This window comes from Carassius carassius, chromosome 9, assembly GCF_963082965.1.
Source record: "Carassius carassius chromosome 9, fCarCar2.1, whole genome shotgun sequence".
Taxonomy (NCBI): domain Eukaryota; kingdom Metazoa; phylum Chordata; class Actinopteri; order Cypriniformes; family Cyprinidae; genus Carassius; species Carassius carassius.
Window position 1 is genome coordinate 24,613,897 of NC_081763.1, and position 144,179 is coordinate 24,758,075.

At 37.6% G+C, this 144,179-nt stretch overlaps 6 protein-coding genes across 8 annotated transcripts; 5 read left to right on the plus strand and 1 right to left on the minus strand.

Annotated features, from left to right (window-relative positions):
• The first annotated feature begins 24,556 nt into the window (after positions 1 to 24,556).
• On the plus strand, positions 24,557 to 25,804 carry LOC132148630 (proteasome assembly chaperone 3-like). 2 transcript variants are annotated; one of them, XM_059557328.1, is made up of 3 exons: positions 24,557 to 24,699; positions 25,060 to 25,288; positions 25,375 to 25,804. In XM_059557328.1, the coding sequence occupies exons 2-3, from the start codon at positions 25,073 to 25,075 to the stop codon at positions 25,525 to 25,527; spliced, it is 369 nt and encodes a 122-aa protein (XP_059413311.1). In that variant the 5' UTR covers positions 24,557 to 24,699; positions 25,060 to 25,072; the 3' UTR covers positions 25,528 to 25,804. The 2 variants fall into 2 exon arrangements, with proteins under 2 accessions (XP_059413311.1, XP_059413312.1); XM_059557329.1 differs by lacking the exon at positions 24,557 to 24,699 and adding an exon at positions 24,742 to 24,954.
• A 765-nt stretch (positions 25,805 to 26,569) lies between these two features.
• On the plus strand, positions 26,570 to 42,953 carry LOC132149379 (transmembrane protein 184A-like). Its single transcript, XM_059558563.1, has 9 exons — positions 26,570 to 27,132; positions 28,075 to 28,329; positions 35,361 to 35,526; positions 36,779 to 36,869; positions 37,352 to 37,427; positions 38,446 to 38,537; positions 38,646 to 38,815; positions 38,907 to 39,104; positions 42,315 to 42,953. The coding sequence occupies exons 2-9, from the start codon at positions 28,075 to 28,077 to the stop codon at positions 42,545 to 42,547; spliced, it is 1,281 nt and encodes a 426-aa protein (XP_059414546.1). The 5' UTR covers positions 26,570 to 27,132; the 3' UTR covers positions 42,548 to 42,953.
• A 4,465-nt stretch (positions 42,954 to 47,418) lies between these two features.
• LOC132149380 (transcription factor MafK-like) lies at positions 47,419 to 59,079 on the minus strand. Of its 2 annotated transcripts, none has more exons than XM_059558566.1 (3): positions 58,929 to 59,079; positions 49,261 to 49,335; positions 47,419 to 48,238 (listed from the first exon to the last, which is right to left on the minus strand). In XM_059558566.1, the coding sequence occupies exons 2-3, from the start codon at positions 49,303 to 49,305 to the stop codon at positions 47,810 to 47,812; spliced, it is 474 nt and encodes a 157-aa protein (XP_059414549.1). In that variant the 5' UTR covers positions 49,306 to 49,335; positions 58,929 to 59,079; the 3' UTR covers positions 47,419 to 47,809. The 2 variants fall into 2 exon arrangements, with proteins under 2 accessions (XP_059414549.1, XP_059414548.1); XM_059558565.1 differs by having other exon boundaries at positions 49,261 to 49,339.
• Positions 59,080 to 63,215: 4,136 nt separating this feature from the next.
• LOC132149381 (integrator complex subunit 1-like) lies at positions 63,216 to 89,330 on the plus strand. The gene is given in 48 exon segments (XM_059558567.1): positions 63,216 to 63,329; positions 63,727 to 63,817; positions 63,915 to 64,202; positions 64,779 to 64,975; positions 65,058 to 65,195; positions 65,272 to 65,431; positions 65,521 to 65,626; positions 66,622 to 66,803; positions 66,806 to 66,851; positions 66,966 to 67,107; positions 67,328 to 67,521; positions 67,603 to 67,709; positions 67,786 to 67,906; positions 68,551 to 68,628; positions 68,718 to 68,875; positions 69,015 to 69,111; positions 69,342 to 69,433; positions 69,519 to 69,579; positions 69,661 to 69,858; positions 70,051 to 70,180; positions 70,270 to 70,449; positions 71,078 to 71,212; positions 71,294 to 71,437; positions 71,520 to 71,624; positions 71,717 to 71,884; positions 71,975 to 72,086; positions 72,181 to 72,339; positions 72,702 to 72,848; positions 72,924 to 73,022; positions 73,153 to 73,277; positions 74,258 to 74,512; positions 74,601 to 74,749; positions 74,896 to 75,038; positions 77,895 to 78,075; positions 78,968 to 79,091; positions 81,763 to 81,890; positions 81,989 to 82,076; positions 82,598 to 82,824; positions 85,220 to 85,349; positions 85,452 to 85,585; positions 86,477 to 86,669; positions 86,878 to 86,999; positions 87,114 to 87,223; positions 87,312 to 87,428; positions 88,083 to 88,153; positions 88,245 to 88,336; positions 88,424 to 88,533; positions 88,964 to 89,330. Coding segments are annotated over 47 exon segments (6,414 nt in total). The 5' UTR covers positions 63,216 to 63,329; positions 63,727 to 63,762; the 3' UTR covers positions 89,080 to 89,330.
• Positions 89,331 to 94,668: 5,338 nt separating this feature from the next.
• LOC132149382 (paired mesoderm homeobox protein 2-like) lies at positions 94,669 to 100,785 on the plus strand. The gene is made up of 3 exons (XM_059558568.1): positions 94,669 to 97,722; positions 98,766 to 98,923; positions 99,797 to 100,785. The coding sequence occupies exons 1-3, from the start codon at positions 97,497 to 97,499 to the stop codon at positions 100,220 to 100,222; spliced, it is 810 nt and encodes a 269-aa protein (XP_059414551.1). The 5' UTR covers positions 94,669 to 97,496; the 3' UTR covers positions 100,223 to 100,785.
• A 2,176-nt stretch (positions 100,786 to 102,961) lies between these two features.
• Positions 102,962 to 116,698, plus strand: LOC132149383 (MICAL-like protein 2). Its single transcript, XM_059558569.1, has 17 exons — positions 102,962 to 103,287; positions 104,192 to 104,240; positions 106,035 to 106,176; positions 106,977 to 107,305; positions 107,565 to 107,695; positions 107,845 to 108,357; positions 109,355 to 109,563; positions 109,895 to 109,973; positions 113,021 to 113,127; positions 113,245 to 113,349; positions 113,617 to 113,678; positions 113,767 to 113,890; positions 114,758 to 114,860; positions 115,027 to 115,100; positions 116,046 to 116,157; positions 116,300 to 116,346; positions 116,465 to 116,698. Exons 1-17 carry the CDS (start codon positions 103,145 to 103,147, stop codon positions 116,545 to 116,547), a joined length of 2,412 nt encoding a protein of 803 aa, XP_059414552.1. The 5' UTR covers positions 102,962 to 103,144; the 3' UTR covers positions 116,548 to 116,698.
• Positions 116,699 to 144,179: the final 27,481 nt, after the last annotated feature.

The window sequence follows — 144,179 nt, forward strand, 5'->3', positions numbered from 1 at the left end:
TCACCAACATGTTTAAAACCATCAGCGCTGGGCAAAAATGAACACAATGAAAAGATCTCCTCAAGCTCACATAAGAAATGGACACCAATAGAAAAGGTAATGACAGTTCTTTTGTGATTATCTCTTCATGCTACACACAGGTGAAGCACTGATTTTCTGCTCATTTTAATAACACGTTGCTTCTGCTTTTCACAGAGTGAACGGTGATGTTGACAACTTGATGTGCTTCCAATAATTCTCCTAAATTGTTCTTTTGGATTACAGCCCAAGAAAACCGCAGAGACTCATTAATGTATGTAATACATTAAAAAAGGGCTTTAACCCTTTGGCACTGTTAAAGGTTATGCAACAGCTAATCATTCTAAGTGCTGGGGGTTGAGGTTACGTTGGATGTTTTCTTTCCTGAAATAACCAAAAAACAAAGAGGGTCATGAGACAATGTAGAGGTCTATGATGTTTCTTTTAGTGCTTTTAATGGAATAGCTCATACAAAAATGAGAATTTGCAGAAATAGTCACCCTCAGAATTAGCTTTTTCATGAGAACAGATTTGGAGAAACTAATGGCTCCTCAGCAGTGGATGGGTGCTATTAGAATGAGAGTTAATCAAACAGCTGATAAAAAATATCACAATAGTGAAAAGTTTTGTGTTTGTAATAATAATAATAATAATAATTAAAAAAGCCATTAAGATTTTTTTAACCTCAAACCATTGCTTCTGTCTAAAATATAAGTCCTCTATCCATTATATTGCTTTCTCCAGTGAAGTAATCTCGTCTGAATTAGGAGAGAAACAAGCACACTGTTTACAAGTGAATGACAGTCCAAAACAGTTAAAAACAAAAGATTTTGATGTAAGAGGACAACATGGATGGAGGAAGTGTTATTTTGGATTATGGACTGGCAGTTACTTGTGGATTATTGTGATGTTTTTATCAGGTGTTAGAACTTTAATTCTGTTTCATTGGTGAGCAAATGATGTAATACTAAATTTCTCCACATCTGTTCTGATGAAGAAACAAATTATTCTTAGATGGCCTGAGCGTGAGTACATTTTCAGCAAATTTGAATTTTTAGGTGAAATTGTTCTTAATCTAATTCTTAATTAGACTTACCAACATATTTCTAATCGACGGCCCTGGTTACTCTTGTTATCTGAAATACAGATGTCACCAAGCAAGACAGCAAAAGCATCTTAACATCCACAGACAATAACAATCCCATTTAATCTATCAAACCCAGCACCCACAAACTGACACTTCCTGTCAAAACACACATTGATTAATGTTGCTACAGATAATTTCCCCCGAATAATGCATGTTGTCTTTAGATATGTTACAAGTTCCATAAATATTAAATTAAATTAAATTAAAATTAAAAAATAAAGTGTTAAACAGCAGGCCTCCATTTGTTTGGGCTGATAAATCTATGTACATATCAGAAATCTCCCTCTCCCTGTCGCATAATCCTCTGTTTTCAACTTCATCCATATGGTCTGTGAATAAATCTGGGTCCTATTTATATTAAGTGGCCTTAACTTCTATGTACATACATTTAAATCAATCTTTTGGTACATACATGTTTTTACATTGTACTTATATTTAAAAAAATAATTTCTGTAATAACATTAATTACACTGTTGACCCATCCCTTACACCTTAACTCTTAAACCTACCCATACCACTCTCTATAGAGTCAACTCTCTATAACATGCTTTTCCAGCACTGTATGAAATGTATTCATGAAATGGCATTTGACAAATGTTTCCATTGTCATAATTATTGTCATTTTTGACATACAAATTAATCAAGTGATTAATAAAGCATCAAGGTAGGTTCAAGCTGATGCATAATTCCCGCAAAGAATCGTAAATAATGCAATAAATATTTCAGACGTTTGATATCAGTTTTGACAGAGCTGCAAGACTGAAGTCTTTTCAAATAAAGCTTCTGATGTTTATTGCAAAACCAAAGCTTATCTGGGGAATAATTCATTCAGAAATATGCTAGTTGAAGGTGAAATGCTGACAGCCCACTCTAAGAAAGGTACCATGTTTGTTCGTGCAGAGAAACCGTCTTTGTTTGATCAGTTAATGGAAAGTGAGGTGCTTCCATACATGATAATATCATGAGAGACATGACACATGTTTACATACCTCTGCTTTTAGTGCTGTAGCCATAAGCAATTGGCTAACGGAAATGTGTAAAGTCAAACCTGACAATGCTTGAGTGATGTTATAAATGCAACTTGCCTTGGTCCTTTCAACCTGCCATTACATTTTGCATCTCCTCTGATTTTGATTTACAGGATTTTGACTGTAACATTAAATACTTTTCAACAATAAATGAAAGCATTGATTTATTTGATGCATTCAGATTTGTATCACCATGTCTCAGAATTTGGAATCAGGCATTCAGAATGCAAGCATAAAAACTGAAAGACTATAGCATGCCATGATTTCTAAAATGGAATGGAGGGAGGGAGAGAGATGCTTCAGTGCACAGGCTCCAACTTGTCTCCCTTATTTGTAGTGACAAGTTACCTCATGCTAACACATCCGTCTCCTGAGCCCTCGGAAAGAAAGAAAGAAAAAAAAAATCATCCATTACCAGTGGGCAAGTTTTATTAGAAGGTGGAGAGCAGAAGGTGATGTGCAGACGTTGCAAAATGTAATAAACATTACTGATGGATTCCTCTCGGCTATGTTGTCTTTTCAGTTACAGATGAGGACTTCAGCTGAAGAATTATTCATGATGATAGCATGCTTGCTCACTAGCATTGAAAGTTATTATAGAAAAAGTTCAGACAGTGTTTGCAATATCAGACATTCTATAATGATTGAAGTGATGGGAATATAATAATGTTATCATTAAGAGAATAAAGATTCTTTAATTATTTACATGTAAGAATTTATACGTATGATTAATTTTTTTTTTTTTTTTTTTTTTAATTTAATTTGCAAAATGTTCACACACCATTTCTTTCATATCTCACAACCAGATATAATACTCCTAGTTGTAGATTTGGAAAAACAAAAAAAACATAATCAAAAGTTATATGGAATCAACTATACCTTAAATTACTCACTCAAAAATAATTTGTTATATAAACTTAATTAATTTTTTTAACTAGCTATAAATAGCCGATTGTATGCTAATAATAATAATTCATATTGAATTATATGCAATTATGTGTGATGATGAAGATTATGTAAAATGTATCTATTGCCTTATTATTATTTTTTATAAAATGTGAATAATAATAATAACACTTATTTTGTATTTTGCTAGACTTCAAGGGAAAAAAAATGTGTTTCCTCAAGTATCTAACAATGTAGGATTTTCAAGTTTCATTGTGAGAATTTGTTTCCTAGATGGATATTTAAGCAAGAATAAACACATACAAACATTTTCTATCATGGGGGAAACTTTCTATTGATTTTGAATATACTTTACTGTATATTTGTATATATTATACTGAGCTAAAAGTAATTTTTCTTTCTATTATATATAGGCCTATACATAAAACCTGCATGAATAGTCAGGTTGTTTATGGGCACAGTGATGGTGATGGCAGGATTTGGAGTTTTGTTATAACTGCAACTGGTCAAATGCAATTATATATGCATTCTTGATGCACTTGTCATCCTATAATTTATCACACACACACACACACACACACACACAAATGAACATCAGGGATTTGCAGTTAAGGTAAATGTAGAGTTAGTCATTCAACAATATGTGGGAGTTTCTTCAAATGCAGGCACTTTAATGTCCCGGGGGTTGATTTTTATTCAAACTTACATTTCATTTTTTTTTTTTCTGTTATATGAATGTCAAAGTAAAATAATCTTGGAAAGTTTAAAAACTAACTATACCTAACTAACTATATACAGTTGTGTTCAAAATTATTCAACCCCTTTGACTTGCAAGACAATTTGCTGTGGAGGATAACATTTTATGAAATCAATTTAACAAAGGCATCAATAAAGTATTAGAGAAAGTTTGTTAATACACTTTTGAGTGATTCTGAGAATGGAACATTGATGAATCATGATAAAATTCGAATTGGCTCTAAACATTCATGTTCAAAATTACTCAACCCCCTTTGTGCAGAATCTTTTATTCTTTAAAATCACCAATAAACGCTGTCTGTAAGTGTTTAGAAGCTTCTATCACCTCTCTACTACAGTCTTGGCCCATTCCATGCCTGAAAAAGCTTTCAGATCACTGATAATCTTTGGTTTTCACATTGCAATTTCTTCAAATTCAACCAGATATTTGAAATGAGAATTAAGCCTGGAGACTGAACAGGTCACTCAAGTACATTCTGTGACTGATCCCTGAACCAAGCAGTAGTAGATTTGAATGTGTACTTTGGGATGACTGTCCTGCAGGAAAGTCCATTGAGCATCAGCTTCAGTCTTTGCACCAAAGGAATCACAATTCTTGTCAAAATGGCCTGATACTTCAAAGAATCCATGATGTCCTTCATACAGTCATGATTTCCACTTCCTTCTACAGTAAAGAAACCCCATAACAGGACTGATCCACCTCCAAGTTTGACGATGGAGATGGTGTTCTTCTGCTTATGAGCTTTGCCACTTTTTGCAGCAGACATACCGCTGATCCATGGGTCCAAAAAGTTCCAGTTTGGTCACATCACTCCATAAAACATTCCTCCAGAGCTCCACAAGTCTACACAAATGAATTTTATCAAGTTCAAGTTGGCTTTTTGTTCTTCTTGATCAAGAGTGGTATTTATCAAGATGTCTCAACATGAAGGCCACACTTGTCTAGTGTTCTTCTTACACACTGCATTGAAATGGTTTTCCTCCTTTCATCGGGTCATCTTGCAAGTCTTTGGCTGTACATTGCAGGTTTTTTCTCAGTTGCTCTGATTAAACATTTTATGATATTGTGCTTTTTCTTCCACAACCTCTCAAAGGTTTTCTGGTAAAACACACTTTAAGCTAAGAAATAAGGCTGAGAACTGTGTCTCTAGGAACTTTCAATGTCTTGGAAATCATCATATAGCCTTAGCCTTTCTAAAGTACTACGACATTTATTCTCTTTTGCTTTTGTGAGATCTCTGTTGACATTTTTGCTACTCAACTTCAATACATGCATGGGCCAAACTGTATGTGTAACAGCTCAAGCTAATTCTGCTTTTAATTCTGCTTTCTGAGTTTCTAAAGGCTTAATTGTGTTTTGAGACTGTTTTATTCCCCACCATGCAAATAGTAAGTACTGCAAAATAATGCAAATAGTCTCTAGGGGGTTGAATAATTTTGAACACAACTGTGTGTATATATATATATATATATTTACACAAATTCAGACTACCCTGCAGTAACGGCTAGCTAACGGTCCACAATTTTTCATAAGAAAAATTTAAGCTTCTACCAAAAGTTAGTGTGCTTCCATACAAGATGTGTGAATAAAGTAACAATTACATTTTGTGAAAAAAAAAAAAAAAAAACATGATTATGAACAGAATATTTGTGTATTTTCCAAGCTTTTAAGTTAAGCTTTAATTTTTTTAAACTCTAAAAGGTGTGTAAAATCTATTTATATTTATGACACATAATATTAGCTGTGAATTTATCACAAAATGCTATTACACACAATGTGGTAAAGATGAAACTTGACTTATTCTTGACTTCAGAAATATAAAGGGGACAAAAATAAATAAATAAAACAAATCTTAAGGATGCATATGTCACGGCTTACGCTGCTGGAAGGAACACGGAGCCGAGGGATAAACGAAACAAGGATTTATTAAATTATACATAGGCAAGGTAAGTAACAAATAACAGGTGGCAAGTGGACAAGTAGACAGGTTGACAAGTGACTAGTAACGAGTAGACCCGACAAAACAGAACTGAAAGGACAAGGCTTAAGTACAAACGATAATTGGGAAAACACAGGTGGATGGCATGACTAAATTAACCGGGACATGGAACACATGGGGAAATAGAATAGACACACCTGGGAACTAATCAAAACCGAACACGGAAGACAGAAACTGGGTCACAGGGGCAAAAACACACAAAATGAGTCCAGGTGTGTGACAGTACTCCCCCCTCCGGGTAGGTGCGTCCTCGCACCGTAGAAACAACAAAGGGAGGCCAGCAGACAGGGACCACAGAGGAAGGAGCCAGGGAGGAGATGACGGAGGGAGGAGCCAGGGAGGAGACAGGAAGGATCTGAAGCAGGAGGTACCCAGCAGGACCCAGGCCACAGCCATAACGGCCCAAGGTGGGGCCGACGGTGGAAGGAGCCATGGAGGAGGAATGGTCACCGACTCCAGGGACTCGACCCACGGCAACGGAGCAAGTGGAGGAGGAGCCCGAGGCGGAGACGGAGAGCCGAAGAGCCAGGGTGACGGGGAGGAGCCGGAGGTCCTAGGCGGAACAGATGGCTCTGGTGACTGACGCAGCGATGTGGATCCGGAAGGCCGCGGTGAGGCCAGAGTGACCGAGAACTGAGGTGTAGCCGAGGGGATGAAGGAGCCTGACGGAGCAGGAGGGACGGAGGGATGAGGCGAAGCCGGAGGAGTGGAGTCCCGAGGCATAGGATGGACGACGCCAGACCAAGGTGGAGCCGGAGGGACGAGGGAGCCAGGCAGAGCCTGCGGACTGCCGGGCCACGGCGGAGAGGAAGGAGCTAGGAGCCATGGTGGAGCCGACGGGTCAACGGGCCGAGGCGGAGTCCAGGCCTCAGAGGCTGGAGGCGGAGGTGAGGGAGACGCCGACCAAGGCGTCGCTGGAGGATGGCGGTCCCGCTGAGCTCGCACCACAATGATGGTAGGCTGAGGGCGAGCAGAGGGGCAGCCAGACGACAGCGGAGGAGGAGGCAGGAGTGGGTGGGAGGGTGGGAATTTTGGAGGAGCAGGCATTGGAGTAAGCTCTGGGGCTGGAGCCCTTCCTGGGCTTAACGGAGGATCAGGAGCCCGTCCTGGGCTTAACGGAGGATCAGGAGCCCTTCCTGGGCTTAACAGAGGATCTGGCATAGGTGAATTGGAAACCCCCTCATTTTGACCCATTTGGCGCTCCACATTTTGCTCCCTCGTGGTGGGCAGTGTCGCCGGCTCTCGCACCTGGTCTGACGGCTTGCTCTCTGGCTCTCCGTCATCGGTGGGCTCGGGCTTATGCCTCGTACCGTGGGGAGATTGTAGGCTGGGCTCTGGGTCCAGAGTGGACCTGGCGAGATCCTCCATTGGGCCGACCGTGAGAGGTGACCCATTTCTCACCAGATTCCACTCTATGAAGGCGGCGAAATCCTCCCGAGGACCATCTTCGGGCAACAACGCTCTGCACCTGGAGTTCAGGCTGGCGTGATAAAAGGTGCAGAGCGCATGGTCCGGGTAGCTGGTGGCATTAGCTAGCCAGAGAAACCGTCTAGTATGGTCCTCGAGAGAAAGTCCCTCCTGCTCCAGCAGGAGGAGGAGGTATTCGGGGCGATAGAGGGGATCCATGACACACTACGGAAAGAAAAAGACTGTGAAAAAACGGAAAACAAAACGGAGGGAAAACACGCAGTTTTTAACTTTTGTGGTCGGGTCTTCTGTCACGGCTTACGCTGCTGGAAGGAACACGGAGCCGAGGGATAAACGAAACAAGGATTTATTAAATTATACATAGGCAAGGTAAGTAACAAATAACAGGTGGCAAGTGGCAAGTGGCAAGTGGACAAGTAGACAGGTTGACAAGTGACTAGTAACGAGTAGACCCGACAAAACAGAACTGAAAGGACAAGGCTTAAGTACAAACGATAATTGGGAAAACACAGGTGGATGGCATGACTAAATTAACCGGGACATGGAACACATGGGGAAATAGAATAGACACACCTGGGAACTAATCAAAACCGAACACGGAAGACAGAAACTGGGTCACAGGGGCAAAAACACACAAAATGAGTCCAGGTGTGTGACAGCATATATGTCCATTGATTGACATTATTATTATTTTTTTTAATCCACATGCTAAACGTGCAGCATAGTTAGAAAATCATCCATGTACATGTCCACACTGAAGGAATAACATTTTATTCTACTATAAAACAATGAATGCTGATATGAATGCTGAATGAAAGATACTTCTTGATAAAGATAATGACATATTTGTCCATGGTCTAAAAAAAAAGACAGATTGAGAGAGCAAGTAATACAACATTAGCACACTGACAGAATTTCAAGCTGGAAAACAACAGCCTTGCCTTTGCCTTGAGTGTTGTCTGGAGCCAAACTTGATTCTTTAGCCACAGGCCACAGGGGTTCCCAACAGGGAGAGAATCCAGTAAACAGAAATAATGGAAGACTGATAGTGAAGGTGGAACATTTATAGTGAAACCTCTGTGGCCTAGTAAAAGGATTTATTGCATTTAGGATTTATAGGAATAAAGGATGCACTTGAAATTCATTCAATTTTGTACATGTCTGTCTAAATTGGCATGTAATGATAAACTGCCATTTGGTGTTTTGTTTGTTCCAGCAAAGTGACTAAATTCAAGCCACCTTTGAAAGGAAGTAAATTAGAGCCTGAAAACTCGTGATGGCTCTGTGGGCCAGATAAGAACAGGTGAAGTCAAACATAATGTTCCTGCTCAGTGGGCACATTAAATTGACAGATTTATCCTCCTTCTGTCAGATATGCCCTGGACACTAAGTACACTTGAGAAAACCACAGCAGTGAATCTTTTCAAAACAGACCCCTGACTAAAGCAAACACGGCACAGTTCTGCCACACGGACCTCAGAGACCCCATCAAACATGCTCACATACAGATGTCCCAATCCTTTTGTGGTCAACGACAAGCTTTTTCTCTCCTGCTCTGATTTTATGTTATTAATTTACTCAAGCTACCGGATGGAGAGAGGCTGATTTGCTGAGTTAACACAAATGATGCACGGCTACATCTGGAATATGGGTTTTTCAGGGCACTGGGCTGCAAATAATTTACAGTTAGATAAACATAGGGCAAGCGAATCCAAAACACTGTTTAACATCCAAAAACCTGTGTCGTACATCTTCACAAATGTCGTCTGAATGTGTGATAAGATTGTGGCGTTAACAGAGCAGAAACCAGGCTTTTTGTAGAGTATGACATCTGTGAAATGTCTTTTTCGAGGATGATCAATAGCAAGTCTTTATTTCAACATTTGCTCATGGAGATAATACAGTATATACAGTGCCACTTAAAAGTTTGTGAACCCCTTGAAGAATCTTTGAAAAATATAATTTTAATAACATTTTATTTTTTATTTAGTACTGTCCTGAGTAAGATATTTTAGATAAAAGATGTTTACATTTAATAGTCCACAAAATAAAAAAAAATAACCCAGTTCAAAAGTTTGGGAACCCTTGGTTCTTAATACTGTGTGTGCTGTTACCTGGATGATCCACGACTGTCTTTCTGTTTTGTGATGGTTGTTTATGAGTCCATTGTTTGTTCTGAACAGTTAAACTGAGCTCTGTTCTTTAGAAAAATCCTCCATGTCCTAAAGAATCTTCAGTTTTTCAGCATCTTTTGCATAATTAAAGTCTTTCCAGCAGTGACTGTATGATTCTGAGATCTATGTTTTCAAACTGATGACAGTTGATTCACTCAAACACAACTATTAAAAATGGTTCAAACATTCATTGATGTTCCAGAAGGGAACGGGATGCATTAAGAGACGGGGGTGAAACTATTGGACAGGATGAAGATCTCCAAATTTATATATATATATATCCATTTCCATTTAGTACTGCCCTTCGGAAGCAACAGAAGATACTTGTATTCAATTCAATTCAATTCAAGTTTATTTGTATAGCGCTTTTAACAATACAAATCATTACAAAGCAACTTTACAGAAAATTATGTTTCTACAATATTTAGTAGTAGCTAGTAGTTTGTGCACGTTTGACAGGATTTTAGAAAAATAAAAATAATAATAATAATACAAGACGTAGTCAGCTAGATGATGAACTATCAATATTATTAATTAATAGTAATTATAGGATGCAGTCACACATGTAGCAATAATTGTTAGTTCTGTTTGTTGATTCAAGGTTAGGATCATCTGGGGTCCTCTGAGGGTCAGCATCATCTCTTCTCAGGTGTTCTGGATCCAGACTGGAGCTTGTGTAAATCCTAGTTACAAAACATAGATACAAAATAGAGACATCATTAGCATAGCTGCTGATCCAACAAAGTAAAATTAGTTTAACCCAAGCTAAAGAATAAAAATGCAGATGCAACTACACTCACAATTTAAGAGATACATTATTCGAATGCTTGGCGAAAGAGATGCGTTTTTAATCTAGATTTAAACAGAGAGAGTGTGTCTGAACCCCGAACATTATCAGGAAGGCTATTCCAGAGTTTGGGAGCCAAATGTGAAAAAGCTCTACCTCCTTTAGTGGACTTTGCTATCCTAGGAACTACCAAAAGTCCAGCGTTTTGTGACCTTAGGGTGCGTGATGGTTGTAGCGTGGTAGAAGGCTAGTTAGGTACGCAGGAGCTAAACCATTTAGGGCCTTATAGGTAAGTAATGATAATTTGTACATGTACATACATGTATGTTTCCCAGAAAACTAATTAACCCCATAACTGTCACCGTCCCACCTGTGGGACGCTTGGCACTCTTTTTTGTTGTTGTCTTTTTCTCTAAAAAATATTTTAGTAATCATCATAAATCATATATCATTTGAAAGCCTAGAAGCTCAAGATTCATCCTGTGAAAACCATTTTGAAATCGGACATTGCTTTACCATGGAACTTATACTTTAAAATCTAATGGCGGTCACCTCCCCCTTAGTGGGCAGGGCCAAGTGTCATAAAACATAATGCATTACGGTCTTCTAGAACCAAAACATTTTATAATCTTGGCAACAAACATATCATTGGAAAGGTCTGTGTCTCAGGATTTCATATTTTTGAGTTATTTTGAGATAGAAGTAAAATTCACAGAGAAATCTAGAGAAAAATTCATAAAGCAAAATTCAAAATAGTTTTGATGACTACCAGTGGCTGTGTGTGGTATGACGCCCTTAATAAAATCTCACAGGACCTTAATTTTTTTCATATCAACTTCAAATTTATAACATAACTTATTTAGACACAAGGCTTTAATTTTATACAAATTTTAGAGTAAAACCTGTTATGTAAAATATTTATAATAAATAAAATAAAATAAAATTAATATATTTAAACTTCTATAACTTTTTGATACTTCAATTTTTTGAAAAAATTTCACTTTTGACAAAATCTGCTAATTTTTTTCTTATGTTTATATTCCAAAGTGTTCATAAATTACAGCAATTTTAGTTTGGATAGTGCACTTTAATGCCTATAAGTACAATTTATCTTGATCTTCAAATTCAAAAAGTTTTCACCCCCCGGCTCTTAATGCATTTTGTTCCCTTCTGGAACATCAGTGAATGTTTGAACCATTTTTAATATTTGTGTTTGAGTGCCTCAACTGTCATCAGTGTGAAAAGATGGATCTCTAAATCATACAGTCACTGCTGGAAAGAGTTTAATTATGCAAAGATGCTGGAAAACTGAAGAATCTGCAGGACCTTATGGATTTTTCTGAAGAACAGAGCTCAGTTTAACTGTTCAGAACAAACAAGGGACTCATGAGCAACCATCACAAATAAAAAAAAACAGTCGTGGATTATCCAGGTAACCACGTATTAAGAACCAAACCTTTGAATGGGGTTATTTTAATCATTTTATTTTTATTTTTTATATTGTGGACTAAATGTAAACATATTTAATGTAAAATATATTACTCAGGACAGTACTAAATAAAAAATAACATGCATTTTGTATGATCTCTCTTATGTTGTTAAAATTACTCACATTTTCACAGATTTTCACAAGGGATTCACAAGTTTTCAAGTGGCACTGTGTGTGTGTGTGTGTGTGTGTGTGTGTGTATGTGCATGGAAGTTGAATCAGCAGTTGACTGAGTCAATTTGGATGAAGGAATAAATGAGAATGGAGTTGAAGCGTTCCATTAGCAGGTTAATCAATGGAGTGCAGCGTGGTCGGTGTAAAGTCATTAATTAAGGCTCACACAGAGTCGGATTTAAAGTTAGGCACAGTGTTTTGTCAGACGGTGCCTGAGGTGAAATCCCACAGTTTCCAACATCTCCAATGTTTCCAAGTATTTCTCTGTAATGGTCACTAAGAACTTAGATGCACTATGGATCTTTATCTCTGGGAGCAAATAAGGACGGGTCATTCATCTTTGAAATTACATGTCCTGGGAAAACATTCCCTGCACTTTATTTCAATCAGGATCCAAGGATTGTAAACAATGGACATATAAGCCAGCAGTGATAAATCGCTCTGTTCGGTTACATATGACTTCAGGCCCCTTTGGGGACTTACTCTTATCAAATTTTCAATTGATTCTGTCATCTCTCTCCATTCTGTTATGTGAGAGTATTTCAGGTGATGTAATTTGGGAATGTATCCAGATGGTTTTTAATTAGCCCTGTTAATTGATACAAAATGATAGTCAAATGATATGCAGATTCATTATCAGAATTAATTACATATATCAATCTTTACTAAGAAAAGCCACCAAATTAATATTACATTAAGATAATAATAAAATAATATAAAATAAAAAAAATATATTGTGTAAATACAATAAAATACATTATTGTATTAACATAAATAAAAATATTTTATGAATAAATAACAAATAATATATTGCATTTTGAAGACAGTGTTTAATTGTAATTAATTAATAGACTTGTATTATATCAATATTTACAAAGGAAACCAACTTAAAATTACATAAAGATGTTGGCTCCAGTAGCCCTAGTTTAAATATGCAAAACCAACATTCATTCAATCCAGGTTTGTTTAAGAGAAAGAAATACAGGAACTAAGAAAATACTAGAGCGAATAACCTCAAATAAATCGGTTCCATGAAGTCTCATCTCTTGCTATTAGGCTTTTGGATTTCACGTATCAGACATTCAGGGTAATGTTACTAGTGTACAGAATAACCAGTCAGGTCAGGGCCCCTCATGTGCCAGCATGACTGACCTGGCAATATGAATCCCAATAATGTGATGGAGAGGCAATTTACTGTGGCCCTCCATCTTTCTCTATGACCTTTCCTCAGATGTCTGTAATGTATGTGTATGTCTCCCACCACAGTAAATAATGCCATGCTGGAATCCGGGACCTTTCAGCTAACCTGTGCTCAGCATCCGCCTTGCAACTCCCATCATCAGCAGGGAGAGGGAAAGATTGATGCCCATATTCAGCTCAGTCCGCCCACAAAAACATCACTGTTGCTGCAAAATGCGGAACCCATAATTTTTTTCCAAAATAAACAAATATTGCGACAAATTCATCAGGTGGCATGATGAATGACAGGAGAGTTAATGCGAATACATTATGCCGCCAGCAAATGGATGAACAGCCAGAGGATGGTTTCAGAAAGAACCTTTGGAAGTCAGTGAGCCACATATCAAGATATGCATAAATCAATTATCATTTTTTAAGGGTTTGACCCGTGTCCCACTTTGAGACTTGATCTTTTTTCTGAGCAGTATGAATTCTCCAAGATGAATTTGCTTATAGAACAAATCCATCTTTTGACTCATCCCTCGGTAAAGACCAAAGAAAGCTGATGAATATTTGATGCGACCTCTGCATGGGAACTCAAAACTCAGGAATCATCAGATGTGGTCTCAGGTGTTGAAATGATCAAATGGAATGCACTATATTTCTGCGTTTAGACGTTTCCTCGAATTCATTTCAAATTTCTCTGCCCTTGCCTCCATTCACCTACTTATGTACAATGTGCAAAAAAAATAACCACTTAATCGCAACACTTAACGTGCAGCTGTTCTTCCTGAATCTCATTTACCTGCTGTCATGTCCCAGCTCTGACCACATCAGTAATTAATAGGTGCCTTTTTTCCACTGGCATCATCATGAGAAGCCCCTCCAGCCACTTTCTCGATGGGCGGCGGGACGACCAAGACAATAACAGGCTGGTTTGGGCTAGGAATTAAAAGCAGCCAGTCACCAAGAAGCTAGCAGTGTTGTTTTAATCATTGATTGATTTAGAGCTTCACTTTTGTAGGCTGAGCTTACCCTGCCATTAAATTCTCTGCGCACTGTAGCTTCCATAATGGGATCTTGAAGAAATGCATTCTACATGGGATGCAATCCAAAAGCTCATCTCCTCTTAATAGCAGCACAATATTTTGGAAGGATACACCCTATGAAGTATGCATGATAAGGTCCATACGTGTTTTGATCTCTGGACTCGCTTGAGCTGGCTGATGTGCAGCTCTCGATTTTGGCAGCTGCATTTGCATTAGAGAGGAAGTCACTGCAGGTCAGTAACAACTTCTGTGGAATTAAGGAGCCCATCCTAATTATCGTGTGAGGGGGATTGAATCCATTTGCATACCGCTACAAATTCACACTCACCTCGACCATGGATCCTCCTGGGCCTTGTGTCCATGTCTCTGCGTGTTCAATTAAAAATCAGAAGTCATTCAAAGTGTAGTCACCTTGAGATTGCTGAACAGTGAGTTACACTGGATTCCTCCTGCATTTCGGATTGCTCTTGAAGACAAAGATAAAGCTTTGATTGTCTCCTTGTGAAATTATCAGTTAAAAAGAGTCAACCCAGACTCATTGGAAAAATTTACACCTGTGGCGACATTTCAGCAAAATGATATTACAGTGTTTTTTGCATATTCTGCAACAATTTAAAAATAAAATGAGTGGTGCTAAAAGCACATTTAGCTTTTTCGGAAACAGATGAACATGAATCTGGCACATTTATTACATTGGATATTGTAGTAATAACATACTACCAAAACTAAACCCTACCCTCAACCTAACTAAAGGTGTTAACAAAAGTAAATGCAAGGTAAAAACACATTTGCTGAAGCAACCATGCCATTTTAGCTTGCTTTTACAAGTCCGTGATCTCTTAACAGGACTTGAAAGCACTTTACAGGTAAGATTACAAGCAAGTTTGCTATGTCAGAAAAGCCATACATATGATTATGTGACGTAAATGTCACAATTTAGTCACTAAAGTCCACTAAAAGCATTTTCACATTTTGCTCTTAAACTCAGGAATAGCCTTCCAGATTTAGCCTTCTCTTGTTAAATCTAGATTAAAGACACATCTCTTTAGCCAAGCGTTCATATGATGCATCTCATAATCCTGTACTCCAGTTATACTTTATCAATTGCACATGATTATTATTTTCCGGAAATGTTATCAACAGCAGCTACGGTAATTATTCTCTATTTTCTTTTCTGTTTCTAGAGATTGCACAAGCACCAGTTTGTGTTCAGCCTCTTACGAAGAATTCAGATGACCCTACACATGTGAAGAGATGATGCCAACCCATGCAAATAAACATACTAAACAGCCAAATTGTCCACACATTGTAATCATTATGTTCACAATCACAACATCTAATCATTGCCTTAATCATGATCATCGTTTCTATTTGAATACATGTCATTAACTAACTGCATGATTTGTATTAGAACTGTACATTTCTGTCATTTGGCCATTCGATTTTAGAATCTTTTTTTTTCAGAGTCGATCATGTAGAAACATGCATCTCCTGTAAAGCTGCATTGAAACAATAGCCTATGTATTGTGAAATGCGCCATAAAAATAAAGGTGAATTGAACTGAATATTAGTTCAGATATACTCTATGGTAAAAGTGTTTTGAGGTCATAACATAGTATTGTGCAAGGAACTGTGTCAATTAAATATATATTGTATACATTTATTAAGGGTTAATCAATTATATGTCTCTATCATCATAATTTATGTGAAAATAAATACAATTTGTTGATGTTTTACTGCTACAAGTGTTCATTTCACCTGTAAATTGAAGTGAATTGTACGTCAAGGTAAACAAATTTTATAATGAGCCTAGGTTGAAAAAAGTAGTTGCACACTCACAGTGGAGAAACAAATGTAGTAGGTTAAATACTTCATGAGATTGCTTTCTCACAAAAACTGAGAAAGAATAAAACATGAAGCCCTTATTAAATAGACATAGGCATGGCTAAACAAACTGCCCCACAATTTACTTCATCCCATCATCATTGTTGGAAGGCATTGCTCCACACATTAAAGCCTAATCTGCACTGAAGTTCACATGAAGTTCTCATATTCCTCAATTCTCATCAGAGCAACTCGTTTCATTAATAGCTGCTCATTTATATACGACTATACACAGGAGTCAGATGACAGCAGGGGTTTGATAAAGGTATGATTGTATGATGACTGCATATGAAGGTTTTGTTTGAAAGAGGGGTTCACCCCATGGCTCCTGATATTTTCTCTTACACTTGATCAATTTTAATGATGTCATTTTCTGTAGGAATACAGCGTGACACCCTGGCAGCTTATAGTGTAGTAATGTCATCATGTTTTAGTTCCCTTGCTACAAATATGCTCATAATGGTAAAGCCCCCCAATGGTGCAGGTAATAATAATGAATTTAAAAGTCTCAAGTCTCTATTTTAAATTAGAGCAAAGCACTGGTTATTATAGATATGAAATGGATCCATTAAATCATCCCACTTTCTCAGCATCTCACAAATCAACTGGAAAAAGGCTTCCAATTTAAACAAAAATAAATAAATGTACTGATTAAATTCCTGTCTAATTAATCAATAACTGACAGTGGCTGTCACAAGTTAATCAAACTAAGTACAATATGAAGAGAAATGATGTGACCAAATGGGAGCTTTATTTATATAGAGTACAATTTCTTTCAGTTGTCCAAACCTGTCAAAACATTATGCAACAGCTTCATCTCTGAAGTTACATCATTGTTCATAATGGACAATGTGTGTAAGAATGCAAATCACTGGCTATATAAATAAGAAAGTTTAATTTGGGTCATTATGATCTCAGAAGGACTCATTGATTCCGTCCAATCACACTGTGCTCCGGAACGCTATAGAATTCTATTGATTCTGAATTCCATTACGCTTCTGGGCAATGATAGTATCTCCAAGTTATTTTCAGTCTTGCATAAGTAGTGATTGTACAAATGTGCTTGATTGCGTACTCGCCTGGAAAACAAGGCTACATAAAACACGCACACAAAGACAGTATTAAGTAAACATAGAGGATGTCTAATAATAGTGTAGTGTAACCATGTGATTAGTGCCATGAGAAAAAGAGAACAGGAAAGAACATTGCAGGACAGTACACAGAATATGCCACCAAACTCATACATGTGAAAGGGATGGGAGAAACAAGCTGTTGTTGTTACACAAACCATCTCTCTCTATCATACAAGTGTTTTGCAATGCCATCCCCCCATGAAACTCAAAGGATCCGGACTCGGAGGACTAGTAAATAGTGTCACGGTTGGTGTAGCTGATTGTCAACATCCCAGTAATGAGGGGTTCTATTGGCAGGCAGCACACAGGGCTTTGTGTAATTGCTGCCTCAAAGTTTCTATTTTCTGTCACAAAGGGAGTTGATGTATATTTCCTCTAGATGACGCTTGTGTACTTCAGCACTAATTTACTTAATCTACTTTTGATTAGTTCAGTTTGTATAATTTTATATTTTGTTTATTTTTTCATGTTTATTGTGATTTCTATACTCAACTGTTGTTTATTTGAGCAAGATTGAATCTTTCTAAGAGTTTCTTGATTATATTTTATTTTATTCCCAACATGCTTTTGTATGTCACTTCCTGTTTTTTCATCCACATGAAGAGATGGAACGATGTAATTAATCATCGCAAAATTAAAAGGTGTTTTTCTGTATAATCGTAAATCATCTGATCAAGAATCTTCCAAGAAATAATCCTCTCTTAGCACACAAGCAGGCAAAAGTGGTATGTGGATGTATTTTCTGTTTATTTACGAGTTTAATGTGACGTGTGTTTTACATGTAACTGAATGTGTGACTGGTGTTTGTTGTATATTTTGTCCTTTTTACTCAGTTCTATGGTGTTGATGTTGATGTCGCTGTCTATGTTTGGCGTCTATATCGATGAGTTCATTAAACATCTGTGAAAAAAGGAACCTCAGCCTTCGCATTGTGACTAAGGGCGGCATATTTTGATTATTCAGACCTCCACTGGTTTCCTCTCATACTCTGACCAACAAACTAATCAGCCAAGTTGTTGTGTCTGCTGTTACCATCCACACTAATACTCCCCCGTGCACAAATAAATATATCTATTTATATTCACCCTCAACATTCATGCTGAGAGGACAGACTTTCCAAAAAGTTACTCTGAAGCAAAAAAAAAAAAAAAAAAATACAAATTTAGTTTTGGCCTTTAAATCTATTCAAAAAACGACAATTTTGCCAGTGGTTACAGTGAGCTGCATCTCTGGGTGAGTCTGATTTGTGAACAAAATGTTCAGTCTGAGTTTTGAATAGGATTAACATTACAATATGGTTTAATTTGTTAATATTAGTTTGGTGTCAATTCAACGTGAATTTACAGGTGTTTCTTGAATGAATGAACAATAAAAAAATAACATTAACATGGGTTAATAAATTCTGTAAAATATTGTTTCCTAGTCCATTAGGTCTACGTATAGCTAATGCATCAAATAATTTTAAATGATTTTAAATTAACCTTAATGAACACTTTAAAATATGGTCTCATTTGTTAACATTATAATGCATTAGCCAACAAGCTTTGTCAGTGTCAGTCTTCATTTTTACCTTGAAAGATCAGTTTCAAAATCATTCTGATGGAAAAAAGCTTGAAGGCTTTTGAAAAATATATCCTAGGGAACAACATAGGTAAGTAAATCATGACATAATTTTCATTATTATTGAGGCTAGCTTAGAATTCAAACTAAAGTCTGGTAATAATGATGTCAGATACTGTTCACCCTATGGCTCAGAGCATTTATGGGCTCGTACATAAAATGCTGCATGTGCATTTTTGTAGGTGGGGGCACTTTGTATGTCAGGAAGGAAAACAGTGTTTTTAGACATGACCCATATGGTCAGTAAGCTTTTCTTGCAGAGGGATGGCTGTGACTTGGCTTCATGGAACTGAATTGTGCAAGGTCAGCTGGTAGCATGGGAGTAGGCTGCCCTGCTCTCTCACTGCGGAGGTTCTCAATCAGCCTCTCCCCTCAGCATGTCTACATCCACCTCCTCTAGTCCTGGCCTGCTCGCCACTGAACCAGAGTCACAGTCACCTCACACCACTGAACACACTCACTGCATTAGATCTGAGGGTTAAAGAAGGAGCAATGATGCAGTGTTTCACCCACATTGCATTTACTGCCAAGATAATGAAGTAACATAAAAAGCAATATAAAAATCTTATATAAAAATATACTATTATAATATTATAATATAATATTGTGAAATATTACAATTTAAATGGATTAGATGGATGGATATTTTTGTTCAGCACATAATATTAATATTTTGTGATGTTTTTTCCTTTTCCATGGATTTTTTTTGTTTTTCAGTTTCTGCATAATTTACAGATTATTTCAATATCAATTCAGTTCTGAACTGGCATGCTTTTAGTCAAATCTGAATAGGCTGCTCTTTGTTTTAAATAGGTTTGTTTAACACCCTAGGCTTTGCTATGACTTGCATTTTAAACTATGGTCTGGCAGCAGTTCATCTGAACTGGTTCTCTCCAACTGTGTTTAATTATAAATTAACCTTATATAACAAATGCAACTTTTTCCTACTTTTATGTTGATATGAATCTAAATTAGCTAATGTTTCTAGGACTATTGGTTTGCCTATGGCATTATTTTTTATAAAGAGACTAGTCCTTTAAATGTAAAAAAAAGAAAGAAAGAAAAACAGACACAAAAAATTACTAAAAGGATTTCTGGAACAATTATTTAAAGCATGTTCATGTTGCTTTACGCTTTAATAAAATCACAGCAAATCTGCTGCTTCTTTAAATGTCAGGCGTTAATTTAAGACTAATTCAATACTTACAGCACACTATAAGCATTATTGGAAATCCATAATGTGAAACCTGCTTTTAAAAGGCTACATTACTTATGTAATGTGCTTAAATCTCCAAATGTTATGGGAATGTTATCTGTAATGCTGCACAGCACTCTAGTGGTCACTTGGGGAATGTATGCATTTCTTTCTAGAATGCGTGTATTTGTGTGTGTGTGTGTGTGTGTGTGTGTGTGTGTGTGTGTGTGTGTGTGTGTGTGTGTGTGTGTGTGTGTGTGTGTGTGTGTGTGTGTGTGTGTGTGTGTGTGTGTGTCTGTCTTTGTTGGTACACTTATTTCATGAATGAGCCCCTGTCATAAGGCTCCAGATGGTAGAAGAGCAATTTTCATTACATGTATTGTTGACTTCCACTCACATCATGAATCTAGCCTTACAGATCAACATGAATTAGATGCTAAGCGACGCAGACAGCGATGCTGTGGATGAACTGATGCATTCAGCCTTTCTCAAAGAGTGCTGATGATGTATTTCATATGACGTAGATGCCCATGAATACGCATGAGGCCATTTATGATAACACTGAAATGAAGAGGAAGTAACTGATAATCAAGTCAACATTGCATCAAAATCAACTCTATTTACTTTATTAATGCACATTCCTGGTCTTATTGTGAACAGTAAAATAAATCATAATTTGTCTTTGCAATCAAAATCAGTCAGCCTCTGACGTCACTAATAGGGATGGGAATGGTACGGAATAAGAAGTGTGGTTTCAATTCTGTTTCAACTAAATCTCCAGTTCCTTAACGATTCCATTAACAATAAGTACTTTTAAGAGAGCAAACATCATGTGTGGGAAACACTGAGAGTATTTTATGGCATTCTACATTAAATTTACAATTGCAAATTAATTCAGATATTCATGAAAAATCACCGAAATCATTTGGTCCGAGTATTTTGTAAAACTGAAGTTGTTCAGAATAAGATCCCTAGTCACCACACAATCCCTTTTTACGATCCTCTCAATTCCCAATGGATACAATCAAGTCCAACCGTACAATTTTTTTTCATATTATATATCCTCTGTAACTCAGAACAACAACAAATAAAAGAAAGTAAAACTAACTGTGAATGTGTTGGTTTCAACCTCATCCTATATATTCACCATCACACTACTGCATGTTCTATGTGTGTCTGTGGGTGTGTAGAACAGACTGAGCTGAATGTTGCCAGGGCTGGGCTGTCATATCAATGGAGCAGAAAGTATTCTGTGAGGTAACCGACCCATGGCAGCTCTCATTAACCCCTGGTGAGTGCACTCTTTCAGGGCTATGTGGGTTTGAACTGTGCCCCAAGCCCTAAGCCAGACCCTTTGAATCTGACAACACCATTTTGACAGGAAGCTGTACTCCACACATATGAAAAACAAGATGTACAGAACATACAGATGTTTTTTTATTTCTGATAAAAAGAGTTCAACCAAAAAATACAAATTACCTCACCCTCAAGTTCCCTCAGAAAATTTGTACAAATTTTATGGTGCATTTATGGTTGTTTTGGTTACTGTGTGTGTTAATGTGTGTATATATGCAAAACACATACATTTACACACACGTACTGACTGCATGTATTACATTATAATAAAATATTAAGAATTGTAAATAAAAATGAAAATTAATTAAATGAAAAATATAAATATATAAAATGTTATGCATGTAAGTAGACATGTATGTGTATGGGTAGATGAGTATTATTATTATTATTGAATATGAAGGTAAATACTGAACCGACCAGGGTACGGTCACCGTAATATTAGTACTGTGCCCGGGAGATGCCATGGTGGGTTCAGTTTTGTCGTGATCATGACATAATAAATTGTGGGAACGTGATAATATGATCGAGGCCACGAGATCATTTTGTTGAGGTAATGACATCCTTATGTCGTTGCTATGTTGAGAAAACGACATCCATTTATCGCGACCACTACTTCTTATGTTGAAGGAACAACATGTTTTTCTTGTGTCCAAGAGTTTAATGTGTAAACAAACCTGCGTGATCATAGCAACCCAGGATTATCAGAGATTTTCATAAAAATTTTATTTTGTATTATGAAATTATTTATTATTAAATTATTATATTAACCATATGCCTTGGCTACCAGACTTTATTATGTGCAATAGTCAGCATTGAAATGAAGTTTATCATGAATAAATGTAACATAAAGTGCATAATATAAAAAAGGCCTACAATAATTTTTTTTTTATCCATCCTCAGTCTTGAAAGTCCATTAACTGATTGTCTTTTCCCTGTAATATTTGTATATTATTATTATTATTATTAGAATGTTATTATTGGTTATATTTTATATTAGCTTCTATAAATGTTTTGCTTCATTTCGATCTCAACTTAACGTTCTGAATACTTTTGTAAATAATAGCCCACTGTAAATGCTCAACGTGCAAATCAAGCTTTGATTATGCTGCCTGGAAGTTTTGCTTGAATGCATTTTAAATTTAACATACATTTCATTTTATTTCGGCATGAAATTTTGACTTGAATGAAACAAAAACCTTAATTATTCCATTTTAAGACACTTCTCCCAACCTGAATTATGGATGTCCGTCACGTCTGTATAATCCTGTCCTCATTAGAAACCAGAACTAAAATGAAAGGATGTCTGAACAAAAGAGTGTAGGTATGTGGCAAAATGTGGGACTTACACTGAGGATAAAATGTACCACTAATTAAATTCTGCCAGCCAATCAGACTTATCTTCCTGCTGTGGGAACAGAAAGAACCCAAACGACATGCGTATTTCCGGCAGAACATTAAAGAGATATTAAAATGATAGTCCTCTTCTGTTCGAGGTGTTCATGAACAATGAATGTGCTTGTTCCTTCCTTTTATCAGCCATGATAGGCATTTTGCTTGCTCCTTCATCATTTCTCCCTCTGCCTCCGGAACACACAAAACTTATAAAGCTTCTGATTGGCGCCTCTTTAGCACTTTGAAGAGCAAATCACTTCACAGCGTGTTTATAGCATGCGTACCCATTTTACCTAATGTTAACAGCTGAGAATGATTACTTAATGGTGCTTTAGAGGAAAAATGCCACATCTGAGATTTGTTTTGGAAAATGAGTTTCACTTTACGTGATAGCAAAATATCACAGAACCATCACTGCTCAAGACCTTTGTGTTATGACAGAACAACTGATGATCTACTTTTTATATCCATTATAGACACAAGACCACACTGAGAAAGTCAAGAAAAATTTGAAGGTTGTAAAAGGCTTTTTGACTAGGCTTTTGATTGCTTATTATGACATGTTCAGCGAAGGCTTATTAATTTCCTTCATGTGATACTGGCTTAAAATGACGCTTGCATGGCAATCATGCAATAAATTGTAAAAGGGATGACAGAGATCAAAGTCTTGGCTACAATGTGCATTTTACAGTCTGACATAAAAGGACGATGAAAGTTTAAAAGTGATTTTGAAAGTGATTCTAATGATATCGTTGCTCTGTGACAGTATTGTTATAGCTGTGGTGTGGCTATTCTGTACATTTTAGAATGATTTCTCTTTTTCATTATTGTCCTTGGTGTGAACGGGCCTTTACTCTTAATTCTGGTTCCAATAACAGGCCTACAACTAGAATAAAAACAACTGAAAATTATCTATAATAACATATTTGACACTGCAATATAATTCCAAAACAAGTGTGTTGATGTGAATTAGTTTAACAGAACTAACCCTCCATTCAGCTAAGAGACAGACAGAGACAGACAGAGAGAGAGAGAGAGAGAGAGAGAGAGAGAGAGAGAGAGAGAGAGAGAGAGACAGAGAGAGAGAGAGAGAGAGAGAGAGAGAGAGAGATACTTTGCACCTCAACCTTGTGAGGAAAAGTGCAAAGATGTCAACTTTTTTTCAGCCATATGTAAAGCTCAAAGGCTTCAGGATAAGTCTGTTAGAGCAGCTACAGTCTGGAACACAAAGAGCAGCCTCAGCGAACATGGCACACACTGTCAAATGGACTAGACTCAGTAAAAGTATGACACATCCACACTAGATCCACTGACAGGGGCGAGGCAGCCAGAAGATAAAGCTGTCCAGACAAACAACACGCAATCAGGCTGTTCCAGGTGGATAGAGAGGATAAAACATTTTGAAATAGATTTGCATGTCTGTTTGTTTGTTCGATAAAATTCTCTGGGTAATGTTTCTTAAATATATATATATTTAGACTTGCAACAAGCCTGTCTCCTTTGCATATTTTTTCAGCGTATACAACAACTCAGACACACATATTAAACATTGCTGTTAATTACGATATGATAATGGAACATTACGAACATGATAAACAGGCTTTTGTTTTGTTTTATCTTATGCTTATAATGACTGCATTTATTCGAATAAAACACAGTAAAAACAGTAACACTGAAATATAACAATAATAATTATATAATGTTTGATTATGTCCTGATAATAATACAAGTACAAATTTAGTCATATGCCTACTATTTAATATTTAAAAAATATATAATTATATACAATCTTAAATAAAAGTTACGTTAAATAAAATGTTTTCCAAAACACATTCAACCGCGTCTCCTCCCCTAAGTGCGCATCTTTGACCTAGTTGTCACTGCGTAGGTGAAACGCATCCAAAGTGTTCCGTCACCCCCGAGGGATGTTTGCAAACGGAATTACATTCAACCTAAGAGGATAAATTACGACTTTAAACTAGCGGTGGGGAATGTTTCTTATATCTATGCTATTTATTTCAAAAGTTTGTGCATACCATAAGGCTGTTGCGTTTATCTCGGATGGTTTCTAATGCTCCGCCTGAGACTCTGAAGCCTCGGTGTTTCTTGTGTCGTCTGTCCGCTTTTGACAAGCCAGTCGTCAGCGATCTCATGCGGCCTACTGTCGCTGTAGCTTTGTGCTTCTCAGAGCTGAATGAATGAGCTAACCATTATTGTTTCGGTTTGCCTAGTACTTAAAGTAATTAATTTCATACTCCGTTGTTTTCAGTTTTAATTCAGTTGTGAGAGTTTTATGACTGAATATTATTAGGCAGCATGTTTTTAACTTTTATTTATTTTTCAGGTGAAAGTAAATAATGGCTCCTCAACCCGTCATCCGATCAAGACAGACAGAAAAAAACATAAATGGAATCCCAACACAAGTTGTCTGCACAGAATTCAGCAACTACATTTTTATAGTTTTGACACAGTATGGTAAAATTGGGACACTTGTGTCCATAACACCTGACACGAGGTCTGGTGAGATCAGCCTACCCATGTTCACTACTAGAGTACTGCTGGGGAAGGATGAGGTAATCAAGTTCGCTTTTGTTGGATAATCAGTATGGCAGATAAAGTAATGTTTGTGTTTTACCTTGTCCTTTTTTTTCTTTTGCAGCCTCTTACACATGTTTACGCCAAGAATGTTGCAATGTTCGTCTCGCAGGAATCAGGAAACCGACCGGTCCTGTTGGGCCTTTCACTTAAAGACAACAGTGCTGAAACTATGAAAGATGTTAAAGATATGATCAAAGCCTGCCAAGTTTGGTAAACAGGAGGTCACATAGCAAACTCACTATTTCTAGATGAGGAAAAATTATGTATATGCACAAATTTTACAACATAAATCTTGACTTGTCAGTTATGAATTTAGACGTACCCAAGACTTGTGCAGAGAATGGTCTTACATGCTGTTGCTGTTGCACACTGCTTGAATTGAATTTTAATATTACAGTTAAAGATTACTGTTCAAGATCACTTTTTTTGCCTCTGTATAATGGATGTCTTTCAGATGCCCTAAGATTAAAGTTATATTTTCTTACCTTTAATTTTTTGCACTTATTTGAATGTCACACCAATCCCAAAGTCTCTGTAGAGGCATCTGGCTCAACACCTGCACCATTAACCAAACCTTTGTGTGTGTATGTATATGTATATATATATATATGTATGTATATATGTGTATACCGTATGTACGTGTATTTGTGTGTGTAAAATAAGACAAAAAGATGGGAAAAAATTGTACTTCAATGAGAAAAAGAACAACAGTCCTATAAAGATTTGCTGTTGTCATTTGTTTTAAAACAGAAAAATTTAATTATGTTAACAATAGATATAGGAAGAACATATTTAATGTTTATTGCAATATGCAAAGAGAGTAGGGAGACATGAAAGTTGGTGGGCACTAAAGATCCTATTGGTGAGATTTTGTCATGTTTTTCTGATTAGTGGAGATTTTTTTTGCAGAACTGTGGGTAATGAAATATTGCACCAAAAATTATTTTGTTAAACACAATTCTGTATAAAAGGTTAAATAATTGCTTTAAAATAGGCATATACCATGGACCTCATAGCTCACAGTAAAGGTTTAAGTTATTGTTAAAAATCAATTAATCTAGGTTTACTACAAAATAAATGAAAATACTTTCTGAACCTGACTGCTGCAACATATTCCTGTTGGAGAAGAACTAAGTTTTAAAACGTATCACTAATGTATACATTTTGAATTAAAGTAATCTCTTTATGGCCCTTTTAGATATCAAAGTGGCCTAGAGTACCTGAATTATGTCCTATATTGTTTTTATCAGTATGCAAAGTTCTGTCACAGATTTACTCCCTGAGCTTTATATTGGTGTATCAATTGACACTGCACGAGTGCAGCAAGAATACTGTAACTTTGATCGACAGGTGCCCGTCCCTGCCTATCAGGTCACGTGACCAAGGACTAAAGTCGCAAGGTCACATGACCTGGGAGTGCTGTTTTGTCGCTAAGTACACCTGCCCTAATTTGAGACGGAGCGACGAGCCTGTTTGTTGTGTTTTGGAAAAAGCCTTTAGAAAAACAGTCATCTTGTAGCGTTTTCTTCTTCTCTTCAGGATTTTTATAAAGATCAATTCGATTCCGGGCTGTTTCCACCGAGCTGACTGGCGCACATCAGACCTGTCAATAATAGTTCAACGAGGAAGTGCGCGCTTGAGACACGGCCGTGTCTACCTTCGGCTTCTTGTCGTATATTGATGTTTCTTTAGTCTCTCGTCCACGTAATCTATTTATTATTTTAGTCCGAGTGCGATGTTCAGAGTAAAGTTAGGTTTGTGGTAAAGTAATTCGAGTTTGATCGCACTAGACTCTCACAGGTGTTGACACTGTATCAGGGTAAGTGTTTCAGAAAATATCTATAAACCGGTCTTGCCTTCTGTTTCAATAACAGGTTGGAGTAAAATGATTGGTAGGCAGCTTTTTTAATCTCTTAATGTAAAAAAGGGCATATTTTACTGAAACTACACTAACGTATGCTGTAAATTATGTATCCTCACGCAGCGTTTAATTTGACAAAAAAAAAAAAAAAAAATCAACATCAACATGTTAACCATAGTCTCCGGCAAAATATTTGTAAATATGTATATGCAATAAATCAGTAAATGTTGTGTTGATTACAGAATAAATTGACTTCGGATCTCCTTCAAACAACATAAAAAACACTGTAGACTGTACTTACAAAGGAACACCGTTTTATTTGAATAAGAAATAACTAGTAATTATAGTAGCCATGCTAAATTTGTTTTTCTATATTAAACTGTACATATATAAGTGTTTGTTGTCATTCGAACAAAAATAGTGCAATTAATAGGTAATTGGTTGCATTTCATAGAATAAACAGAATTCTATATACTACTGTTCAAAGTTTGGGGTCATTAAGATTTCTCTTCTTTTTCTTTCTCTCATTCGTTCTTTCTTTCTTTAAATGCATTAAATTGATTAAAAGTGACACAGAAGATTTGATGTAATGTTACCAAGGATGTATATATTTTTAAATACATGCAGTTTTTTTCAAATCTGAAGAAAAAAAAAAAAAAAAATATATATATATATATATATATATATATATTAAGCAGTATTTTTCATCATAATTAATAATAATGATGATGATTCTTGAGCACCATATAAGCATAGTAGAATGATTTCTGAAGGATCATTAATTCTGAAGAATTTAAAAGTGTAAATGAAAGATATAATATTTATGACTTATTTCATTTGGATTTAATTCAATTTTGAAAAATGTTTAATTATTTTTATTTTATTTATTTTTTCCTACAGATGAATGAGTCCGTGACTGCTAAGGCAAATTTCAGCACTTTGTCAATGGATTCGGATAAAAACATGAATAATTCAGTTCCTTTGTCGTCATACTCCGTGCTGTCAAATATAACCGGCATGTCAAACATAACCGTGATCAGATCAAGTAATGGGACTGAAGTAGTGGGGGACGACCAGCTCTTCCTCAACACCCGCACGGCCCAAGCCTTGTCAGGGATTTTCGTTTGGTCTGCACTCTTCATCACTTGTCATCAGGTAGGCTCATTTCGAGGAACTAAATGTCACTAATGTGTTTGAGGACAAGTAATTCATGGTAATCCTTTTACAGCCAGGCACTCACACATCCGGCACAAATTCTAGACCTCACAACTGCTTAATTAGGTACAGAAAAGCATCACTGCTGCTTTTAAACTAGTATGGAGTATAGCAACTATGGGCCATAAGGTGAGAAACAAATCTCAGCATTAAATGGAGTGGTTTTGAGACCTGGGGAAAGCTGGAAGCTCTAATAGGGTGGGTGGTGTTAGCGCAGTGGATAAGACGCATGCCTGTGGTGTGGGAGACCCGGGTTCGAATCCACTGTGAACCGCCAGTGTGTCCCTGAGCAAGACACTTAACCCCTAGTTGCTCCAGAGGCGTGCGACCTCTGACATATATAGCAATTGTAAGTCGCTTTGGATAAAAGCGTCAGCTAAATGAATAAAAAAAAAATAAAAAAAAAAATAAATAATAGCTGTGGTTCATTCAGAGCACAAGCAAATAACCTACGCAGAGAAAACAAGAGCTGTACCATGCTGTATCCTCCCTCATACCTGACCATATGCTCATTATCATCTGCAGATCCTGATAATACTATGTCATTTCAGAAGGATAATCTATGCCACATAGTCATTAAAGACTACTAGACTGTTCTAGACCATTATCCATGTTTTCTTTACTCTAAATGATTAATTTAGAGTGCCGTTACCATCCTTGACTCACTCCATAAAGTTGGTCAGCAGCAGGAAGCATGAAGTGCTCTAAAACTTCCTGGTATACGGCTGTGTTGACCTTGGACCTCAGAAAACACAGTGGACCAACACCAGCAGATGACATGGAACCCCAAACCATCACTGACTGTGGAAACTTTACACTGGACCTCAAGCAAAGTGGACTGTGTGCCTCTCCTCTCTTCCTCCGGACTCTGGGACCCTGATATCCAAAGGAAATGCAAAATTTACTTTCATCAGAGAACATAACTTTGGACCACTCAGCAGCAGTCCAGTCTTTTTTGATGCGAGACGCTTCTGACGCTGTCTGTTGTTCAAGAGTGGCTTGACACAAGGAATCCGACAGCTGAAACCCATGTCTTGCATAAGCCTGCGCGTAGTGGTTCTTGAAGCACTGACTCCAGCTGCAGTCCACTCTTTGTGAATATCCCCCACATTTTTTAATGGTTTTTGATTCCAATCCTCTCCATGGTGCAGTTATCCCTATTGCTTGTACACTTTTTTTTTTCTACCACATCTTTTCCAGAGGTGGAAAGTAACGAATTACATTTACTCGCGTTACTGTAATTGAGTAGCTTTTTTGTGTACTAATACTTTTTAAAGTAATTTTTTAGATCTGTAATTTTACTTAAGTATATTTTGTTTAAAGTATTGTACTTCGCTGCATTTTAAAACACATTAATTACTGAGTTAAAAAAAAAAAATAATAAAAAAAAAAATCGCTCCCTGGAAACTACGTCAGTAAATAATGGGCAGGAGGGCAAACTGGCGCTAAAATCACAAGAAAGATGCAGACGGTCAAAACAGGCGTTAGTGGTGCAGACACCGCTGAAAGCGAAACCCCGTCATATTTTGAAGTTGAACTCGAAGAAAATGAAGTGAACCCCTGGCCATATGTATGCTCTATTATGCAGTTTAAGCTGTACTTGCCTAGGAAGTCCAAACTAGCAGCTAATTAAAACTCGACAAGACATCAACCCTTCGCAAGAATGTAGAGGTAAGCTAAATAATTGCATCGTTGCATTAAAATGAAGCTTTGACATGTTAGCAAGAGGTTTTGCACAAATTAGCCAAAAAGACAGTGGTGAGGAGTGTGCTATATATATCATCTGCGATAATATCATATTTTTTGTTTTAATGATGTGCGCGCGCATTTATAGTGCGTTCTTTCACTGTGTGATTCAGTCTCCTAAAATGCATTTAGAATGATCACAAAATTGAAGATATAGGGGCAGAAAATTCACATATTTATATAATTTCATATATTAAATCAAAATCACACAAAGAAGGCCGTCTTTTCTTCCAAAAATCATCATGAATATATACATGCATATATATAACAGTTCAGTAAACAAGTTAATTAAGAGACTTGCGTTTTAGACACCATATTGCCTTTTTTAGCTCTATTTATACAACAGAAACGTGACAGTGTTTCGTTCCTGAATGAATCAACCGTTTAAATGATTCGGTTCAATCGCAATCACTCACTTATTAACAGTGACTTGCTGACACATATTGGCCATTTTAATTTCACATTTAAAGTATCTTTTGATTTTTTTTAAATAATTAATTTCTTATCATTTCAAATGAGTATTCAACATTTTATGTCTTGTATATCAAAACATTATTCATGCATTTGTAACTGCAGGTTAAATGCATTCTTGTCCTGCACTAAACAGTGTAATACATCTAAATGCCACTTCCAATGAATATTCTGCATTTCCTCTGCATTAAAAGATGAGTTTGTTCATACTGATTTGCCTGGTAACAGCCCAAATGTTCTATTATTCTAAATAACTTATTCCTTTAATTAAAAACAACTAGTTTGAGATTGATAGACCTATCCCAGGGGTGTCAAACTCAGTTCCTGGAGGGCCATAGCCCTGCAGAGTTTAGTTCTAACCCTGCTCCAGCACACATATCATGTAGTTTTCAAATAAACCTAAATGATTAGATTAGCTGGATCAGGTGTGTTTAATTAGGGTTAAGTCTAAACTGTGCAGGACTGTGGCCCTCCAGAAACAGAGTTTGACACCCTTGGCCTGTCCCATTTTTTACTCCCTCCCACTGTTAAAATGTGACTAAGTAATTTTTACTCTGAGTAAATTTTAAATGAGTTACTTTTTACTTTTACTTGAGTAGATTTTTAGACTGGTACTTTTACTTGTACTTAAGTAAAATTTCATTAATGTAATGGTACTTTTGAGTAGAATATTTTTGTACTCTTTCCGCCTCTGATCTTTTCCTTCCCTTCGCCTCTCTATTAATGTGCTTGGACACAGAGCTCTGTGAAAAGCCAGCCTCTTTTGCAATGACCTTTTGTGTCTTGCCCTCCTTGTGTAAGGTGTCAATGGTCGTCTTTTGGACAACTGTAGGACTGGGATAAACGATTATTTTTTAAACGATTAATCTAGCGATTATTTTTTCGATGCATCGATTAATCGAACGATTAATTTTTCAGACCGATTTGATTTCGATTATCTCCCCATTAATTGACTACTAACAATTTATACATGTTGATTTACATATCTGAATGAAAAAAACATCAATTCCTTAACATTGCAATATATGTTTATTGTTCTTAAAATTACAAAATAAAAGACTGACTAAGAATGCATTACTTTGCACTTGTATAGAGATAGCATTCAATAAAACCTTGAAAACACATAGCTTACTGAAACAAGCTTACTGAACACATAGGGCTTAGCTTACTGAAAAAAAGAAGTTCTTTCAGATGTAGTTGTTGTTATTCTTTCAAATAACAACTTGATGTCTAGTATTCAATAAAAAAGGTCACCCAAAATACTTGTTTAGAGCAATTGAAAGAATACAGTATGTAAATGTAAACTTGAGGGCTTTAAGCTAATACAGAGAGTGCTTTTACAAAAAAAAAAAAAAAAAAAATTAACAGTGGGAGCCAGCAGCCTGTCATGGAGAAAAAAAAATCTCCGAATGCTCCACGTGAAACTTTGGCGTTCCGCCCTTTTTCTATCGTGTCTAATGATTTTGGTTAATATGCACAAGGGAGGGAGAGAGCAATAAGAGCTCGTGTAGTTTGAAGACTGTGAGTGCGCGAGCGCGCGTGAAACTTTGGTGTTTCGCCCTTTTTCTATCGTGTTTAATGATTTTGATTAATATGCACAAGGGAGGGAGAGCGCAAGAAGCGCTCGTGTTGTTTGACGACTGTGAGTGCGCGCGCAGCCGGGGCTCTGTCTCGTACGCGCCCTGTCACTGTCACTCACCGATCAAATAAGGCTTTGACAGCCGCAAAAAAAATGCAGAAAAACCCCTGGATTGGTTATATAACGTTGGACAGAATGTTGATCCGGCCATCGCGTATATTCAGCGCACATAAGGTAAACGTTTTGCAAACGTTTTTTAGAGAAATAAAAACAGGTCGACGAATCGATGCGCATATTTTGCGTCGACGTCATCGATGACCTCGACGCGTTGTCCCAGCCCTAGACAACTGTCAAGTCCGCAGTCTTCCCCATGATTGTGTAGCCTACAGAACTAGACCAAGAGACCATTTGCCAAGGCTTTGCAGGTGTTTTGAGTTAATTAGCTGATTAGAGTGTGGCACCAGGTGTCTTCAATATTGAACCTTTTCACAATATTTTAATTTTCTGAGGTACTGAATTTGGGATTTTCCTTAGTTGTAAATATATCAGTCTGTGTGTAATGAATGAATATTGTATATTAAATATAATATATAATATATACAAGTTTCACCTTTTGAATGGAATTACTGTAATCAACTTTATTCAATTATTCTAAAATGTGGAAAATACTGAGTGGGTGTGTCCAAACTGTTGACTGGTAGTGAATGCTCAGAGGTTTGAAGCAGAAACAACAGTGTGAGCAATATTTGTGTGCTGGACCTTTGTTTATAGAAGATCTTTTGTGTTTGATGAAAGCCCATCAGTCACTAACCTTCACACCAGCTGTATCAATGAAAGAAAGAGATAAGGGCATCTTCTTAGATAGATATAAACATGCTGAGCAGTTCTAATTTGCTCTGGTACTTCCTGGTCCTTTTATATTTTGCCGTTCAACAGCTAAAAGTGCACATCATACCTGAATATCCATTTCTGTGGCATTCACTGTGTTGCCTACAGCATTCTGAAATCAGCTGGTGGTGGATGAATTTTGTGTTAAAGTAATTGTCAGGTGAAGTGCCGGAACAGTATGAATATACCCATCTTGTGTGTCGAATTACCAATTATGTTTGCAGACATTGTTCGGTTTCATAAAAGGCCGAAATCTAATTTCCCTGCTCTTGCTGGTATATTTTGTATCCCTTTTCATTGCAGCCTATATGACCCATGAAGAAATTTAATGTAGAATATGTTTCTCAAGCATCTGTTATGTAATTGAACGGCTGGGATCGTACTGATGGAGAGCAGAGGTCATGAAAGGTATTTCTTCAGATCTGAATTGCAGTGCCCACAGTGTGCCCGGAGGAATATGATTTGATTGCCTCCAAAGTGTCTTGTGTGCCATACAAAAGCCAATACCTCGGAGAAGCTGACAGTTTTGAAGCGGCCAAACAACGTTGGGATGTTATATGGAGCCTGGAAACGAGTCCCTGTATAGTGGTTTACCTCTTCAAGTCACGACCATGGCAAAACAGTCTGATTTTTGTCCCTCAGCCTAGCAAGAGAACAACTCATCTACCACCAAACAGCCGCCTGCAGAGGGTTGAGTCAGACAACATATGTAAATCCTGTGGATATTAAAGGAGCCCTCAGGATTGTTTTAGTATTTCACTGCCTTTCTGTTTCGCTACAAAAGATTCTCCTGGTGGAGCTTTTCTTGCACACTGCATACTAAAGGCAGAAATTGAGATTGCATTCCTAAAAAAAAGTTACTGATTTGCCTGCAAAACTTTCCCATCAGTTCCAGAGATATCAAAGTAGTCTTTGAAGACCAGCTATTTTGAACATAAGCACCTTCTGGACCAAACCTTCTTAAGTGAAATGTTATATATTGCACTGACAAAGCACCAACAGCACTCTTGGGCCGGCTTTTTCTCAGCTCTCTAGTTTTTACAAGCTGTACAGTCTTAAAGTTGGTGCTATAACTTGTGATTCGCCGGCCCTTGTTTTTGGTTTCCTTGCAGCTCCACCGGCAGTTCCTCTCTGCTTCAGACATGTTGTAATTAGCTTTGACTGCATTTCTGTGACAGCCAGTACACAGTCGATGGCCAGAGCCATTATTGTGAGCTCTCTCTCTCACTGTAGGCTCCATGTAATGGAGTCTGGGAGACTATGAATTTATTTCCCCTGCAGGCTAGGTGAGTTCAGAGAGCAACTCCCTTTGCTTTTTTGAGAGCCCACAAATACATCAAGCCTCCACCCATGGAATGACGGACTAAAACTAATCTGATTGAAGGACATACACATACCTCACAAACTCCATAGTATTTTTTAAATGTACATTATAAAACTGTTAGTGCCAAACTGTATATCTATATAGCATAATGCACACCTGTGACAGCACATTAGTTGTATTCTGTGCCAACTTAATATGTAGCTTGGAAACTGTAGCAGTCTGAAGGGTGAGTCTTGGTTTGGTGGATGCCAGGAAAATGGTACCTGCTTGACTGCATTATGCCAACTGTACAGTTTGGTGGAGGAGGGTAATGGTATGGTGCTGCTTAATTCCAGTGAAGGGAAAACGTAATGCTTCAGCAAACCAAGACATTTTGGACAATGCAATGCTTCCAACTTTGTGGGAAAAGTTTGGGGTAGGCCCTTTTCTACTCCATGACTGTGCCCCAGTGCACAAAGCAATGTCCAAAAAGACATGGTTAGATGAGTTTAGTTTGGAAGAACTTGACCCTCACAGAGTCCTTACCTCAACTTCATCAAACACCTATGGGATGAACTGGAATGGATTTTACAAGCCTGGCCTTCTTGTTCAACATCACAGCCTGACCCCACAAATGCTGTGGATAAATGGGCATAAATTCCCTCACAAGTATATGAAGTATATAATTATTAATATCCTGTCAGCTTTAGTTTGGTTAAACATTGCTTTCTGTTAACTGTCCATAAACTGTTATAGACTTTACAGTTACTTATTTACTGTGTGTCACTGGTATTACTCCATACAAGTGTCTGATAATAAGCAAATGATACATGTGTTCTTGCAATCTTTTGATCTGCTCTGCAGCATGTTGCTCCACTGCACTTTAATCATTTATTGCATTTCACAGTTTTTGCAATGTATGTCTGACTTTTTTTGTAGTCAAGCAAATTTGTGTCTTGTTTAATAAAATCTTTGTCTTTATAGATATACCTGCACTTAAGATCGTACACAGTGCCAAATGAGCAGCGCTACATCATCCGCATCCTTTTCATCGTCCCCATCTTTGCTTTCGACTCCTGGCTCAGCCTGCTGTTCATCAGTAATGACCAGTATTATGTGTATTTCGAGTCCGTTCGTGACTGTTATGAAGGTACAGTAAATATGAGCTGCTCTCTACCCTTACAGTCTCTCCTGCCCCCTGGGGCTAATGTTATTAACCCCAAATATCACACTGGGGGAATGACGTGTGCTGTTGTTTGGAAGTCTGGCCTGCAGTGAGGGAGGACATCCTGCTTTACAAACATGGGGTGGCAGGTTTCACAGAGGGGAAACAAATACATGTTCATTGTTACTGAACAGACCAGTTTGTCATGTTGCAGCTAGAAGGGAGGACGGCCCAATGTCCCTGTTATTATCTTTTCAGGCCTATCCCACTACTACTAGACAATGACTATTTGAAACAATTTTTACTGTGTTATTTAAGTAACATGGGAAAATTCCAGTGCGGGGATTTGTTTTGTTTCATGTAAACCATCATATTACTGAATGGAATAGTAACTTTATATAAATGAGTCTATGATGAAGTTTAGAGTGATTATGTCTTTAATACACTAACATTCAGAGGTTTGGAAGTTGGCAAGTATTCATATAAATATAATGAATATATTTCTTTCTATTTGAATATATTTAAAAATTTAAGCAAATTTATTTCTGTGATGCTGAAGCTGAATTTTCAGCATCATTATTCCAGTCTTAAGTCTCACATGATCCATCAGATAGCATTCTAATATGCTAATATGCTGCTCAAGAAACATTTAATATTAATGTTAAAAACAGTTTTGCTACTTAATATTTTGTGAAAACCATTATCCTTTTTTTCAGGTTTCTTTAACATAGAAACCTCGAAAGAACAGCATTTATTTAAAATACAAATCTTTATTAAAATTTTCCCTGTCACTTTTGATCAATTTAATGCATTCTTGCTGAATAAAAGCCTTAATTTCCTTCAATATAAGTATTGTAATATAAATAAAATTATATAATTGTAATTGTTTAATTTCAAAGGTGTAAAGTCTTAGTCAAGGAGACCATCAGTAAAATATTACCATAAGTAATACACACTGTACACATTGTACACTCTGAGAGACAATGAAATCTAACCATCTATCTTTAAATAGACCTCTCAGGTTAAGATGGACTTCTTGGACACAAACAACTCCTCAATCTTGACTTGTTTTTGCACAAGGTGACAGGAAATCATATTTATTTATTTATTTATTGGTCATGTCGAACATATTATGTCTGCTAATTTAAACCTCTCTCTGCAGATTCAGCAAAATGTTTATGTTAGGCTCTCATGATTGACTTAAGTTGGTGGTTTTTTTTTTCTTTTATCATTCTAGCATTTGTGATCTACAACTTCCTGAGTCTATCTTTTGAGTACCTTGGAGGAGAAAGTGCCATCATGTCGGAAATAAGAGGAAAACCTATTCAGTGAGTGTCTTTATTTTTTTTATTAAATTTTTTTTAACAACTGCTGGGTTAATAACCTACTGTTCAGCATTTTAAGGAATGATGAGTGTACTTCCTATTTAAAGGCTGCCCCAAATCATAGACTATTTAATTATGCTGCCAATCTAACATTTTAATATTTATGCTGCCACTCTGTACCTCATTTTGGAAGTTGTAAGGCAGCATCACATATATCCAGCATGAGGAAGGAAGTCCTACAAAATGCATAGTGAAGAGCTTTAAGAAAATAAATACAACATGTTGGACGACTAAATTAAATATAATTTTGATGACATGATCATGACTCGGTGTGTCAGAGCATGTGTGCTAAACTCTAGGCTAGATTTTTTTATTTTTGTGCAACATACCTTTATGTCTGGCTTGTGTTTAAAATATAAATTCATCAAATTACCATCAAGAATAGCATCACCTTTCAAATGTTCCATTTCCTTTGCCTTTAACAGGTCTAGTTGCCTTTACGGGACGTGCTGTTTGGTAGGAATGAGTTACTCCATTGGCTTCCTGAGATTCTGCAAGCAGGTTTGTTAGCGTTTTTCTTTAAAATTAAAATGAAACTTTTTTTTGAAATCCTAAAATATTCAGATTTATTCCAGTAGTGTCCAGTGAGACCAAATTGAAAATATGAGATGTACAATTTGGGAATAAGCTGAACATTTTAGTATGTCTTGTATTCCATTCTGTTTCTACCAGCATCTGTATGAGTCCAAATGGCTGTATGTAAACAGGATGAAAATGTTAATAAGAGGGTCTGAATTTCTGTGACTTTGTCTCCTCAACCTTTATCTCCCTTCTCTACCTGAATTGTCATGAAGTGGCAGCTGTTGTCTTTGTACTATTGTCTTTCCTGAGAAGCTCCAGTGGTTAAAGTAGGATTAAAAACCGTAGGAAGCAGGTGCAAGTCACTCAATAATAAACACAGAAAAATAGGTATTGCCGCCAGCCTGATGCTGTCTACACGACAACTGAGAAACCAACTCGCACTTTGAGAATAATACCGATGGAATTTGGATTTGATACCCCATACCCAAAAAGACAGAAAAGAATGTGAATTGAACTTTTTTTAATAGGAAGTGGAATTTCAAAACACATAAATCTATCTGACCATACGCCTACATGTGGGATTTTTCAAAGCATCATCTTGCAATGTACCAGACTGTAGCAGAGACAAAGCATGTTTGATTATTTTGCGATGGCTTTTTTTCACAGACAGCTTCTATTTAAAACTTAAATTCCACATTGATGATTCAAACAGTTGACTCTGACTTGCATGTAGCGAGATTGGGAAAAAATGATCCTCTATGTCATTCTCAATGTGAGTGGATTTGTCAGTCATGTCAACCTTTGTGTTGATTATGTAAGAAATGAGCACTTCCTGTCAAAAATAAGCATTCAACATTACCATGACTTTGAAAATGATGAGGACTGGAAGTCCTCTATCACTCAAACTATATTACAGGCCCATGAATAAATGGATCCAGCGTAAAAACTAAACCATCACTATTATTCATCTGCTTCTGTTACTAATGTCATCATCTAGGCCACACTTCAGTTCTGTGTCGTGAAGCCCATCATGGCTGTCATCACCATCCTTCTGCAGGCTTTTGGCAAATATCACGATGGAGACTTTAAGTGAGCCACCCATAAATTCATTCCTTTTTATATCAACATACCATAGTTACACGACATCTGACTTTATAAAGAACTGTTTTACTCCTTGTCTTGTGTCTTTTCATATAGTGTAACGGGAGGTTACCTTTACATCACCATCATCTACAACATTTCTGTCAGTTTGGCTCTCTATGCCCTCTTTCTCTTCTACTTTGCGACCAGTGACCTTCTGAGACCTTTTGAACCTGTGCTCAAATTCCTCACCATCAAATCCGTCATCTTTCTCTCCTTTTGGCAAGGTTGGTTACTCTGCGTTATATGTTCAGTATTCATCTCAAGTTGTTCATTGATACATGAAACATTTTCTTTGTGTCTTTTTTTTTTTTTTAGGTATGGTATTGGCCATTCTGGAGCGATGTGGTGTAATCCCAGAAGCTCTTGTCATTGATGGTTATGAGGTGGGGGCTGGTACAGTGGCAGCTGGTTGGCAGAACTTCATCATCTGCATCGAAATGGTCTTTGCCGCCATCGCCCTCCGCTATGCCTTCACCTCCAGTGTGTACCGCGAGAAGAAGAGTGAAGCACCAGGTAAGACGCTCATAAATCTAACACTTCAGAAAAACAAAGCAAAACCTTTTAACTTGTTTAGAGGATCTTAGAAACATGTCTCAGCAATCTTTTATAAGGCAACTGAAAGTTTTCTTTCTCCGAAGGGTTATGAATCACAGTTCAGAGGACTGCTGGAAAGCTCCACTCATAGACACAGATCATCAAAATAACTTGTGTGTTGAGAAAACCCAGACCTGTGGCAAGTTGAATGATGCCATTACACCTGAAAACGTAGAAAACAAAGTCTTCAGCAAGTGTTTTCTTGCCGCAAAACTTTACTTCGGGAATTTCAGTAGCAACATAATGAGGTCAAATTATGGAAATTTCAATGAATAGTTCACCTGAAAATTTTAATTCTGACATTCAGCCATATGTTGTTTGTTTGCAGTGGGGATGTCATGATATCAGATTTTCACTACATGATTATTGTGACTTTAAAAAAATGACGTGACATACAGCCAAGTATGGTGACCCATACATAAAGAATTTGTGCTTTGCATTTAACCCAAGAATTCATGATATCGCAATATCTGTAGAAATTTTGGAGGAAACAAATTATGCTGTCAGTCAAATTCAGATTCATTTTATGTTTTCTTTCTTTTTTCCACTCATTCACACTCAAAATCACTCTCAAAGCATTTGTAACCTCCTCTGACAGGATTTTGTGTGGCAGTAATAGCAACAAATTGTGTTGTCGGTAGATATTTCTTTGTATATTTAAAGGGTCATATGATGCAATTTCAACTAAAGTCTCAAATCCAAAGAGATATTCTTTATATCGTCCACGCCCTCCTAAAACGGCTCATTCTAACATGACCCCACATGTCTACGTCACGATGTGGGAAGATTTGCATAACACCACCCAAATGTTCACCCAAATAATGAAGGTTTAACTTTTGATTCTCACTGTTTCCTGATCCTGGGAGAGAAGACTACAGTGCTGGCTGTTCTGATTCTCAGTCTGTTAGTATGTTTACAATTTATGTAAAGGATTTGCCACTGATGATTCAAACATGAGTTTTGAGCTTTGTATAGAAGCGGTTATCAATTCAAGTACTCGCGATTTCCCGCTCTGCACATTTAGTACATTTCTCTTATGGCTCCAGACATTTGTTCTATTCGAAAGTAAGTGCCCTGCGAAGTGGACATCAAAGGATATTCCGCCATGATTCCAGTTCGAAGCAAACGTATATATGTTCTATTTAAAGTGCATTGAAGTGTCTGAGAAGTGAATTTAAATAGTTTTTATTTACATAGGTATATGATTTCATACTTGCAATCCAATCACAAGGCACTGGATTGGTGGCCAATTAGAGCATGCCTCGCTTTTCAGACCAATGAGCTTTGTAAAAACAATGCGTTTCAGGCGGGGCATAGAGGACAAACAATAACGTTCAGTACATACTACATTTAATAGATGTATGCACTGTACAGAAAGCAGTATACTAGTAGTATATCATTCTGATCATATCCTTAAAGCTACAAAAGCATCTCCATGCTTAACGGATTAGTCATATTCTGTCGCTTGTGCTTTTCAAGGTGATGAAGAATAGTTCTGTTTTGATTTCCACCAATTTAAGCTGTAATGTCAGTTCAGCTGCTGAATGTTAAAAGCTGCATTAGATTTATGTTCTGACTTCAAGGGGCCTCGATGAAATATAAATGGACTGTCAGTCAGATATGCATGTTTCAAGTCTTGTGTCAGTTTGAATGCTAATATTCTAAGCATGAGGTGTTCTTCTTTCGCAGTAAGTGAATTGCAGCATGCTGCTTAACAGTTGTTGGAATGTATGTGTGAGAAAACCTACAAATATGTTAAGAACCGTTCACCTTACTGGCATATGAAAGCATGGTGGTATTTTCCATATTTTAACAGAGCCACAGAGCTCAAAGGGTGAAGTCACTGCGGGTTTCACTGTTGATAAAAGGTCATGACTTTCATGAAACCTGTTAGGCAGAATAACCTTCCAGGATGGGCTTTTATCCCAAGCGGACCAGCTGTGAAGAAGCTCAGGGCAGTTTGCGGATCCTGAGATTTCACCCTCTGCCCATGGGGGCAGGTCCCAAATCGTCCATCCGTTCACACACAGTATAGCTCTTACGCCGGCAACTGGAGAACTACAAGCACAGTTCAAGTATTTCTCGACCAGGAGGTCAGAAACTTGCACCCACTTTTTGGCAGCCTGCCGTCACCTTTTTCCAAGCTCTCATTAATCATCCACAAGGCAAGATGGAGTTAGCTGGAACTCATCATTTTGCAGTGTATCAGGCTGTACTCTGTAATAATTCATTCACAGCTGAGACAAATCTGGGAACTGTGTGATTGTGAATTTCTTTCCTGGCCTCTCCAGCCTGTAGTAGATAAATGAAGCAGAAGAGTGATTTGGAAACCACATCAGTGGAGTGGAGCTCCGCATTGCTAGTGTTTTCATTCCGGTTTCTATTTTGCGAACAGCTGGGTTGGACCTTGGCGGTGCCCGTGGTGATGTGCTCACAGGAGTGAGGATAATAGCAAGATTGCATTGTGTTGAAATGTCACCGGCTGTTAACAGATTGTGTAATCCAGACAAACAAAATACCTCAGAAATGTGAAACATGACTGTAATGCTTTAAGTCACTCTGGGCATGTTTGTTCATCAGGGTGAATGTTCTCTTGAAGTCTGTTTATCTACATTAGGTACGTTAAGTCTTTCTGTTAAATACTCCAGTTCTTTATTGGTGGTATGGATCCGACTAGAGGTTTGCGTAGGGTGTTTCAAACGGTTTCAAATTATACTTTGTCCCAAACACACACCATTGAAAATATCCAGGAACCTTTTATTTTAGCTGTTTCTGTGCCTTAGTATTGGACTAAGTATTTTTTTTCTTGCTTTCTGCTCACAAATGAATATTTTCCCTCCTGATTTAAAACTTGACCAACACCAGCCAGGTCTCATAGGAGAACAGACATTTACATTAGACAAGGGCTCAAATGTTGACCTCATTACAAAGCCATAATGTCATGGGTTTTAATAATGCGGCTGTGTGTAAAAAGGCCAATTTCCTTTTGTGTTTTGGTTACATCTTCCTCAAGTTTCATGCCCTTCTAAGTTCTTGTAGTACAAAAACAGATTTGCTCATTTAAAGTCATTGTAAATATGTTGTGTGATATTTGACGCTTTAATCTGTTGTTTCATTTTGTTTTTGTAGAGAATGTAGCACCTATGCACAGCATATCCAGTGGCCTGAAGGAGACCATTAACCCTGGAGACATGGTTCAGGATGCAATCCACAACTTCTCTCCGGCTTACCAACAGTACACCCAGCAGTCCACCCAGGAAGTGGTGCAGCCCAACATGAATGGCAAGCCTGGGATCAGCACCTCAAAGAGTTCGAAGAAATCTGACAAAGTGATGCTGATCGACACTGATGATGAGCTCTAGTGCCCCGTTTGTCCCGATCTTTCTATTTATTTAATCCAAAACGATTTTGACTCTATAAATTTAATGAGGACACTAATCATGTAAATCAGCTCATGAATTTTAAAAAAGAGAGTTCAGTAAAGGGATCTGAACAGTTTCCTTACAAGGGATAAGAGTAGACTGTGTCAGGTAGGGGTTGTTTTGTTTTCCTCATTGTAGTCCTGGAGCTCATCTTTTCCTGATCCTCTGTAGTGGTGGGCGATCTGGCCCTGTAATGGAGAGTCCACTTCTCTTCTCTGACCCATTTTGAGGCATGGCCAAAAAACATGAGGCATGGAGTGCTGTTCAGATGGAATGAATCAGGGACTGACACTTTAGGGAGCCATTCTTGCATCTGGTCGTTTGAAGTATTTGCTCAGTTGTCTGCTGCTGTTGTCTGCTGCTCTTTGAAACCTTTGTATCACACATGCCACACGGACAAAGTGGGGGACTGAGCACTGCCCCCGCTTGATATGGAGGTTCATTAATTTTCACACCAGGCCTTCAAAGAGTGTGAGATCTGATGCAAAAATGCAAGTCTCGGCCATCATAGCGTATTTTAATTGCAAATCATTTGTATTCAGCCATTATTTGGTTGGTTAAAGCTTTAACCTGTTACACTGTAAGTGTATAATGGCACAGGTGTTACTGGGGTGTGTTAATTTGTTAATGTTAAATTATCTTGTTTAGTTCTCCACTGTTTGCCTTTAAAATGCAGTTTGCCTAAATTGTTTGTAAACAGTCCAAAAGGAAATGCATATAGTTAATTATACCAAGCTATTGAAATGTTTATTTACTACGTATTACCACAAAGTCCTGGTCAGTACTATCCAAACAGAATTGAAAGTCTTTGAAGCCGTCTTATGAAGTTTGAAGTGAAGTGTCTTGATAGAGAATTGTTTTTAAAATATCGGTTGATGTATTTGTTAATCTGATTAAACTCCAATAGTTAATTTGGTTATGTTTTGCAAATACTTTCAGCAAAGAAAAGGACTTCAAAATGTAACAGCCTATGTTTTGTGATTCAGAGTTGCTCTCTTCCCTTTATAGACAAAATAAGTCAACTTATTTTGTCTATAAAGTAGCCATACTTGTAATCTTTGTTAAATGGATATTAAGAGGCAGCATTATGCGAGTATGACTTGTGCCAATGATTGCTGCCTTGCAGCTGTGAATGAAGGAATTGAAGTGTGTATAGCCTATTGGTGTGAATCAGAGTATATGTGGACCTAGTCATCTGTAAACAGATACTGGATACTGATATTTATAAGAAATAAATGATGAAAGGGAGTGGATTTTTTTTTCTTTTAAACAAAACTTGTGAATCAAACCAGATTACATGAGAAAAAGCTTTATTTAAAAGTACAAAACAAACACTGCAGACTTTGTACAGGAATAATTTACCACCTCAAATTTAGCCAGAATGAAAAAAAAAATATTTCATTTGTACATGAGGGTAGTTCATTGAAACGAAAAGAATGTAAATAAAATAATTTAGATGTTGGAAATAAAAGAACAAAACAAAATAAATATCAAAGATCAATGTGATACAAGCAGATTAATGATGAGAATCATGAATATGATTAATCGAAGCCTAGCTTTTGCTTCCTTTCATGGTGTCCATATTTACAACTGCTTTTATATATAGCACAACAATCACGCCAAGGAGACATGTCAAACAGGCAAATCTGTTCAACGTGGTTGTACACGGAAATAAGATTTTACAAAACAACCACACCCTTTCATACAGTACTTAAATGATGACGAGTTAAAGGCACTATTTTAACCACAAATAACATGACTACTTCCCCCAATACCTTACAGTTTCATATTAGCATTGACAAATATAAAGTAATAATTTGGAGCAGCATACTTTATATGTCATGGAGTTTCTCTAAGATTTTTATAGGCAAGTGTGTTTTAAAGAGCATTGGTTAAAATTCCTATGTGCGTACATGGTAAATAGCTTTTAAGAATTGACTGAGCACATAATATATACTTTGAAAAATAGATATATTCATATGTAAAATATAGAATAATTTATCCCATTCAGCCCAAAAGGCCACATACAGCATACATAGAATAAAAAATAAAATGAAAAAAGACAGAAAAAGTACCCACTTAGTTTAAAGACCATCTTCATCATCTAACCGTGTTGGGGGGAACGTTTACTGCACAAAACTTGGGAAATGTCTACAGGCCTCAGTCACAAGATGACCTGTAATGCCTCGGTCAGTACTGATAACACAAATAACTAAACTAACTGGCCAAAACCACTGGCCTCCCTGTAAAATGACAGAATAGCTCTGTGATGGCATGTTGTCTTCTTATTAGTCTAAATTAGGGCATTACGATCTAGTTACTAGAGGGTGTGTAGCTTGTTTAACTCACAATAAAAATAATAAAAGAATAGAAATGAAGTGAACTTTAAAGAAAGCACACCGATGGGTTATGGCTTTGGTGGCAGCTGAAATGAAAAGAGCAATGCCTCAATAGTCCAAGAAATGATAGCTCTTGGTGTCATCAGCATCCGATCACAGCATTTAGAAAAATAGAGAAATACAAATCACCACCAGATGTCAGTGTAAAGCACAGAAAGAGCTGGTTTGTCAATTTCTCTCTCGCTCTCTTTTTCAAAAAACAAAAGTACACTCTGTCACTGTACACTCTAATTTCATAAAGAAGTGACACATAACACTTTCTATCAAGGGAAGTAAATGCTGATAAATTCTAATATTATGTAATGTATTAGGTCTTGGCCACACCATGACAAATGGAAAATTCCTGGGATTTTTTTTTCACTCTAAGGCTTTTGTTCCCTAAAAGGAAAGTAGAGACAACTATTTAAAAACCCATAAGACCAGAGGAGAGGATCTGGCAACCAGAGCTGTGGTCACATTTAAAAGTACTGCACAAAACACTTTCACAAAGAGAGGTTCTGACATGGTTTGAAATGCTAGCTGTAGGACCAAAAACAATGGCAAATAAATGATGAATACTGAGATTACATGTTCTTAAAATCTGAACTCTTAATATAAATATCCACAATAGTATCTGAACACTACCATTCACCATAAAACTAATAGTGTGTTAGGTTGTATGAACTGACATATAGAAATTAAGAGTGGGAGTTTAAGGCTAAACCACTGTGATTAAAAATGAGTAAAACAATCACACCAATCTGAAGATGTTTCATGTACTGGATACATATAAACTATAGAAACAATGGGAAACATTAGATTGGATTATGTTTGGGGATAAAGAGACATATAAAACTTGTGGAGACATAAAAATGCTAAGAGCTCAACAGGACCCCAGAGATGTGGGGCAAACAGCACAACACCCCTCTAATGCTTCCTGCAGTGGTGGGAGGGCTCACACGAACAGTCATAGCCACTTAGGTAAGAGACAATCCTGATTTCAGCCATCTTGATTTTTATGACATATCAGTTTTACCAAATATAAATGTTGTGTTAATGTTTTAGAGATTAACTTTTGAGCTGGTTTCAGGACACCAGGATTCTCCTTACCCAAGAGCCTGTGTCGAAATATCAAATTTTTGCATTTTATATACATTTTAATCAGGGTTACCAACACCGGCAGTGGCACCTTTTGTGACTTAGCAGAAGGAATGCTTTCGGAGTGGACGGAATTTTCTATATGAAATTGGGAGCTTAATTTTGACATTATTTTTAAGCTTAAGGCTGTTAACTCAGTTCTGTAATATACAGGTTATAACTGAACTGCATTTGTTTTTTGTTTTTTTGCCAAGACAGCTCCTGTCATCATTATATATCCAATATGGATTATCTACCATTTTATGGTGTCGTGTAGAATTAGGTCAGGAAAAACGGTATATCTTTGACAGATGTGCTGCTTGGATGTTATCATCAACACGTTACACTTTGAGGATAATTAACTTAGTACTAACTAACCTCTCATAAAACAAAACACTCCATGAAGTGCCCTTTTCTAGAAACTCCGTTTACAATGTAATTTCAGTCTTGAATATTCACATACATCAGTCTGCTTTGCAAGTGCTTCATAGTATTATACTGTAATTCAACAGTTAAAATAAGTGCCGTTTTCCCATTTGGGATCCCTATGTTTAAACTGCTGACTAAGAGAGAATCCTCTCATTTCCCATTGGATAATTTGCTGTTTATCAGTAATGTAACGCTTCAGGATAAGGATTTGCTCTTGATGTTGATAACATCATTCTCAACGCTCTCAGCTTTGGACTGTGTTGGTCACACCTTATACTTTACCAGGATCAGAATCGCTGGTCTTTCACAATGACAGGTATCATTTTATAGTATTGTATTAAGAGTTTATGCTAACGTATTTCATGACGCAAGATGACATCACAAACTATTTCTGATCTCCTTTTCAAAGGTTTGGGCTGGGTAAAAAAAAAGTATGCTTTTGCTCACCAAGGCAACATGTTTTGATCAAAAATACTGTAAAAGCATTCATATTGTGGAATATTATTACAATTTTAAATGTATATATATTTTTTAAATGCTTTATTATTCCTGGGATGCAAAGCTGAATTTTCAGCATCATTAAATCAGTCTTTAGTGTCACATGATCCTTGCCAATATGCCGATTTGCCGCTCAACAAACATTTCTGATTATCAATGTTGAAAACAGTTGCTGATTCATATTTTAGAGGAAACCAGGATTTTCAGGATTCTATTGATGAATATTGTCTTTACTGTTACTATGATCTATTTAGTCCTTGATGAATAAAAGTATTAATTTCTTTTTAAAAAAATAAATAAATAAACCTACTGAGTCTGACCCCAAACTTGAACGGTAGTGCATGTTTAAATTATAAATATGTATAATAATTTGTCATGGGCATCATAGCTGTCAAACCAGTGCTGCCATGGCAGGTTAAGTCAAGTACTATCTCACACATTAACAAGTGCTCATCTCTGCTAAGTCTCAGCCTGTGGTGAGGTTGAAAGAGTGGTCAGTGTGCCCTGCCGGTGCCGGAGGTTATAGCACAGTGCACAGACAATATAGATGTTTTTTTGTATGTATAGGTGTTTTGTGAGTGTGTAAAAGAGAGAGAAGTGAAAAAATAGATGCAGCCTGTTGTAGTCACGCAGATTAAGGCCTCCACCCTCCCCTCAGTCTGACCACTGAGCTTCCTCTCAGTTTGGGTCGAGCGGCGGCCCGTGGGCCAGTCTAGATTCAGAGCTGGATTGGACCAGAAGGAGCTAGGCAGGATCAGGACTACGAATGTGCTGAAAAAGGGGCAGAGCTGGGGCTGTGATTGGCAGACTTGACAATAGTGATGACACTGGTGGTGGCCACCTTACCAGGAGGCCCACGAGTCACAGTCCGGGCAAAGCACTGCAGGGCCTCGTATTTAGCACGAAGTGCGTCCAGCTCCAATCGCATGCTGGCATTTTCACGAGCCAGTTTGTCCACTTCTTGTTGCAGCTTTGTTTTTTGCCGTTCAAGCTCCTCTTTCTGTGTGACACGCTTGATGCGGCAGCTGGCAGCATAACCGCGGTTCTTTAGTGTGCGCCGCCTCTGCTTCAGCCGGACCATGTCTTCCTTTGTCAACCCGCGCAGGTGCTGGTTGAGCTCCCGCACCGACATGGCCACCAGCTCGTCGTCACTGAGCGCTGGGGCATTCTCACCCACCTCCTTCTTGACCTGAACCACACAACAGAGTCTCAGCAAATTTACCATCATATTTCACCTTGCAATTCAATAGAGAAACAAAAAGAAGGTATTAGCTAGATAGTAAATATACTACAATTCAAAAGTCTTTAATACTTATTAATACTTTTATTCATGAAGGAAGCATTAATCTGATCAAAAGTGACAGTAAAGGTCACTACAATGTTACAGAAGATTTCTATTTCAAATAAATGATGTTCTTTAGGGCCAAATCAAAATCAAAAGTTTACACAACAACTGTTTTCAACTGAAATGTTTCTCGTGCAGCAAATCAGCATTCTAAAATGATTTCTGAAGGATCACGTGACACTGAAGATTCGAGTAATGATGCTGAAAATTCAGCTTTGATCTCAGGAAGAAATTACCATTTAAAATATATAAAAATATATTATAATAAATTATATTGTCTTTACCATAAATGTATTTCACAATAATACATGTTTTACAGTATTTTTTACAAAAATAAATGCAGCCTTGAGAGATTTTAAAAAATCTCCCATACAGTTACAATTAACAATATGCACAAACATTTTAAAAACAAAATGTATATACTACTAGTAATATTAGATATATAATCAAATATACTAGAAGACTAGAAATAATTAAGATTAACTGACTTCTGAAATAATATGGTGCTAAATGTGTGAAATATATAGGGCCATCCATATAACGTGGAAAAGAAACTTTTCTCACAACGTAGGTTTTTCGATAATAAACATTCCAGAAATTATAGTTCAGATCAGGAGTCTCCCAACTTGGTCCTAGAGGGCCGCTGTCCTCCAGGGTTCAGCACCAACCTGCCTCAACATACCTGCCTGGAAGTTTCTTGTATGCTCAGTAAGACCTTAATTAGCTAGTTCAGGTGTGTTTTATTAGGGTTAGATCTAAACTCTGCAGGACGCAGCCCTCCGAGGCCCAGGTTTGGAGACCCTGGCTTTAAATAATAGATATGAATCATATAATATAATCTATGAATCACATAGAAATGTTCTTACCTTTAAAGCTTTGCCCGCTTTAAAATGAGTCGTCATGCCCTGCATACAAGCAGCTAGTCAGAACTCCTCAAAAATCTGTCTAAAGAAAATAACAGAAAAGAATTAGCATATTCTACATAAAGGTAATAATAATAATAAAATTTAAATTAAACCATTAAGGAACTTTGTGTATGTGTGTGTGTGTGTGGTTGCACGTGTCATTCTCAGACTCGTGTCATGTACATTGCAATAAAACTGCTGAGTTAAAAGAAGTTTAGACAGACAGACAGACAGACAGATAGATAGACAGACAGATAGTGATCTGTCTGAATGTCATCTCTTTCTGCCTGTATGTTTCGGTCTATCGTTCTATTTAGCGATTTGTCTGTATGTATCCATCTATCCATCAAAATCTAATTATTAAGTATTCTTTTAAATATAAAAAGTGGTAGAACCGATGGAAACCTTTTTGAATGGAATGTCAAGTTTTAGTTACGTTTTAAATGAGTCTGTCCTTGTGTGTGTGTGTTTGCACGTGTCATTCTCAGAGACTCTTGTCATGTACATTGCATTAAAACTGTCGAGTTAAATGAAGTTACGTAGAGCGACCAGCAGAAGTCAGCACAACTCTGTACAATATCAGTGAGACAAGGGATACCCTGTTTACTTGCTGATCTCGCGTTCTCACGGTGGAGCTCACTAGACCGTTACAAGAGTGCAATAATAGAAGCAGGTCAGCTCTCGGCAAGAGGCTTTGTCTGATCTCTCCGCTTAGCCGTTCATGCAAGGCTATTTTAGCCACTGCGTTATTTTTTAAAAAGGCCACTCTGTGCATTCGAGCTCACAGCCTCGAGACACCCGCCACCACCAAATATAACCAAAAATACACACCGCGTGAGACACGCGCTCTGCGGGTTCCATTTCAGGAGCGTCAGAACGCGTGAACTCTGCGCAAGATTGCTGCCATGGAGACACGCTGCAAATGGATGTGGGAGTGTATGTCACGTGATCAGAACAATGGTAAACAAGACTCATTCATAAGCTCGCCACACATGAGAACCACTCTCAAAAACTAGCAAAAACTCAAGTAGACCCACTACAGAATTAGAGAACTGTTGAAACAATGTTGAAACCAAAATAACAAGTAGGGATGATATTAAATAAATAAATAAATTGTAGTAAAATGTAAAAAAAAAAAAAAAACAGCTTAGGCATTTACATGCAAAGATATAGACAGATAGACAGACAGATAGACAGACAGACAGATACATAGATAGATAGACAGACAGATAGTGTTCTGTCTGAATGTCATCTCTTTCTGCCTGTTTGTTTCGGTCTATCTTTCTATTTTGTGATTTGTCTGTATATATGTATCCATCTTTCCATCAAATTATTATGAATTCTTTTAAATATAAAAAGTGGTAGAACAGATGGAAACCTTTTTGAATGTAATGTCAAGTTTTAGTTACGTTTTAAATGAGTCTGTCCTTTGCTGTTCAGTAGGCCTAAATGGAACATTCCAGGAGGCTGTCAGTCACATGGGAATAGTTTCCCTTATACAGTCACAGTTCTATTTGTGCTTTTAGACAATGTTCTCTATCAGGTTTAGAACTGTGGCTGAAAGACTGGATCCTGTTACACTAGGCTTTCCTGGCTCGTTTCATGTCCTTATTTAACTGCGCATGTTATATTTAGCACTGAGTGCTGACACAAAACTCCAGTTACCAGTGACACAATTTTGAGTGGAAATATTATAAGCAACTTATTAAGTGAAGTACTTGTGGAATCATACTTTAAAGCTACTCTTTTAACTGCAACTGTTTCACAAGTATGATTATTCCTTTGGGCTATTACTCTTTTATTCCAGGATCAAACATACATTCCATTCAGAATGCATTAATTTGAAGCACAGATACCCCATGTTCTAACTTCCGCAGTCGATTTCTCTTGTCCAGGCATCTGGCCTTCAACCGTCTGTATTCCTCAACCATTTTAAGTGATAGCTTTGTATTGTTGAGAAATCTTTAGTAATGGTTACATTAAGTATCTTTGACCAGTGAGCAGATTCACTGCCTTGGGCATGTTTGGTAAATTCGGAGTCATTCTTTTGATTTGGTAGTAAACCACACCAGACGTGCATCAGTTGCTGGTTTAAATGTTTCAGTTATGATGGGAAAAAAAAGAGTATAGATTGGGTATGAACTGAGCAGCTGAAACCAAATATCAACATGGGGGGAAAAAAACACTTAAAGCTTGATTCATACCATCTGGCCCTTGATGTGAGGGCTACATTAAGGGCCTCTCAACTTATTTGGCTATAATCAGACTGGTACCTGAAAAAAATCAATATTGCTTTATGTTTGAAAAATGAAAGCATAAGTGAAATTGCAATGGCACCCTTTGAAATAAATCAATTGAATCACAATTATATGAATTTCAAATCTGCACTGCGCCATGCAAAGTCATCTAAAACTGTGCAACAAACAAACAAACAAACAATGCAAGTCAAGCTCTGACATGAAGAGTTTTCCTAGACAGCAACTTGGCTCAGCATGGCTGATTTTAAAATGGCTGTGACAGGGGAGATCCTGCCTTTCTTTCCAATGAGGACCATGACATAAAAATAAAAAAATGCTTCCCTCCTCTATTCATGGGGCCTTCAGCCTTTCAGGTCTCTCTCTCACACACACACACACACGCACACACACACTTCCTTGAAATTCCTTCAGCACATGGTCCCCCTTTCCATCTGTGCTGAGAACTGGGGTGAACTGACAGGGGGCCTCTCTTTACTGCTCAGCCCTCACAGAGAGGAAAAGCCCAAATGTCCCAAGGCCAGAGCCGGGGTTTCATAGTTTCCTGAACATAAATTATAGGACTGAACGCTGCCTTTGATGCTGAACATTTGATAGTCCATATGAACACTAGTCTTCTTATCATGGATTCTAAGGGCAGAAAAAAAAAGATTTCTTGTTACAGCACAAGGCTCTGTAATGGAGGCCACAAAGAGTGTGTAAAGTGTGGATAATGGAGAGACATTCCACACACACTGACATTAAAAAGGGGCCCCATGTTCCATTCAGAGAACTGCATACTCAATAATACTATGAATAATGACCTTATTACATGACTACAATCATCTAAATATAACCACATTCAATCCATGTTATATTTAGTGTCACTTGTTACAGTGTGCTACCGAAACATTACTCAAATAATAAATGGAAATGGCATATAAATGCATGTGATTAGTTTACAGTCATTGAGATTTTGTACATCAACAGCGAATATCCATCCAACTATTTTCCAATTTGCTTATCCTATGTTGATATATATATAATATAATCATTAAAATGTAATTTTATTAATAAAAAAGTAATTTATGATTTCATTTAATAATGTGCTTAATCACATATTTGATGTATAATGTATATTATAAATAATTATTTTACAATATTTAAATATTTAGCACTCATTGCTAAACTAAAAGTTTTGACAATATTAAATAGTGCTACTGTGCAACCTCATGTCGCTTATGACTAAATTTCACTCTTAAATACTTGTTACAGCAAGTTTACTTTATTACTGCAAGCACAGCATTTTGGTCGAGAAGAGTTGCTTGTTTATGCATCATTGTGGTAAAGCTACGATTACATCATCAGATGGATGTAAGGGATGAGAACTGGAAGCCCCAACATCCACATCCTTTTCTGAGTAAACAATAACAAAACTGCAGACCTCTCTGACAGAGGCTGATTAATGTGGTAGAGTTGCCTTATTATTTCATATGAACCATATACTGGTTCATCAAATAATATTGCCATGCTTACACAACAGCATGCCTGATTTGTGTTGCTGTAATATGTAGGCACATGCAAAACTGAAACTATTCAGTAATCACAAGGTGAAGCTGTTCAGACATGTCAGTGGCATCACATGGATGTTGGTCACAGTATTAAGCCCAATCAACAACCTTTCTGTCACACTTCAAGGGTCAGCCTCTATTGCACATTAGTGTTAATGCCATGATTTGGCAGCTCTAGGTTACAATGGAAATGATTGCCTGTGTCAAGGTGCACTGCCAAACATCGCAGTCATTTTCCACAAACTACAAACCATGATGTAAACTACTTTGGCGTCACATAACTTACGTTTCAAGTAATTACTTACAGGACATCTGATCCCAATAAACCAAATGAGGCGGATTATTACTAATGTTTGCTAAAGTATTGCATGCTTTGGCTGATACGGGGATGACGTTCTTTCTAGGCTCCCTGAGCAATATGGCTGGGAAACTGCATATTTGAGTCTTGAGATTGTGAACTTTCTCAGAAGCAGCCCACAAAGGACCTCCCCTCCTATGGAATTTGACGCCAGCGTTGCCATGTTAACACTTGTGAGATTCTCTTGTTTTGACCACTTATGAAAGGTAGAGAATTGAGACAAAGCCTTGGACAAAGCCATACACCCCTTCAAAGCCATATGTGCTTGTGTTCCCATGATAAATGGAGGCCTGGCTTGTCTTTGCTGTTGTTTTTTCTCTTTCGCTCGACTAGTTAAGCAGCTAGGCTGCTCCACTTTGCAGCCAGCTGCTATGTTCCTGCGCGAGCGAGTAGCAGAAGGCTTTGCTCTGAGTCTCTGTTTTTCGCAGGGAGATGGAAAGCTCCGTCTCTTTTGGTCCTAGCCTACTCTTTTCCACAGCGGTGCATTCACAGTGATATTATGTAAAGGAAATGGAGAGCATAGCAGAGCCGTGAGTCATGCTGTTTACTGGTAAGAGTGAGGACGATCAGCATGGAATCACACCCTCCCGAACTGACGTTTCCTGGAAAATCCTGTTGTTTCACAGGGGCGGAAGGAAAAGTACGTGGAACCTTGGGGACGGTTAGCATGGTCACCGGAACCTTCTGCAAATTGGGAGGAGAGGTAGCAAGAGCAAAGCTCCTTTCCAACTGGGGACGCAGGGATTCAATGGAATGTCAAGTATGTGCTAACCAAATACAAACCCGCCCAGTATGTACGGCAGGGAAGCAAGTGCAACGTGGTTAATAAGGGAAGAACAGCAAGCATATGGAAAACCATGACATGATCAACTTTGTTTTAACTCATCTTAACTCGTATCTGAAATAACATCCACCCTCATGCCATCAAAGATCTACGCTTAACTAATGCTCTACAGCAAACAGGACAAACTGAAGGATCACGCAATGAGGCATCAACACATCATAGACATATAAACATCCAGTTTTTCAAGCTCTTTAGAAATAAGCACCAGACAGCTCTTCCACAGACCTGAACACAGTGTGGTGAGGTCAGTTCTGTGACTCCTGTCTGATCCAGAAACTGGTAAACGGCAACAAGAAAACAGCAGGGTATTTCTTTGTGGTCTACGTAGACACCCTATAGGCCAATAAAGTTATGTTGGCTCATATCACATAATTCCCAAATCTGGCAATGGTCAAATCAAACACAGGTTCGTAACTTAAAGGGGTCATATGACGTTGCTAAAAAGAACATTATTTTCTATATTTGGTGTAATGTGTTTATGAAGTTTAAGGTAAAAAAAAAAAAAACTTTTCACATAATGTACATTATTGATTCTCATCTATGCCCCGCCTTTCTGTTTTTACAAAGCTCATCGTTCTGAAAAGCGAGGTGTGCTCTGATTGGCCACCTATCCAGTGCTTTGTAATTGGCTGAACACCTCAAGCGTGTGACGGAAATATTACACCACTTTACATACTGTGATGCCGTGTCCCAGTGCAGCAAGACAAAAACAATAAAACCCATTATAAACCAGGTATCTGTTGCATCCAGTGGGGACATAATTACTGATTATAATGACTTATACGGTCTTTTTACACATTGCGTTTCACGCCGCATAAACATAAAACCATGTCTGCATTTGTGATCGGAGAAATGACAAACAACAAGCACTACTCTACACTGCTCAAAACTCACGTTTGAATCATCAGTTGGAAATTCTTTAAATATGAAAACGTACTTATAGACTGAGTCAGAAGCGCCAGACTTTCCTTGCAAAGTTGAAATTGCCCCACTTTATAGAAACAGACAACAGGATTGTAAGCTACTCTCACAGGAAACAGTCCTCATACTTCATAAAATACGCTGCAGTGCACACATCTGAAAATTTGGGTTTAACTATTCTGGAACAGTGTTTTAAATAGAACTAAACCACTGATTTCTAGTTGTGTCCTCTTTTGTAAGGCCAAACAAAGTAGTTTTGCTTTCACAACCAAACACACAGCTTCTCCACAACATGGCAGCAGCAGCAACAACAATACTACAGTGAGAATCAAAGTTATGCCTCCTTTCTTTGCGTGAACATTGGGCCGGCATTATGCAAATCTTCCCACATCATGACATAGACGTGGGGCATGTTAGAATGAGCCATTTAAGGAGGAAGTGGTTGACTTAACTTTTATAAAGGATATCTCTATGGGTTGGAGACTTTAGTCTTTGCCACTTTAAAAATCTTCTTTATGCACCAAGAGTTTGTGACACTCCAAAGAGAAAGGAAAAATTAAAATCGTATCATATGACCCCCTTTAACTGCAATATTTCAGTTTTTAATTCATGATGACTGGGGATAATGTCAAAGCATAGGTTAAGATGTGGTGCTCGGAGAGAAAGCAATGGGTGCGCTTGATGTGAGAATTGGGTTTGGAGTTTCCCTGTGTTTCATTTTGAGTTTCATTCACTTTTAAAAGCCACTGTCCTAACCACAAAAGATACTGTAAGAGTTCCTGTTCACCAAATGCACCATCTAAACCACATGATTTATTTCTCCAGTGATTTTGGACTACACTATCTTTAGAAGTGAGATACCTGATGCTACAACAATAATCATGAACTAAAATTGACATCATGTGATTAACACAATACTGATGGTAAACTGTTTACTCATAGAGCATCGCTTAGTGACAAGACACGAGTGCCTGCCTCCTTCTAGTGATCCCACGTGTGTGTCTCATGACAGTACAGTGTGTGCAGTTCACTTCCCCTGGGTTTCTAAATGCAAGATGTGGGAGGCCATTGCCACAGATACCTCAGCTACTCTGAGTCAGACTGCCTCTCAGACGAGGTCACACAGCCCTGCATACACCGTATGAATAAGGAGACATGACATGGTTGCCCTCCTCCATGATTTTCCATATCAATCAAGATGGGACAAAATTCACCACAGAACACAATAATTGCTCTATTATCTGTGCCATCTTCTGCAATATGCTCTTAAATCAATGGAAACACAAACATAATCTGACCCCAGCAACTATTTCAAAGTAACGACCGGCACTCAGTGCAGTTTCCCCTTAGCTCTGCTCTCAGGACTCTTCCTGGGCAATGACTGCTGCTGATCTAGCAGCCTCAACAACTGATCTTCTGCTGACTCTGGAAAAACAAAGCTAAAGATTGGAACACAGCAACCCCTCACAAGTGGATGGTGTCCTTTTTATATTCTCCAGGGTGTGGAATCAACACCAGTCACCAGTCAAATGTGGATACTGTTTTAAACAGGGGTGGATATTTTTGCTCATCTACCAGTCGCTGTGGCGGCCGACGTGTAGAACGTCTCTGAATGCTATTACATAAAAAACAACGATGCACACATTCGATTTTATTTTGAGGAACAGATGAAAGGCATGCTTTCAATGTGCTTGCCTGACTTGCTGTTCATCATGCATGCTGTATGAGGGCTTTCCATTTACCACACGTGAATTTCCTTACCTTACAAATGAAAGTTTTGCCTTACATATAAACATTTTAAATGTATTGTAAGAGGTGATTCAGTTGCAGTTCACTATAAATTTATAGTGTGGTAAATATAAAATATAAATTAATTATAACAAAACCCCTAACAGATTCATAAACCTCCATGTCACAGCATAACAAATTAATAACTCTAACTTACAACTATTATATCTAATTTGATCTGCATAGTACACTATCATTGTGCCACATCTTATATAATACTTATATTATATAAAACTATATAATATATCGTAACTAAAATAATGTGAATTATGAAAAGCACTTTAAATACATGTACTTGACTTGGATCACTTCTGTCAATGTACATTCATAGCTCTCGAGGAAATCCAAATATTTGTGGCTGTACAAAGTTCTACACAAAGCTAAAGCAACATAACAACTGTGGGGTTAAAGGTGAATTATAAAAAAAACTGTGTGAATGTAAAGTTAACAGAGACCCTAACTTAAGTGTGATAATGTGAATATATATATATATTTTGGTCCACTTAAAATGTCTTTGCATATTTATTTAATAACAAATATATAGTAATTTTATTTAGTCAATTATCCACAGTGACTAATAGGCAAAAAAAGTTTGCTTCCCACCCTGATTGTACTTATTGTGACATTTCATACCAACACATACTCTGTCTGACCATTAAACTTGCATTCACCTAATTACAATGAACGGACTTTACTTTTACCACATTAAATTGATTCAGAACTGCTATTTTATCGTCCATTATGGAAATGAATCACATTATCCAGTTATGACTCATTTTTCCTGTGAGGGCGTTGCTCTAGTGCTAACCTGCCAGAATAGAGTGGACGCAATCATTTTTAATGTCTTCATAGATTTTTCCAATCACCTACACATCACAAACTCATATACATTCCATTCCATATGTGCTCTTTACACAAACTTGTGAAAATATTCAATCACTAGCTTGTTATCACGTCCTAAAAAGTGTCCTAGGTTTTAGTAGACATGTTTAAGGTGCCACATGCTCCTTTATTATGATAGATAATAATTTAAACTATCACTTGTTTTTGCACTGCGCAACGATAACATAAGGGCTGTTTATAGAAGGCACAGTGCAATCTTTACGCTTAAATGTAATACTGATCACGCAGTGCGCGAAAATCTGACATAACGTCACCCTATTCTTGAACCCTCGTGTTGATTAAAGAGCGCGAGAAAACCGAATCTTTCCGCGTGGCTGGTGATTATTCTGGATCGATATAAAAGTCATTCCGACGATTCAAAACTTCCAATAGTGCTCGCCGCACAAATATGCCCTTTGTCCCAGAATGCCTAAATCCCCACCACGTGTTATTTCCTAGTGTAGTATCATTAATTATTTTGAAACATGACAGCTGTAAACAGTTTTACACTGGAAAAAAAGTTGGAATCGTATCGCCAAATTGTTTTAAAAGTTACAAGACGCCGTTGTTTACTTCGTTAAAGATGCGATACGATAGATTTACGCGTTCTGTTTAAAATACAAGTAAAACAAACTTCCAATGTACGCAACATTATAAAGTGCCAGTGAGAGTAGTATGCTTATAAAAGTGATATTTTTTATTTTAGTTAAAAAAAAGAGCAAAAATTCCCAAAAAGTATTTGTAGGCTAAATTCCAAGTTGCAACCTTTAACACGTGTCCATTCCAGACCGATACATTTTTGTTTTTATAATCAAATATTTCACCCATTACATAACTACTTATGTTTCATGTTTATAATAAATGCAATTCCTCTAGGAACCTTATCACTTTATAGAAGAATATATAACGCTACGCATCAATCGACTACACAAATATTACGGATAGGCTGAATTCTTCTCCGTCATCATGAGAACATCAGCAATTTCGAGAGGAATTTCAAAACATCTCCCAGAAAAGCTCGCACACTGTACCTTATGAACGCGGAATCTCTGAGAAGTGTCCTGGAATCAACAGGTCGAGCCCTGTCTCGCGTCCTGCAACCGAAGCAAAATGTTTCCCTGAACTAAATTAACTACAAAACAACAACAATGTATCAACATTCCACTCTGTGCTTCCGCAAGCACTGACGTCAGCGACTCCTCGTGACCGCCCCCTCCATTCATGAAAATAACTTTATGCTGACGTCAGTCAGGCGGGAAACCAGGGGAGGCCAGAAATAGACGCAACTGAACACTTTGGGGAGGTTTGTTGTGTTTATCGCTAAAATCGAGCATTTATGGGTCAAATTATGTGTACATAAAACGAAAAGTTATTTTAGCACTTGGTGGAATGATCTTGAGGTAGACATTGACAAAAGGTCGAATTTGTTCGTCAGTGTCCTAAATATATCTGTGGTATGACATGACTGTTATTAGAACTCATAACGTTACTCCCATTTAAATCTTTTATTTATTATTATTATTATTTTTGTCTTTCTGTAATGTCAGTGTTTGTGTATATATATATATATAAGATAATAATGATAATAATAATAATAAAAAACCTTCTGTATTGCACGTCAGTGAAGGGAATCCAAAGCACCTTCTCTGTCATAAAAACAGTTGTTGAAAATAAGTAGACGTAGTAGTTGCAAACACCATCTGTGCTCACACATGACAGTATCATTCTAGATTATGTGATTTTATGCATATATAATTATAGCCAGTTAATTTTTGAATAGGAATGTAGATATTCTATGCACAACATTGTGTTGATGTTTAATACATCAAGATTAACTAATGAAAATAAGGAATGAAAATGAAATTTTGCATTATTTAAAGTAACAAAATGTTTTATGCTTTTAGTTTTAGTTAACTATGATAACCCCGCTGTGGGGTAGATACAAAGTATAATCTCATATAAAAATAAATATAATATGATAGTGCATTTTGCTTATTTACAGTGAATAAAAAGATAAATCAGAATAAAATAATTACAGTGTCCTCCATAAGTATCGGAACAGTAAAGACATAATTGCTTTCTTTGCTGTGGAATCAAGAAATTTGCAAATATGATTAGTTTATGTGACAAAACTACAGAATGTCACATTATATTATTAGGTCTTTCGACACATAAATGTTTTACCTAATAAAAAGGACAGTACTTTTAGGGTTCATCCAACTATTTGATGTGAGCATAAGTATTGGAACAGATGAATTCAAGACAGATGTAAAAGATTAAAAGCTAATATTTAGTTGCAGATCCCTTGCATGCAATCAAAGCAGTGAGTATGCAACCCACATACATCACCAGACTCTTGGTCTTATGCTTTGAAATTTTCTCCAGCCTTTAATGCAGCCAATTCCAACTGTTGCTTGTTTTATGGAGTTTCTGTCTTTAGTCTCCTCTTCAGCTGGTGAAATTTATGTTCAATCAGATTTGTTTTGGGTCATTGTCTTGATCAAATAGGAAGTGCTTTCTAATGAGTTTGGTGGCATTTTCTTGAATATTGGTAGCCAAGATGATTTTGTACCCTTCAAAATTCATTCTGCTACTGCCATCATACATTAAGTCATCATTAAAATTAAGAGGTCCTGTTCTAGAGACAGCCATGCATGCCCATGCCATGACACCTCCTCCACCGAGCTTTACAGATGAGGTTATATGCTTAGGATCATTTGCAGTTCCCTTTTTTCTCCTCATTTTTGCTTTCCAATCACTTAGATAACGGTTAATCTTTGTCTCATCGGTCCATCAGCTCAGTTCCAAAACTCTACTGGCTCACATTTGTGAAGAATCTTGTCTTTCTATTTTTGGTGCTGATCAGAGGTTTGCATCTTGCTGTGTAGCTTCTGTAATTCTGTGTCAAATTCTGTAGATTGACAGAGCATCACCTCAACTTTCTGGAAGTTGTTGGTGATTTTACAGACATGTATTTTAGGGTTCATTTTCACAGCTTTTATGATTTGTCTGTCATCAGCTACTGTTGTTTTTCTCAGCCGATCAGGTCGTTGTTGGTTGCTAATGTCGCCAGTAGTTTCCAAACTCTTGATTTCTCCATGCTCTTTGTTTTTCCAATAGTTTTAATTGACGTCCTCTTTTCTTTTAGCATCCAAATTGCTTGCTTTTCTTTCAGAGTCGGCTTCCTCGTCTTCATCCTGGTTTGTGTGTGTCATTGTCGAATGCAAGACTTAGAATGCAGAAGCAATGGATATAACTGATAAGACACATTCCTTGCTTTTAATAACTGAAGAAATGCAACAGGACACAGCTGAACACTTAAAAAGAGCTGTGAGGACACTGTTCCAATACACATCAGATAGGGAGATTAAACTCTAAAAGTGCTGATCTTCTTAGCTGGTAAAACATCTTTGTGTTGAATCACCCACAAAAAAAATGACATTCTGTAGTTTTGTTTCATATTCATCTTTTAATCATATTTACAGATTTCTTGACTCTGCAAACAGACTCTGCAAACAGATCAATCGTTTATATTATTTTTATTTATTTATACATTAATCATTTGAAACTAACTGTTCATAGCAGGTTTAGTTCTCCATATACTGTAGCTCAGTCATTCTCTCACTTTCTCTACCAGTGAGAGTGACTCAAAACAAACACATTCACTCTCAGAGAAAGCATATGGTTTGATGTCAATGATGGGCTTCTGAAGCCTTGATTCTTTCATGCACAGAATTCTGGGTGGCATTTAATTTTTAAAGAGTTTTAACGTAAGCTGAAAACATGCTTTTCGTTCACATGAAATCTTTGCATAAGTGAACATATTGCACAAAATAATTTTTTTAAAAACCTTTAAGAAATCTTTAAAATAAAGTATAACATCTTAAAAAAACAAATCATTAAAGTTTGTTGAAAATTATTCTCTGTCCATTATAAATCTTCACAGAGAGGTGAAAAATATCACTTTACAAAAATTCTTAATAAGGCAGCAAAGCATCTATAAACACACCTCCAAAGAAAAAAAGACAAATGTAGCTCATATAACATAAAAGAAGTGATGAAGTGATGGACTGACACTCTGCTTCTCATGGGATTCCTGTGGGACTTGTGGGAAACCACCGTGTGGATGAAAAAAAAAGAAGAGAAATCTTTAAAGTGGAAACACATCCTCAAGTTCTTAAGATCATGCTGGCTTAAGCCAAACATTAGACAGACCTGCGTTAATCTTCCAAGACTAAAAATATGTTTAAACTATGCTTAGTCTTTGTAAGAATGATACTTTACCCATATTGTATATCATTTCTGATACTATAAAGAATCCTGATAATTTCTTCAATTATTAGTGCTTAAAATTATTTTTGCAGGTTTTAAATTACACTGTATTTATATTTGGAATGGTGACTAGTGTGCCAATGACATCATAAAAATATGGTTAATATGAAAAACACTTTATATAACAAGTGGGCAGTTTGGTGTGGTAAATGGGTAAGTAATAAGTCTTGTATTTTGACATAGGCAGAACATTGCTAATTAAGAAATATTCTTTTAAAAATCTGTCACAAATGAAATACTCAGGAAACCTGCCTTGTAGTGTAGGGAAACACATGGGATATTTTGTTCCACTTACAACATTTTAGAAGTGTCATGTATATTTCATATCTGGAAGGCTTTCAGAAGTGGCCATTCATTGTTCCTGTCGGAGAAGTATGTTTTCAACAATACTTACAGCAACTGTAACCAGGCACATATGTGTATTTTCTCCGTAGAGGTCAGATTACAAGCACATGTTGTTTTTGCTGAGTACCTTACAGTGTGTGCTCTCTGTGGTGTTCTTTTCTGGGTGAAAGTACTGTTTTCTTTTGTCTGGCAGGCACAGTAATGTCTGTTTCCATGTCTGACATCATTTTCAAAGTAAGGATTCTTGGAAACATTATTCCTTGTAGTCCCCAAACACTTCATAGCAACAGTGCCACCCAGAGACATCTAATCAGCCTGAGTGTACCATTTAAGCGAAAGGTAATACGATTCTGTGGATGTTTACAGTGTAACATGTCTGTAGTTATTTAAGTCAGGGTTGAAATCTCTTGTGGGTCAGTGATATTGCCATAAAAATGAACCATATGAATGCACAACATATACTTATTTACTGACTATCAAATACGATTCAAGATAAGCATCCATTCTCACACACAGATGAAGTTACAAATTATTAGGGTTGTAGAATAACTTAATAACGTGTCCTGAATGCCAAATGGTTAATAATGTAACTATTATTTATAATATGTAATTACTAATACTCGTATATGATTGTTTTTCCTGACATCTGATTCAGGCTCCAGTGCTGCAGATGGCGCTGTCGCACTGCCAGGAAATTTCCACTGCAGCAGAAGTAGAAACAGTAGATCATGTAGCAGCGCCGTTGATAAACTGAGGTAGTTTATAAATATTTTCCCCTCATAATATGTACTTACTGTGTCCCGTATATTAAATATTTTTGACTGTATTTCGGCTAATGCTAGATTTTTTGCTAATACATTAACTTTACCTGCCTAAGTGTTTAAAGACTCAAGACGCTTGTAAACAGTAGGCTACAGAAGACATTGAAGAAAGGGCTCATAAAGGTCATAAAAGGCAATAAATGTCGTTTTATCAACAATGCACAGGATGATGAATTAGTCTGTCGGTTCTTAGTGTTACATTATAAGGACTATCAGCTCCAAATAGGCCATATCAACAAACGAAGCAGCTTGTATAGTTTACCTGAATGCAATTTTTGTATGGTTTGATGATATTGTAATTCAAAGCTTTTGGTGTTTATGTCTCTTACAGTTACAGTAAGTGGGAACTTGTGGAAATCGTGTCAAAATGAATCGACCAAAGCCAACAAGCATTAGGCGCCCTAGTAACACCAAACCATCAGGTACGATAATATTTTAGCTGTGATTATGGCAAAGAAATAGATTTATTAACTCTGTATACTTCTTGGACACGCTTAATCGTCCTGTAATGTCCCTCAGGTCACCCACCTCCAGGAGATTTCATTGCTCTTGGAGCGAAGAGTCAGAGCAGTGAGCCGAAAGCAAACCCAGCTCTCTTTAAGCCAGCGTCCACCGGTTTGCCCCCGGACCGCAAGAGAGAGGCGTCTTCATCCCTCCCCTCATCCTCCAGCCTGTCCGGTCTTTCCAAACGGCCCAAGCACTCTTCTACCCCACCCAGTGCCCTCTCACGCCTCGCTGAGGTGGCTGCTGTTGACAAAAGATCCATATCCCCCTCCATCAAAGAGCCATCTGTAGTTCCTATTGAAGGTGAGCTTAACAAACTTTTTAATTTTAAATTACAGAAAACGTTCTATAGAAAAACATATATCTAATTTAGGGTTTTAAAGTAAAGTGCAAAGTAAACAAATTAAAACATTGGCATGTAGCATTCTAGTATTTTTTATTTTATTTTATTTAGATTCAGTATTTTTTTTTTCAGAACAGTTTTAATTAAAGAACAATGAAAAGAGTAAAAATATTACATGCAATAAAACAAGTATTTATGTGAGTATTTTTAAGTATTTTTATTTAAGTGTCTATTTTCTGAATGCATGTTAAAGAAGTTAAAGTGCTGTTAAAATGCACTTTGTAATAATGTCACTTTTTTTTTTGGTTTTGTCTGTTTGCATGCAGTTCAGAAAATGTAACAGTATTTACATTTAGTATGTTTCCAAGACTTGCATTTTGACCCGTTTGAAGTGTGTTTGACTATTTTACAGCAAATATTTGAGTATTTAAGTGTTCTTTTTAGACATCCATAATCCAATCCAGTGTTCATATTTTCATGGACCTTGTTTTTATACAAAGTGTACATTCATGCAACATGTGATGGATTGTTTTCAGTGTCTCCTGCTGTACTTCTGGATGAGATCGAGGCAGCGGAGGCAGAGGGTAATGATGACCGCATTGAGGGTGTGCTCTGCGGGGCTGTCAAACAACTGAAGATGAACCGAGCCAAGCCTGACATGACGCTATACCTCAGCCTCATGTTTCTCGCTAAAATCAAGCCCAATGTCTTTGCCACTGAGGGTGTTATCGAGGTAGACAGAATCACCCGTGCTACAGTGCTGTCATTTCCTGTTGCTGGTGACTAAACTTATTGTGTTAAATGTCTTTATTCAGGCTCTCTGCAGTTTGCTCCGCCGTGACGCCTCAATCAACTTTAAGGCCAAGGGGAACAACCTGGTGTCTGTGCTGGCCTGTAACCTATTGATGGCTGCCTATGAGGAAGATGAAAACTGGCCTGAGATATTTGTCAAAGTAAGTGATCAAGCTGTCCAGTTTTCTTATCTCACTGTAATCATGGCACTGATACACTCATTGTGGGGTTTCCCAGGTCTACATTGAGGACTCTCTCGGTGAGCGTATCTGGGTGGACAGCTCGCAATGTAAAACGTTTGTTGATAACATCCAGACTGCCTTCACAACCAAGATGCCACCCAAGAGTATGCTGCTCCAGACGGAAACAGGGAGATCAGGGGGCGACCTCAGTGCTGGTTGGTGGTCCAAGACTTTTCTCAGTCATAGACGGAAATGTGTATGTTAGTAAAATTTCGAAGAATTGACACAAAATACTGTATTTTAGGGAACAGCCCTCATCCTTCCACTCCAGATGAGGATGAAGGTCAGACTGAGCTTTTAATTGCTGAAGAGAAACTGAGTCCAGAGGATGATGGACAGGTCATGCCCAGGTAGAGGAGTACATATATTCAAGAAGATGTGCCAGTCTTTAATGATATGAAATGAATTAATGAATTACATGCAATTAATTATTGCATTAAAAAACTAGAAGTAATATTTTTTAAATTGAGAAATGCGTGCATGCTTCAATTAATAGTTTTTTTTCTGTTAAAATATTTACACCATTCAAAAATTTGGTGTTTGTAAGATTTCTTATTTTTTTCTTTTTAAATAAATAAATAATTATATCTATTCAGCAGTGATGCCTTTAATTTACAAAAACTGACAGTAAAGACTTTTAGTAGTAGTAGTAAAAGCCCTTTATTGTCACTAGTCAATAAAGGTACCAGCGAAATTTACATTGTTTTGCCAAAGTTTTCTATTTATTAGATCAAATCAAAGCCAGCATCTGACCAATTAATACTAGCACTTACCTATTCTATTCCATTCTGTTCTATTCTATTCATTCTAATTTATTAAAAATGTAAAATTTAAAAAATTAAATAAAAAATAAACACCTTGCTATGTGTAGTGTGCTAGACTAACTGAGACTAAATAAAATATTAAGAAGCACAACTTTTTCAAAATTTGCTAATAATAAGAATAATTTCTTGAACAGCAAAAGACTGCTGCTTTTTTGAAGCTAAAAAAATTCAGCTTTGCATCACAGGAATACATTACATTTGAAAATATATTAACTTTGTTTTTACATTATTTAAAATTATTATATTTCACAATATTACTGTTTTTACTGTATATTTGAGCCATTAAATACATTGGTGAGCATAAGAGACTTCTTTAAAAATAAAAAATAAAAGTCTTACAAATTCCAAACATTTGAACAGTAGTGTATATGTAACAATAATGTGTATAGTTTTAAATATACAAGCCTTATATAAATGGACAGACATTTTGTTAGTTTTGGTACGACAGTATGCTCGGGTTTTTATCAGAATCATTTTACAAAGCTTTTGCTTTGTGTGACCTTTATCTTCTCTGGCTTCAGGTACGACGAGCTGGCTGAAAGTGTGGAGGAGTATGCCTTGGACGTCTTGAGGGACCAGCTGAACCGTCGCCAGCCCATGGATAACGTGTCCCGGAACCTTCTGCGCCTTCTCACGGCCACCTGTGGTTATAAAGAGGTCCGACTGATGGCCGTGCAGAGACTTGAGATGTGGTTACAGAATCCTGCCTCAAGCCTAAAGTTCTCCTCAACCACTACATGCTGTGTGTCAGGTCGAAATTATACCTTCAGACCTGAAATCTCAGTTTATACTCTACATATAATTCATTATTGTACTGTACTGTACATTTTTAAATGTATTTTTTTCATGTTTCTCTTGTCTGCAGGGAGCTTTTGAATGCACACCGAGATAATCTGGGCACCATGGTGAAGTTTGTGATCTTTAATGAGCTGTCAAATGCCAGAAATCCCAATAATATGCAAGTGCTCCATACAGTTTTGCAACATAGCCCAGAGCAGGCACCCAAGGTGACTTTTCAATCTACCTTGTTGGCTTCATGTACATTTATAAACCACTGTTGCTATTAAAAGAAGGTTTCACTGTAGATCTTGCTAATACTTGGTTTCAAAAACCCTAACCCAAAGAAGTATCATACTCTGACATGCACCACTTGTGGTATGGACATGAAGAAGGGACTCAACAAGTTGAATAACATATATTTTGCGCCTTGTTTTGTTTTGTCCCTAGTTTCTGGCCTTGGTGTTCCAGGACCTGCTGACCAATAAGGACGACTACCTGCGGGCCTCACGCGCTTTGCTCAGGGAAATCATTAAACAGACCAAACACGAGATCAACTTCCAGTCCTTCTGTTTAGGTCTCATGCAGGAAAGGAAAGAGGCCAGTTATGTGGACATGGAGTTTAAAGTGAGGACTGTATTGCTGTATTTATTATGTGCACTTATGAAAAGAACATCTGTATTGATGTTTTGCCTATACATCATGTTTTGTTTCCATCTCAGGAGCGTTTTTTTCATTCAAGTGACAGATCTCTTGACAGTGTCCATGATGCTTGGGATCACGGCTCAGGTCAAAGAGGCTGGCATTGCTTGGGACAAAGGAGAGAAGAAGAGTAAGATTTTTCATACTCCTGTAGCCTCATGTAACATTCAAAACTTTATGCTAATTAGGGTGCATATGCATTTCAGATCTGGAGGTGCTGAGGTCCTTTCAGAACCAGATCGCTGCCATCCAGAGAGATGCTGTGTGGTGGCTGCACTCTGTGGTTCCCACCATCAGTAAAGTGGGACCTAAAGACTATGTGCACTGGTATGAATCAGCTGGATGTAGGACCAGTGTTATTATTGTTAACTAAAGCCTCGTGCACACCAGGGCGATTATTTTTCAACGTGTCTTCTGTGTTCATACCCAAGCAATTTTTCACTGCCGATGAGCCGAATGAACGTGCAAATTCACTCCCTGACATTAGATGGCACTTAATGAAAAACAGAAATACCCCGGTACACATCTAATCCTATTTCATCTGCAACTCTTTCTTATTGACATTTTTGTAGTCGCTTGTCATGAAGCCCTTTGTGTTCAGACACCAATGAGACCAGCAGCTCTACATTCATTTTTTTTTTCCGTTTTGCAGACTCACATTGCATGAAAAATACATGAAATATGTTTAATACTATAATATTATAAATACTGCTAAAATAACACTATAGGGCTAATTTAAGGACATATATATATATATATATAGAATTTTTCATTTAAAGTGATAAATGATCAAATTTGCATCTCCTCCAAATGCAAATTTTTTTTGCACCAAAAACAATTAATTTGATATTTCCTGACCATTTAACTCTCTTGCTGGACCCTTAAAATGAATCTAGCACTTTTTGGCTGCTTGGAAGTCTGCAATGTAATCGCTTTTACATATAACATATTGTTTCATTGTTTTTCAACAGTCTTCACAAAGTGCTTTTCACAGAGCAGCCTGAGACATATTACAAATGGGACAACTGGCCGCCTGAGAGTGACCGAAAATGAGAATCTCTGCTTCAACATCTTTCAGAAAGAATGGTTGTTAGTACATTCAATTAATAGATGCTAATGCATCTCTCTTGTTTGTTAGTTTCTTTCTCCGGCTGTGCTCTGAGGTTCCTCTGTTAGAGGACACGCTGATGCGCATCTTGGTGATTGGTCTCTCTCGCGATCTGCCCCTGGGTCCAGCTGACGCCATGGAGCTGGCTGATCACCTGGTGAAGAGAGCTGCAGGAGTTCAGTCTGATGGTAAGACAGCGCTCCTGGTTAGAGGTGTGTTCGTAAAAGATGCATATTTTAACAATTAAAAATAGCTCAGAACTTTTTAGATTTACTTTTTACTTTTTTTTTTTTTTGGTGATATGTCTTCCCACATCATCAACTGTAGACTTGGAAGTGTTGTGAGTCGAGAGGATCCAACTCATCGATGCTGTGCTGAACCTTTGCACTTACCATCACCCAGAGAACATCCAGCTGCCTGCAGGGTACGGCCTTTACCTTTCACCGAGTTTATTCCCTGCTGTTTTTCACTTCAGCTTTATTATGCAGTGATTCATCAGCTTTATATTTCCAAATAATTACTGGGTGTCATGGACTATTTGCATTTAAAATTTTAGCTACATTGTGGTCAGTCCACTCCTGGCATCCAGAGCTCCACTTGTGGGCTGTTTATTCCCTCAAGAGGTGAAATGCTTTATTAAATGTTCCATTTTAGCTATCAACCTCCAAATCTTGCCATATCAACTCTTTACTGGAAGGCCTGGCTGCTGCTGCTTGTGGTGGCAGCGTTCAACCCACAGAAAATTGGTGAGGCCAGATATGAAGCAATACTTGCGATTTATAATAACATCTCATTAGAATGCCATTATATCGCTGTCACTGATGGTTTTAGGTTTGGCAGCGTGGGATGGTTACCCCACTCTGAAAATGCTCATGGAGATGGTTATGACAAAGTAAGTGTTCTGCGTATTGTGTTGAAATGTGGTTTTTATGGATATTTCAGCACCTGACACTTTCTTTTGCTCTCTCCTCAGCAACTACTCTTACCCTCCATGCACAGTGGCTGATGAGGAGACCAAAACCGAGATGATCAACCAAGAGCTGCAGATCTCTCAGAAGGAGAGGCAGGAGATCCTGGCCTTTGAGAGCCACTTGGCAGCCGCCTCCACCAAACAGACCATCACAGAGAACAACAGCCTCCTGCTGTCCCAGCTCACCAGCCTGGACCCAAAGTATGACTTCCTGTTTGTCAGTGTACTGATAATCCACCGTTTTATATTTAAACAGAGTGACTTGCAGTTGAAGAGCAAAGCAATTTTTCAAAGAATCAACAATATTTGTAATATTCAATGCCAGGTTTTTTAGACAACTAGATTAGGATGTTTTTACAGCTACACTGACCCAGTTTTTCATTCTATGCTCAGGGGACCCCCTCGTAGGCCACCGCCTCTTGTCCTGGATCAAGTAAAGAGTCTGAACCAGTCTTTGCGCCTGGGCCATCTGCTATGCCGCAGCCGCAACCCTGACTTCCTTCTCAATATTATCCAGAGACAAGTAAACACTCTCATATACTTGAGGAGCTGTGCTTTATGAGGGGCCGTGTTTAAGGGGCTTTCTAAATGCCATATATTTCCCCCATCCAGGCCTCCTCTCAGTCTATGCCATGGCTGGCTGATCTCGTCCAGTCCAGTGAGGGGTCCTTTGATGTGCTGCCCGTTCAATGCCTCTGTGAATTCCTCCTCCACGATGCTGCTGATGACGCCTCCTCTGTTGATGATGAGGAGGAAGGAGAAAGCAAAGAGCAGCGAGTGAAGAAAAGACAGGTAAAGCTCAGCCTTGACCGCACATTACTATTGTCTTTTTAAATTATTATTAATCTTTTTTTTTTTTTTTTCTGAAGTCATTTTGTAATGTTAGTCAAGGAATCTTAAACCAAAGTTTAGTTTTACATGAGCCTTTTTCCCAATCCGTATTGAAGTAATTTACACATTCATTTGTAAGGGAGGTCCAAATTGATAAAACTTTGTATAATTTTTATTTATAAATATGCTAAAAAAAAATACATGTATATTATGATCAAATAAAGATAAATAAAAGAGCAGTTAAAGGTACGCTGCTGTTCAAAAAATTGGGGTCAGTAAAATTAGAGAAATACTTTTATTGTAGCAAGGATGCATTTAATTGATCAAAAATTACAGTAAAGACATTTCTAGTATTACAAAACTAATATTAAAAATTATGTGCATTAAAGATTCGTGACAATTTTTTTTTTAGTTTGCACAAAAATATTGAGCAGCACAACTATTTTGAACATTGATAATAATAAGAAATGTTTCTTGAGCAGCAAATCAGCACTGAAGACTGGACTAACAAATCACAGAAATAGGTGATTTTAAATTCTAATAATATTTCACGATACTACTGGTTGTGCTTTTTGTGCTTCTCTGTCAGAGGCAGCTTCTTGGACGGCTCCAGGACCTGCTGCTGGGTCCTAAGGCTGATGAACAGACCACATGTGAAGTCTTGGACTACTTCCTCCGCCGTCTCAGTTCTTCTCAGGTGGCCTCTAGAGTACTGGCCATGAAGGTGCGGAGTTAATTAACCATCCACTGGTGCTTGATTCATTTAGACGGTTTAATAAGATGGTCGTTGTGATGTGTGTATCAGGGTTTGTCTCTGGTGCTGGAGCTCATGGAGGAGGACTCCGGAGATGCCGAGTTGCTGCCAGGCTACCAGTGGCTCCTTCAGGACCTCCCTAAACTGCCTCTGTTTGATAGTGTTCGAGGCTTGACGTCCAGCGCCTTACAGCAGGTCAGTCCTCATACACAAGTACAAGCTTATCAATATCTGTGACTTCCTCAGTTTATTGTGTTTTTGCGGTTTTCCAATTTAGGCCATTCACTTGGAAACTGATCCTCAGACCATCAGCGCATACCTGATTTACCTTTCCCAACATGCACCAGTGGAAGAGCAATCACTCCACAATGACCTGGTCTTGGTTAGTCTAAATCTGCAGCTTTTTATATGTCTCAAATAAGCTGTAGTCTAACCTTTTTCTTCTCTCCTGTCTTGTGTTTCATGTCTCCTCAGGATGTGGCTCGTCTGATAGTGGAACGCTCCACTATAATGAACTCCCTCTTTTCCAAGCACTCCTGCAGGGCCGAGTCTGATGCTGTTCTCTCCGCTCTTATCTCCATCTTCTCCACCTATATCCGTCGTATGAGGAAAACAAAAGAGGGAGAGGACCTCTATAGCTGGGTACTAAGGAACATATACCTGAACTGCAAATTCAAATTCCGTAATTACTGCGTGTGCACATGAATAAAGACCAAATTTGAAATCTCACAGTCGGAGTCTCAGGATCAAGTGTTCCTGCGGTGGACTACAGGAGAAACAGCCACCATGCACATCCTAGTGGTCCATGCTATGGTCATCCTGCTCACACTGGGACCTCCCAAAGGTGAGTATCTCTGTTGCAGTGTTGTGTGGTTAATTCTGCATTTTGCTTGTAGTAACAGCTACTGTGGTTGCTTTGTTTTTTTTGTTTTTCACAGGGGAAAGCGAGTTCTACACACTGCTTGATATCTGGTTTCCTGATAAAAAGCCCCTTCCTACTGCATTCCTGGTTGACACGTCAGAGGAAGCCCTTCTGTTGCCTGATTGGCTGAAATTAAGAATGATCCGATCTGAAGTCTCCCGACTGGTTGATGCAGGTATTAATAACTTGTATTTACAAATAAGGGGCAGTTTACTCTACCCTTTAAATGTTTAGTGTCTGAAAGAAGTCTTATGCTCACCAAGCCTGCATTTATTTACTTAAAAATACAGTAATTTTTCAGCAGTCTTCAGTGTCACATGATCCTTCAGAAATCATTCTAATATGCTGATTCGCTGTTCAAAAAACATTTCTTATTATTATCAATGCTGAAAGCAGTTTTGCAGCTTAATATTTTTGTATTTTGAATACAAGTCTTCATTTCATTAAAAAAAAAAGAAATCATACAGACTTTACTTGTAACTGAAGCGTAGTTGAGCTAATGTTTTTTTGTTGTTGTTTTTTTTTCTTCGTTCACAGCTCTACAGGATCTGGAGCCCCAGCAGCTGCTGTTGTTCGTCCAGTCCTTTGGGATCCCCGTCTCCAGCATGAGCAAACTGCTACAATATCTGGACCAGGCCGTGTCCCATGATCCTCAAACACTGGAGCAGAACATCATGGACAAAAGTGAGGGTCTTTGATTTAATATACTCTGTTCTCCCATGAAATGATGCTAACATCATATATGTTTCTACCTGTTAGACTACATGGCTCAACTAGTGGAGGTCCAGCATGAGAGAGGAGCCACGGGTGGACACACATTTCACAGTTTACTCAGTGCTTCACTTCCTCCACGCAGAGGTCAGGATCTCATGCCTTACACTGGGGATTCTGTCAGCACTGATTAATGGTGCTGTTTGACTCCGTTTGAGTTGCACAGAGTGATTCAATTCTGTACTAATGAGTCCTTTGCTGATCTGATGTTTTACAGACAGCTCAGAGATGAGCAGGGCTAAGGTTACCGTTGAAACGCCCCATGGCTCTGTGAAGATGAGAGCAGTGAGTCAGGTGCCAGTGATCGGCCCAGAGGATGATCTCGCTGGGATTCTACTACAGGTGCAAAATCTCACTATGAGATGCTCATTCTTCTTTATCAGAGGAGTTCTTTCTCCTGCCAAGATTTAATTCTGCAGTGGTTTTATTAATAACATATTATCTTGTCAGAGCTGTGTCACAGCAGTTATTGCATGTGCTTCTGATGTTGTCAATCTCTGGTTGGCATTCAGTGTTGTCCTGATCACTCTCTACTGAGGCTGGGTGACGTCGTAATGTATTACAATATGCACGTTATCGGATTGTGATTTAAAACTTTTGTCAAATTAATAAGAAACATTAGATCCGATTTGAAATTAAAATTCTGTTATTCCAAATCCATAAAACTTTCCTTGATCTTTGAAACACAAATGTAGATCATTTATTGAAACCTGAGAGAGTTCTATCCCTCCATTGAGAGTCCATTCCAATAAAAGATTTGACTCTTCAAAAAGTAATTCATATGAAGAGTGGTATAACCCATTATTCATCCATTTATTCATATACTAACACTGATCAGTGCGCATGCATAGAGCTCAAATATGATAAACACAAGCTCAACCATGCTTGATGTGCAAGAACAAATGTCATTAAAGTGATTTGTAATGTTCCAGGAAAGTTTGCACTGACAAGCTGTTTTAAACCACTTAAACTCCACAACACCTTTGTTTTCGAAAGACTTTTATACTGCGGTGCACGGGGAGCAGTTGGGTTTCGGTGCCTTGCTCAAGGGCACCTAAGTCGTGGTATTACCAGCCCGAGACTCGAACCCACAACCCTAGGGTTAGGAGTCAAACTCTCTAACCACTAGGCCATGACTTCCCCAAGAATACTATAATATTAACTGAATTGGTACAACCTTAGTGTATCTATCAAATAAAAAGTAAAAATCTTATATTTAAATTATGGTAACTTGGAAAATGATTTTCAAGAATATTTATTTAGCTCTTAATGACTTGATGGTGACCATTTTGTGTTTGCTGAATTCTCTTTTCTCCATGTAGCTCTTCCCTCTGAAGGTGGATCCGCGCTGGCCGCCGCCCCCGGTCTTGCCGTTGTCATTGGCTCTGCAGCAGACCCTGGCCCATGAGGTGCTGCAGGCACGACAGGGTCACATCCACCAGGGTGGTGTCACTGGGCGACTCCTACAAGCCTTTGCAGCCCTTCTAAACTCTACCCACGCTGGAGCCCTGGTCCTGGCAATGCACCACAGCCATACGATCTTCTGCCCTCTACTGCGCCAGCTCCATCTGTACCAGGCACATAACCAGTGCATACCTACATACTCAATATCATCACTGGTGCTTCCTTTTGCTTGCTCACTCAAATTCTCCTTTTCTCTTCTAGCGTTTGGCGTCTCAAGATGTTGGCTTCTCGTCACTGTTCTTCAATGCTGTTGTGCAGATGTTGACATGGTTGGAAAACTCAGCGGTAGAGACAGGGCCGCTCCACAGCCTCCTGAAATCTTTGGCAGCTCAGTACTCTCACAAACATCGCTGATCTTAGCCTAATCCTGAATCTTAGCCGTGCGGGTCATGTTTGCAAGCACATATTCAAACTGACAGCACAGAACTAGCTGAATCAACAGTCAGTAGAACAGTTTTTGGCCTGGCATGCTCTTGCGGGTGTATTGACTGTGTCCTGTGTCATCAGTTCGTACTGGATTTCTCCATTTGGCTGAAGCTCTGGCATACAGACGGGACTCTGAAGTGGCAGTGAGGGGGATTTTTGCCTCTCTGAGAGCTGGAGAAAAATGCAACGCTGAACCTGAACTCATAAGAAAAGGTATTTAAAGCACTTAAGAAGTAACATCATGAGGAATCAAACTGTCCTTGATCTTTTAAAATAAACATACTATATAGTTTGGAAATCAAAACCTCTTCCCTAGTCTAAAAAGAGAATTTATTGAAACAATGGTGAAATGACTCTTTCACACATGACTGCCCATATTTACACATCAAAGCCTAAGGAAATTCTGTGTTCTTAAGCTGGGCCTTCTCAGTCATGATATAATGTAGAGGAAATAAATTAGATGTATATTCCTAAATATATAGTGATAAGACTTAAAAGAGAGTTAAAGGGGTGGTTGATTGCGTTTTCACTTTTTTAAAGTTAGTGTGTAAGGTTGCTGTTTGAACAAACAATGTCTGCAAAGTTACGAAGCTGAAAGTTCAATGCAAATGGAGATATCGACTTTTAAAATTCTGACAGTTTAATGCCTACAAAAATGGCTGGTAAGGGACTACAATGAGCTTCTTCCCAGGTCCATTATGTCACGAAGCAAGATAAATCCCATCCCCGGGAATACGCAACAAAGGGGCAAGGCCATGTTGTGCTGCTTTAGAGAAGAGGAAGAGAAAACTAAGGGTGCATGTAAAAATCTCTTCTAATATGAATCGCTGTTGTCGTCTAACGATTCTAATGGATTCACAAGTTTCAAAATCAGTGTTCTATAGCAGCAGTTCTTAATTCTGTTCCTTATGTCCCCCTGCTCTGCATCTCTCTCTCTCTCATACAGCTCATCTCCAACAATGAACTGTTAAAATTATACACTTATTTTCACATAGCTATGAGAAGTATTAAACATTGCGTGCAGTTGCGTACTGTATTAAAGTTTTAATCAGGATAAAAACTTATATTAAAAGCTAACATATGCAGTAGCATTTACACATAACAGTGTATCTAAAAGTATGAGACACCAACAAACAAAAAACATAGGCCTACCATTAAAAGCCATGCTTGCACTGGTTCTGCACGATCCTCTTCAATAATATCCTCTGCGTCTCAATCAGGCTCAAACTGATAAGCGATATTAACTACGCCGTTGTTTACAATACAACCGGAGCACATGCCGCTGAGGTAAGGGGCGGGATGTTTAGACATGCACTATAGGTGGTTTAGCTAATCAAAACACACTGGGCTAGCTAAACAAATCAGAGCCCATCGCCTATTTCTGAGGGAGGGGCTTCATAAAAACAGAAAATGATCAGCGCGTTTCTCAGAGAATGGACAAGAGCGGTGTGAAATAAAGGTAAATGATGTGGAAAATATTTTTTTTTTTGTTTGTTTTTTGTTTTTTAAATGAAGCGTTGACATGTTAGACTGCATCCCATAAACACAGTCAAGCCTAGGAAAAAAAACTGTGAACCACCCATTTCAAAAAGAGTTTAACAAACCTTGTGCTGTTTTGGCTGTGTGTAGCCCCTGCTGCTCTGCACCTAAAATATACACTCAAAATGAAGTCAAGATGAAATACATCTGAGTGAAATGGATTATCTGAAGTGAAAAAAGCAGGACTTGATTCAGCCCATCAGTTGTTGATTGGATGGAAGCAGATCTGAATGTGAGCTTGCAGTTGATTGTAAGAAAGGGGTGGCAGACTAAATTATCAGAGAAGTCGGTCACACTACGTCACCAGAGAAGTCTAATGTTTCATTAGAAGATAAAGATGAAGCCAAGGTCACAAAAAGGTAAAAATACAACAAAGATAAACTTCACAATAAGATCAATAACATGCATGCAGAAAATGGATAAGGTGAATTTTCACTTAATGTTGACTAAGTGTTCACACAACTTTTTCTTTTTTTTAATTCTTTTTTTAAAGTTAACATGAATTTATATGTCAACGATGTTTATTTAGATGTTGTTATTCCTACATTAAAAAAAAAAAAAAAAACAGCAATCGGACCAAATATGGAAGAGCTCAACTGCTGTCTGTGTGTAGCACCTGCAACTCTGCAATTAAAATATACAATGTCCCTTAAGCAGTCACGCAATGTTTGGCAACATTCATCATCTTTATCATAAGTTCCAAAACTTGTTGTGCATCAGCTGCCCAGTTACATTGCTTACACAAGATGTGTGAAATAGGCCTAAGGATCAGAGAGGGGGTGTGTGGTACATGGTTATAAGAAACTAAATCATGACTGTTTGAGGCTCAGAAAAACTTATCTAACATTTTAAGTGAACATTAGGGGGGGGAAATCTAATACAACAGTATGATGTAACCCCTTGAATGTGGTGTGTGGCCAATATTACACAGCACTTATCTGCGTATTATGTTATTAACTTTAATCATAGCTCGTCTAGGAACCACGTGGGGTGTACTCTTACAACAATGTATGCATTGGACAAATATTTTGGAACTTGTGAGATGTCTGTGGCAAACGTAAGGCCAACAGGCGAGGAGGGAAGTGTAAGTCTGCTCTCCAGAGGCAGTTAAGGTCTGTGTGTTGGTGTTGGAGTGCTTGCCAGCATTAGTCAGTCTCTCCGGAGGGCAGCGTTTGACTCATGCACCAGCATCACCGCCGCTGTCCTAAATGTGTTTCTCTTCATATTTCAACATTCCTCTCTGAACCTCACCAAAACAAAAAAACAACCTCTCTCTCACACACACACAGAGCCACACATCCACTCCAGGGCTTGTTTACGTCCAATGGGAAGGGTTGACTTGCATCTTTATGAAGGTTAGTGTGGTAGGGCTGGAGGCCTAGCAGACAGGATTACGCCGAAGCAAAGCGTGTGGTTGTTCTCGTTTTCACAGTGTGGTATTGGCTGCGATTGTTTGTTTTTCCTTTGTTGGACCTGTGTGTGTTTCACAAGAGCGAAGGCATTCTAAAACAAAAACCTTGTGTCCCATAGTGTTGCAGGGCCTCGTGGAGGTGAAGTCTCCGTATCTTGAGGAGCTGTTGTCCCTGCTTATGACCATCGGTACAGAGACTGGAACCCCAGGACACACAGCCGGCCCAGTGGCCATGGTGATCTCTCTGCTGCTTCAGGAAACAGAGGAGCGAGGGGTGAAAATAGAGGTGGATTCCAAAATGTACGATGAGTCACTCACTTCCTCATCACAGATTTCCTTACTGTGTGCTGGTAATACTGTTTCTAGGTGGGGAAGGAACACACAGAAAAAATTGGTTTGCACTTGTTTTATCTTTGTCTAATGGCCAAAGTTACCATAGTAATATACAGATTAAATGCACATCATACATTTTTGGCTTTTGTAGCCCAACATTAAGACTCAAATACCATTTCATCAACAGCAAACCAGAAATGTGTTCTATTACCTCTTCTTATACTGCAGAGTCACAGTCTTGTCCATTTTAATCAAATATTAAGTTCATAACATGCGTGTATCTATATGCACAACTGGTACATTTAATTTTAATAAGAAATTGATGTTGCAATTCAGCAAGGATTTATGTGTGCAGACAGTAAAGATATTGATAATGTTGAAAAAAATTATACTTCATATTAGCGTTGTTCTTTTGAACTTTCTTTTTATCAGAAAATGCCCCCCCCCCCCAAAAAAGTATCATGGCTTACACAAAAATATTAAGCATCACAGCTGTTTTCAATATAAATAATAAGAAAAAAAATTCTTGAGCAGCAAATCATTATATTAAAATGATTTCTGAAGGATCATGTGACACTGAAGACTGGAGTAATGATGCTGAAAATACAGCTTTCCCACCACAATAATAAGTGGCATTCAGAAATATATTCAAATATAAACTTTTTACATTGTAATAATATTTCACAATTTTGCTGAATTTTATCAAATAAATGCAGCTCAAAAAACCGACCCCAAGTGTTTGAACACTGGTGTGCTACTGGTTGGCAATCACTGATTTAATTAGTGTAGTATTAATTTGCTGGAAACCCTGTGTATTTTTTGTGTTGATGATGTGTGTGTGTGTGTGTGTACTTGGCAGCACTGAGTCAAAGAAGCCTGGTTCGTGTTCAGGAGTCTTGGTTGACTGGCTGGAGTTGCTTGACCCTGAGGTGACCTCTGTTTGCTCGGATCTTCAGCAGAAGCTGCTTTTTGCTCAAAACAAGGTAAATAGCTTCTCTTAAGGCCATCCTTAAAAATATTTTTGTTTGCCGTAACCCGACCGACCCTGTCAATTTAGGACCGACTCAATTTTTTTTTTTTTTTTTTTTTTTTTTAGTCGACGACTTGCCGATTGTAAGTTTGCGTTAAGACCGACCAAATATTTTTTACTCTTCAAACAACTAATACAAAAGCAATAAAATAATATTAATTATATTTAAGTATTGTAAATATATACATTTCCTAGGCCTACATACAAACGAAGGCTATCTTCCTTAATAAAAAAAAACCTTGTGACTTCATCTATGTTTACACTATTGGTTAACGGATGTCACACTGTGGCCTGTGCGTTCGCTTCGTCTCATATTCTCATTCACTGTCAGAGTCAACGGTTCGCGCTTGGTAATGATGGCTGCGGCTGCAGTAAACGAAATGTTCGCTGTCACTGTTCAAAGTCATACGGGTTCGGGCACCATAATACATCTAAAAAATGCATTAAAACAGCTCAACACCGCTTTAACTTGGCACGAAGTTCTGGAAAACTGTGCCGAGATCTTTTCCCATCCCTTCTCCCGTCTAGTCTAAAACCGTGTCCGTGTCGACTGTCACTTTATGTTCGAAAATCTATTTTTGGAGCGCGTCCAGTTTTTTTTTTTGAACACGGTCACACAGCAACTGCAGCTTTGGACACACGTCTAACAGCAAATAATACTTCTGCAAAACGTTTTTCTAGTTGCAACAGAAATGTGAATTATGCCGGTATTCAGACAGTCTCATGCATACAGATACAGATTCTGGCTAGAATCGTCTAGGGCTGTCAAAATAGCTGAAAAACTAAATTCGAATTTTTGTATTCGAACAATTGTATTCGAATTTAAAATGCATAATTTCAGATAGGGTGAAGAAAAGCTTTTTGCTTCTCTTCTGAAGCCTCAATATAGCGCATGGAGCAAAATATTACTGCACATTTATTCAAAGCATTAGAATACATGACTGTGAAAAAACAACATAATAATAATTGGTTCATAAATTTTTTTTTAATATTAAGTTGCTTAAAGAACTATAAACAAAACAGCATCATGTATGCATGCATTGTTAAATAAATAAAAAGGGCGGAAACCCAGTCACACAGAATCATTTTTTTTTTATTTAAAAACATGAGATGCAGTGGGATGGGGAACAAAAACCCAACATAAAGTTTTGAGATATTTTTAGAAAATTAAATTAAAAACATTAATTGTACATGTCTTTCTCAACATGCGGCTCTCTTGTGCGAGACACGAGTCCAACAGTGTCCCTCTAGAAAATGCGCGAAATATGCGTTCTGTTTGAACGGCTTGGTTTCTCCACATGATGTTCTATTTTTTTTTTTTTTTTTTTTTTGTGTTTTTTTGTGGCTTCAACTGGATAGGCTAACATAACCTTATAATGCAATGCCACATACATTGTCATCGCATCTCGTGAGCCACTGATAAAGATCAAGTTTACTTCGGTCCGCACTCTGTCTGCATTATGTCCTTTTCATCATCCGCATGCGGGCATTTTTTGAGACCGTGTGGACGGTGCGCGTACACGAGGTGAAAGATGAGACAGCAGATACTGCGTGTCGAGCTCGTCCGCCTTTGAAAGTAGTGTAGACACAACTGTCAGCGCGGCGAGATGGAATGGAACACGGACTGTGAAGTACCAGGGCTCATAAGGCAGCTTCCTTAATGCACACCTAAAATTCGAATGCAACGTTTTTGCATTCGAATATGGATTTTTATTTTAAATTCGACGAATATTTTTTTTTGACAGCCCTAGAATCGCCTATGCAATTTTTTAATTGTTGTTGACATTTCTAATCGTAAACACAGCCATGTTGAAGCCTGCAGTAAATGTTTTGCATTATGGCAGTCCACTCTGCTTATTGTTTTTCGAAAATGTTGCACTCCTGTTTGTCATTGTGCACGTAACTTCACGCCAATAAATCATCAGAAATATTTGTCTTTACATTCCTCCTGCCTGTTGTCTGTGGATTTACCTATATTTGGTGTTATTTGCCGTATAAAACTTTAGACATGCAAAATCGATTCTACAATCGGTTCAATGAACACTTGTCACTCAAATCAAACAGGAATTTTTCACAAAAGTGACAACCCAAGAAAGCAAAGTAAACGTTCTCTCATTTGTAGGATGCAAGTAAAACAGTACCTCATTTTTTTTTCTTCTCACCTGAAATTCATGCAATAAACATGTTTTTGACAGATTTCAATTTGTTTGTGGTCTATATAGCCTGCATTAAAATGAGGTTTGCAATTATGCGCCCGAAGGCACGGGTTGAAGACCCAGTCAGTGACGTCACGATATGCTAATTTGTTGAAATTCATACCTAAGTCATCACCATCACCAAAATGTTCCTTTTTTTACATTGAAACTTGAAAAAAAAAATAGACCAAACTACCGACCCGTTTTTTTTTTTAAATTACTGTTACTGCAAACCAAAATATTTTTAAGGATGGCCTAACTGATCATGAGTGTGGCTGTGGGTTTTAACTGATTTTCCAATGGTGAGAAGTTTCGCTTCAAAACAAATGTTGCGAAAATGGAAGAAATACTTCTTGAACCAATGAACGGTTGCTGGATTTAATTGCATTTTAATACAAGATCAGTGTAACATGTCATTGTCTGTCTCAGGCTAAAAGTAGTGTGAGTGTGGCCCCTTCCTACAGGCCGTACCTGTTGGCTCTCCTCACGCACCACTCCAACTGGAGCACCTTACATCAGTGCATCAGCTCTCTGCTCAACAAACACCGAAACCAGAGGTCAGTGGCTCTCATTCTAATTCTCTCAATTAAACAGTTTACCCTCTTTCTGTTCTCACATCTCCAGTGTGTGTAGCTCTGTTTCTTCTGATCCCCAGACTGGACCCAACCTCAGCTCTAGACTTCCTGTGGGCCTGCAGTCACATTCCTCGCATTTGGCAGGGGCGAGATCAGAAAACCCCTCAGGTGTGCTTTAATATAACATCACAACTTTGAAATGTGACATTTATGTAACACCTTTTTTCAGCATCTTGGCTGGATTGTATTTTCTTATTTTACATGCAAATATTTTAGCCTGTCATAACGGTCAAGGTTCCAACAGTCTTGAATATATTTTTTTCCTGGTTATGCGCATCTTAAAATTATTTGAACGGCTAGAAGGTGTTCTTTCAAATGCAGTTTTTAGAGATGAGCATAAACGTCTTATGGAAAAAGTTTTAAAAACGATTTGGTCAAAAGGTGTGAGAACCCTGCTGCTTTACATGTGGAAGTCTTAAAGATACAGCAGCATAAACAGTCTGGTTTATTTTAAGGACTTATAGGAGAGTAGACAAAAGTCATTTCAAGCTAAATTGACATGTCTAAGAATATAGTAATTTTGTTATGGAATAGTTATTTGTAGTGGTCCAAAGATCTAGAACTACAATGTTTAGCCACAGATTGTATATTGTTATAAGTGTATAAGATGGGGTTTTGTGTCTCTGCAGAAGCGTACGGAGCAGTTTGTGTTGAAGCTGTCTTCTGAAGAGCTCATAAGTCTGGTGGACCTCATCCTTTCTGAGTCAGCCACCTCCAAGAGCGCTCTGGACCAGGTCTCCTGCTCCCTTCTCCAGTCACGCTTGCCCCTGCTGCATAGCTGTCTCCACTCAGACCTGGACAATGTCAAGAAAGTCTCGGAGTACCTCATCAGCTGTGTTAAGAAGTGGGGAGACAGGTACATTTTTTGAGTCTGTACAGGATTAAAAAAAAATCTAAATCACATCATTTTAAGTAAATCTCTCAAAGCACTGGATTTATTTCATAAGATGGTTAGTAAGCTGTCATTTTCATTACAATTTGGTTTAATAGTCAGAGCAATGATCTGGTAGTTAATGTGCATGCATTAGACACAGTGCATCTTGGTGGTTATATTGGATATACAGGTATAAGCACCGATCTATCTATCTATCTATCTATCTATCTATCTATCTATCTATCTATCTATCTATCTATCTATCTATATATATATATATATGTATATGTGTGTGTATTGAGTAGGATAGTGTAGTATTCAGCTCAAACTGCTTTACATATAGACTTTGATTTGTTGATGATTTTAGCCTTAAGTGTGCTGTGTCTGTTAACATTATTAAAAAAAAATTAATTAGTTTATTAGAACAGATGAGAAAGCTGGTGCATTTATCTTTGTGACTAAACATTGATAATAATTGTGATGAAATAAGTTTTAATTGCAATATGACATCCACACAAAGTTTGGGATCAGTAAGATTTTTATGTAAAGAAGTCTTTTATGCACACCAAGGTGTTTATTTAAGCAACAATACAGTAAAACATTGTGAAATATTATTACAATTTAAAATATTAGTCTTCTGTTTTAATTTATTTTATGACAATTTATTCCTGTGATGAAAAGCTGAATTTTCAGCCTCATAACTCCAGTCTTCAGTGTCACACGATCCTTCAGAAATCATTCTAATATGCTGATTTATTATGCTGATTATTATGCTTTGTTTCCGGATTCTTTGATAAAGAGTGAAAAAGAACCAGGTGGCATTTCGGTTATAACCAGAATCTAACTTTATTTGACCTAAAACTACCAGTGCTCTCTTGCTGCCTTGACAGCTCTGCTGTTTCCTTCATGAAGTACACTTGTAGTTTCTGTGCTGTTCTAGCTATGAAAAAGTGGAAGCAAAAGTCCCCCAAAACAGCAAGGACAACAGTGTGAGAGGTCAGGGATTGTACAAACACACCACTATTACAGAGCAAAAGCACTGAACTTCCTTCTTAAAGGCCCTCTTAAAGAGGCTTATAAATGTTTGTGATACCATGCCATTCCTTTGCTCACAACAGAAATGCTCTACATCAGGCACAATGGCGGAGGGGCTGTAATTAGTTCTTGTGGTGTGAAATGAGAAGCGGCTGACGTCGTTCAGCGCTGTGATCTTCTTGGAGAGCTCAGTGTAGTATAATGAGTGCACGAGGATTAAGGCTCAGGCTCTTCCTTTGGCTTCTGTTGTGAGACGTGCAGCTCAGACTGGGGCTGTCAGAGAGATCAGACCGGGCCTTTTTGTGGTGGCAGCCCCCCTTCCTTTCATGAATTTGCCTTCGGTTATTAAACCCCCTTAATGAGGGGGAAAAAACTTTGGACAAGGTCAGACAAAAAATTACTCCCAGAAATACGATATTTCTAAGTCTAGCTAAGCTGTCTTATGGTGAAGAATGGGCTGGGGTAATGCTGGCATGTAAAGAGTGTGTTTGGTGGGATAAACCGCCGTGTGTTTGTTTGGCATTCTCTCCGTATCTGTTGCTTGTGAGCACAACAGTGGATTAGCAAGCATAAACCACAATTAAGCAGGAGAGTTGTCTCATATATATATATATATATATATATTCTATAACATAGTGCTGTCTTTAAAGAATAATTATGTTCAAATTATATAATATTCATGATTCTTATTATGTGTCTCGTTTAATAACTTGAAGTTAATAATAATAATAATTAATATACAACATAAAACGTATGCATAAAGAGATTATTACATCATTATATTATTAGTTTCCTGCTACGTGACATGCTATTATCAGTCTGTTTTAAACTGCATTTTGCAGATTTTGAGAAATATTATATTGTCCAGAATCAAAAGTTATTTTTTCAAATTCAAATGTTAATTGTATTGGTGTTATATATTAAATATCTATTTTTAGTGCTTATTTAAAAGTTTACACTTAAAGGTATAATGTTGTAGTGTTGCATACAACTTTTATGTCTTCATGTTAATTGACTTTTAAAAATTAATTTGTCTGACCACAGAACCATTTAAAGTGAACTTGTGAGGGCAAAAGCGAGTAAAAATGGTGAAAAACGGTACCTTACACATTCATGTAAATAACCTAAACTCTAGATAATATAAAACCTGGTTAATCCATGGAAAAGTCTTCATGGTTGATGCGTCAAGTACTCTTTGTTGAACTTGACACATTACTCATGAAGCCTCTTCTGTAACCATCTGCAGTATAACTTAGTCACAGCGGTTGTGTGTGTGAGTGCTTTTTTTTTTGCCCGTTTCAGTTGTTCTTATTTATTGTGTTCATATGTGTGGTGTGTCCAGTATAATGAGTAAGAGGTGTCAGACGCTGCTTCTGCAGATCTACCTACACTTCCCAGAGGTCATCCAACACATCCAGCTACCAGAGGCCACCCTGAGTGGTCAGGGGGCAGCAGACGGCAGCACCTGCAAGGTAACCGCTGCAGTTTATGACACGTCAGGCCACGAGCTTCCTTTTAACAGCACCTGAAAGAGGAATCCTCTGCTTACCGCCTCTGTTTATATGCAAGTTCAGCTGGATGTTCTCGTGCATCGTCTCATCACTCTGCTAGCTGACACGGGAGATTCCAAATCAGCTGAGAACCGTGCGTCTGATGCCAGTCTGGCCTGCAGGAAACTGGCCGTCTCTCACCCTGTGCTTCTGCTCAGGTTTACAACACAAGCATTTTCCATTCAGTAAAAAAAAAAAAGAATACAAATCCCTGGGGGTTCCTGAGGGAACTGCAAGTGTTTCATGAGTTGCAAAAAAAAAAGATAATACAAAATATAAAATTACAATAAATAAAAACATAAAACAGATTCCAAACTCAGAGAACCATGAACATGCAAATGAGTTGTTAAATTGTTGAAATATTAACTTAAAACCTGTCAATTTCTGCATTTAATGAATATTAAATGTGAAATAATATTGCTTATTTTTGTTTAACTGACGTTTCATTGACACATGACAAGTGTCATATTGATTGTTATTTTTCATTTTTGAAATAGAGAAAATTCCTACATTTTAAGGAATACAATTAGAAAATCGATATTCAAACTGTAATAAAATAATAATATTAATAATAATTATTAGTGCTGTCAAGCGATTAAAATTTTTCTCTAATTAATTACAGAAAAACTGGTGTGCCAATTATTCAGTCAGATTAATCACCAATTAATTGGTCATCAGTTTGGGGTTGAGAAATTACACCCCAAAGGATAATTTAATGTCATTGTTGTGATGAGAGCATTGAATAGACCTTACAAAAAATGTAGCTTTAAATATTTTGATTCAAAATAGAATCTAATCACACTGAACCTTTAAGGCTACAATGTGGCCATAATGGTGTTTTCAGAAGCTGCATCTGAAATAGCATGGCAGGTTTGGGCCGGGGTGAGTTGTGTTAAATACCTTAAGAATTATATTAAATATGAATTAAATAATAATAATAACTATGCTATTATGAGATTTATTAAGCAAGTAAATAGGGTCCATTTCGATTTCATGTCGTCTGAGAGAATATGTGCTGAATGCATAATAGAGCTGTTTGTGTTTTTCAGACACCTGCCCATGATCACTGCCCTCCTGCACGGTCGCATCCATCTGAACCTGCAGGAGATCAGGCAGCAGAACCATCTGACCTTCTTCAGCGATGTCCTGGTGATCCTGGAGCTCCTGCAGCCGCTGGTTTTCCACTCTGACCACCAGAGGGCACTGCAGGACTGTCTGCTGTCCTTCATCAAAGTACTGCAGGTAGAAAGACCTCCTCTGGTAATGTACACTGCTCGCATTCTTTTAACACAAGGTTTAGTTTCTAGGAACTTTAATCATTTTTGCTGAAGAAAATGCTCTTAGTGCTATTACAGACCTCTCACAGTTAAATCAGTATTTGGTCAGTGAAACTTTACAAGCCAGTCGGTTTGGAAAAAATTTTCAGAATTTTCATGTGGTGTTTTTGCAGAACGTCAGGAGATCATCCCGTATGCCCATCATAAACAAATTTGTACAGTTCATCCAAAAGTACATAACCCATGATGCAGCATCCGCTGTGCCTTTCCTTCAGAAACACTCAGATGTGCTACAGTAAGACCCTTTTTGGTTGCATCAATCATTTCTGCATCATCAGATCCACTCAGTGCTACATTTCCTTTCTTTTTGTAAGTTATTTCTTTTCCCTGTGTTTTTTCTCAATCTCAGGGGACCATCGACTGAGAATCCGGACCTGGTGCAGCTCAAGTCTTTGCTCGCTGGACTGACTCTGCCTGTGAAGTCTGGTTCCTCTGAGAGCTCTGCTGAGGACAGAGACGGTAGGAGCTCACACCTCACATCACACGAGACAGAGCTACATGTGAGGTGATGGTCACCAGAGCCCGTCTCTTGCTCTTTGTGTTTCAGCTGAGGATTCGTCCTCCGGCTCCCTCCCTCTGGTCAACATCTCCACCTCCATGCCGCTGACTGCGGCTGACATGACCAAATGCCTGAAGAAGATCTCCAAAGGAGAACCAATTGAGGGTGAGATCAATTAATAGTTTTCAGAGCGCTTCCTAATATGCTCTTCTTGAAACAGACCCACATTAAATCATATTTACTGTTCATATTTTCTGAAGAATTCTTAAATAAGGCATAGAATAAATTAAATCAAGATTTTGATCAAATTAAGCTGATAGTATTACAATAACGTTGGAAGCTGAAATGACAAAAATAAATAAATAATAATAATAAAGACAAGGGCGAGGTGTAGGGGATTGTAAATTGTAGGCATTTGAATTGTGCAAGTTATGCAATTACATGTTGTTCTTATCAATTTTTATTATAAAATGTGAAATAATTACACAAAAAAATATAAATATATTGATATAAATATAAACTGAACACAAATAGGACCGGAAATAAAATATTAAATCTTTTTAATTATAATTATAATTATAAATAATTATCATTATTAAATATGTATTTTTTGTTATTCATTCTAAATAACTTTAGCATTACATGCTATTATTATCATTATAATATTTTTTTATATTAAAAAAATAGTTTATAATAGTTTTTTTGTAATTTGTGCGTAATTTACTGTAATTACTACAGTAAGTACATGTAATAAGGCCACTGTAAAATGAGTTGTTACCTTTTTTATATACCGTGATGTACTTTTGACTTTTGTTGTAGATGTGTTTGAAGGGTTGACTGAAGTGGATGAGAAATCCAAAAGAAATCCGGAAATCATTCAGTATTTCGTTGTAAGTACATTGCACAATGCACGCAGAATTGCGCAATAGACAGAAATTAGCGAGATTTAATAATTACAACCAGCTTGTCATGTATTATCAGAATGATCTGCAGAGGTTGATGAGTTCCCCTGAAGAAGTGTGCCGCAACATGGCGTTCAGTCTGGCCCTGCGGTGCATCCAGAACATCCCCAGGTGAGGTGCCTGCAGGCTAGTATGTGGTGTATATTAAATCGAAATGTCAAGTGCAAATACACTCACCATTATTTTTGCTCACTCTAGTATGGCTGCTGAATTCCTGCCAACATTCATGTACTGTCTGGGCAGCGGGGACTTTGATGTAGTGCAGACGGCCTTGAGAAACTTGCCTGAATATGTGCTGCTCTGTCAAGGTAGACAAACAGAGGATAACCTTATTATAAGAAACCATGATAATTGTTTTTGCTTGCTGTTGTTGTGTAAATTATTATTATTATTATTTTGCATTTGTTAAATACATTTTACCATTTCAAAACAATTTAAGATAATCTGACTGCATCTGTCAAATGCCGTTGATTATCACAACATAATTTTGTCTCATCCCTCAGTAGGAAGTGGAAATTCTGGAAATCTCAGAGGCATTTTAAAGGCTTTCAAGCAGAAATGTGCAAGCAGTTGTGTTTGCGTTAATGCGATTATTTTAAATTTTCTGACAACAAATTATGTATTATTTAAGCATGTGTGTGTTATTTTTCTGTGGTAATGGAGATCATGCAACAGATTCTGTCAGTTTTTTTTTGTTTTATAAGGAATCATCTCGGTTTTGTTTTTGTTTTTCCCCAGAACATGCTGATATTCTCCTCCATAAGGCGTTTTTAGTGGGCATCTACGGTCAGATTGACACCAGCTCCATGATCGCAGAATCCATGAAGGTCTTGCGCATGGAGGCAACGACATAGACGTCCGTTTCAAACATGTTGGCACACAGAGATTCTCTTTAAATCAGAAGTGTCATGCACTGTTGATCCTGTCCAGATCTGTGTTCAGATTCAACATTTAACGTGTACATTCCTAGACGTTATTCTTCAAATATTGAAAAGCATTTTCTGTTTCCAGTGATTCTTGTGTCTGCTGGGAGTGAAGTCTGTCATAAGTATTTTTGTCTACTGCTTTGAATAATAAAACAATGAGTTGTAGAAATGCTCCTAAACTTGTTTTTTAGTTTTGTTTCACTTTGTTTCCCTCTCTCTTTTGTAACACTTGTAAAATAACTCTTCCTATAGGAGGATAGGGGAAGGCTGTGATCGTTTTCCTTTGCTTGATTGCAAATGAGTGAGCATCAGCTTTCTCGGCCCCCCTTTCTTCACATTTTATCCCTAACAGATCTCAGCTATGCTGTGAATGCTGTGATTGAAGTCTATTTGCCATGAAAGTGCAAGTTGTTCTTGTCTAAAGTCAGAGATTTCATCTGTGTGGAGATGAGAAGGGAGAACGGCGTGCCAGCAGGTGAATGCCGCTCTCAGCCTCGGCTAAATTAACCATGGTGGTAATTGTTCAATCACACACACCAAAGATCCCTGTCTGAAGAGTGCATGAGGGCAGGCTGTTCAGAGCCGGGCAGAGAGTGAGTGTGCGGGTGTCTGGTTACACTGGGGTCTGAGTAAGCGGGTTATCTGAGTTTTGTAGAGGGCTGTCAGTGGACATGCCCGCACTGGCGGCTGCAGGACTGACAGGCTCTCAGCGAGCCCGCGCGGCCAAGTCCACCTGATGAAAGGAGCTTCTTCCTGTGTTCAGTTACATGCTCTGTGTTCTGCTTTTAACATGTCCTAAGCGGAATTTGTGAATCTTCATCTCTTCTGTGTTTTGAACTCAATGCCAGGCAGGTTCTACAATTAGGGTGCAGGGAGGGGTGTACATTTCCTGCTAAATGATTGACTATTGAGTTTAGCACATACAGGATGATTATTGCTGTTATTAAAGGGAATAAATATCAACATTTGCTGTTATTGCATAAGTGAGAATGTGTAAAATAGTAAAAACTTATAATTGATGTAAAATACTCTGTGTCGTAATAAGAATGCACTATGAATTCAGATTGAATGATTAGTATCAATTGGCCAAGAATTAGTTATGGAAAAATATTTTTTTTTTCGAAATGTACAGTACTGTCCAAACATTTGGGCTCAATGAGATTAAAAAAATAATGTTTTTGTTAGAATTGTCTTATGCTCACAAAGGCTGCATTTATGTATCCAAAAACAAATATAAAAAAAAATGGTAATGTTGTGAAAAATTATTACAATTTAAAATGACTATTCAAATATTTTAATATAATTTTGTTAATGTAGTGTAATGAATAAAAGTATTAATTTAAAAAAAGAAAGAAAATCTTACTGATACTAAATTTGTCATCATTAGTGTACAGTATATTTTACATGACATTATTAATTAAAATATTAAATAAAAACACCAATAATAACATTTCGCTTGCCACTTTCAATTTTGTTACTGTACAAGTCTAAATGAATTAGTGCCCAAATTTTTTTTTAACAAACTGACATAACATTTCATTGATCTGTGTATGTATTTTGATCAATATTGTCCAATGACAATATTTTTTTTATTTTATATATAATCTTCAGCCATCATTTTGTCTGAAACCTTCTCCTTTTAAGAGTAAAAACGTTTTGTTTTATTTTAATAAAAAAAAAAAATTCGGTCTTTTGTTTTTTCTTTTTTTTTGTTAATTGCAAACAAAGACTGACTGAACATTTTATAAAAGATAAGCATCTCCTTTCACAGACGCACCAAAAAAAAAAAAAAAAAAACCTTTTTTTCCCTAATCTTACCAAATATATAATGCCTTTTTTTTTGTTGTTGTTGTGCCAAGGAAAATTGCTGCCATCCATTCACATAATATGACAAATGAAATTGGACAAGAAAACACCCTGCTGTCAGTTAATTTGTTCAAATTTGTGAAAAAAAAAACTTTGCTAACAGTGATTTGTGCATAAAGGGTAGATGTCATAATTGCCTTTGCAAGTGTTATGGCTACTTAACGTTTAGCTAATTTCCTTGGAGATGCTGTAGTCAATTTTCCCCATCATTTGTCTTGTGTTAAATGTGCTTGATCAGTCTTAATTGCCCCAGTAAGGTGTCACATAACACGGGTTTCTTTCAAAAGTGCTGTTAGTGGAGTTTCATCAGGTTCCCATAGGCTGGCTTGCGCTGGGGCAGAACGGAGATGAGTGACAGCATGGGTGGGGTGTGAGTGAGTGTGATGAGCCACTGACACATCCATAACTACCAACCTTTTCATGAAGCATGCTCTTGCTGCTCCGTGAAACAGCTGCACTGCTGTATCTTGTCTTTAACTTTTTAATAGTTTGTGTCAGGTAAATGGCTCTCTCTTCCTGTAGTAAATATGCTGATAATGGGCCTTGCAATGTCAAACACTTCCCAAGGGATTGCATCGTGTGGAAAAACAAAATAGAATTTATATCAAAACAATTTTCCCTCAGAAATTGCTTGTAAATTTTGATTATTTACAAATAAATGGTAAGTGACACATTGAAGTAAGTGCTACATTTTAAAGTAGAAAGATTATTTATTCATCTATTGATTTATTTTACAGTGTATAAATGCACTGAAAATCATTTTAATTAAGGATATTCATATAGAATTTCAGTAAAAATCCAACTGGCCTGATTTGTTAGACTGCGCCTGAAGTTGAGCTAAGTCAATATTTGTGAGCATTGGGTACAATTTTAGTAGCAGAGTAAAAGCATTAATTAGAGTTATTCTACATACTTTCAGGAATATTTGCAGACATGAATCTAGATTTTAACCCCAATTTTATACGTTTTAGCAATATAAGTTTAGCAATAAACCTAGTTTTAGGGTTACATGTAAACATCTTTATTTATCAACACATTCATTAACAATGAAGTTCTCTATTTTTAATTGTGCTCATTTACCTTATTTTTACGTTCAGATTACCTTTCATGTTATTTAACACTCTTTCATTCTGGGCATTATAATGATGGTGATGCCTCACATGTTGCGTTGATTTTTGTTTTTAGTGAGATTATTTTTTATGCAAAAGTTTTTAAATAGTTTTAATATTTTAGTCTTTAATTAATTAGTCATCAGCCATAACGTTAAAATAATTAAAAGTATATTGAATAAAGCAGAATTTGTTACACATGATGTTTTACTATCCAACAGTGTAAATTTGACCAGTTTTGTCTTAAGGTCACCTGACCCAAATTTGATGAAGATCTGAGGTATTCTGCAAAATGATAATAAGAAAACCAGATACAAGCAGTCTATGTACCTTGGACTTTGATGAATAGGAAACAAAATGTATTTTGACGCTAAAATGTGTGTATTTCATCACAACAGACCAAATTTTTTTTTTCTTCGTACTAACTTCACTTTTCTTCACCCAAATGGTCCCAGTTCAGTCATTGTCCAAATACGTTTTATATACAACTTTTATTGTCGTATCTTTTAACTCTGATTAATTACCCTGATCATTTTTGTAAGGGTAGCAAATATCCCCAAGTACCTGCAGGTGACCACAAATAGATGGAAGAGCCACAGTGGAGCAGAGAGGAGTGAAGCACTGCTTATGTCTCACCTTTGGGAGGGACAGAGATGTGCCGCTACTTGCCTGTGCACACCTGTCGGCTCTGTGTTCCTCAACAGCTCCTCGGCTTAGATCATCTCCTCTTCCTCCATGCATGAGTTGTGCCTGGCTAGCGTGGAAAAAATGTGGACCGGCTCTCGCCTCCCTTTTCCCTTGTGCTTTGAAGTGTAAAGTATGATTGCTTTTGGATTGCAGCCGCTCTCCTTGAAGGTTTTGACATGAAAAGCAGCCTGGGCTCTCAGGTTTATCCCATCGCCAGTGATCCAAGACTAAAGCAATCAGCTCCACTGCCTGAGAGATACAATTACCAGAGAGATACTAAAGATAACTCAAATATTCTTACCTATATATCACGTTTGTTGAGACCTACATGATTTTTGTTTGAATAGGATGTAATGACCTTTGACCAGAAGCCTGACTAGTATCTGTAAAGCATGTTTTAATGAAAGGGAAATGGAGAGAAAGTCATCCTGTTGTAATGTTAGTGGCTCAAATAATGGATCTTCATTTTCAGTTGCACTTCAAGAGTGCAACAACTGTTTTGTCTGAAAATTAAGGCATTTTCCCATGACTCATGGACAGTCATCTATCATGTTTAGTGTTTCAGGTGTTGTGTATTCTTAAGTGTCACTCCAGTGTGTATTAATGTTATTATGCATTGTTCCAAGAGCCTGTGCTGGCATATCCTCAGGAGAATTTGATCGCTTCAGAGCTGATACCAGAGACTGGGGAATGACCTGAGCATTTTTATGATGAACTTTTCAGAACTACATCTGTTTAAGCAAAACACATAAAAAAAATATTACATTTTAAACTAACTGTTCTCTATGTTGATCTGTTTAAAAATGTAACATGTTTATTTTCAGCTTCATTACTTACGCATTCAGTGTCACATGGAATCAAATAAAATAGAAAATATTTTAGAAAAATTCATTTTTATATCAATTTAATGCATCCTTAAATAACAGTATCTATTTCTTCCAAAAAAAAAAAAGTATATGTATGTTATTTATTTTATTTATTTATTTTTACAGTTGATGTCCAATGTAAAGTCTGGTTGCTTTAGCAAAACCAGGTGAGAGCCATGTTAATACTCACTTCATTTTATGGATAATATGCAGAATATGTCCAGTTTTGCTGCTTTTAGTGAGTTATCTTTCTTTGAGATTTTAACAAGAAGTTCAAGTCTGCATTCAGCAAGAACCTATTAATGTAAGAATCGTTTCCTGTTACTACAGAAGCAATTAACCCCTCTATATTATGATGCAGCATCAGAAATATCCCAATCAAGAGAACCTATGCCATACTGAGAAACATTTGAAATGGGAAATTGCATCTTGAAATAAGCCTATCAAACAGGATTCACTGTTTATTTGTTGAATGATGTTGGACGACCCATTTAGGCAGTCTATTTCCCATTTTATATTTCTTTGATTTACTTTTAATTAGGATTCCATATTAAAACGACTTATATTAGCAGCTTCACCCCCGATGGATTTTCCACGCTCTAGTCTTGATTCCTCTCTCTGATTTAAATTCACACTTTTTTTTATCTCTTTGTAGGTTTTAACTAAAACGCAGAAGCACTTAAAGCTATTGCTGATGTTGTAAGTTCAAATGGTGGCACACAGTCTCGGACAAGCATGAGCCTAAAAGATCAATACAGGCCTGCAAGATCTGGTGACATTGTTGTCCTAATACCTCCTTTAGTTAACTGGAAAATGATCTGAAATCTCTTTGACTTTTTTGGCTTCACGTATACTTTTTATGTAGGTCTAGATCTGGACTGACAATTGGGAAGTTGTAGGTTCAAAGCCTGTGAGGGGTGATTCATGAACTTTCACCTTTGCACCATTTGGAACATAACCCCAGGATGCCCCAAGCTTCAGATGAAAGTGATATTTCTATATCTCCAGATGTAGTTGAGCCCTGCCAGACTGTTGGTGGAAAAGTATACACAAGCATACTCTAATAATTACCATTCTGAAAGTATGAGGAAAGCAGGTAGGACTTAGATCCCTCAATGTTTTGACAGCTGCCTGGAGAGTTTTTGTCCTTCACTGCTGTTGTGGCCTTAAAGTCTGTGACTCACTCAGCCATGATCGGCCCAGCTGTGTAGCATGGATGTCTAGATCTGATCAAAGTTAGCGCAGGATTAGCGGTTAGCACTGAGGCTGGTGACAGCTCTTGAGTCTCTCTGCAGTTTGATCTGATTAGCAGATAGAGGATGGATGAAGATGATTGTGAGGTGAAATGTTCCTGGGAATTAATTCACACACCTGTGTTTGGTTCCCGGAGAGATCATGACAACTCTTTGCTTATCCATCATCAACAGCGATGCAGATGTTCGGCGCATGATGCTGATTGCTTTCATTTCAGTCTAAAACAGGAAGGATTTCTGTTATTTCAGACTCTCAATCATCTACTAGCATCTTTTTGAACGTCCTTGTGTTATGACTAGTGATTCAGTCTGAGTTTACCCAAATATAACAATTCATATAACGATATAACCCTCATAGTTCTGCAATCGTTGTTCTGTAGGACATGTAGATTATTCTAGTAGTGTACTAATGTCTGGAGATCTAGTCAGCATGGAGCTTTCAAGATTCAGTAAAAACATTTAAGTACTAGGAAAGTTTCGTAAAATAAGTCCAGCTGACTCATGCACCAAATTTTGAGCCTTCAAAATTGATTGCTTTGTGTTATGAACAGATAAACGATTTAGTCATTTGTCAATGATAATCTTTATTTTACCTGAACTGTTCACAACTACAGTACAACTATACAGTTGAGTCAATGAGTTGAACTAAAGGCTGGAATACACTACACAACTTTTGCCCAGATTTTTCCACCTGATTTACAGTCTGGGGAAGTCAATACTAGTTTCCATAAGTCAGAGCCAGACTGCAGATTTTGGCCAGTCAGTATGTTTCTGTGTGAGTTTGTGTGTCCAAAACGACTTGAAAGTCTGTTAAGTGTGTGATCCTCTGTCATTTGTTTTTTTTCTCTCTAACCATCTGCAAAGTCGACAAGTGTATGATGCAAAGTGCTTTAACTATGTTCATATCTGAAAAAGCCATGCAGTCATGTATTCCAGCCTTTAAGGTTAAGATCAGCCTGATATGTGATTGAAGTGGTTTTTGTGGTTTATTAGATGGTTGATTAATTGGAAAATATGAATCATTCATGACATCTCCATTTCTCTTACATGAACTCTGAAGACATATGAACCACTTTCAAAATGCTTTATCAATTTTGGAACTTGACACCTTAATTCTCATCAAATATGATATTCTTCAGAAATATACTTTTTGTGCCTCTACAGAAAAAACAAAAGCCATAGAGGCTTTCAATAAACATGAGGGTGAGTAAAGGATGACATCAGTTTTGTGTGAAAAATGTATGTAACCGTGCTCTAGTATCTACACGAGTGCATAATTCTCACTCAGAATTTCCTCTGCCTGTTTGACATGCTGTCGAAAAATAGTGTGGCATTTCTCTCTTAAGTACAATTTGGTCTTAGTTTGGAAAGTGATCTGTTTTCAAAGACCGGAGATCCATGACCCAAAACCATTGTTAGTGAACTCTGTCCTTAGCTCAGGACTGAACAATACACCTTGTTTGGACAGGTGATCTTATTCTTAATGTGAAGAAGGCTTTGAGTGAGATAACAGGCTTAGACGTCTTTTGGAACAAAGGCGTCAGGTTTTAATCTGACAGCAGAATTCCCAGTTAATGCTACGCATTCTCCATTTCAAAAGATTTTGCCAAAGAGAAGCATGTTGATTATGAAAACTCATCAAAGCCTTTCCTGAAGGATTTTTTTTCTTTTAGTCATCGCAAATGAATGTCACACAAACACCCAAATGCTGCAAATGGGCTTGTAAATGAATGTCAATTATGTGGGCCAATTAGTTTGATGTGTTTACTGTGTAAACAGAGACTGTTTGTTTGCACTCTCTGCAGGTTTTAACTGGAGCTCTGTTTGCATTGAGCTTTCTTACTGAGCGTTTCTCAGCTGTGAACCTTTTGATTCTTCCTTAATGATTTAATATGCATCTGTTATATCCCTGTTTTTTAATATGTAACCCTTGTACGCCGACAACAGAGCGAGAGTGACAAACAGGTCTCCCTGGCGGTTGTAAGTGTCTTTGAAAGCGTTTGAGGCTCAGGAACGGTGCTTTTCCCCATTTTCTCACCACATTCCGATTCCAAAAGTCTGCTTTGTCATATTAAAAAGTGAACACAGAAGCTGAAGAGTGCCTGAACTTGTCTATGGAACACTTCAGAATGACAGGCCTTTCCATATACTCTACTCCTCCCCAAATAGAAATGGTGGGATATTACTCATTTACTCTTTCAGAGTAACCGAGGTGTGGATTAGGAGGCATTAGGTGTCACCGCTGGACGTCTGCTGAAGAGTGATGCTGGAAGAAACCTCTCTTAAATGAAGCATGGAATCAGTGGTCCCCTATGATTGGGTGATTTCCTTCAAACACGGCCCTGTTTTATAGGATTAGTGGTCATAGGTGAGTCATGTGACTCAGAGAGAGGGTGGGACTCACACCTGACTCAGGTGAGAAAAGTTGTCTTGACTCTGGATCTTCTAAGAAGTTCTCTTGCTGCTGGATCTCTGGTTTGTTCTTCTGTAACACGCCTAAAGAGACTGTTCATCACGTACACACATCTATTTCTGGACTGAAAGGACCTTGTTGAAGTTGGGCCATGTTTGGCACTGGGCATTTGGTGTCTCCTCTGTCTTCTGCGGTCTTCCACTCTTCGGCTGCGCACTTCTTCCCAGCGTTTCCCAGCAGGTTGGCCTCACCGCAGATCTTCATCCCCGGGCCGCTGCTCAGCTACGAGCTCCTGCGCAGTTACCTGCAGCCCGAGCCCTGCAAACAGGCTCTGCTATTGGCCGCTCAGTCCACAGGACAACATGCTGAGAATATCGGTGAGCTCATTGCAACCTTATATCGCATTTTTGTTCTTGTTTGTAGGTATAAAATAAAATATTCATTTTCATGTGAGAGGCAAAAAGGAGAACTTTTTATATATAGAATTGTCAGACCCTATAGAGGACAAGCAGTAATAAATAAAAAATTCATTTTCTCTCTTATCAATCGCTTATCAATTATAGGAATTAGAGATAGAATAGAGAGAGTTAGTGTTAGAGGGTCATGTTTTTTATAATTAATAAGTAAACAAGTAGATAGAATAGAATAGAATAGAATAGAATAAAGAGTAAATCATTGTTGGAAGGTCAAGTTTTCTTTAATTAAAAAAGGAAAATAAGTAGATGGACTAGAGAGAGTTAGTGTTAGAGGATCAAGTCTAGATAGAAATGATGTGTCTTTAGTCGTCGGTTCTTGAAGATGGCAAAAGACTCGTACCATTTATCATCCTGCTATTGATTATTTTATAATATAATTTATTATAGTATTTATTATAAGACTACTTACTAAATAAATAAATATATTTTGAGTTAAAATCACTTTATTATGTTTTGAGAAAGAGGCCAAATACTGATGTGAGAGACATTTAAGAAAGTCATGACAACAGTCAATTACAGTTTAATAACTGGCTAATCAGAATCATGTGTTTAAAGAGTGTTGCAATATATGCAAATATGTAAATGTAACCTTTAAGATATAATTTGCTCTCTAATAAAATGTGTTGTAATGCAGAAAGCTAGTGAGGTAGCTCTGGGCGTTGTATATTTATTTAGGTGATGTGCTCTTAATAATACATAGCATTCATTAAGAGAGGCCATTTGTGAATCATATTCTCTCATAATTGTCCATCCTCATTTTACAGTATTTAATAGGATTCAAAATGTTTACAAAGGATTGGCTAACAACTCGTGACTAACAATCAATTATCCGGCTCTGCTGAAGAGGGCTTAATGAACGTTGCGCTAATTATCCAATCTAGAGCCATTAGTTCCTTGTCAGCTTCTGGCAATTGTCTAATTGGTGGCTGTGATGTGGCTTCCAGATGAACCCCGGCCAGTGAAGCAGCGGCGAGCTCGGGCCAACTACAGCAGCTGGCAGCTGGAGGAGCTGGAGAAGGCCTTCGAGAGCACACACTACCCAGACGTCTTCATGAGAGAAGCCCTGGCTCTCAGACTGGACCTGATCGAGGCCAGAGTGCAGGTTGACATCGCTTCGATCTCTTTGACTGTTGGAATGCATGGAATAATAGGAATATTAAAGATTTCTCGGAACTATTGCTAAGATTATTATTTTTATTTTACAAAATGTGCAGCATCGTTCATCATTAAAGTGCTGTTTTCTCTCTAACATTTTTAGTGAGGAAATGCTGTAGTGATATGATAACATTTAGACTCTTCTAAATAATAATAATAATAATGTTTTTTATATTTTTTAAATTTTTTATATATTTTCTTTTTTCAAATAAATATTTACTTTAAGCAAATAAAATTTGCTATAATATATATATATATATATATATATATATATATATATTTATATATATATTATTTTATTTTTCTTAATGAGTCATCTATATATATTTTTTACTAATAATGTTTAAAATAATTATAAGTTATAATTATTAAGTTGAATAAATTAAGTCTTTCATTTATGTAATATTTTTTTGATGATTTAATAAAAACAATTCTACTAAAAATATACAAAATCTAATTTACAAGAAAAAATGGAAAAAGGAAAAAGCTATTTAGATTTTTCTAATGATTTTCTTAATGAGCTATTTTAAATTTTTCTATTGAAAAAAAATCTTAAAATAGGAGAAATCTACTTGAAAAGCAAAACTGTAATTAGGAATTGTTTTTTTTTTTTATTATTTTCTTAATGAGTTTTGATTTTCCTAATGATTTTTTTAAACGAGTAATTTTTTTTCCACTAATGGTTCTTAAAATAAGAAAAAGCTACTTGAGATGCAAACTGGAAAATGAGACCGATATCAATACTAATACTGTGGTAATTTGCATAATTTTATCTAACGCACAACAAAAATAACAATATCTTTTCCTTTTGTTCCCGTAGGTGTGGTTTCAAAACCGGCGGGCTAAAATGCGCAGGCAGATGAAGCTCCAGAGTCAGGCAGGAGAGCAGTGCGGCCGGCGCGACAGTGACGACAGACCAGAAGATTCGTTCAGCAGGAGCACAGCTCCAGAGCTCCACAGCAGCAGCAGCCCAGACTGGGACAGGAAACAGGAGAGAGGAAGCCCCACTTGGTCCAAACCCTCCTCATCAGCTGTCCACAGTCCTGTGAGCGACATGCTTCAGCGGCCCAGAGATCAGGAGGGGTCAGAGATGCCCAGTCCAGAGGACTTCCGCTGCTGTAGCATTGCCAAACTGAGGGCTAAGGCCAGGGACTATGAGGCAGAGATCCACAGCACTGTGGCCAAGACCAGCAGAGAGAGGCAGATGAAGACACCGGTATCTGCCGCAGGCCTGGAAAGAGACTGAAACAGATGCAGCCGTTAAACATTACCTCTGTATCACACAGGGCACATTAAAAATCCCATTCAATTCCTTATTTATTATTATGCACAATTACACACGCAATGAGGTTAAACAGTGTGACTGAGAATCGCGAATTTCTTCACTCTGTATTGTTTTTGCTTCTTAGATTGTCACAATATCATGTATTATCTGTGAAACCAATAGACACTTTTCAAATTTCCAGGGTTCTCAGAAGTCGTCGTCATAGTTGGGTAGACTTCCAAAGCAGTGAATATAAACTATATAAACTCCTGTTTACCCCAATAGCAAAAGAAAAATTCAGGATGGTGTTGCTACAAGTTAACAAACAAGGAAAAATTATCAAGAGATTGATTACAGAAGAGAAACACGCAGCAGTGTTAAGTATTTTTATGTAATTTAATGTCATTGTATTATAGTAAAAAGTACAGTGTTATAATTGTACACTAGATTTTAAAAAAATTAAATACAAAAACCCTATATTAACAATATTAATATCTGTGGAAATGCATCAACATAATCTGTGAAAAGGGTCCATACTAACTTTTTTTTTTTTTTTTGAGGGTGAGTTTTTTTCATATTAGTAGTAGCAATTTATAAACAGCCTTTAAAACTAAATGTAAAAAAAAAATGTGTGAGGTTGCTTGCTTCGCTTTATGCCGACAATGGACGTTTACAACAGCGTTTTCTCAAATGTTGTTGGACTGACAGCTAGTGAACAAGAGGAGCTAAAAGAAGCAGCTCATGGTGATCTCATCAATGGCCAACTCCTCTATCAGCTATCCTGTTACCCTGCGTGAAAACACAGGATGTCTGCAAGCTGCCACAGGCCCTCCATAAACACAATAGGGACGGCTGAAAACTGCCTGCCTTTTCTGAAGTGTGCTTTTTAAAGACTGCAACACACTTTTTATATGTATTTTCCTCCTCAGTAGATGTTGAGTGATGGTGCTGAACATTTGTTCGTATACTGTAATTATTGCATACTTTTTAAAATCAATTTTTATTTCACGTTTTATGACTAACGTTTGCATGTTTGTTTGTTTTTTAAGAAAATCTGCTATTTAAAGGGATCATTAAACCAAAAAAAAGGACATTTCTGCCATCATTCACTCACCCTCAAGTTGATCCAAACCTGTATGACTTACTATCTGTGGGGACCTGTTTGGTAAATGATGAGTAAATGATGACAGAATTTATATTTTTGTGTGGACTATCCGTTTAAATAAACTAAAGATAAATCTGGGAAATGTTTGTTTAGAGCTTCAACCCTTGAGAACTTGTGAAATGCAGGATACTGCTGGTGTATTTGGAGAAAAAAATGGAAATAGCACCTGCTACATGTCCAATGAATATAAAGGTCCTCTGTTATGGAATTTTCTGTGGGATCAGAAGAATCATAAAGTCAGCTTCATTCAATGTTTGTGCATCCAAAGCCCTTGTTGAAGAGCCCAAAACTGCATTAGTCTTTTGGTCTTTAGAGCCAGTGTGGAGTAAGAGTGCCCTCCTCTGGGCAATCAGGTGCTCTTGAGTTTAAGGGCATCTTGTTTTGACATTAAGCAGGTCTGTTTGATCAGAACAGTCTTTACTCTCTTACACCAACAGTATTGAAGTCTATGGGAATATTGTGCATGAGAAATGGATTTAATGTGTAACAAGAGCTCAGATTGTCACAGCTTCGTCATTATCCGGTTTCTGTCTTTCTGAAGTCCAGTGTCGAGCTATAAATATAATATAAATAATCCCATTGACTCTGCACCCATCCACAACTTGAGATGCACACCGTGGGTTACCTAAATTAAACTTAAAACCACCAGAGGAGGTGGATCATCTAAAATGACACTGAAAACAATCTATCTCAGCCTTGGGAAAGCTGAACGGTGATGCTATTTCTGTCTACACTACAATTATACACTTCTTATAATGTTAATTGCAGGTATTATGTTTATTAAGGAAGGGTTAGACCATTTAAAGCAATATATGTCTGTTTTATTAGTTATAGTAAAACAGGAGGAATGTTTTTTGGTTTATTTCCCAGGGTTTATATCCACAAATGAGATCCATTGTAAGAGGCCATTGTAAACATTCATATTATGCAGCAATAATTTGAACTGATTTATGCTGATGGTTGTAAACATCCTCTTCAGCCCCCCGTGGTTTCTTCATAAACATATTCCACGTTTAAACCAGCTGTGTCAAAAATATGGGTCATTCTTGTTATGAAGTACCTCAAGAGCAATTTGGAGAGTTTAAAAGCATTTCTTTTATTTCCCAGCTGCTTTAAAGATTGAAATATATTTTAAAGCCGCAAAACTTGAAGCAACCTTCTATTTTGTGCATAAAACCTACATACAAATTCAAACTCTTTGTTTCAAATAATAAATGTGTGTGTTTTTATGTTAAAAGTTATTGAAATGATTCTATTGCATGCTAACCCAAATTTTATTTTATGACAAAATAACTATTTCTATCCCTACAAATCTGAGTTTAATATTTTATCCAGTAGGCCTATGTTAACACATAAGTTGCAATAACATTTGCTAAGGTAGGCCCTAGTTTCGTCACATTCCACAAGTCTTTTTAAGGACATGCTTGCAATATAACATCGATTTAATAGCGAGCGAAACAGACCCCCAAAAATATCTAATAAAGCAATTATCGTTTAATTATTGATGATTTGAGGCTCCTCCCCCTTCATTTGCTCTGTTCCTCAGGTGCCCAGAGTCGCTGTGCTGAAGTGAAGAGCTCTGAGGGGACGAGGGTTATAGTTTTTACTCTCTTTCACTGGGATTTTCCCTCAGAGTCTCCAGAGTCTTTTATTTCCAAGCTCCGTTGTTTCGTCGAACAAACGACGTTTTTCTCTTCCTGTCATTTAATAGACTATATCTCCCGTGCGTTTTGGCGAGGATGACGGCGATCAAGGCGCTTCAGCAGTGGTGTAAGGTTCAGTGCGAGGGGTACAGAGATGTGACCATCAGCAACATGAGCACCTCTTTCAGAGACGGACTCGCCTTCTGCGCTCTCGTCCACAAGTTCAGACCCGACCTCATGTGAGAGAGAGTCGCTTATTTATACATTCTCACTGATTCGAATATAGATGCTGTTCACGACTTCTTGAGATGGATGTATCAAACTTTGTCTTTATGAAGATACGATTATGTAGTTCAAAGATGTTAAGGTTGTAAATTGGATGTGAAACATGTATTTGTTATGTGACCAGACATAAATCCATGTTTGGATGCTTATTGTAGAGTTTGTCCCAATGATTTCTGGAGTAGTGAACATGTTGAAACCGGAAGCAAAATGGCAAGGAAAAGTTCAGAACTTTGTTTACAGATGAAGGGAGTAAAATAACACCTGAATTTTAGTTTTTACATGTAGCTGACTGTTACTAAAGCCTCTGTAAGTTCATTATTCTGCAATAGAGTTATGACAGCAGGTTGACATCCTGCAATATGACATGCTCTGCTTCCATCTAAAACTGATTTTATTATACAATTTTTTAGTATTTTTTTTTTTTTACTTTATAAAGACCTTATGGAATATTTGTATGCCACATTACAGGACTTTTATAAATGAGCTAGTGAAGGAAGGAAGAAAAAAAAAAACCCGGTGAAAATAGTGACTAATCATAGGACCTAAGATTTACACATTCATTTATCAAGACAAATCACATGATATACATTTGCATTTTTATCCCGGAATCTTCTCTCACCTGCACCTGCCCATATGCACTCGCTATTTATTCATTCTAAGCTTAACTTTGTTTTTCTTTAGACTTACTGGTTATGAAGTATTTAATATTGTAGAATGTGTGACCTTTTAAAATGATCACAATATAATGTTTAATTTTATGCAGATAACAATCAGCTTGATTTACCATTAGCAGTGTATAGTAACACTTCTCAGGGTTTGTCTGTCTGTCTGGTGACTCCTGTCCTTGTTTTCATTCAGAAACTTTGAGTCTCTCTCCAAAGACGATGTGTATTACAACAATCACTTGGTAAGTTATTCTGTTTGGCCTTGATCATAGGAAGCTACGACAGACCTGATTGCAGAGTGACCCATAATGTGTGTGTTGCTGCCAGTTTTAGCTGTATCATGTAAAGATGTGTTGTACGCTACAGTCCCGTGATAATGCACACACTTTTGAATGTTCTTCATCATTTTTTTTGTTGACTGTTTATTTGTTTGTAACCCAGCCTTATGTACTTATATCTTTGTTTCTCACTTATTGATATAAACAAGAGTGCTTAAAGGAATAGTTCATTCAAAAATTAAAATTGTCATTGATTACTCACACTCATGTAGTTCCAAACCCGTAAGACCTTCATTCCTCTTCTGAACACAAATTAAGGTTTTTTTTTTTTTTTTTTTTTTTTATGAAATCCAAGAGCTTTCTGACCTTGTTTTGACAGCATGGGAACTACCACGTTCAAAGCCCAGAAACATAGTAAGGACATTGTTAAAATGGTCCATGTGACATCAGTGGTTCAGCCGTAACTTTATTTTTCTTGGGTGAACTATCCCTCTAAGTCCCTTTTCTCACAGCTTTTGAAATGCATGTGATCCCTTCTATGCAGAGTTCTTAAATGGATGAGGCTTGTTGCTCAGTTAAAGGGCCTATTCATAGGTTGAGTCTTCCAGCCGTAGCTTTTGGCACAATAAAGATATCCTTTTAGTTTCTACAAGCATCGTCTTGAAGTGAAACATCTGAAGTTTCAGACTTGTATCAATTGAATTGAATCAACAATTTTTCAGTCTGATATTGTAAGCTTTAGCCTGCATGAAAGGGTAGTTTAAGGGTAGTGATGTTGTCCGACCAGGACTTGTGACCTATGTTATTTCTCATCCCTGTCAGGAAGTCCTTCCATGAGATTGAGGTGAACTGGGACTTTTTTTTTCCATAATGATGAGCTGTTCCTCACATTGCTTCCTCAGAGACTGTAGATTATAAGCCACACACTCCGAGATCTATTACAAACCTTCACCACTTCTGTAGGCGGCCCTCAGCTGTGGCACTTGAACCCGAGCTGTGTGGATTCTGTCCAGTTAATGCATTATAAAGAAGGGTGACATTCAGGCACCTGATCCTCTCTGTCAAGATTAACTTACCTTTTGTTCTACTACTGTCTTTACAATGTTAGTACATCTGTGCATTTGAACAACGGAGAACACTGTGCATTTAAATGCCAGTAACTTCCACAGGTGTGCAGTGTTTAAACCCAGCCAATATTTACCTGAAATGCTTATTTCATACCATCAGCCCTAAGTGCTGCATCACAAAAGAGAAACAGGAAGTTGCACCTGCTGCATCGTGGAGAATATTCTGCCCCTCTTCAGCTGTCCTGTAAAATTTAATGAGTGTTTCTAGGTCAGGCCTTAACAATGCCCTGGTATCCCCCCCGTTCTGTCCCTGTTCCCAGGCTGCTGTGCGCACAGGAAATGTGCTATTCATTATGCACTCCCAGCCCGGGCTGTGTTGATGTGTTGCCAGATTGTGATGCTCACTGGCCTATTCTATTTCTGACGTCTTCCTTTTTGTGCATTGTCTGTGTTTACAGTTAATTGGCCAAGTGCCTTTTCCCTAGAAAACCATTTCCACCGCATGATATCAGCAGCCTAAAACAATCGTATGAGATCATGTTGAATGAGCATGTTTAGTGGTTATAAACAAAGAGTGCTTGTCTTTTTGGGCATCTAATTGTTGTTTTCTTCTGTAGGGATTCATCCTCCTATTATGTGGTGTTATAGCTGTGCACTTAATGGCTGATTTGTGACATCTGATGTGCTGCAGGCGTTCCGTGTGGCTGAAGATCATCTGGGAATCCCAGCTCTTCTGGATGCAGAGGACATGGTGGCTTTGCCTGTCCCAGACAGACTCAGCATCCTCACATATGTCTCGCAATACTATAATTACTTCCACGGCCGCTCACCAAGTAAGGCTGCGTTTATCCACCATCAGAGTGGTTATGAAGTAAAAGGCATTTTTTGCACTTAAATACTGTACTGTTTTCAGAATGTAATGGTACTCTACCACATACTGTTTAATAGCATAGTTGTAGGATGCATGCCTTATGCCACAAGCATTTCCAACAGAAGTATGCAACAGTCACAAGACCTTATTGCATTGCATGTTTAACTCTGCTAGTGGCACCCAATTATGAATGATTGATTTAAACTTTGGGCAGTTGGATGAAATGAATTAAGCTGTGTGTGTTGCATTGTAGGATACAGTATTTCTTTACAGCATGATCCACTTGGATCGTGGTATTCTACACTGTAAAAAGAAAATGTTTTATGGAAGAAAAAAAAACTGTCAGCTATGATTTCTAGAATTATTTTGAAAATGTATAGAAAATATAGGAAAAATGTATACATTTGAAAAACTAGTTAAAACTCTAATTTTAACTGTAAATGTAAATACATCTGGTAAATCCAACAGTTTCTTTTGTAACTTTTTATAGTTAGCTTTATAAAATGTCATTCCAAACCTCTTTGAGTTTGTTTTTCTGTTAAGCAAAAGATATTTTGAAATGTTGGTAACCAAACAGTTGATTGTAGCCACTTACTTCCATAGTATTTTTTCCTACACTATGGAAGTCAATGGTTACCGTCAAATTTGCATAGTGTGTATAGTATGCTTGCTGTTTAATGCTGAAATAATGTTAGTGTGTGACTCCTATCTAATGTATTCATTTTTCTTAGACTTTCTTCTCAATGGCTTTCTTTTTCTCAGTCGGGGGAGTAGGAGGTATCAAACGACATGCTGAGGTCTCAAAGGAGACGCCATCAGAGAAGAAGAATCAGCCTGTGGTTGACAAAAAACACAATCTTAAAACAAACACAGAGAACCGTCCTCCTCAAACTGAAATGCCAAAAAATATCAGCGACAACCATCCTACATCTATTAACATCCAGAAAAGTGCTCCAGAGAAGCACATTGTAGCTACTCTAGCTCGACAGACTGGCACAGACTGGCAGAAATCTCCAGGGCCAAAATGTGTTCAAGCGCCCGGCACGCCACTCCGAGCGAGATCTCCACAGCCACACCGAGACGCTGAGAAGGTGTCAGTTCGGCTTTCCCTTGATTATTCAGCTTCAAAGTGATTTGGTCTAATCCTAGTTATAAAAGTGAATTTAGTATGATTCTATCGGTCATGATTTTGAAACTGATTTTTAGCTTGCAGAGAGATTTTATTTGTCTTTGTTTATAATTGTATTTTAAATTGAATTTATCTAACTTTTAGAAATTATTTCAAGTGTATTTTATTGAATTTCTCTAACCTATTTTTTTTCACTTATTTTTATTCATGTTCTTTTGTAGAAAGCTGTTTTGGTGGAGAATTCAAATAAAACTGGCACGCTGAACAGTGTTTGTGCAATATGTGGAAATCATGTACATCTTGTCCAGAGACACCTGGTGGATGGAAAACTCTACCACCGGAGCTGCTTTAAGTGAGTCTTCATTGATTGTGCTTGAGAACCATCACTATTTTAGCATGTAACTGCACTATTTAGTTACTTTATTGCTATGTAACAATTAATGCAACTAACCTTTTTTTGTTTGTTTTTTAACCCCCCCCCCCCTTATTTTATTTACACAGGTGTAGTGTATGCTATAGCACACTGAAATCCGGGGCATATAAACTGGGAGCAGACAATGGCTCACTGGTCTGCATCATTCACCAACACGGCCAAAATGATTTCAAGCCTACTGTTCAGCCTTGTAAGAGCAGTGGCTTTACGCTTACTGATTTGGTATCCAAATCTGACCGTGGCGATCAGCCATCTTCCCAGCGCTACACATCTGTACTATCTGCACCAATCAAAGCTGTGCCCCGACCCGTGGAGCTCAGTCTTGCTCCGCAGTCATGGACCGCCTCTGCTCAGAGGACTCAGGAAGCCAGGCAGAAGTTTTTCCAGTCCTGTGGTCCAGCAGCAGAGCATCGGTCCACCACAAGACAGCAGTCAGGCCCCTCAGAGTCCTGCACCAATCAGAACACGAGTCTGAAGATGGAGGAGAAAGACCCAACCAATGCACTGACAAATGGAAAACTATTTGAAGGAAACACGAATAACAACAATGCGCTTAATTCTGACCCAGGAGCACAGAGGCAGTGAGTGACCAACTAATCATTACTGTCTTGGCTTACAGTATTATTGTCGATCTGGTTCGTAAAATAATGTCCTTGGTGTTTTGGTTTCAAGATTTTTCACTGTACTATACTTATGCAAATAAGAATGTTAACAGAAGGGTTTACATACTGTATTTATTTAGATAGTTAATAACCTTGATTTGGCAAATACCTCACTTCAGTTAATGCATTTACACATTTTTAAACCATTTTCCTCCGATGCCAAAAGTTCCCACAACTGAATAAAGTGTATGACTAGTTAATGGGGTCAGTATTTAATCTGTGATTAAAATATGGTTATTTATTAACATGGCATTCTAGCATGACGTTTTGCTTAAAAATAAGGTTAAAAGTTGAATTGTAGGTTAAACTGTTTTATAATGTGTAGAGTACAAAGACTATGAAGGTGATAATACTTATGTTGATGTTAAAAATGTGTCTAGGCAACTTTGAAAACTACAAGTGTAAAATATTGCTTAACTCGTTGAAAAATGTCTAAGACATTTAAGAACGCTAAAAAGCTTCAATGAATGAATGTTTGAGAAAGCAAATATCATTCTATAGTTCACTGCCATTTAAAAGTTTGGGGTTGGTAAGTTATTGTCTCATTCACTACAAATACAGTATACAAGTGTAAATCTTGTTCAAATACTATTTAAAATAACTTTTCTTTGGAATGTATTTTAAAACGTGGTTTATTCCTGCGATTAAGCCAAATTATTAGCAGTCATTACTCCAGTCTTAAGTGTCACGTGATCATTCAGAAATTATGCTAATATGCTGATTTGCTGCTAAAGAAACTTCTTATTCAAAAGAATCTTATTTTAATGTTTTGCTGTCTCTTGATTGATGTAATGGGTCCTTTTCTGAATGTCCCAAATGTACAGGAGTGTATATCAGTACAGCGGGTGCATCTATCGTATGTATGATCATAGTGTGAATGCTGAATTTAAGTGACACTTGTTACCATCTCTCCCAGGATAAAAATCAGATGCTCTTCTGCTGAAGTCTCTGGCTGGAGGCAGGAGTTACACAGACGAGATGCAACAGGAAGGAGCTCCTATCAGGCCACTTCAACCAGCTCTGCTATCCGCAATAGTGGCATGAACACCAAAGTATCCCTCTACCTCAGTGCCATCAGCAAGCAGCGCAACAGACCTCCATCCCTGCTGCTTTCTACTGCAAAAGGTGGTGTTCACTCACAGATGACCTTTGCTTGTTTTTTTTTGGCTTTTTTTTATGGTTTGTAAAGGTCGCATGGGAAATATTACCATAAACATACACAACAAGTAAGAGACTGGAATATAGGCAGGAAAGAGGTTAAATTAAGCCACGGACCAGCATCCATTGGTTTTTCATGTAGTCCACAGGAATACGATTGAATCTTAAGACTGATTTCCACCCTGTAGTATTTTTAACCTTTCCATTTAACGGCATGGCTTCAAATTGCATAATTTCATATTGTGTGACTTAAGCTTTTTTTGTTTGCCATAATTTTCTACTCTTCTCTCGACTTCAGCAAAAGATGTTCAGAGCTGCGAAGCCCCAACTGACTGGAGATCAAAGCCAAAGGCAGTTCCAAATGGACCAAGACTCAAGTAAGTTCGATCAGCCTAGCTTTCCCTGTTGCTTTCTAATCCACACGAGGGGAAGTAGGCAGAGTCACTCGGGTGTGAGCTGCAATGAGAGCTGGAGTACTGACAGTGGGGCCTTTCATGTATCCATCCTCTAGCAGGCGGATGCCTCCTGCCTCCCCCATAGTGTTTGACTGCCTCAGAGTGCATCCTCTTACTCTATCCCCAATCCTCACCAGTCCCAAGGAGTGCTGGGCCTAAACCAACCCCATCTGAAACACTGTGCTCTTACTTTGAGTTCCTCAGATGATCGTTCTTTTAGCTTTGTTTGCATCTACTGTATATAAGGTGAGGGCCTGCTTACTGCATGTTGGTTTATGCTTATGAGACTTACAGTAAAAGACATTTTGAAGTTGTAAATTATCTAGATTATTGTACTGTTTTCCACAAAAATGCTATTTCGGGATACTACTTCAATGTATGTTTAATTCTATGGAGGAATTATTGAGTCAGCAAAACAGCATGTCCCAATATAATAATACCCTACTAAAGCATGTTAGCAATATCAGCTTATATAACTAGTAGCTAATGTTAGCATCTTACCTGCTATACTGTCTGCTGCTTTCTCATCGTCAGACCGATAACCCTCCTTTCACTGGTGACTTTGTGTTTGAGGCCACAAATGTTACAAAGCTGTCATTAAATTGAAGTTATCACACAGTCCTCGCTCAAGCCGCTCACTCGCTCCGTTTCATTACAGAAACAGAATTACATTACTTTCATTACAGTGTGCTCCTTAGCACTGGGAGCTCCCTCTGCTGTCCATAAGGTGCCTCTGCGCACCAGCCATTTCAAACCCAGCCTCCAGTATTTGGGCCACGCCTCCTAATTTGCATACACTCCTCAATTCTCAATCCTCAAATGCCCAATCATCAATCCTAAATGGCTAAATGCCCAATCATCAGTGTTCGAATTGAGGGGGGGCTGGGGGGGTCCGGGACCCCCCATAAGCATCAAGGGACCCCCCATAAGGCCCAAAAAAATGACCTTGGGGGGTCCCCTGGTTTTTCATTAAAACTAAAATAGAAACAATATTTGACATAGCCCTATCTATCTATTTTTTACCAAAGTATTGCGCTGCCGCTCCATAGACTGTAAAAAGTGCCGCTCCCATAAAAAGCTACTTCAAATTAGATGTGCATCTGAAAATACGCTCAAGTGCGCCACACGCTGTTTTCTGAAGGAATTTACAGACTGCGGGCGCGACGTCGCTGTGTGATTGGCTGACAGAGTGATCCTTCGTCATTATTTTACCTCACGATAACGGTAAGATAATATTTCTTTGTTTTATGATTGTTTGGTACACCTAATTTATTGCTACTGAATAAGTGTTTATCTTAGAATCAGAGAGTCACTTATAATCTTGGTCTGTCAATAGTTGTTTTTTTTTATCTTATGATGCTAGCTCACTATCGGCTTGTTAGTTGTAATTAGCCATCTAACGTAATTCTGAGAAAAATAGAATCTTGTTTGGAGCTAGCATTGCACCCATTCTGAATTAAACAAATCATTTTAAATCTAGTAACCTTAACTGCTCAAAAACAGTGTTAATTTAATTAAGGACATTATTACTGATGAAAATGTTCATCAGGTGAAGGCTTTTTTTTGTGTCAACGATGATAAAGCAGGGTTGCTAACTCTCACGAATTGTGCGTGAGACACACATGCATTGATTATTACGCCGAAGACAAACATGCAGATCAACCGTTTTTGTTATGAATTGTATCCTATTTTCCATTATTATGTATAGCCTAATACAATTAGTGTAGTATTTAAGGTTAAGTGGAGAAAAGGATTTTAAATTCAATGCAAAGAGGCAAATTAAAGTCATTTTGTGGCCAGAAAAATAATAATTTCCATTTGCAATGCCATTGTTTACCCACTCTAATAAATATACATACTCTAGTTGCTCAAAAGAGTATTGCAGGTCATAACTGCTTACTTATTTTTAGGTTTTGCATTTAAATAAATATTTAGACATGATCAAACACTAGATTATACATTTTAAAAAGATACTCGTATAAGCACACACAAGTGAATATTAATTAATGCAAGAAAATACTGAGTTTAACCCAAGAAAAGTAAGTACAGTAGGCCTATTCATGTGAATTGATAGTGAATCAAGAGATCAAAATTGATTAATGGTCATCAGCATCGTAATCGTATCAAATTGTTTCTATTTTTCCCTCTTGTAGAAACACTATTGTGACAAAACATATATTTAAACATATACTCTCATTCACCACTATAGAAGTTTACCCAACTATGACAACTTCTGCTTGAAAATATGAAAGGGTTATGTAACTACATTCAAGATAAATTAGTTTTTTTAATGAAATAAAATGCCTACATGTGCACTGTTCAAAGTATATCACCATTAATAACCTTAATAAGTAGCATGAATAACATGGAGTGCTTTCTTAAATATATTCACAGTAACGACAACAAATATAATATTACAACTTACATCTTACATTATTTTCTCAGATATGGACAAGGGAAAGAAGAGGAGCCATCTTGTTATTTCATAGATTTTTATTTAATTTTACATAGTAAATGCTCAGCTGCAAAATCATGTTATGAAACACACAAAGTAAATTAAATTCACAAGTAAAGTAAATTATATTATTATATGAAATAAATAAATACAAATATGTATATTATTAGTTGTTTTTTTTGGGGGGGGGGGGTTGGGGGACCCCCCAAGAGCTTTGACTCAATTCGAACACTGCCAATCATCAATCCTAAATGGCTAAATGCCCAATCCTAAATGGCTAAATGACCAAATGCCCAACCCTAAATAGAAAATGCCCAATCCTAAATACCAAATTAATTTTCGACTTGGACTTTAAGTTTAAAATTTAGATTTGGTTTAAGACTTTTAGTTTTAGACTTTTAGTTTATAATCTGACTCAATAATTCCTCCATATAATTCAATCTTACTTGCCATTTCTTTGTAAATAAAACAGTTTCACCACCAGTTTTCAGTAAAGTAATTTTGCTTTTGTTAGATCTCCTAATAATGCCAAGGATGTCCGGTTGATTTGTGGAAAAAACAAATGTAACCATTGTTTGATGGCCCAAAATGATCCAGTCTCCACTATAATGAACGACTCTTGTTACTCCAACAGTTCCGTTGAGACCTTTGATGTGCAGGGTAAGTCCAGGCCACTTCTTCAGTTGTAGAATAGTAAGATTTGCGTTTATGATTATCATACTCTTCTTCTGTCTGTAGGTTCTAAAGGTCCTGACTATTCCTTGTCCTCATGTATCTTGCGCTCTCAGTCCTGTCACAAACCTTCATCTCCAAAACAACCTCACCGCAGGTCGGTGACCTCAAGTAAGCAGGTTCTATAATTATGCAATCATTATTCCTTTAAGGTGTAGTACTATTATTACTATTTTTATTTATGGCTTTTATTTTCAATTTATTAAAGTAAATCCGTTTACTTGTATGGAAAACAGAGGCTTGGTCAATCTGCCCAAGCTCTGTTGAAATCTTGTATTTTTTTTTTGGTGAGCTATTTGAACCTCTTTTGCATGTTAGATCTCCACGTTTAGCCTTCAGATTTTCATATACACTATAAATCAGTGTTTATCACTTTAGGTTACGACAATGGAAATATTTCATCTAAAAATGGCTTGCTGTGTGAAACGAGGTTGCCTACAGTAAGTTATAGCAAAACTTGAATGCTGTCCTTTGCTAAATTAACGGTCTCCTTCCTATGGCTTTCAGTTTCATTGTTTGTCTTTTCAGATAAAGCCTTGCCACATCACACCAGATCAGATCTCAAAAGAGTTGCAGGACATTGAGAACAAGCTGTACAATCTGGAGAACGAAGGGGTGGAGTTAGAGAGGAGACTTCGCATTTATGAAGAAGGTTTGAGATTAGATGTAGTTAATGTAATGGTAGTAATTTTGTAAGTTTAAGTTTTAATTGAATTTTAAAGGTCCTGAATGTTTATTTTTCAATATTTATTATTATTTCAAGGTTGTTTAGGGCAAAAGCTTGTCAGGACATCAGATGTTCCTTTTGGTACAATTTGAGATCCATTTGGTGTGTTTTCGATGGCATGTAATAGTGTGAGTGGTTCACTCATTCCAAACCTGTTAGCGGAGCCCGTCCACTTGGGAGATGGAATTCTGATGTAGCCTTTAGGGGAAGGCTGTGGCCAATAAAAAGGGCTCTCGATTCCAGCTGCCAGGGCCAAATGAGACGAGGCGCAGGGGAAGCTCCCTCTCCTCCTGAGGGATGCTGGGATGGAAATGGAGAATAGGCGGTGTGCTGAAGTGAGAGGCTGCTAGCTGAATGGGGCAGGGGCACTTGATTGGCTCTTTTCAAGGTCACCATGGCGCGGTAATATCATCTTCAGACTCGCTGCTCCAGTCACCTGTCCTGTCCTGATGTTAGCAGCCGGTGGGATTTCATAGATACCTGACTGCCTCTCGGTCCCACCAAAGCCGAAACCACTACTTGATCAAATTAAGTTTGTACTTGTATGTTTTTTGTACCACCTCAAGGCAATGTCAATGGAAAACATGCTTTTTAGACCGCATTACAGTGCTCTATTAGGAGACAAATAGAATTCAATCATAGCTCAAATAGACGTTGAAAGTGAGTATTTGGAGATGCCCGTCTCCAGAGCACTTTTAAATTGTGGCTCGAGGTGGAGTGTCTTATGTGGTTGGATGTGAACACTGCAGTTAGGACCTTGGTGTCCTTTTGTGACATTGGAATGTTTTACAGAGGGTCATGGAAACCTGCTGTTGGATCCCTTGATGGTGGACTGGTTTAACCTGATTGGGAAAAAAAAAAGCTACATACTAAGGGAGTCAGAGTTGATGTACACGTAAGTAGTCCCTGTATTCAGTTTCTCTTTTGTCCAGCTGCTATTTCTGGATGCAAATGTTTTCAGAATGCTTAATATTGACTATATACGTAATGGAGAAACATAGCCATTGTACCTAGATGTTTGCTCTTAAACTGGACCTTACAGCATTCTCAATCTATTTCAGAGCAAGAACACATGATCTGGAGGAGCAACAGCCTGGAGTAAAAGGAGAGCTCAGGAGATTGGTCTGTAAACCAGGTAAAAATGAACCAGGGTAACTACTGTTGCTTTTTTTTTCCCCATTAGAAACATACAGGACATTTTAGGGAAAGTGAACAATGTGTATATATAATGAAATTGTTTGAGAAGAATCTTCCAGTGATCGTGATGGATTAATGTAATTTTCTAAATGAATGGCAAGTGAAATTGTAGGGCATAATTTGTATGAAGATTTTATGTATATTTAAAAATGTATAATTATACATTTAAATTATACAGCTTCTTTTTGCCTTGTTGGGTTTTAGTCGTTAATTGCTATGGTAAGTCTGCATTTAGAAATTAGCAAACAATGCTTATTCTTACATCTCTTGTGATGCATGGAAGAAATTCTCAGACATGTCCGTGCTTCACATCATCAGTAATGATTTTAATTATGCATTGTGATTTTAACAGGATGTGAAAAGTGATTAATTATAGGCCTGCAATTAAAATTATTAACACTGCAGTCATCAATGAAAATTAAAAGCTGGATTACTTCAAGCATGACTTTCAAAAACAACTCGTTTAACGCAAAATACATTTCTCTTTTTTTTCACTATGTACGGGCCACAAGAGAAATAATTGAAGACATTTATATGCCGTTATCAGCATATGATGAGGTAGATTCGTCTCTTGTCATCTCTGAGAGAATATGCAGCGTTAATGCAGCGTCAGATGCTGAAAGCGCCTTCAGTTTTTACTTTCACTTTGTATTACTGACTGGGGTTAAAAAGTTTGCACGTTGTTTAATATCAGCCTTCGTTTTAAAACTGAAATATTTCTAATATTGTTACCCAACAAATCCCATACCCAGTGCTACGTCATTGCCTATTCTATAATAAAAGGGTAAATGTAATCGCGGTATTAGCTTAGACTGCTTGGTGTTTTAAACTCTTTATAACGGCTGAGGAGAAGCCTTAATGTGTGTTTTTTTTCGGATAGTAGAACATGTCAAGACTCTGGGTGAGAAGAAGAGGGAAACTGTGCTGTTGAACAGACTGAAGATGGTAAATGACAGGAAGGCCATTGTTGAAGGGCTGGAGGAGGACAGAATAAGGTGAGGAAACCACTCTATCCGTCACTCCATGTCAAATGCCATGCTTGTACATTTGTTTAATCTTCACTTGCATGCAAAAGTAAAAAAAAATATATATTAAATAAAAATAAAAAACACTGAAAATGTAATGTGACATTTTAAGGGAGGAGGAAGATCAACAGACACTGAATGAGATGATGCAAAGACAGGGTGAGAACCTATTCCTCTTGCCATTTGGATCTCGTCAAGTCTACTCTCAGTTTGAAGCGGCAGAGAACATTTTTAACTTAACATTCTTACCTACTTTTTTTTTTTTTTTCTGTTGCAGGTCTTCCGAAGTTTAAAAACAAATGCAACTCATCCTTCTCAAAGTTATTTAGACGGAGAAGTAAAAAAGCCTCAATGGGATAGTGAATTTGAGATTTGCTGGAGTGAAGTAGTCCAGACGTTCTGCTGTAGCCTGTTTGTGACCTTAGATGGTTTAAAACAAGGTGAGATTAATGTAACACATCTGTCAGGCAAGTAAGTGAGTTCTTGGAGCAAAATGTTCTGTTTAAACACTTTTGTTCTATGTTCTAGTTATATTAATTTGCTTAGAGTTAACATATTTGTCCTTCATACTTTGTTGAATTGTTTGAATTGTTCAAAAAACATTTTATTTTCCTGTCACCCTCTCACTTGTTCAGACATAAACTAACTTATATTGGCAGATAAACAAACAGATGCCCAAGGCTGGCTGAAGCACGCTACTTGACTGTCATCCAAGAATCTGTGGAGCATCTTAACTGAACCCTAACCCCCTAAAAAGAAAAAGATAATTTAACTGCTAAATCTAGAGATCTTGAAGATGCAGTGCTTGCAGTGACCTGAAGGGGGCACTATGAGCCCACATGCATTAGCACAGGCAGATTTTTCTGGTTTCTTATTTTATATTCCTGAGAAAGCTAAATCAAGCTGGAGATTAGACGGTAGCTGATCTTGTGTGCTGGAAAGGCATGGATTATTGCTTTTATTCTCTTTTTAAGTCCTCTAACCTAGTTCGATTAAAAACTTAAACTTATCTAAGAAATAGTCTTTCCAAAGATGTCTTTTATATGGTGTTTAAATATGACTTGACTGTTTGGAAAAACCTACAGAATGAATGTTTTAAGAAGTTTTTTAAAGTTCTCTTGAGAGATGCTTACAAATGGTTGTGCTTATTTATTGTATTTGACTTCTAAAATGAGTCTCTAATAAATCTTAATGAAGTTTCTTATTGTACCCTAAACTGATTTAGAGCTTTATTTTAGTTTTTTATACGTCAACTCTCTTCATGCTCACATTCTCTCAATTTCAGATGCCTGCATGTAAATTGTGAAGGCCAAAAACATTAAACATAAAAACCTATTTATGCAGAAATGGTCACCATAACCAAAATGCCCGGTTTATCCCAAACTTCCAGTCAGTTTACTTCTCGTTCTGAATTAAAACGACGCCACGCACCATAATTGTTGTCCCTATCATTGCTCATGTTGTATGGGTTTTATTAAAATGTGTTAAGATAATTTACTCACATTTAGTATCATACCACTGCTTACAGGCCATCCATCCCCAATTTAAGATGCATGAAATTGTGATCATGAACTTGGGAACACCGTCTGTCTCTAGCTGAGAGAAGCCGAGGAGGATATTGGTGCAGAACGTCACGCGTGATGCGGGTGACAGTCGAGACTGAATACGTGTGATATTCGAGTTAATTAAAGCTTTGCGGCCCATCTCCTGCAAATGCTCGCACTCCTGCAATTAAGAATCAAAGGCGAGGGCTTAGTGTCAGGGGGGTGTCTAATACATGGTTTTAACAGGAATGGGACCTGATTTGCCAAGCTTCTAGCGACAAGCATTAACAACAGCCTCAAATTAGGCGGACATTAATATTCATAAGTAAAACAATTCGTCCTGTGAATGGCTGGTGAAATGAAATTCTCTGGCGTCCACGCCGCCCGTGTCCATCAAAAGATGCCATTACTGATCAAGTGCTTAATGTATATGAGCTGTCTGATAAAATTGAAGGGATGGATGATGCTGGGGTTTGTCACCCGCCTGATATTTCAAAACCGGTCCGCCAGCTCAAATGCACCCTCGCTAACCTCACGCATGCGTGCTTGTCTCTCTTTCGGTGCATAACTGAATGGCATTTGCATATTTGCTTGATCAAGGCCAGCTAAGCGCAGGTCACTAACAGAAAATGGATTTGAAAATGGAGTATTTATTTTTTTGTGTGTGTTTTCAGTGGAAAGTGCACTAATGCAATGCACATGGGTGGCATCGCAAGCTTTCAGTGTAATGCAACGTGGTTTAATTGTTTAATTAAAAGCATACATTACACACTTATCTGGTGTGCCGTTTATTTTAAAGGTCAAACTCTGCTTGTCCAGCGTGGCCACTGCGCAGGGCTGTTTGTTCTCTTCCTGTGTGTGCGCAAGTGTTGCAGATATGGTGCTCTCGCTTCTGCCACTAGACTGTAATTATGATCCTCAAGGTAATTTTATCAGCCTCATTAGCTCTGATGAGTAAACGAGAAGCGTGCTTCTTATTTATTAGCCATCCAGACTGGAGCCCTGGCTCTCATCAGACGGATCATAATATTTGTGTAGGGGAGCTGATATATCCAGTGTAGCATCCGGCCTCAGGAAAGATTTGGAATTGGTAATTGCATTCTTAATGCTGGCCCTGCTTGGATGGCTTAGTTTGCTCTAGAGTAGTGGTTCTCAACCTTTCTTGACTTGAAGACCCCCTCAAGGTCAAGACTTATCAAACCTTTACAATTTTTTACATAAAGGAGTGGCGGTGTATTAATTTTATAAATGTAGCCTATGTTAAATTCCGTAAATCCAGAGTTTGTAGTAACTGAGTGGTCTTCGTGGTTTACACTCTTTAATACCAATGATTTTAGTAACTAACTTGCAATTGCATGTAAATTTATTAAAAAAACATATATATATTTTAGAGCTTGGCATACCTAGAATAATTGGTAACACTTTACGATAAGGTTCTATTTCTTAATATTAAGCTTTGTTAAAGCATTAGCTGAATTAACAATGTTTTTAGAAGGATTTATTAATCCTAACGTTAAAGGTGCTCTAAGCGATGCCGGGAGTCGTAACTTCTTGTTGACGTTCAAATTGTTGTCAAACAAAATGGAGGCTAGCTAGACCCTCCCTCCTCCTCATCCGTGCACTAACCCCCCAAATCTTTCTTGTCTGTTATTGGCTGGAACAGTTTATGTTTTGTGGTGTGGGTGAGCCCAGTTTGTTTTTCTTGTTTGTGGAGCCTGTGGTGTCTAGAGAGACCTCGTTTTTTTTTACAGTGTGTTCAGGGGACAAGCTGCTAGCGGATAGTAAGGAGATGTTTGCTGGAAGTGACAAAATGTTTTGGCCTTAAATATGTTACATCACTTAGAGCACCTTTTAAGTTCAGTGTTTAAAGGAGCATTGCGTAGGTTCTGAAATTTCTAACAGTTACTGACACCAGTGGCCGTTAGAGGAACAGCAGCCAGTCTCATGCTCGTTCTCGGTGCGCACGTTTTTTTTTTTTATAAACTTACTAGGAGTGTCCGTGGGTGTCTGAATTGTGCTGGAGGCTGGTCGCTTCTTTCCATCCGCAGAGTCCATTTGAAAACACTATTGCCGCTGCTTACTATAATGGCTGGCATGCCGTACGGAAGTAAGCCCAAGTAGACGAGAATGCGCATGACGTCACATTTTGTGAATTTTCGGGCCCGACTCCTCCACACACAATTGAGCCTACAGGCTGATAGAGGCAACCGTGGTGGACAGTCGAGGTATCATTCTTTTTTTACATCATGGTTGGCTCATACATGTACAAATGAAAACTCTATCTTAAAGTTATTTTTAAGTAAAAACCTCCACATAGCTCCTTTAATAATGCATTATACAAATTAAGTTGCATCTAATATTTGATAGACCTGAGCTGACAGTTGTATTTTTATCCAATGTTAACAAAGATTAATAAATACTGTAACAAATGTATTGTTGATTATTAAAGCATTAACTTAAATTTAATTGGACCTAATTGTGAAGTTTTATTGAAAAATATTCATTAAATTCCATAATTTCTAAATCACTCATGACTTTTCCAGGTCTAAAAAACACTATTTTAAAATGCATTTCATATCCCAGTTTTTCAAGACATGGGAATCCTGGTTCATAAATTACAAATGAGTTAAGTGAATGAATTAAAATAAAAAAGTGCACAAGCTTACATGTTGATTTATAGTTTATTTTAACGCTTAGAATATTATTTAGACTACTTAAAACACTAAGCCATTTTGTTGTGTGCAGAGGCCCCCTAGTGGGTCCCGGCCCTGAGTTCCACTGGTGTACCCAATCATCCCAATTTAAGGGTTTTGTTTAGTAAATGTCTATAAAAAGCCATACTACTTCTTGATCACACGGTAAACTCCAGTTACCCACTCCGAAATAATTTTTCACAGGGACAAATTCATTTAGTCCCTGTGTCATTTGGTGTATTTTAAAGAGAGGGGTAATGTGCTCACAATTTCACTGTGCGTACATTTGCATTGAGGGAAAAATATGCACTCTGGCTACTGGGAATGAGATGGAAAGTGCATGACTAGGAGATTTGACAAGTGCAGCTTTTCATCCATCTCAAATGAATAATTTTCCCTTCCCTTAAACATCCCTAATCCAAGCATGTTATCAGCAGCAATGCAGGATTTTGCCCGACTCTGCTCAGAGGCAAGGCAACTTTTTCTTCTTTACACATTCGCAAGAGCTCCTGCTCCTTACACTGGCACAGAGACTCACCGCTTTATCCTTTCAGCTGGTTTTGTGGATCAGTGGAACGGGCCACATAACAGAAGTAATACATATGGAAACTCTTCACAAATGCCATGTCCTGCATTGGCACACAACTCCTGACAGAGATATCACAGCGCTGTGCTGGACAGAAAAAGTGTCATTTCATCTTGTATCACATGTTCTGCAAATGCAAGAACATGTTCAGCATCTAAAATTTGATGTGGGCCTGTTAAGGCCCTGGGTTTTTTATGAATTTCAAATGAATATTTTTTTAGCTTTCCAGTAAGCAGCTGGAATCCGTTTAAATGTATTAAGTTGAAATTCACATCATGGGAGCTCTTTCCGGTGACACTTTGCAGTGAACAAATGCTTTGATGCTATACAACTGAATTGCTGTTGAGATCTCTTGGCAAGATCTGTGATGGGTAATGAGACGGTTGACGTTTTTAATAACCACAACGCTCACTGCACGTTAACCTCATTTCCAGGTAACTTTCGGATGCCACAACATCTCATCTTAAAATGCTAGAGGAAGCTTCTAATTTGTCATTTAGTGACATTTTAAGCCTTTTAACTGAACCTAGACAGGGATTTACAGTTCCCTCCCAAGAAAAAATTATTTTGTCCTCTTCATAGGGAAAATAAGGGGAGAGATTAATGGTGAACGTTATAAATTTGGTAAGCACAAACTAAGTCTGGTGGTTTTACTGGGTAACATTGCATTCTGCTACCAAGTGGCTTTTCATTACTGCACAAATATCTTTTTATTTTTTTTTTTTTTTAACTTTATTTTACAAACATCAATTTATGGGGTAAAAGAAATACTGCATGAAATAAGGCACTTTACATCTTATGAAAATTAATGGTCGGCCTTGATGCAGTCACAGAGATTTTTTAGTGGAGTTTGTGGGATTGTTGAAGTAGATTTTTACAAAAGCAAATGTATAAATTAAGTAGGGCTGTCAATGTGATTTAATTGGATCCAAAATGTTTGTTTACATTTGATTTTATATATTTAAGAAATTTATATTTATATATACTTTTTATTTTTGTTGTGATTTTAATTAATTTTGTCAGTACTAAATGTAAGAAATTAACTGCTTTACCAATAAATTAAAGGGGCATTTATTCACAAATTGAGTAGTCCATGGAGTGTGTATGCGTTTTTACGTGCATATTCTGAAAAATGTCTAATTGGCCACAAAACTCTGAATAAATATCTCTTACTGAAATTATTTGTTCTGGTTGGCAGTGCCAAAAAATCACATACAGTAGAAACTGTATGCATATTTTATGAATAAAATCCATTGAATATTTTGATCACACCCTATTCTCAATGTATTCTAGGGTTAACACTTCACAGAGGTGTGTGTGCATGTGTTTTGTCTGGTACTAATAATAATAGACTCCCAAGCAGCCCTGACATGCTAAAGAGAGCCCATTGAGTGTTTTGCATGGGATAGTGTGTGTGTGTGTGTGTGTGTGTGGTCATGCTTTTGTCTGTTTGATGGCCGCTGTGTGGTGGAGACTGCTGTCTTTTCTCTGGTGGCTGGCTGCTTTTGATTCTCTACTTCTCTTATCTTGAGCCTGGCAAGGTTAATGAAGTGTTAGCACTCTTGGAGGAAGTAAAAATGAACTGACTAGCAGAGACCAGAGGAAGCTTGGAGATGAAACGCACATCTTGGAGTGGCTCTAAGTGGCAATTTTGGTGAATTAAGGAGACAGTGAGAGGAGGAACGTCGTCATCTTAGACACTGGGTATCAGGAATGGTCGATTGGATCTCTTTAAACTTGGCTCATGTGGAATTACATTAGCATTTAGCCTTGCTTGTAACATGATCTGTCACACCTCTCCAGCACTGGGCCGAATGCTGTTCTTCTACCATAGACAACCCACTCCTTCATTTTCTGGATTTTAGGCTGTGTATGTTTCCTAATTGATTGTGTGGGCTGAAATATTCTAAAATAACACAATGGCAATCGTTTGTGTTTTGGCTGATCAACTTTAAGGAAGAAATTGGAGGGGTTGGTGAAGTGTTATCTGTGTTACAGTTAACTTAAATGAAAACACTTTACAAAAAAATATTCATTAGTGTTAGTTAACATGAACGAAAAATGAACAATTCTTCTACAGCATTTATTAATGTTAGTTAATGGTAATTTCAACATTAATACATTAACATTAATGCACTGTAAACTAAAATGATTAAATTCGCATTAATGTAAAAAGGGAAAAAAAGACTTGGGTAACATTAACGTTAACAAATGAGATCTTGTTGTAAAGTGTTTGTACTGAAACTAAAAGAATGTTCTTTGAGCTAAAGCTGAAATGAAATCCATTACATGAAATGCATACTAAAACTGAAAGCTAAATAAAAAATATTTTAAGAAAACGGATAGTTACAGAAAGGATGTGCATAAACTAAAAATAAAAGCTAGTTCTATACATATATATATATATATATATATATATACATATATAATATATACACACCTAAAGGATTATTAGGAACACCATACTAATACGGTGTTTGACCCCCTTTCACCTTCAGAACTGCCTTAATTCTACGTGGCATTTATTCAACAAGGTGTTGAAAGCATTCTCTAGAAATGTTGGCCCATATTGATAGGATAGCATCTTGCAGTTGATGGAGACTTGTGGGATGCACATCCAGGCCACAAAGCTCACATTCCACGACATCACAAAGATGCTCTATTGGGTTGAGATCTGGTGACTGTAGGGGCCATTTTAGTACAGTGAACTCATTGTTATGTTCAAGAAACCAATTCGAAATGATTCGAGCTTTGTGACATGATGCATTATCCTGTTGGAAGTAGCCATCAGAGGATGGGTACATGGTGGTTATAAAGGCATGGACATGGTCAGAAACATTGCTCAGGTAGGCCGTGGCATTTAAACGATGCCCAATTGGCACTAAGGGGCCTAAAGTGTGCCAAGAAAACATCCCCCACACCATTACACCACCACCACCAGCCTTCACAGTGGTAACAATGCATGATGGATCCATGTTCTCATTCTGTTTACGCCAAATTCTGACTCTACCATCTGAATGTCTCAACAGAAATCGAGACTCATCAGGCAGCATTTTTCCAGTCTTCAACTGTCCAATATTGGTGAGCTCGTGCAAATTGTAGCCTCTTTTTCCTATTTGTAGTGGAGAGGAGTGGTACCCGGTGGGGTCTTCTGCTGTTGTAGCCCATCCGCCACAAGGTTGTGCGTGTTGTGGCTTCACAAATGCTTTGCTGCATACCTCGGTTGCAGCTATAGTGCCATATAAATAATAAAATCACACTATGCAATAAATAAAATACCAGTGTCATACACTTATTTTTATCTGATTTTTATTAAATGGTATTTAGCTGGTCATGTGATTTCAGCATGGCAGCCCCCATTAGATGTCCCACTCCATGTAAAACCAAACACTTTTTTTGGCTACAAATATGATTGATATTCATATTTTAACCCCCCTACCTTTTAAACTATATAAAGCATTTGGTGCTTTTTAGGCTGCCTTGTCTTGCTCGCTGTGCATATTTTTGACTTTGCCACCACGTGTTCCTCAAAGTCAATTGATGAAAATGGTCATTTACCGTATGCCTCCGAGCTTGGCTCTTCGGTGCTGCTTAAATAAAACAGAAATGGCTCATAATATGAGATTAATAGAAGGAAACAGTGTGCTAATACTTTGTTGCTCATGGCTCAACGCTCCCCACCCCCTCGTCCATTCCATTTCCAATATCCTAATGTCCCTTCGCATCTATATGCACTAATAGGTAAACATGAATCTGGAAGGTCTACATTCCAATGAATTAGCATATAAATGACTTCATCTTATACAAATAGAGCTCCTTTGCCCATAAGTCCCAGTGCTAAGCAAAAGATTGTGTATGTAAAATATGTCAGGGGAAAATGTAAATTAATCTGTCCCACTCATCGTTCAGTCTAATGAGAAAATGGTTTTACCTTTAACCCGACTTTTGTATTTCCAACAGCTCGCTGACATCGCTTTCACCGATACGCTCCATAATTGTTTCAAGCAAGCTGTCAATAACAAGCAGATCTTTTTTGCTATAAAGCCCGAATGGAAGAAACAAACAAAAGGTTTAGTATCACGTTTCCATTTCATACTTTTTGAGCCAATAAGTCTGTCACAGTCATGCCATTCTACTTCTTACAAATATATGGATGTTAATAGTCTCCGACACAATAACATTCATACCACGCCGGCCGTCTCATTTAGCTTTTCACACTCACGGTTGTAATTAAACCCACACTTTTTACATGAATTCAAGCTATTTGTTACATAGCTAGAGCTAATATGTTAGAAGAGGCTTATCGAATTGGGTCAGCTAATTAAGCAATTAGCTTATTTCAGCTCAGTACTGACACTTTGCTAATCTAGGCCATTGTGTTCAGTGATATGCCAACACCGAGGCAGTCGTCTCTACCACAGCAGGGCTGTCTCTACCCTCTCGCTGGGAAGGGCTTTTGAAAGCCTTCCCTCCGCCATCAGCTCGCACTTTGAATGACTTCACACATCGTTCTGCGTTAATGCTCCCATTTCTCATGCAAATCCCTGGAATTGAATAGGTTGTTTATTGTGCGGTTAATATATTGAGACATTCAGGTGGTGTTGTTGGAGTGTTTGCTTTCTACATTTTTAGCTGTGTTAACACACGTGGAATCCCAGACAGATTACAGTGTGATAGTGTTAAAGCCCTGATGAGTGTCTGCTTGCGTTTGTGCCCTTTCGAGGCGACCGTGGGCTTCGTTGCGCTCTAAAGTGTTATTGAGCAGCATTTAATGATAAAAACCCAGCTGCATCTGTAATCAGAAATGCGTCTCACTTAAAGTCACTTTTTTCACTTGGTCTGCTGTGAGTATCTTTGGCTTTAGGAGAGCAAACAAACAGTTGGGTTGTGTGTTGAGAATTGCAGTCCAAATAGTCTGATGGGAATATGCTACATGAAATAATCTGTTGTCGTATATTAACAATAATTGGCAATGGCTTGCTAAAAAATGTTTTCTGTTCAGATGTCTATCATGGGGAGAATGCTGTGAAGCAGTGCTCGTTTAATGAATAAAAAGATTTGCAATTAGAGCCTATAGGCTAAAGAGTGCTAGTAAACGCTTGGAGTGCCTGTAATTTTATCGCAATAAGCATCTCCTAGCTGCATTCTTATGTGAATGTGCAAAAGTGTGTTTGATATGAAAAATAATTGCACTTTCAAGTTCAAGGTACACTATTACACCTTTATCAATTGGATTTATTTATTGCATGTAATACACCTTGTGAAGTCTCGTGTGTTTTCATTTTTTTCTTTTTTTGCCTGTTTGTTGAACTTTATGTAAACACATAAAGGCAGGTTCATATCCCTTTATGTGGTTGAACATACCTTGCTGAAGAGGCCAAGCTGCCTGTCTTGTTCACTAAGACCATTAAATCGTAGTGTGTATTAGAGTGTGTGCTAATTACAAAAGAGCTTAACCTCTTTATAGAGGAAGATAATGTTTGCTTAAAGTATGTTTCAGGAAAATTACTGAATATACACGGCAAAACATTTTCTTCATTTGAACATTTCTGTTGCTGTATAAAAAAACATACTGTATTTAAAGTGTTTGAATAATTAGTTTGATAATGAAAGTATATATATATATATATATATATATAAATAAATAAATACTGATAAAAATGATTTTGTGGTGAAGTAAATACTACATAAAAACAAATGTAATTTCTACATTAAATAATTTAGTTAAGGCAAGAATTAAAAAAATTAAGTACAATATTAGTACTCAATTTAAGCTTGTATAAATTAAAGTTTGAACTTATAAGTATATTTTACTAGGAATTGCTTATTTTTACAAGGATTCTTTAAGTAAATTTCAATTTTATGATCCCATATTTCCCATCATGCACTGGGCAATAAAAAAAAAGTTAAATTATTCACTGTTTTTGAGTTGGATTTACAATGTTTTATGGTTGCTTTTGTTGTTAGGTTTAGTAACTTACTGTTTTGTGACGTGGAGTTCATTTTCTACTCAAAATTATCCATTTATACTCAAACACTAGCCACTGATTGTTACCATCATTGTGTGTGGTGTACCAAGTATAGAGGTCTCTGTGTTCATTTGGTAAATAATAATATTGAGTGGACATATTATGTTTGAAGGAAAACAAGCTGTCTATTTGTTTAATTGCATGTTTGCAAGTGAACCACATGCTTTAATAGCATGGTTGTTTATGAGTGTTACTTTGTTAAAATAAAAACTGTAACTGAGGGAAATATACTGGAGTATTGGATTTAGCTAAATAGTTAAGTAGATATTACTCATCAAACTTTAACTGTCCATGTTAAATTTACTTAATTCCTTTGCTTAATTTACCTAACATAGTTAAGTATATTTTACTTGGTTGAATACTTAAAATTTACTTTAAAATTCTAATTGCAAATTGTTACAAAGATTTTTTTAAGTAAATCCTACAAGTTATTTTTTTCAGTGATGTGTATATATATATATATATATATATATATATATAGGAAATATGTTTTGAGGTTCCTTTCAAACTTTTTTTCCCTTTAATTTTCAGATATTTTGACTAAAAGACAAAATAAATTGAGTTTATAGATGCTGTTCAAAAGTTTGGGCCAATGAGTGAACTTTTCTTTTTAGAAAAAAAAGAAAAAGGTTGGGGTCTTTTTTTACATTGATTTTAATGAGTTGTTTGAGCACCAATTCAGCATATTATATGATTTCTGAAGGATTGTGTGGCAATGTAATGCTGAAAATATAGTTATATTAAAATTATATTAAAATAATAATATTTCACATTTACTATTTTCTTCACATAAATGGCTTTGAAGTTCATGTTTTCAAAAACACATTGTACTGACCCCAAACTTTGAACGGTTGTCAATATTTCATATTTTCAGATGGAAGATGGGGTCATCTTAAAAAAAAAGGTTTGATTTTGATTTTTCCATGTAGACCGTCGGAGGCAGCCTACGTGGGGGGTAAGTGGCCACAGCTGATCACAGACATGCAGGGGGACGCCTGCAGCAGGGGTAATACATGATGCGGGACGTTGCTCTGAGGTGACATTTATCACATGCTGTGCAATGATCTCCTTTTTGAATATCAGTCACACAACTATGATAATACGTCCAATATGATCCACTTATTTCCCCAAGCAGAACCGAATCCAACATGGCTGACTCGTGCTTCCCTTGAAAGCATTGATTTGACATGGCAGAGCGGCGCAAAGCCCAGTGAATGGATCATGCTTAAACACACATCTGGCAGCTCTGTTTAGCTATGCAGAAAAACGAGCGTACAGCGTTTTCTTTTGTACGAGTCAGTGGAACGCTTGTTTCTGAGCATGCCTGCTACTATACAAGGCCCAGAGCGCCGTCTCTGTTCTCTCTTAAATCTCACAGAGGTTTCCGTACAGAAGCAACCTGATTTTCGAAAGTTTCCAAATCGGTTGTGATGGATTAAGTCGTTCCAGGCGGATCCGACACCGCTTAGGACTTGGCAATGCGTAACGGTCATTTTGATGATTAACGGCGGATTTTACCTCCCAGGGGACTGTGAATGCTGAGAAACCGGAGATATTCTGTTAGTGACCCTCTGACGGATCACACATTCACCATTATCATCAAAACTCCTCTCTTTTCCGCTCTCGTGGCACCTCGGCCTGCATTGTTAATATTATAATGCCAAAAATGATCCATACTGGTAGATATGTAGGCCACTGCACCTAAGTAATGATAAAATTTTACCAACTAACCTGTGCGTTGTAGATACGAGATGTTCAATCATCTTGAAGTTGCTCTATTTAATAATCCATCTGCCAATTAAGCCAGTTAGTGGTGTTCAGGCCCACAAAAGGTTAATAAGCCTCATGCTGCAGTGTGGTTATCCTGGGTAAATGTCACTTAGATGAGGGGCACGCGGGGTCAAGATTTCCCTCCAGATCTAAATTTAATCACACCGCGTGTCCACTGGCCTCCTCTTCACCCTAATTAGTGGCTGGCCTGAGCCGAAGCATGCGGTCGGGTTCTCCTCACCCTCTCCACACGCCTCGCACACGTGACCAGCTAACAAACTAATGCTCAAAGCCACCGGGGCCTTAATTGCCTGTCCGGGCCGAGGGTGTCAGTATCCTCGGAGGTTGTGAGATCATCAGAGGAATTTAGAACCATACGAGGTGGTAAGTCTTGTAAGGCATTGTGTTAGAGGTTTGTTTAGTTTGAAATTTGTGGTCCTGGACTCGCTCGGCTAACTTCATTAAAGACTCTGTCAGAGTAGTTAATGCAGGGAGCAAGGGTTAATGCTGGCATACTGTTTGTTTGTAAGGAGATGATGCCGCCACCGCCGAGTGCATGTTTTTCCACTATGTGTTACAGTATTTTCTGTATGCTCTGTGGTCGAAACAGATGGACCGTATTGCTGAACTATTTAATTTTGAATATTAATATAAATTAGATGCAAAATGGGTAATCATTCTCCTGCCCTACAGAAATGATTAACATAACTCGGATAAATAACCAGATGGCAGAATCACAGAATTGAGGTAGATTTATCTTAATTAATATCTTAAATCTACTTGGAGAAAGGTAAACGACTCCACCGGGCCGGAGATGTGTGTTTATCTGTGAACCTCTCTTAAAGCGGACCACATAGTGGCGGACACATTTTCTCTTGGTATGCATGAAACTGACACAAACACTCAAGCAGATTTACTCTTTCTCCATCTCCGCCTCCATCCGTGGTTTTATAAGCCACACAGTGTCTGTTAAATCATTTCAGCCTAATGGAAAGGAGATTTACTGTAAGAAAAGTGCCGTGGAAACTTGCCCAGTAATCGCTGGCTTGTGCATACAGGTATATTAGAAGGCAAATCTCTTCTCTGTACTTTAAATTGCGCTGGGGTCTTTATCCTTTCAGTTATTCTCTTCCAACTCGTGTAGAGCAACTTTCAACACTTCCAGGCGGAAATGAAATTCCTTTTATTCCGTGAAGCTCGTTATTTAAAATGTTAATCATCTTATGTTAGACCCACACAATAGAGCCTAAATAAATTGATGTATTGGTGTATTTTTTTAATTAATTCATTTGGTTTCCTACTGAGTTGCATAATTATACTTAAGTGCTTAATTACATATTTAAATGGCGCCTTCAATTACTCTGGCTTAATAAAATATAATCAGCGTGTCTCCCAAGTTATAAGCTTCGGAGACGTATATTAGTTTAGCAGCCTTAAAAATATTTGATTATGGACAGATAGGGGTTTGGCAATAACCCAGACCCAATCTACACAGTGAATCTCTGTTAACACAAGCCGCTGCTCACATCACAAATTGACGTTGGCGTTAATAAACAATGTGAAATTTAAATATTAATTAGCACTGGGCACTGTGGGCTGAATTTGAATCTGTGTGCAGTTACACTGCCACCGTGTGGAGGTGACCCCTGGAGCTTCACCTCCACTGTCCTTATCCAAAATCTGCATTCAAAATCACCCACTTCACCCACTTGTATGTAAATAAACTTTGCTCACATCTAGAACGGTCGCCACTTTTGTTTAAAAAGGTTTGAATTTTTCTACAAAGTTCCAAAGCAAATTATTATTATTATTTTGCTTAATGGCTTAAAAAAAGGATAGGGATCATTTCTGAAGAGCCTATAATTAATATTATAGCCTGGTCTTGATTATAATTCTTTAAATATCCTTCTGGTTGAAGATATATTTCCGAAATCACATACTGTATGAGTATGTGTAAGAGTATGAACTGTGTTTGGGGATTCAGTTTATGTTCTACAAGTATGTGTCATATGAATACAGTCTGGACATACTACATCAGTTATGCTGGAATTGTCATATGACCTACAGTGGCAGCCGTGACACTGTTCCACACCATTCACAAATATGACATTGCATGAATGGTCAGTACATCCCATCGGAAGCACTCTTCAAATATCACTGCAGATGTAGTAGGTCATCTGGGTTGTTTCTTTTTTTGCTTGCCAAATATTGCATAATCATGCATACTACTCATTTAACACATTCATTGCTTTTTATATACTTATAGTGTAGAGATGTATTTATATAATAGTCTTTTTATTCAGACCCAGAGATTAGTCTCGTTTTTTACAGAATCTAACTAGTTTTTACAAGTAAGAAGCCCAGGACTGGATCTTTCCTTACTGCTGTGTGACATCAAGGATGTGTTTTATTTTATTTTATTTATTTTTTTCTTCAGAGACTGAAAGGCATAAAGTAAAAAACTGCTGAATTATATACTGTTTGTTCTGGAAGTTTATTTGTTTATTATGCTTCTGTTCAGCAAGGATGCATTACATTGAGAGGTCAGTATGACAGTAAAGACTTTTACATTGTTACAAAATACTTCTATATAATTTTAATTCTAATGATTCTAATATAATTCTATATAATCCTTAGAGCCCCACAAAAATCCGCAAATCTACAAAATTAAGTGGCACAGCTGTTTTCAGTGTCGATAATAATACAAATATTTTGTGTGCAGCAAATCAACATATGATTTAAAAAATCTATTCAAATAGAACACTTTGAAACTGTAATATTTCTGTATTTACAATCAAAAGAAATGCAGCCTTGGTGAACACAAGACACAAATTCAAAAGCATAATATATCTTAAAAGACCTCAGACTTCTGAACAGTAGTGTAAAGTCCTTTTTAAAATTTAATTTAAGTTACTTTAATGAGAGCGTTTTTAATTTAACTGGGGGCAATACAAGATACTTTGAAAAAAAAAATTATTGCAAGATTATTGATTTTAGCTCCTACTCTAGCAATGATTCATCATGCTTTCATGCAGTTAGTGGCTGGTTGACATAGAAAATTGTTTTGTCTTTCAGGCTGTACTGTGATCATGAAATCTCATTGCAGCATGTGGGCAGAAAGACCTTGCCCCCTGCTCTCCTAATATTCACTAATATTCATTTAATTGATCACCCTCAAAGGTGCACAGAACTGTTGATTAAGTTCCTCCAGTTATGGTGTAGAATGCTTATTAAACTGATTAAAGCATTTCCCACAAATCTACAAGTCTTTTCGTATGTTTAACATCTCTACATAGTAGACAGTGAGGTTCTAGCAATGCCTCCAGGGCAAATTGTTATAATTAGAATGCAGATCAATTGGCAAGCAGGTAATTTACATTTAGGGAAGAAATTCTAATTATTGCGTTTGAAAACCTAATTTAGTGTCAAACACTTCAGGTGTCTTTTCTCCCTTCTTCGGAAGAGGGGGAAATCTGTCCCGGAGCATTGCAGGAGATCTCCACTCTTCTTTGTCTCCAGTTGCTCCGGTGAAGTTTACACAGCCGATTGAGGAACAATCGAGACCAACGAGAACCAGTTCTACCTGATCTCCCTCTCCATCTAGCTGTGAACGAGATCTGAGATGGGAGAAGGACTTGTCACCTCTCAGTTAAATGCTCCTAGCAGGTAACAACATACCTGACAGATGGTGTTTGTGAGTGACGCCCGTTGCCAGTCGATCAGGGCCCCAGGAAACGCCAGAAGAACCATCTCCACAGAGCACAGCTCGGGGCTCGATGGCATATGCTCCATAGTGGCCTACACCTGCTGAAAGATGGCGCTTACACCCACGTCCCTGGACGGCCCAGACAAACCAGGGTGTTAATCACAGCTCAGCCCCTCGCGCAGACTGGTAAATAAAGCGGGATACGCCGCTGCGGGAGGGGCTGCCACCTGGACTCGGAGTCGGGAAAACATCTGCCCAGGGTCTGCTTTTATTCGGTGGTCGTTTTTACACGGACACAAGCACTTAACTCCGCTCTAGTCGTTAAATTCGCCAGTCTTCGGATTGGAAGGTCACCAAGATGTCCTCAGCTAAAACGGTGAAGAACGCTCCAACTGTCTGCGGTTGGCCATGTCCAACTGGAAAGCGTTGAGGTGACAACACAGAAAGTGGCGATTAGGCCCCGCTCGCCTGAGTCCAAGCCAATTCGGCAGTCTATGAAACCTCAGGCTAGGGAGTGCGATCTGGCGCTACGTCACAGACGGAGTCGTGCCGTTTCCAGCTCCAGACGAACTCCACATTCCAAACCTACTCCATCTTAGCAGATCTTGGCCGTCTTCCTTCCCCGCGGGCCTGCTGGAAATATAATATGCTTTGTCTGGGTGTGTGCGTGTGTTTTGCGCCTCTCCCGGAGACAAATGCGGCCTGCCTTCATGCTATAACAGCCATTACTTAATTGTGCCGGATTTTCCGAGCAGAGTGTTGCTTTAATTAAGCAGCTAATTGCAATGTAGTTCTTGATTAGCTTTGGGGGATGGGACCGTTCAGGCAGGCTGATATGTTGTGCACACTTCAGAATCATTTACAGAAATTGAAGCTAATTTTGCTCTCTGTGTCTATTGCTGCATTAATTTAATTTGGGCTGCTTTTAGCTCATTAACACTTCTAATTAATAAGTTGACATCCCCATTAAGATGTCTCTTTGAAATTGGCGTCTCCAGATAATCAGGATGGAGGAGGCTGACGGATGGCACCAGAGAGCGAGCGGAAGAGAAGTTCGAGAAGGACAGGGACTCCCCAGTGCTTGTTTGTAAATCAGCAGCAGCGTGCGATCATGGGCTCTAATAGGGCTTTGTGACAGGCGGCAAAATTGGAAATGAAAGGCAAGCTGATTGTTTTAGATTTGACGGAGGTTACAGTGTGTAGAGGTGTTTGCGGCGGAGACGGCTGCGCTTGGGGTTGCTGGTATGGGCCAGATGCTGTACACAGCTGAATCTCATGCTTGACTGGCTTTGTGTTTGGGTTTGTCACTTTAATGAGCAGAATTTAGTGACTGTGGGAGTATAATCCTCAGGGTGAGGCTGCTATCCAGTTCATCACACTGTCATCACTTCCCGCTCTCTCCGCACTCCACGCTCATTTCCACAGCCTCGGATCAAATAAATTTAGCTATGTATTTGTATTTAATTTTCAATGCTCAAATATCTGTAAATGTTTGCTCGGTAAAAAAGCCCCTTTAACTGCGAAGAAGCGCCCATGGAGGCCAGCTCTTCAGAGGAATTATAGAAGTTCGCCAATGACTATTTAATTAAAAGCTGCCGGAGATTATATTATAAAAAGTGAACTTGTCACCCACCAACCCTCAGATGTGAAATTAAGTAGCTGTCAAACTCTGGGGTTTGTGACTGTGAGAGTTAGGCAGTCGTTTAATAAACAAAGACTGCTGTAAAATTAGTACCTTTTTTGGTCCGTTTCTTTCTGGCCGTGTTTAGTTTTTTAACGTGTTAACAGCTGGAATGTTAGTCTCATTCTATGGGTCATGCGCTTTTTGCTGCTAACAGATGTGCATAAACTATTTTTCTCTTGTCGGTCGTGTGTATGCATTAAAGAACAGCATCAGTAGCTTAATGTTATGTTTTTTTGCATGCAAAATATATCTTTGTGTGCACATGGTAGTAGTAAGTAAACCAATGTAGAACTCTGAATTTCTGTTGCCTCCAGTCAAGACCAAAAATCCAACAATTTGGCAAAAAAACTCTTATTTAACGTGTAAATCAATGGCCATCTTTAGAGCATTTCCCTAAAAGCTCTTCTTCAGGTTGTTTTGAAGCATTCTCTGAGATACAAGACTACTGTAAAAAAGCCTTCTGTCTAACACTTCATTAAAAAGTGCCTTGGAATAAGAGTCACAGGGGAGATGAACCCTGAGTCATGTGTAAAAGCTATCAACAGCTGCATCAATTAACCTCCCGGCCCCTCGGGGCCCATTAGCAGGAGAAACACCCTTTAAAATTGCATATGCTTCAGATTATACATGAGCAACTAAACCCATAAATGGCCTTATTTGCTTTTCCTATAGACTTTGGTTTGTTAAACAATTTTATGCTAAGGAGACATCTTTATTACCAGTATCTGTGTGGGTGTGTGTACGTCTGTATGTTGGATGTGTAAATGTATCATGTCTTGCTCATTGCTTGTTATGGAGAAAATGGAAATGTTTCGCTAAGAGACAAAAGGACCCCAAAGACACATACACTTTGGTTATAACTGACCTCTGACTCCTTTGAGCCATTACCGCTCTGAACTATTCTGAGCACTTACCAAAGTGTGTAACAAGCCATTTTTATTGTATTTCTACTTTCAGTTAACTTGTAATTGGTTTTTGATGTTTCATTAAAGACTTGTTTGGTTGTTGTAGTTTTATGATATAGAAGATCCCACATTGTTTGTTATGTCATGCAGCTGATGAGAAGATGTGTGCAGTTACTTATCTACTGTAAGCATTTGGTTGAAAGATTCTTTCTTGGTGGATGATTTAATAGGTTAGTAAACACCCACTATAGTGAGGTGCTAAAAACCACTCAGAACCCCTTAGAAACCTCACAGCAACTCTCTACAGTCTTAAAAAAGGGGTTTTCATAGCAATACAATAGAATTCCATTCCATTTTTGGAATTCATTATTTTCCTTCTGTGAAGAATATTTAAACCTTGAGAACCCTTTTCCCACTATAAAGAACATTTTGTGTAATAGAAAGAATCAATGGATGTTCTTCAAGGAACTATTAATTCCAAAAGAACTTTTGTATTAAAGTGCGTAGTGTAATAGTAGTGAGTTTTGCACAGGTTTGCACCATTAGCATTGTCTTTAGATAATATAAAAGTCTAGCTGTTATTGTTCTCTGATGTGAGTTAACCAATCATAAGAATCTTTTAAAGCAGTGATGGCAATCAAGTAAGGCCTTTGTCATCGCCGCTAAGACCTAAGAGAGGCTTTATTTAAGAGTTATAACAGCCCTAATCCAGTGATTGGCCAATCTTTCAGCATGTTATTGAAATAGTAAATACTACAGAGCAGTGTGTCAGCTCTACGGGGAGCATGAGAATTTATCGACTGTTTGCGTCTCCTGCTTCTCAGCTTTCACAGAACGATTCAGGGTGGAAAATTAGCATTCTACATCAACCTGATTGTGTCTAATATTTTTTTTTTGTTTCTTTAAATGCTTGCCTTTTTCGACTTAAAAACGCTGAATAATTGACTATATATGAAAATCCATGTTATGAATACTGGCAGATGTCCCTTTGATCCCTGAGCTTAAATATTCTTGATATTTTGGATGTAATTAATAGTCAGTTATTCATTTTAATCCAAGGTGAAGCTCATTAATTCAACTTTCCTTTTTCCTTTTTTTGCCTTCTAAAGTGATTTCTAAAGAAAAGGTATTTTGAATGTTAATACTGTGACTTGCTCTAATGCAACGAGACGTTTTGAGGACACCTTGGTGTTTCTAGGGTGGGGTAGAAACTAAAAACCTCAGACCGTTTTAGATGAGGCATTAAAATGACACGCCTCCATCTCAACCGTTTCTACTTAATCCCGACTGTTTTGTTTCTTTTGCATATTTGCGGCATAATTCAGGGAAGTTTTTAATGGTTTCCAGACTAAATCAACGGCTATCATCCATTCTCTACTGGCTCTAGTGCTGCTCGATTAGAGTGTAGCCTATTTTTAAAGGAGAAAAGCACATATTTCTGTTTTGTTTTATTTGAATATTACTGTTATGTGTTGGATCTCTGGTGGGGGGGGGGGGGGAATAAACAACCCTCCCCCCCACCCCCAGCAGTCGTTGACGGTGATGTTTATCCCTCAATTCGCACTGACGACGCAACCCAGATGCATTAGCAAACCCCAGACCAAATCAAGAGTAATAAAATCATTCATTTTGGTTAATGAGGATATTAACAGCAGCAGTTGTGTTTAAGCACAAACAAGAACAACAACATTAATAAATGCAACTCTCTAGCGCTTGGCTGATGTAAGCGTTTAATAATTAACAACTCTGTGTCTTATCCCCCAAAGGTTTGCCTCTTATTATCCAACTGAGTTACGAACGGGTAATTACTCTACCTCTGGATGGTCAAAACACTCCTTTCAAATACATTCAGGTATCAAACCCTTCATTCAATCATCTCTTGCATTTATTGTAAAGTAGAAAACATGCCATTTTTATTTATTTAGCTCTGTTTTTTTTGTGCTTTCAACTGCAGGATTACTCTTTTACCTTCTGTGTTTATATATTAGTGCTAATCCAATTGAGTCAACAAGGGCACTTAGCATTGACTGAGGAACTGAAGGGCGGAGGGTTGGTTATTAATTTAAGACGTATACCAGATTTTAAGCTTTCGGGGAAATAGTTCTGACATATAACACTCTTACATCTGTTCTGCCAATCCCAGCAAATGGTGTGTTTTCTGGGTTCATGACTCAGAGCCTCAGGTGCGCTTCCGTGGCCGTCCTGCAGAGGGCGCAGCAGAGCCCCCCTCACCCCTGGAGAAATAACATCAACTGTTGTTTTGACATTAGCACTGGGGGCATCGGGAATAAAGAACGGACAAACAAGCAGCAATGAAAGAGAAGATCTCTGGGAAAGGCTCTTGTGTGTATGACAAACACGGGGCTGTGGGAGACACAGTGGATGTCTGTGCTCCGTTGCCAGGTTGATTTAAGGGCAAACATATCGCTGTAATGAGGATTCTGATCCCTGAGCTCTGCCACGACCCTTCCACTCACCATCATCCCCCTATAACTGGTCCTGACCTTTGACCTGAAAGACACACCCTGTCAGCTGAAACTAATTAGAATTTGATGACGTGTGACCGAAACACTGTCTAATGGCAAAGTAGAGTGCTAGAGAGAGAAAAAGACGTAAAGGAAAATAAGGGAAGTGTCAAATGCTGTGGAGTAAAATGGACAGCACTTACCAACCTGTAATGGGCGAATACAGGCAAAATGGGACTCCTAACACTCAGGTTTTCTTTAGGGTCTCAGAGACCCCAAGGCCATTTTGGAAGTAATCGTATGGTCTTGACAAATGAAAATTATTTTTAAACATCCTTCATGCAAAATTGCATCGCTATATGTTCAGAGACCCCACAAAACTACCATAAAACTAAATTTTTATAACAGTAGGTACACATATGGTCAGATCTGTTGGTACCCTTGGTAAATATGAACAAAGGCGGCTGTGAAAATAAACCTGCATTATTAATCCTTTTTATCTTTTAACAAATATCACAAATATCTAAACTTTCATTCAATTAAACAATTGAAAATGGGGGAAAATCACGAATGAAATGAATGTTTTCTCAAATACACGTTGGAAACAATTATTGGTAGCCCTAGAAATTCTTATGAAATATCTGTGAGGTATATTCCCATTCATATTTAACATTTTGAGCATACAAGGGTGAAATTATCCAGCCATGGCTTCATGTTTCACTTCAGGAATATAAAAAGGAGGGAAAACAAAGGCCAAATTCCTTTAATCACAATGAGAAAAAAAACAAAGAATATATGTCTGATGTGCAGCAAAAGATAATTGAGCTTCACAAATTAGAAAGTGACTTTAAGAAAAGAGCAGTGAAAATGTCCACCATCAGGGCAATAATTAAGAGTTTCCAATCAACAGAAAATTTTAAGAATCTGCCTCGAAGAGGATGGTGAGTTGTTCTCTAACCTCATCAGCCATTATAGGAGAAAACTCTGAGTTGTTATTATGCCAAATGGAGGTTTCAAAAAGCATTGAATAAAAGGGTAGCTACAGTTAAATGTGTCCAGTGAGTATTCGAGAATTTAGTTTTTTTTATGCCATAATATTTCCCCCTATTTTAAATTCTTATTCACCATTTTTTAAATAAAAGATCAAAATGATTAACATTGCAGATTTATTTTCACACCCTCCTTTGATCATATTTACATAGACACTGAAGCCTATTATTAACATGTTGACAGCATCTGAACATTAATTGCATTAATGACCATGCATTAATGACCATGAAGGTTAAGATTAGAATCCATTTAGGTTTTCTTTTTGTTTTTTGTTTTTTTTTTGTATCAAAACTTATTTTCACTGTGTTATTGATAATTATGTTTTTACATTTCTGTAGGAATGAGGTTAGAGACTCAAAATATCTATATAATAGTAAAATGTAACTGTATAAATATATTTCTGAAGTAATGGAATCATAAAGTTGTTTTTAAAACCCTTGTTTCAAATGCTGTCGTCCAGTCCATAACATCTGACTCTACCAATACACTCTTAGCAGTTTAGCTGTTTATTAATTTATTAATTATCTTAATTAATTTAGATATTTAATGATGATAACATTTTTAACACGTACACTATTGTTCAAAAGTGTGGTATAAGTACGATTTCTTTGCCATGTTTTTTATTCAACAAGGATTAAATTGATCTTAGGCCTAAATGACAGTAAAGCCAATTATTTTACAAATGTTTTTTTTTTTTTTATAAATCAGTTTATTTATTTATTTTCTATTCATGAAAGAATGCCAAAAAAATAAATACAAATGTCACACTTTCCACAAAAAAATATTAAGCTGCACAAATGTTTTAAACATTGATAATAATAAAAAAGCAGCAAAATTATCATATTATTACAATGATTTCTGAAGGATCGTGTGACACTGAAGACTCTAGTAATGATGCTGAAAATTCAGCTTTGTTATCACAGGAATAAATTATTTTAAAATAATCATCAAATTATTTTTTTCTTGGATAAACCATGCCTTTAATGCAGATTTTTATTTAATTTTTTCACACTGATGATTATAATCTCCCACTTTACCTGTAATCACCTAGTTCATGCTAAAACAAGCACTTCTATACAAATATAACAATCCCAATATGCAGTGTATTGATGGATCTTAAATAAACGGACACAATTAAATTGACTAGTATAGAAATCTCATTTTACTATGCCATATAACTCTCTCTTATGTGAGGTTCCAGAAGATCAAGTAAATTCTTAATGAGAGCATTTAGCTGACAGAGCCCCTCGTACAGCATTTAATTTAATTTAGTGCAGGCACTAACAAGTCTTGAAACGCCTGTCTGACACCTCTCCATCTATCGCTGAATTTATGCTTCCTGCAGTCTACTGGTTCATCATTGGACCAATATTTGTGTACTTCAACCATTTATCTTGCCCTAATTAGTTGTGGATCAATAAACCAATTGATTAAGCAATACACTTAGAGTTTCCGAAGAGGTGTCATATAGCAGACCCACCATTAGAGGACTAATGTACTGAAATAGGAAGCAACATTAAAGTGTAGTAATCCTCGCCGTAGTACACGTGGAACGTACACGCTGAGCACCCTGTGACAGGTAGTGTTGTGTCAGCGGTTGTATTCAAATGGAGTTTTATCATTAATCATTAGTCGTTCTCTCCCTGTCTCTCTTGTTTTCCTACAGGGCTGGGCTGATTCTGGCTAATTAAGCAGTAGCGGGTGTCAGCAAGGCTGTGAGACTTCCTTATCATCGCTGTGAAGCCATCCCAGCAAACATGGCCACGCACAGAGAGGCTTTCATCACGTCTGTGTCTGCACACCACAACACAGAATGCTGCTTGAACAACAGCCATCAAAGTGACGTTTACTCACACCCCGTACACCCACTAATAAATTTGGGTCATTCCTATAGTTGCTGGATTTGGAAAAAAAAAAAAAAAAAGAAACAAAAAAAGGTAAATTTTATTCTTATTAGAGGAAGAAAATGCATGTGTCACAAAACACACTGGTCAAGCTCAGGCCTCAAGCTCAAGTATAACCTAATAATCCTGAACAAATATTATTACACACAGGGTATAGGAAATTTGTGCACATTGTTAAATATCATTTTAACAATGCAATGTGTAACAGAGTGGATGTTTCATGATATAAATGGGTCTCCTCAACCACAACCAATGTGCAGCATCCACACTGAATTTGTCAAGTGCCTCAAAAAGTTTATTATTATTAATATATGCTAGTTGTTATGTTTTTTTATTATTATTATTAATGGGGTTAATAGAAAACCATGAAAGTTGGTCAACATTTTATGTAAAATATTCAGTACTGTTTCATGGGAACATAAATTCCACCAAACCGTAGAAATAGTCCAGTTATTCCATGATAGCGCAAATTAAGAACATTACAATTGTGAGGTGGTCTTGCTTTGCACTGTAAAGAAATCCAGAACCTTTTGGGAAAATACAGGCTGCATCTTTTGGAAAGACCGAATAGGTGATCTTATTCCAGTGAGTGCAGCAATGACCTTGTTTAGCACTTTATTGGAGTGCCGGTGTGATTGCAACCTACAATTACTTACTGGAGCAAAATTGGGAGGGTGGCATTAGCCCGTAAAACACCTTTTGTGCGAGGTAGGATCGCACTAGCAGAGTAACACCCATTAAAAGCTCATTTGCATGGGTAGGCAGTTCATTAATGCTAAGGATAGTGAAATCACACCAATAGAGCCAAGTGTAACCCCAGGGCACTGGCAGAGGCTGAGGTTCGGTGTGCCAGCACACTCACCATCATACCTCATTTACACTGGGAATCACAACTAGCTGGGTTATTCGTTTTTACTATTTACTCACATGTGAGCAGCTTCGGTTTGAGACATTAGTCATTATTTTTCACATACAATTTGCATGATAACTTTGTTGACATTCTGACAGTTTTGTGGTGGGCGAGCGAAACCACATGAGATTTTCCACTATTTAGCCTACAAAAATTATGAGGATATTTAATTTGTTTGCATTTTCATAATGCAAAAATATATACTATATGCACAACAAATGGAAAAAATATAATAATGTCTTATTTTAGATATAATTTAGAATTTATATTCTAATTAATATAATATAAATTAACTGCATATAATACAGAAATAAGATTAATGTTACATGTAAATATTAATAATAATTATAATTATTATTAAAAATCCAATTAGTTTTTAATGTGAGTTTTAGATATTGTTATTATTATTATTTGTTTTGATGTAAAATGTGTATTTTTATTATTATTATAAAACTGACAAAATACAAGTGACTTTTAAATGTTGTTATTATTATTAAAACAGTTATTTTAAATATTTGATTTAATGTTTATTTTTATGTCAAAATATCTAAACTTACTTGTATATTATTATTATCAAACTGATAAAATACAGTGACATCATTATTGTTGTTATTATTTATTATTATTGTGGTTGTAGAGTATATTATTATTATTATTTTTTTTTTTTACATTCAGCAATGAAAATATACATTAATGAGAAGAACAAGAAAAGTACATTTTAGCTATTTTGAAAATACAACAGCAACAACATTATTTATTTATTTTTTTGATGACATAACACTTCCTCCCTGTTTTCTTTGACTCCTTCAGGACGGGTTGCAGTTTCGATTATCATCCAGCAGATGCCAGATTCTCTCTCCGAGGCCCCTCTCTCCCCAGCGGACCGTTCTGTCTCGGGTCTCAATGAATTTCCCTTTCTTTTCATCACTCGCTGATGTCCAGCTGCTCCTGTCAACACCTTCTTACAGCAGGCAATTCATCGCTACACACTGGCAGCTGAGACCCCCGTGATGAACTTCAATCTGCTATCCGCAGAGGGGGCTGCACCCGAGTTGGGCTAATCAAGGGAAACACCCCTTCAAGGGGGAGGGGCACACAGACAGATTGAGCCCAAGTTACCCCCGTAATTATCCTCTCTTTACCCCCGTGCCGCAAGCTGGTGCCTATGAATGTGGCAAACATTTACACGACACCCGCACCATTGTTGTGCTCTCGTCCCATTCGCACAGGCTGCAGTGCAAGTTCATGTGTTTCAAGCAGCTTTAGTGTGACAAGGCAATTTTATTTAGATTTTTAAAGGGCTGTGATATGGTGAGGCATTTACCATGCTCTCTGCGATAACACACCGCAAATGTCTCTTGCTGCAGGTTTTGATTATTTTCAAGTTGGTAGAAAACACCCCCTGGGGCCAGTTCTCGGGCCCTCCGAATTTTATTAAACCCTTTCTACAGCTGATTACTTGCAGCGAGGTGCACAGGTTGATGCATTTTAGGAGTGGAGTGCAGGCCTGACAGGGTCATGTTTAACATGTCCACAGGCAATCAATTCACCTTAACCCCTCGTGGTACTTCAGCCTTCTCCACCTAAGCTGTGCTTAATAACCAGGCAATGGTGAATTTCTGATAAGCCGTTAGGGTCTCTGACCTATATATCCGTCCTTCTATATATAAGAAAAATCCATCCAAGGGAGAAATGTACCTTTTTAAATGCATATCCTGAAATTAAATAATTTTACACAATGAAATTGGAGGAAAAAAAGTTTTCCATGTCACACTGTGTTATACTGTAAAAAATGATTTTCTAGAAGTTGTAAATAGAACAAAGATTACGAAGGGCGTTTTACAAGAGAAGTGTTTCTACTTCAAAATTGGCCACTACTTTGTAAGTGTTTGTGAAATTTACTAGCAAATTCTGAGTGAAAATAATTCGAATTTTTCAGTTAAGTTGGATGAAAAAGCTCAATGCAGAAAATGTTTCAATGTCACTCTTGTAGGATTTTTATTTTACATTTGTATTGTTCATAATTTTACATATAAAATCACAATAATCACATACTACTCCTAATGTGTATTATATTTTTTTCTGCTAAGTAACTGAGAAATTGCAGATGTTTGGCATAAACGAAGGTCAGTTCTGAAAAGATAAAAATCATTTGTGTGAATGAGCGCTTGGTTGGGTGTCTGATACCAAAATGTAGGTTCTCTGTAGGTAATTGAAAAATCTATATTTCAAAGTGAGCAGAGCTGCATTGCAAGAGGCGGTGACATTTATTTTGGGCTGGTGAGCTAGTGAAGTGTTTGATTTTCAGAACAGATGGAAGGCAAAGGCTTTATAAGGGCCTGTCCTTAAAGGGTCATAATGATGAACTATATTAAATGGAATATGCAGATAATTTGTAAGACGCCTGACATTGCTGCAAAAAACCCTTTTGGAACCTTTTATTTTTTTAAGAGTGTTGGTTACTTCGCCTTAAAATAAAACCAGAGCCTTTAGGCTTTAAGAAATAGTATTGTTCCCCCACTGAATCAGTGGGTAATGCTGTATTTTCCTTAGTGTCACTGACCTGTGTGTAGATTTTTACCTAACAAGCATGTAGAGAGTGCTACATTTGCCCCTATTTGACAGTGACTAATTGCTCAAAGTGTGCGTAGTGCTTGTTAGACCGCTGGAAGTTTCACAGACTCTGCAGCCAAGCTAAATTCATTATCCTCTCTTCGCTATTCACTGCACCCCGTCATCTTACAGC

What these genes read in the sequence shown, in the direction of transcription:
- LOC132148630 (XM_059557328.1), top strand. Translation starts at nt 25,073, where the DNA reads ATGGCTCCTCAACCCGTCATCCGATCAAGACAGACAGAAAAAAACATA. An exon ending in TACTGCTGGGGAAGGATGAG is followed by an intron (nt 25,289 to 25,374) that starts GTAATCAAGTTC and finishes TTTCTTTTGCAG; the next exon opens with CCTCTTACACATGTTTACGC.
- LOC132149379 (XM_059558563.1), top strand. Translation starts at nt 28,075, where the DNA reads ATGAATGAGTCCGTGACTGCTAAGGCAAATTTCAGCACTTTGTCAATG. An exon ending in TCTTCATCACTTGTCATCAG is followed by an intron (nt 28,330 to 35,360) that starts GTAGGCTCATTT and finishes TTGTCTTTATAG; the next exon opens with ATATACCTGCACTTAAGATC. An exon ending in TATCACGATGGAGACTTTAA is followed by an intron (nt 38,538 to 38,645) that starts GTGAGCCACCCA and finishes CTTTTCATATAG; the next exon opens with TGTAACGGGAGGTTACCTTT.
- LOC132149380 (XM_059558566.1), bottom strand. Translation starts at nt 49,305, where the DNA reads ATGCAGGGCATGACGACTCATTTTAAAGCGGGCAAAGCTTTAAAG. An exon ending in AAGCGGGCAAAGCTTTAAAG is followed by an intron (nt 48,239 to 49,260) that starts GTAAGAACATTT and finishes TGTGTGGTTCAG; the next exon opens with GTCAAGAAGGAGGTGGGTGA.
- LOC132149382 (XM_059558568.1), top strand. Translation starts at nt 97,497, where the DNA reads ATGTTTGGCACTGGGCATTTGGTGTCTCCTCTGTCTTCTGCGGTCTTC. An exon ending in ACAACATGCTGAGAATATCG is followed by an intron (nt 97,723 to 98,765) that starts GTGAGCTCATTG and finishes TGTGGCTTCCAG; the next exon opens with ATGAACCCCGGCCAGTGAAG. An exon ending in TGATCGAGGCCAGAGTGCAG is followed by an intron (nt 98,924 to 99,796) that starts GTTGACATCGCT and finishes TTGTTCCCGTAG; the next exon opens with GTGTGGTTTCAAAACCGGCG.
- LOC132149383 (XM_059558569.1), top strand. Translation starts at nt 103,145, where the DNA reads ATGACGGCGATCAAGGCGCTTCAGCAGTGGTGTAAGGTTCAGTGCGAG. An exon ending in GCTGCTTTCTACTGCAAAAG is followed by an intron (nt 109,564 to 109,894) that starts GTGGTGTTCACT and finishes TCTCGACTTCAG; the next exon opens with CAAAAGATGTTCAGAGCTGC. An exon ending in CCGCAGGTCGGTGACCTCAA is followed by an intron (nt 113,350 to 113,616) that starts GTAAGCAGGTTC and finishes TTATCACTTTAG; the next exon opens with GTTACGACAATGGAAATATT.